The sequence below is a fragment of the Callithrix jacchus genome, chromosome 14 (assembly GCF_049354715.1).
Source record: "Callithrix jacchus isolate 240 chromosome 14, calJac240_pri, whole genome shotgun sequence".
NCBI classification, from domain to species: Eukaryota; Metazoa; Chordata; class Mammalia; order Primates; family Cebidae; genus Callithrix; species Callithrix jacchus.
In genome coordinates this window covers 67,115,737-67,259,143 of record NC_133515.1, presented here as the reverse complement: position 1 = coordinate 67,259,143, position 143,407 = coordinate 67,115,737, and the positions used below count along the sequence as shown (strand labels likewise).

Here is a 143,407-nt window from a genome sequence, read left to right as displayed (position 1 = left end):
GTGGGGTATCTGTATAGGAAAAAATGAAATTGGACCCCTACTCCATGTTATATATAAAAGTCACCTCCACTTTGGGAGGCCAAGGTAGCCAGTCACTTGAGCTCAGGAGTTCAAGACCAGCCTGGACAACATGATGAAACCCCATCTCTACAAAAAAATACAAAAATTAGTGGGGCATAGTGGTGCATGCCTGTAGTCCCAGCTACTCAGGAGGCTGAGGTGGGAGGATCACCTGAGCCAGGAGAGGTTGAGGGTGTAATGAGCTGTGATGATGCCACTATACTCCATCCTGGGCAATACAGTGAGACTCTTAAAAGGAAACAAAAAATCACCTCTGCTGATTTTTTTTTAGACCAAATTTACAAGGTGACACTATCAAGTTTTTAATGTTTTATAGTTCTGTAGAAGATAACAGGAAAATATTTTTATATCCTTGACTTTGAGAAGAATTTAAGTCATAGAAAAACACCATCCATAAAGTTTGACTTATTTAACTAATTGAAATTAACTTCTATTAAAAGGCACCACAAAGTGAAAAGACATAATTCACAATGGAAGGACATACTGGTACCATATAAAATATCAAAGAGCTGGGCACAGTGGCTCATGCTTGTAGTCCCAGCTGTGCAGGAGGCTGAGGCAGGAGGATCACTTGAGCTCAGCAGTTCAAGTCCAGCCTGGGCAATATAGCGAGATGGCATTTCTTCTTCTTTTTAATACCTGGAATAAATAACTCCTATATAAAATCACTAAGAAAAGGGGTCACTCAAGAGTCTCAATAACGAAAAGAATCAATATTTTTCCAAGGAAGATATGCAAAGGGACAGTAAGCACATGAAAAGATGCAGATCAGGGAAATGCAAGTCGAAACCACAATGAGCTGCAACTTCACACTGATTACGACATTTAAAATCAAAAAGTTAGATGGTAAGTACTGGCAAGGAAGTGGAGAAATTGGACTCTCATGCACTGCTGGTGGGAATGTAAAATGGTGCAGTTGCTTTGGAAAACAGGCTGGCAGTTCCTCAGAGAAACAATTCCACTCCAATGTGTATATTCAAGTGGAGTCAAAACATATGTCCCCACAAAACTTGTACACAAATGTTTATAGCAGGATTATTCATAATAACCAAAAGGTGGAAACAGCCCAAATGTCCATCTGCAGATAACTGCATAAACAAAATGTGGTCTATCCATACAATGGAGTATATTATTCAGCCATGAAAGGAATGAAGGACTAGTACATGGTGCAAGTTAGATGAACATTGAAAACACTGCTAAATGAAAGAAGCTGGTTATAAGAATCTACACGTATGATTTCATTCATGTGAAAGTTCAGAATAGAGAAAGCAGTAGACAAAGCAGTTTAGGGTTGGTGCAAGGGAATGGGGGTGGGTGGGGTGAAAGCTAAAGGATACGGTGGTTCTTTGTGATATGGAAGATACAAAATTGGTGATGTTTATACATGTCTGAATATACTAAAAACCATTGAACTGTACACATTAAATGGATGAATTGTATGGGAATTATATTTTAATAAAGCCATTTTTAAAAATTCAAACACTTCACCCAAGAGGAAATCTAAGTGGTCCATAAACATGAAAAGGTCTTGAATCACCAGTCAAAAAAATGAAAACCGTAACAGGCCACCCCCAACCTCCCCACCTCCCAACACCACAGTGACAAGTATTTCAAGTGTGGCAGTTCCAGCTGTTGGTGAGGATGTGGAGTAACACTGCTGGGGGTGTTAATATTATCTGGTGAAATTGAAAATACGCATACAACCCAGCAATTCCGCTCTTAGGTGCATACTCTAGAGATGCTTTTGCACGTTGTGCTGCGAGATGTATACAAAAATGTTCCTAATACCCCCACGCTGGAAACAACTCAGCAGTGAAAATCAACTACAGCTACACAAAATAACATGGATTATTTGATACAAAAAGGATGAGTTTTTTTCCCATTTATGTTAAGTTTAAGAATAGGTGGTATGGTTTAGGGATGCAGTCATGGGGATGGCAACTGTAAAGAAAAGAAAGTGTTTGTCTCAATCAGGAGAGTCATTGTCTTTGGGGAAATGGGGTGCTGTTGGGGACAGAGGACGTTAGGGCCTCTGGAGGGCTACAATTCTGGTTTTTGACCTGAGTAGTGGTTTTGCAGGTGCTTGCTTTATAGTTAACTGCAATTTTTTTTTTAATGAAGTTAAAGTTTGATATGAGAAATGTATGGCCAATGAGTCCTTTCACATGCTCAGTTTGCCAAGTTCTTTTTCCTCATTGTTAATTTAGAGTGGGTTACATCCGTTTTTCTTTTCTGGCCACCAAAAGCTTAAGAAAAAGGCAGACTTACAGAGGAAGATTTTAAATGTGGAAATACATTGGTTTACAAATCGTTTAATCACTTATACGTGAAAAGCTTTTATATAATTCAAAAAGCAAATTTCAAATTCCAGTGAAACATTTTATCCCCTGGTTAGTTGTGAAAGCGTGCTTTTAGATTGCTGCACAGAAGCATGTTTAACATGGAAATCAGCTCATGATTTTAGTTGTAAGGGTTACAAGAAATTGGGGGAGACTGTTGATTCCAAGAAAACATGTAGTCTATCAGGCTGCTTTCATTTCTCTAAAAGAGACAGTGTTCTAAGATGTTTTTGAAAATGAGAAAATACAAAATAGATCTGCCTAGGAAGTTTAAGACTTAATCTGTGCTTATTACATGAATATGCTAATGAAAAACCAGACCTTCAATTAGCGTTTCCTTCCTTTTAGAATGGTGTATGTAAAGGAAATATAATTTCTGACCTGTCAAAGGTTTTCCTTAAAATTTTAATTTATAATGTGGTTTGGTTTTTCTTTCCCACTCAAACATGAATTTGGGTAATACCAGAATAAAGCTGAATATACAACTATTATCCAAGATTTAGAACTCTACTGTTAAGAAATCTGTTGACCACATAACCATGTTTCTGAGAAAATATATGATTTTTTTCATCTTTAAAAAAATTAGCACTAAGAAGCTAAGATGTTCTTATAATATGATTTTTTTTTTCTTAAAATACTATTTTGGAGTTAAAAGTTGTAAAAAAAAAACTGATATAAGGAAGATGTTTTAGGGTAGATATATTTAAGTCTTGTCTCATACTCTATTGACTAAGCTAGCCTGGTGACTAGGGTAGATGTATTTAAAGAATAACTTTTCCCCCTTAAAATCTCAATATTTCACATCCTGTTAGACTTCTTGAGTATTAAATACATCTTCTATCCTTGGTCTTTCTGCATTTAGCTTTTTTGGGAAGTATGTTTTTACCCACAGCATATGGTATGAGCTGCTGATTCAGTATTGAGTGGCTCTTTAAGCTTGTTGGTTACATTCTGCTGATTAAAATGGTGTGCAGAATAGTCAGGAGAAACCAGTCCCTGGTCTGAAATAAACAATGTTAATTAGCTTATGGGGAAGAACAAATGAGTAAAGAGAATTTTCATATACAAAGGAAATCTCTATTGTCTTTCTGGACTCAATGTGTTTGGGTTAAGGAGATGCAGTGCTGCTGGAGAAAATGATGGAAGTGTCCAGAATGTTACATGTAGTTTTATACTGAAACTGAAAGTGCAAGCCCAATTTAATAGTTTTCTGCCTGATGCTGCCCTCTCTTCACACCCACACCACTTATCTTGATTGATAGAGCTACTGCTTCCTCTTCATTCTGCTTCAGCACTTACCTCTGTGGTGCAGTGCTAGGATATCACAGAGGAAATAATTCCTTGTAGACAGTGTCTTTTTGCTAGGAGTCATTAGTGCCTCTTGTTCTCTCTAAGGAAGATAACGGGAAGCCCTTGCCTTGCATTTGCTACAGCCGTTTCCTCGACCTCCCTGGAAGAACAGTATTTCTTGGTGTCAGACGGCATTCAGAACATGCTCAAATTCAGTGTATGTCAGTATGCATTTGCTTTGGTTTGTGGTTGTCCAAATCCAAGTGCCATGTCTCTGGTCCAGTCATGGGAATTCAGCAGTGGGGTGAACCATATGGAGATGGCAGGTGTTGGGCAGCCCTGACTGGACTGCCCTGGTCTTATTTCTGGACTTGTGAGAAGATCACACTGTTGCTTGCTGCCCTGGGTTCACCTCAAAGAGGGAAAGAAAAATTAGAAACTTAAATGGTTAAATTTAGAAACAAATAGTTCTGTCAGTGGGCAACTGCTTAACATCTAACAAAAAAACAACAGCATTGAAATCCTTTATGTTCAGAATCAACCAGTAAACACAACCATAGCAATTAACCTATCATTATCATGATTGTTTATTTTCTGGAATTTTGTTGACAAAGTTATAATTAGTCTGATAAATGTTATGAATAATAAATTTTATAAATAGAGCTGTGTTAAAGCCAAATTAAGTATAATTAAATCTAAGACAATGCAACTGTTTAAGGTTCACCCACTGACCTGCAATTTTATTTATTTATTTTGGAAATGGAGTAACTGTTGCCCAGGCTGGAGTGCAGTGGCAGGATCTCAGTTCACTGCAACCTCCACCTCCGGGGTTCAAGTGATTCTCCTGCCTTAGCCCCCTAGTAGCTGAGACTACAGGTGCATGCCACTACACCTGGCTAATTTTTGTAATTTTAGTAGAGACAGTTTCATCATGTTGGCCAGGCTGGTCTTGAACTCCTGACCTCAAGTGATCCACCTAACCATAGCCTTCCAAAGTGCTGGGATTGAGGCGTGAGCCACCGTGCCCGGCCTGACCTGCAATTTTAATATGCCTTGTCCATCCAGCAAGGTATATTTTCATTTTTTTCTACATAATGCTTAAGACTTAATATTGATTTTCAATTCTAATGTGTTTCATTGCTAAACATCAGGCTTAGCCAAATCAATCATGAAAATGATCCATGTTGAATCTTTAACATCACAATGTGGATTAACAATTTGACAACATTAAATACTTTGTCATTATCTGAAAAGTGCAGAATACCGTGCTTGACTCCCCAAAGGCTCCTTCTCTTAATCCTGAAAGGCAGTTGCTTTTATTATCTACATTGAGGAAACCTAGTTACAGAGGTTTAGTAACTTGCCCGTGTCACATAGCCAGTAAGTTGCAGAGCTGGGATTTGAACCCCAGTACCCTATCTCCAATGAATCTGGGTGTACATATGATAAATTTAATCTTTCTCAATTAAGTATTAAGTGTCAAAGCAAGTGTTGTGTGCAATACACCAGGAGTTAAGAAAAACAGAGTGTGGTACAGATGTAAAATATTTCTAATTCTGTTGTGGATGCTGGCACTCCCATGGAAGGCTTGCCACAGACACAGCCAGAGGCATCCACCTGGGGCCCTGCTGCCCACCTGGTTGACCAAGGCTACTCTCTTGGGGTTTGTTCACACAAAGAAGAGTGAGCAGCTAGAAAGCTGCATCTTTTTGGAAGCTGACTAGTCACCAAATGCTGGCATCCAACTAAGTGATTGCATTGTACCTTGTTTGGATGAAAGATTGTGTTCAAATGAAAAGAGAGATAATCAGCCGGAAGTGTGGCAAATGAGGAGTTAGAATAAAACGTCAGCAGTGTTTGAAGCAGGTTGCTAAGGGCTAGTGCCCTGAAATCCAGTCACTTGGAGGATGTGTATGTTCCATCAGGGGCCAGTAATGTTTTATCAAAGCTCTGGGGAATAACCCTGGAGAGTCTGTTTGTTACCGTGCTCTTAAGTATGCATTGATGGAATAAACTTTGGATGACTAAGGCTTATAGGCCTGAATGTGCAATTGAGTTCAAGTGAGCAGCATTGTGGTGTATTGGGAAGACTGCTTGGCTCAGATTCTAATCTTTGCTTTCCCACCTAGCTGTGTGACTTTAAACGTCACTATTCTTCCTCCTGCCTCCCTTCTGTAACTTAAGGGGGTTAGATTATTAGGGTTCTCAAATGCTGTACCTTCAAGGCCAGGCAGGTGCAGGATGCAGAGAATAATAGATTAAGGGGAACACCTCAATGTAAAATCATTCACAAATTTAAAAACATCACAGACCAAACAAATATGTCTTTAAATCTGAATTTGGTCAAGGGTCACAAGTTTGTGCCCTTTGGGGTGCTCTCTAATATTTTCATGATGATATGAAAATTTTTCATACATCTATAAAGGAGCTCACGCCTCTGCTGCAATCAGTCTGTCCGCATCCAAATAGCTACCCCATGTTGGTCTCCACTTCTTCCCTCCCTCTTTAAGTCCCATGTTAATCTAGCTCATAATTCTCTAATCAGCAGTAAAGCATTTTGCTACTTTACTTTTTATTGTTAGCTGTGATCTTAGCAGCCCAAGTATGCTAAGTCTTAGAAATATTCATCAATGATGTTTTTCCCTGAAGCTCGTTTTGTGACCACTAAACTAGAATCAGAATTGGAGAAAAAGAACCCCACGAATACCAAGCCGACAAAGCCAGGGAGGAGCCATTGAGCAACATGTGGTTGCCTGAGAAAGAAAAGGCAAGGCGGCTGGATGAAAGCAACACTTCAGCTTAATGAACATAAGTCTAGGTTTTGGGGAGAGTCTGTCTTAGAGTAAACAAAGTAGGCTGCATCTTTCAGAATAACTTTTTTTTTTTTTTTTTGAGACAGAGTCTTGCTCTGTTGCCCAGGTTGGAGTGCAGTGGCATGATCTCAACTCACTGCAACCTCCATCTCCCAGGTTCAAGCAATTCTCCTGCCTCAGCCTCCCAAGTAGCTGGGATTACAGGCGCCTACCACTACACCCGGCTAATATTTGTAGTTTCAGTAGAGAAGGAGTTTTACCATGTTGGCCAGGCTGGTCTGGAACTCCAGACCTCAGGTGATCTGCCCACCTTGGCCTCCCAAAGTGCTGGGATTACAGGCGTGAGAGCCACTGTGCCTGGCCCCAAATAACTTTCAAGATCGAATAATAGTAGCTTGAAGCAAGTCTAGAAACCAGCCAGCTGGAGGACAGGGCCACCAGGAAGGAGGTATGCAAGGAAAAAACTGGAATGAATGGACCTGCTGTGTATGAGGGTACTGAGAGGAGTTTGGGGTTGAATTAATAGTAACTACAAAACATCTACATAGCAATTGATAAGAAAGGGTGGGGGGACTATTAGGCCTGGTAATATCAACCTTTTTTTTTTTCCTGAAGAGTAAATGTCATGGTAGTATACTGCCCATCTCAATTGTAAATTTGATTTGATTTGATTGAAGATGGAGTTTCAGCCGGGTGCGGTGGCTCAAGCCTGTAATCCCAGCACTTTGGGAGGCTGAGGCGGGTGGATCATGAGGTCAAGATATCGAGACCATCCTGGTCAACATGGTGAAACCCCGTCTCTACTAAAGATACAAAAAATTAGCTGGGCATGGTGGCACGTGCCTGTAATCCCAGCTACTCAGGCAGGAGAATTGCCTGAACCAGGAGGCAGAGGTTGCAGTGAGCGAAGATCGCGCCATTGCACTCCAGCCTGGGTAACAGCGAAATTCTGTCTCAAAAAAAAAAAGATGGAGTTTCACACTGTCACCCAGGCTGAAGTGCAATGACATGATCTTGGCTCACTGCAACCTCCACCTTCTGGGTTCAAGCAGTTCTTCCTCAGCTGCCCGAGTAGCTGGGATTATAGATAGGCACCTGCCACCACACCTGGCTAATTTTTTGTATTTTTAGTAGAGAAGGGGATTCACTATGTTGGCCATGCTGATCTTGAACTCCTGACCTCATGATCCACCCACCTCAGCCTCGCAAAGTGCTGGGATTACAGGTGTGAGACACTGCACCTGGCCAATTGTAAATTTTACTCATTTACTTATATTAACTAAAAACCAACAAGTGATTTAAGAAAAATAATAAAATAACTGTACTCAGGTGTGGTGGCTCATGCCTGTAATCCCAGCTACTCAGGAGGCTAAGATGAGAGGATTTCTGGGACCAGGAGTTCAAGACCAGCCTAGGCAACATAGCGACACCGCACCCCCATCTCTAAAAAAATTTTTTTAAAAATAATTGGGCATGGTGGCACATACCTGTAGTCCTAGCTACTTGGGACGCTCAGGTAGGGAGGCTTGCTTGAGCTCAAGAGTTAAGGCTACAGCGAGCTGTGATCACTGCACTCCAGCCTGGGCGACAGAGCAAGACCCTGACTCTAAAAAATAAAAATTATATTGGGATAAGGGAAGGGTATAAATCTGCTGCTCTTTCTGTAAGATAATGTCAAAAATTGGAAAATAGTGGTAAAAGTGTGTTATTTAAAAATATAGAGGTAAGTGATAGAGGATTCCAAAAGTAGCTACCTCTGGGACATTGAACAGGGCAGCGATGAGGAGGGAGCTGCCTCCCTTTTCATCACAAGTCTCATGATGATCCTATTTGATTTTTTTAAAGATTTGTGTTCATAAAAATCAATACTGAAAGTGAATACGGTAGAAAAAACTGTCTAAAAGTATATTTAAACAGTGACATTCACTTCGCACATTGACACCTTAAGAAAAATCCAACGTAATGTCATACTCTTACCCCAAATAAATTGCATTATAATGTAAGGTGATTCTCTTGGGAAGAATCTAAACTGACAGGATCTGTCTTAAGGAGTACTTATGATCACAAAGTACCTTCAGGCACCCTTTAAATTGTGATTAAAGATAATTTAACGTTTAAAAAATAGATCTATGCCTAAGTCTGGGGAACTGTGGAGGGGAAATGAAGAGTGACTATTAAGCTTTCTTTGAGGGATGATAAAAATGTTCTAAAATTAAGTTGTGATAATTGCAAAACTATAAATATGTTAGAAACCACTGAATTGCACATTTAAGTGAGCAAACTATTGTGGCATACAAATTATATCCCAGTAAAGCTGTTTAAAAAATAATAGCATAAATAAAATGTAATAATAGCCAACATTCAACAATCTCTAAGGTGGATACTATTATCCCATTTTATACATGAAACCAGGGTACAGAGGAGCTAAGCGACTTTCTTAAGACCATCAGACATGAATAGATTAGAAATTAACTTTCTTTCATGTAAAAGAAGTCTGGAGGTAGGCTGTCTAGGGCTGGTAAGTTGGCTCCACGATTATGCAGCAGAGACCCTGGAACATTTGAGTTGGTTTCTCCACTGTGTGTGGCTTCTTTCAAGGTCACTTCATGGCCCAAGATGACTGCCAGGGCTCCAACCAATGCATCCACATTTTAGGCAGCAGGAAGGATGAGAGTGCAAGGATGCTCGTCCCACCTATAAAGAAACACAAATTCAGTGTTTCCACTTGCATCTTCCATGGAAGAAGTGAGTCACATGTCTACACTGTTGAAGCCTAGGAAATGGAGTCTTCACGTCCAAAACTCATTCTGAAAAGCATTCACATTTTGCAAATGGCAAGGAGTTTCCAGTTTGGTGCTTGGTAAATGCTTTGGGATGATGATGTCTCTTCCGCCCACCATCTTCACAGCCTCACCTAGGCTTTCATATTTATTTCTGCTCAAAGCATCATTTGGTTCTTCCTTCTCTTTCTCTCATACTTTTTTTGGACTCCACTCTATTCTGTAATCACTGTTTCCACTGAATCCAACTAAACACTCAGTACCTTGTCTGTCTCATTCACAGTGCTAGGCACAGTGCTAGGCTCTCAGGAAACACTCATGCCCAGAGTGTGGGCTCCTTGGGGGATGGAGATTATCAACACCCTTGAGGAGGGACTCTGGGGGAGCCAAATGTGCATGCTTTCCTCCTCTGTGTAATGAATGGTAGCGGAGCACTCGAATGTTGGCATGGCTGGAACAAAACGCCCCTCCCGAGGATGGGGTAGAGCCAGAGTGCAGGGCCGTCTCCCAGCTGGCTGGAGGCAGAGCTGTCCTGGAGCCCAGCCTCCTGACCCTCAGGCATCTCCTCTCACCCGGAGCTTCCCAGTCAAACACTGATTTCCAGGCAGAGCCTCATCACACAATGTTATTAAGTAAAATAGGAACGGATAATAAATTTTTATGTATGCAGAAATTGTTTCTCTCCTCCCCTCCTCTTGGGGTTGATTAACTTAGCTGGAAGTAATGAACCTGAACTGATTTTTTGAGCACCAGATCTAAATGGTAATTACTGAATTGGTACCTTGCTTATAGACTTTGGGAAGACTGTAATACCTACTAAGAGAATCCTTTTCTTTCCTGCACTCCCACCAGTTTCTCCCTTGGCATGAGAACCGACAAGCCAGAACATAAATGAGCTGGAGGAGAGAGCCCTTTCTTTTTTTCTAGGAGTTATGTCATATTTCTAAAGGGCAGTGCTGTAAGTACTCTGCTCCCTTCAGAGAAGAAGTTGTGGTTCAAGGACCCCTCACTGAGAGCAATGCCAGGGAAAGAATGGCCGGCTCAAGACTTCCATGGACAGTCACTGGCCAAACTCCTTCCTTCCAAGAATCTTGTTGACAGAGGTCCCAGGGTCATCTCATGGGGCTTTCTGAGGCCAGTACCTCTTTCTTCTGACTGTCCTCAGTAGAGTAGACATCTGTGGCTCTTTTAATGAAATTCTCTCTCTGACCTGCTTGGACTCCATCCACATCTGTCTCTGGGTTCCTCCTTTAATGAAGGAGACCCTTGTTTGTCCTCAACTGGCCTCTCCCGGGGTTCAAACGCAGCCCTTCCTTGAAGTCTCTCCGGGGTACATGAGCAACTCTACCTGCATGGTTTCCGGTACTTGGTCAGCCCAGCATCATAATCTCCTCTGCAGCTAGTCCCATGATGATTCCTGCCCAGAGTCTGTGGTTACCAGAGGTTTCAGGTGATGGTTCAGAGAGGGCACCATTTCCTGGGAGCCTTGGGGACTTGGCCATTCATTGGCTTTAAGACATTCTCTTGGACTGGGTGTGGTGGCTTACCCCTGTAATCCCAGCACTTTGGGAGGTCGAGGCAGGCAGATCACCTGAGGTCAGGAGTTTGAGACCAGCCTGACCAACATGGAGAAACTCCATCTCTACTAAAAATACCAAATTAGCCAGGCGTGGTGGCACATGCCTGTAATGCCAGCTACTCGGGAGGCTGAGGCAGGAGAATCACTTGAACCTGGGAGGCAGAGGTTGCAGTGAGCTGAGATCGCGCCATTGCTCTCCAGCCTGGGCAACAAGAGTGAAACTCTGTCTCAAAAAAAAAGTTCTCTTGTATATCCTACCTGGGTCCTGGAAGCCCAGTAGCTAAGTGAGGAGAGGCACAACCTCTCCTGGCCTGAAGCTGAGTTTCTTCCATTCCACATGCAGGTCTTCCTCTCCCTGTCGACTTCCAGATTTCAGCTGCCCTATCCCCATATTCGCCCCAGTGATCCAGGCAGCCAGAGGTCCAAGTTCTGTGACAGCACCCTCAATACTTGCAATATGCTGACATCAGTCCTTCCCAGCCTGGGCCATTCGCCGCAGCAATTTGATCTTCCAGTTATACCCCTGCCCAGCTTCGTCCTGACTGGTAGCTCTGTTTGTCCTGCTCTCCTCATATCCTGGCTTCAGCCTTTCCCCCTGCCTGCTGCTGGCCAGCCCGGCTTCAACAGCCAGAGCACCAGCTCCTGCACAGGTTGAGGCTCAAGCTGTGGCAGGGCCCTTCCCTGAGGTGTCTTCATCTCATGTAGCTGTGACAGTGCTTGAATGATCCGGGCTGGGAGGGGCTTCAAACAACTGTATCAAGTTCAAACCTCACATTTAAATGTGAGGAAACCATGGACCCAAGGCCACACAGGTGGGGTGTGGTGGCCATTGCCAGGAGAGGAGGGGTGAGAAATTGTGTGCCCCATCCCCAAGTGTCTGTGGACTGGATGACCACCACTTGGCCTTCCACAAACTCAGAGCCACTTTGACAGTGAGGAGATACCCGATGCCCATTTGTTCACCATCCTCTCCCTGTCTTTGCTGGTTGCTGCTACTATCAGTCACATGACCCATTGTCCTGGCCACAGAAGTGGGCCAAGCTTTAGATTCTGGGAACGAGAGGCTCTCCTTCCCCCATGATTAATGAGCTTGTATGCTGCTGTGGCCGTTTGTGAGCATACCCCACCTCCACCTCTTCTCATCCTCCTGTACTCCACCTAGCCATCCGAGGGAACCGATCAGCAGCGGGAAAGAATGAGATCGACATAGAAGAACTACTCCATGTTGATGGGGAAAGGTACAATGTGGAGCAAAAGTGAGCTGAGCACATTATTGGAGTCCTTGGGCTAGGTCAGGTAGTCTCTAGGTCACCAAGGCAATCAATTCCCTTTTGGCTTAAGCTGTTCTCTTATTCTCCCATACCAACTGGTTATCCAACAATGCAAACCAGTACTGACAATAACTGTCCAGACTGCAGAGTTTAAGGGCTTGGTCCCACAAGCCTGTCCACATTTCAGACATGAGCTGCAAAGAAGGTACCTAGGCTGCCTACATTTCTGCCCAATTGTCTATAAATTTGAGGGTTCCCACCCACCCTCCTCATGTTTTATAATTTGCTAGAACAACTCACTGAGCTCAGGAAAGCACTTTACTTAGTATTATTAGTTTATTATAAACGCTAAAACTCAGAAACAGCCAAATGGGAGAGTTGCATAGGGCAAGGTATGGGGGTGGGAGTAGGGGTGGCTCAGAGCTACCATGCCTTCTTAGGATACATCACCTTCCCAGCACCTTGACATACTCAGCAAACTGTAAGCTCCCTGAACCCCTGAATCTCTTTGTTTAGGATTTTTTTTTTTTTTTTTTGGCACTTCCATTAAGCAGGCGTGATTGAGGAAATCACTGGCCATTGGTGATTGAACTCAGTCCCCAGGCTAGGTGTGGTGGCTCATACGTGTAATCCCAGAACTTTGGGAGGCTAAGGCAGGAGGATTGCTTGAGGCCAGGAGTTTGAGACCAGCCTAGCCAACATAGCAAGACCCAATCTTGACAAAAAAGAAAAAAAAATTAACCAGGCATGGTGATGCATACCTGTGGTCTCAGCTACCTGGGAGGCTGAGGTGCGAGGAGCCCAGGAGGTTGAGGCTGCAGTGAGCTCTGACTGTGCTACTGCATTCCAACCTGGGTGACAGAGTGAGACCCTGTCTCAAAAACAAAAACAAAACAAAAAAGCTCTCCAGCTTCTCTTCTCTCTCGTGAGATTGGGGGTGGGGCTGACAGTTCCAACCCTCCACACATGGGGTTGGTTCCTTTGGCTACCAAGCCCCGTCCTAACACTGTCTAAGGTCACCTCATTAGCATAAACTCAAGTATAGTTGAAAGGGGCTCTTTATAAATAACAAAAAACACTGCCATCATTCAGGAAATTCTCACAGAGCTCTGTGCCAGGAAATGGAGACAAACACCAAATAAATTTTGTATTATGTTAGAAGTACTCTGAGTGCAGTTTCTGTTGCTTGTGACCAAAGGGTCCCTGATGGTTCAGCACTGACTGGGCCAGAATGAAAACCCATGACAACAAACTCCTAATGGGCCTGATGTTCTGTGAACTACTTAGAATCTAAATGCATCAAAGCTGCCACTGTTGAAGGCAACTCTAATTGTTTAGTGGCCTCATGCAGGCCATAAATGTAGCCTTGCACATGTGGATTTGATTGAAGTGAGTTTCTATCAGTAACAGGCAACTACGCCTCTTTCATAGGTTGTTGCTTCAAAGAGAAGAATAACCACTTCTATGCTGTTTTATGTGTACAGGGTCCAGCATGGCTGCTCAGGTAGAATGAAATAAATTCACACAAGGGTCCCTGCTCTGCCTCCGCACCGCAGACCCTTAACGTCATTTTCTTTAGAAAAAGGGTAACAATCGACTTCAGACCCTTAACCTCTCATCTATTTGTAGAAGGAGGGTAACCATCAAATCTATGTAATTTACCTATCTATCTACTAATAATCAGAACTCTTTTGCTTTCAGGTGAGAGAAATTCAACCCATACCACCTTATGCCCTAAGAACTATCTGGGGTTAGCGGTGTTGATCCTAGGCCCAGCTGGGTTCTGAAACTAGAGGGGGGCATGTGGCCTCATCCTCCCTCACTCCCTCTCTCATCCTGAGTGTCATCTTCATCTTTGGATTCCTTCATGTGACAGGGGACACGGCCCCTGACAGCAACAGGGTCAGTTCCTTACAGTATTTTCTTTTTTTATTTTGAGATGGAGTCTCACACTCGCCCAGGCTGGAGTGCAATAGTGTGATCTCGGCTCACTGCAACCTCCACCTCCCAGGTTCATGTGATTCTCCTGCCTCAGCCTCCCAAGTAGATGGGATTACAGTTGCCTGCCACCATGCCTGGCTAATTTTTTTTTTTGAGACAGAGTCTCGCTCTGTCACCTAGGCTGGAGAGCAGTAGCGCAATCTTGGCTCACTGTAACCTCCGCTTCCCAGGTTCAAGTGATTCTCCTGTCTCAGCCTCCTTAGTAGCTGGGATTATAAGCACCCACCATGATGCCCAATTAATTTTTGTCCTTTTAGTAGAGATGGGGTTTTGATATGTTGGCCAGGCTGGCCTCAAACTCCTGACCTCAGGCGATCTGCCTCCCTCAGCCTCCCAAAGTGCTGGAAATACCGGCACGAGCCACTGCACCCAGCCCTCACAGTATTTTCTCAGAGGGAAAGAAGGCCTCTGTCTTCAGACACCACCTAAGATCCCAGGAGGATTCTGGTCACCTGGACCAGAGGCAGAGACCACCACGGCAACTCTACCCGAACCAAAAGGAAGGAGGGACAGATACTGTCCTTTGACCACAACTTTAGTGAGGCTGGTCCAAGACCTTCCTGACCAGGCCCAGCCTGTGTCCTTGTAGAATCCAGTTTGAGCAAGAATCCTGCCAAAGCAGGGCAGAGAAACACCCCCGGACTTGGTATCTGACCACCATCAACATCTTATCAGCCTGGCCTGCCTTCAGCAAGAGTCCTGTTTCGTTGGTCTAACAGGATGCCCATCTCCCTGATGTTCCTCTCAGTTATTTTCCATTTGCTGAACTCCACCCTGCTCCATGGCAGTAAATCCCCACTTGCCCATGCTGTAGTGAGAACTGAATGCAATCTCTCCCCACAACTGCAAGACACCACTGCAGTACTCCTCATTCCTCTGGCCATGGCCCCTCTTGTGTAGTTTGCCTTACTATCCATAACAAGTAACGTGAATAATTTTTTCTTTAACAATACCCCCCTCCAGGCTAGGCACGGTGGCTCACACCTGTAATACCAGCACTGTGGGAGACTGAGGCAGGAAGATCATCCTGGGCAACATAGTGAAACCCTCTACAGAAAAATGCAAAAATTAATGGGGTATGGTGGCGTGTACCTGTAGTCCCAGCTACTCGGGAGGCTGAGGTAGGAGGATCACTTGCACCCAGAAGTTTGAGACTGCAGTGAGCTGTGATCATCCCACTGCACTCCATCCTGGGTGACAGAGTGAGACCCTGTCTCAAAACAAATAAACAAAAACAACAAAATAAAATGTCCCTCTCCAATAAAGTGAAGAGTTGCCAGTCTAAGGAAAACAGCTCATGTCGGTACATTTTTGTTTTTTAAAGTGGAGTCTCACTCTGTTGCCCAGGCTGAAGTGCAGTGACATGATCTCGGCTCACTGCAACCTCCACCTCCCAGTTCAAGTGATTCCCCTGCCTCAGCCTCTTGAGTAGCTGGGATTACAGGCACATGCCACCAAGCCTGGATAATTTTTGTATTTTTAGCAGAGACAGGGTTTCACCATGTTGGCCAGGCTGGTCTCGAACTCCTGACCTCAAGTGATCTGCCCGCCTTGGTCTCCCATAGTGCTAGGAGTACAGGTGTGAGCCACTGTGCGCAATCATCTGCATGTTTCTTTATAGGAGACTTTTGAGGATTCCAGGAGAGAAGGCATGAGGAAAGCGGATCACAGTGTCTGACTCCCAGCAAATCCTCAATCAATGTCAGCTGCTGCCACAATGATGACAGCAGTGGTGATGAGGAGGGGAAGTGGGATGGAGAGCCAGCATGTAGTGTGCCCTGTGCTTTGGTGAGGGCAGCCAGGGTATAAGCCCAGTTGCACTCCAGCCTGCAAGCTACTGCATGCCAGGGTGTATGTGGTTTGTCTGCTCAGAGGGGAGCCTTGTTCTACTTCATGCTAAGGCACTGCAGGAGCTCTCAATGGTCCTGGGAAAAAGAGGATCTCCTTGTACTGAGGTATGAAGAGCTAAGGTCCCTTTGCTTACCAGAAGCGAGAGGTGGGGAAATGATTTTAATGTCTTGTAACAGATTGCTGAATTGGAGCACAATTTGCAGCTGATAGTGTAGTGAAATGAGAAGGGTTTTGAAAATCATTTCCGAGGATCCAGAAGTTGCTGAGCCTGGATTGCTTTCTAAGTAGAAACTGAAACTGGCCCAATTATCCTATAGAACTGATGTTTAGTGTTTTTTTGGATAAACACAGAAATGGACCCTCCTGCTCTGAAAAGTTGAAATTTACATTTGTCTTATCTGAGTTCCTTCCTCAGGAAACTGACCCTCAGGCCTGGCAGATGGTATTAGGAACTGAAACTTACCAGATCACCACATCTGGACAATGAGACGCCAGATCCCTCACGCATCATGATTGCCTAAGCAACCATCTGTTGTTTGACCAAATCTTTTTCCTTACCTTTCCCTAATTCCTGTTTTCCCACATGTAATTACAATTCTTCCTTGCTATATAAACTAAATTCAGCTGGTCCAGGAGATGGATTTGAGGCTGATCTCCCATCTCCTCGGCTGCAGCACCCAAGGAACACTTCTTTCCCTGCAGTGTTCCTTGTCTCAGAGATCCGCTTTCTGTGTGGTGAGCAGCAGGACTGAACCACTGGTGCTTCGGTAACAGAATCAGCTCCAGACATCAGAGGAGGTGGGCCCCTAACAATATTCTGTCTGTTTGAGCTTGGGGATCCAGGCAAATCCTTTGCTTCCTGAACTTGGCTGAGGGAGGCTCTGCTGAGTGGGGACAGCAAGCTCTCTCGGAAGGGAACTAAAATCTCTTGTACACTTGGTTTGTGCTCCACACTCCGCGTGGATGGTCTAATTTCATCTGTACGCAACCTGTAATGCTCACAGATAAGAAGAAGGAGGCTCAGAAAAGGAAAGTTATTCACTCAAGGACACTGAGAGGATGGAAGGAAGGAGGATTGGTTTCCACTGTGCCTCCTCACCTTCTGAGAGTGGCTCACAGAGAGAACAGTCACGATCATTGTCACTCTGGCACTCAGACAAGCTGGTTGTGTAGGCAAGGTGTGTGAAGTCCCCACTTACAGCCAAGTAAGATAATACACAGACATGTGTGTTCGTATTTATTTATTTTGAGACAGAGTCTCCTCTGTCACCCAGGCTGGAGTGCAGTGGTGCGATCATGGCTCACTGCAGTCTCAACTGCTCAGGCTCAAGCGATCCTCCCACGTCAGCCCCTCAAGTAGCTCAGACTAAAGGCATGCACCACCACATCCAACTAATTTTTTATTTTTCAATTTTTAATTTTTTTTTGGAGACAGTCTTGCTTTCTTGCCCAGGCTGGAGTGCAATGGCGTGATCTTGGCTCACTATAATCTCTACCTCCTGGGTTCAAGCGATTCTCCTGCCTCAGCCTACCAAGTAGCTGGGACTACAGGCGTGTACCTCCACATCTGGCTAATTTTTGTATTTTTAGTAGAAATGTGATTTTACCATGTTAGCCAGGCTGGTGGTCTCAAACTCCTGACCTCAGGTAATTTGCCCACCTTGGCCTACCAAAGTGCTGGGATTACAGGTGTGAGCCACCATGCCTGACCTATTTTTCTGTTTTTCTTTCTTTTTTTTTTTTTTTTGAGACGGAGTCTTGCTGTGTCGCCCAGGTTGGAGCGCAGTGGAATGATCTCAGCTCGCTGCCACCTCTGCCTCCTGGGTTCATGCAATTCTCCTGCCTCAGCCTCTTGAATAGCTGGGACTGCAGGCATGTGCCAACATGCCTGGCTAATTTTTGTATTTTTAGTAGAGGTGGGGTTTTGCCATGTTGGCCAGGCTGGTCTTGAACTCCTGGGCTCAAGCAATCTTCCTACCTTGGCCTCCCAAATTGCTGGGAGTATAGGTGTGGGGCACCGTGCCCTGCCTACACAGAGATTTAGAGAGCTAAAGGATCTCACCTAAACTCACACAGCTGGTAAGTGGCAGAGTTGGGTCTTCTGTCTCTAAATCCACCACACCAAACAACTCAACTGGCAGTGTTTTCTCAGCAATATCTTTGCGGGAAACTCATGGTCAAATCCTCCTGCAGAGATGGGTGGCAGCCTGCAGAGAGTTCTGTGAGTGGACTGTTTCAACATATGGATGGATCCTTGTTTTTTACTGTGGAAATGAAAGATGTGAGATTTTTGTCTTTCCTCAGCTACAAACTACACTGTTGGTCAGGCACTTTCATTGGGAGATCTTTTCCCCCCGATTCTTTCTAGGGTGACTTGAAATGTGGGCAGGATCCAGGAGGTGGAGACAGAGAGGTCTTTGAAGGGGTGGAGATGGGCTGCAGACACTGCACAGCCCTGGGCTGATTGACTCACCTGCACATGGCTGTGTAGGGAATGTCTGGCCCAAGGAGTCTTCCTGTAATGTAGCTATTATCTCTTCATTTAGCTCATCTTGTGGGTTTCAGAATCCCCCATGGAAGGTCCAATTAAAATCTTGGAAGAAACCTGGACTCTATAGATTGTCCTCAGCGGAGGAGCTAAGAGCTGAACACAGTAAAATGAAAGGCAAGACAAAGTCATTGCCTGGGTTAGGATAATTAGAATTTGAGTCATCTTCCTGTGTAAAAGGAAACAAACGTCCTGGTGGTCTTTATGAGGGAGAGAGAAATGTTTTTTCAAATAAAGAGTAATTCTGGCAGTTGGCTTCAATTGAGACTTGAAGAGAGGCCCGGGGTGTTTAATCTCCTGACATTTTCCCTGTACTTTTTTTGACACTTTTCACTTTTTATCAAGTTATTCATATCATAGCTTTGATAGTTAATTTTTGCTTCTAGATTATATATTTCCGTATCTACTTCTGCGGACAACTTGCAGCAGTTTGTGCATAGTGTGTATTCACTATCATAGAAGTGATAGATGGTGTCTGTGATCTTTAAATTATTTACAGACTGATAGTATATTGTCCCATTTCCTTTCAGGGAATTGTCATTTTATTTTCCGTATATATCCTTTGACCTCAAGGTCAGCTGCTCTTAGTGGCTATATTATAAATGATATAATATAAATACATGAATGAATTGCTGAATGGATGGATAGGTGAGTGAATGGATGAATGAGTGGATGGACAGATAGATGGGTGGATGAATGGATGGGTGGATGAGTAGATGGATGGATTGATAAATGGATGGAGAGATGGATGGAAGGATGGATAAATGGATTGATGGATTTGTGGATTGATGGATGGATGGATGAGTAGATGGATGGATGGATGAGTGGATGGATGGATGGATGGATGGATGGATGGATGGATAAATGGGTGGGTGGATGGATGGATGGGCCCTGGTAGTCAGGTTCGCACAACAAAAGTTGAACTTGTGGGAGAGGAGGCAAAAAGAGGAAGTGAAATTCACTGAATATCTGTGCTAGACACTATGTCTGGCACTTTATAACCACTTTAGTTAATCCTCACAACCGTGCAATAAGGTAGATTGCTTGTTTTCCCATTTCAAGTTGTTGAAACTGATTCTCAGAAAAGTTAAGGAATTTGATTAATGGGACCCTCATCTAGATCAGTCCGAATGGAAAGACCTGCCAGACTCTTAAAGTCAGCCTAGCACCAAGTAGACACTAAAACGTTGATTTTTGTGCTGTGGTTTCCCAGCAACATTGAGTCAGAAAGCATGTGGATGCAGGATTAAAGTGGAGCAGGCTCAGCCATGACTGAGCATCTGCAGGAGGAGCTGAGGAAAGAGCTGGCCTCCCCAAGCCCTGGGTGACTCAACTGTCAGCCACTGAAGCCCGTTCCCCTGCTTAATTGGAGAGGAGATTGAGGATAGTTGCGGTTGAACCCCCAGCAAAACTCTTCCAAAACGCTGTGTGTTGGTGCAGGTGGGGCCTAGGCCAAGGCCATCTGGCCCCGTCTGTTGTGGCCCTTCTCCCCTCCCATGTCTTCCAGCCTTGCCTCCCCCACAGGCTGCAGATGACACCCTTCTCAATGCTTATTCTGGATTCCAAGAGCTGAGAGCAGGAGCTACCTGGAGGTTGAGAGGTGGGCAGGCTTTAGAGGAGGGAAGAGAAGAGGCCTCACTGTGGGAGCTAGGGGCTCCCAGGAGCCACATTTGCCAGGCTTGGGTTCAAGCTAAGGCCACTATCAGAGGAGACGGGTCTGGGGAGTAAGCAGGCCCAGAAGTTCAGAAGTCCAAACTGTGATTCAGTTTTGGAAGCCGAATTCCCAGCACGATTATGGTCTGCTTTGCTGGCAGCATCCTGGTTCTCAAAGGCAGTCAGCTCTGGGCTGCAGGCCTTTCTCTCACAAAAGCCTTATCTAGATGACTTGGGAGGTGAGGACCCTGTTGGTCATCCCCTTCCTGATGGAACAAGCCACCCTAACCACTCTGTCCTCTCCGAGGTGGGGCTTCTGACAAGCCACAATGCGAGTGATCCTTTGTGCACTATCTGCCCGCCTCTCACTAGGAACCCTCTCTCCCCATGGCTTCTAGGTACCAGTGAGGCCTATTTCTGCCTCAGCCTGGCCATAAGCAGCCCTCGCAAGAATTCTGTCACCAGTCATTTGCATTGTAGTATAAGTGGAAACCACAGAATCGCCTTCCTCCCCAGTTATTTATACTTCAAGTCATATTGTGGAGAGAAAATTTCTGTCAGCAAAAATCTCAGGAATCCTCCTCATTTCTATTTGTATGGCTTTCAATCGTTGACATGATTTTTTCACATATGTCATCTTCTGAGGATGAATTCGTATAACCCTGCTTCACTTGCTTCCCTGTGGGAGGCTCGCTTACTTCTTGACAGGCTCTGGAAGGCCCAGGCAGTCTGGTGTACGGTTGTGCAAGAACCCTTGGAGGGTCCTTGGAGTGGGTGCTTGGGTCCTGGAACTCATACCTAACACGGAGGGCTGAGATCGCCCCTTCCCATCCACCAGGGAGTTGACAAGGTGGAGAAGAAACTTCCTGTGAGCTTGCAAGGACTTGTGGCACTTGCATCAGACCTTGGAGTTCCCTGGGGAGAGGCATCTTGGGTATGACACTGTATAGTGCCACCTGAGTGCCATTTGACCCAGTTTGGCCCTGGATTCTTGAGCATGAGGGCAACAGGAAAGAAAGTAAGCCAGGCTCACTCTTTGGGACACTATTAGGGGCTGTAGCATTGGTGGGGAGAGAATTGCCCCAACTCCCAAAAGAGACATGCATGGAGAGGGTGAAAGTGGAGTGTCGTCAACAGTGTGGTTATAGAGGTGTATGTCGGGGCCACTCCCACTCACTAGGGAGACTCATGAAGCAGAAGGGATGGGGCACAATGAGGTTTTCATGGGTACAGCAAGCCACCTGAAGAGCACATCAGCCCCTTGAGTACCCCAAAGAGAAAGGAGGTTGGGTCTTTGGGTCTGGGATCTTTGGTGCTTGTTCTGCTGGGAGGAGCAGGGAGTCAAAACCAGCTATGGCTTCCACTATTCTTGTCCACTTTGGTTCCTGGCCTCTGTTGGCATGAACTGGGGAGGCAGAGGCTACCCACAGATGAGGAACTGGGTGGTGTGCAAGCGTATGCAGTAAAGGGTTAACTCAACTGACTTGAGGTACTCACACCCTGCACATTCTGAAGAAAAGACTTGCCCTTAGTCTGAGCCTCAGAAATAATCTCTAAGCCCTTGGAATACCCTGCTTTGTATTCAAAGAGTATCTTTGAATGCTTGCTGAACTCAGAACCACTCTAGGAAATGTATGCTTACAATGGGATTTATGATGAACACTTGTGTTTGTTCCTCTGGGGCCCTGGGCCAAACTGTATCCGTTTGACCCCTAGAGCAACAGAGAATGAGAAGTTAGATTAGTCAGCAGGTGCTGCAGTCATGCAGGTGTTCCAGGCCTATGTGACCAACCACGAATAAAAACCCTGAACATCAAGGCTCAAGAGAGCAATACAGCCCGTCCCAACTTACAGTGGTTTGCCCTTTACAATGGGTTTATTTGGACATAACCCATCATAAGTGGAGGAAGATCTGTACTTCACTGGCATGTGTTGTCACATGATTACTGGGAGAATTAAGCACTGTCCGTGTGAATCCACTGGGAGAGGATAACTGGAAGCTTGCACCTGGCTTCTCCTGGATTCTGCTCTGTGCACCTTTTTCCCTTGTTAATTTTAATCTCTATTGTTTCATTGTAATAATCTACAACTGTGAGCAGAATAGCTTTTCTGAGTTCTGTGAGTCTTTCTAGTGAATCATTGAATCCCAGGTGGTCTTGGGGACCTCCAACAAAAGATATCTGGAACTGAACCTCTTGTTGTTTCAAAGGTCCTATAGCATGCTGTCTTACCAACTTTCAGCATCAAGAAGCTGGTGGGGAGTGGATTTGTTTAAAAGTGAAATTGGGGAGGGAGATGAAATGGGGGTAAGATGCCCTGAAATCTCATGTTATAGTCAGCCTCTGATTCACCTGAGGGTTTTTCCTCGAATACCCCCTGGATACAAGTCTTTGAGACAGGTGATGTCCTGGTCACTTTATTCTCAGCTGCTTGTGGCCTAGCCCTAACATGGACACTGGAAAACACAGGTGTAGAGGTTGATGATGAAGTGGGGAGTAAAGGGATTTAAACCTTAAGAAATTGAGCTGTTTCCATGTTTTGTCTCTTTTGAGTCTCACAAAACCTTTATGAAATATGTACTGACATTTTAAGCTCCATTTATAGTGAGGAAAGCAATCCCCAACTAGGTGATGACTTGTCTAAGGGAAGACCTGGTGCCCCTTGTTCCTCAGGAGATTTTGTGCTCCCAGGGAAACCATACGCCCTCAGGAGCCATGATGAGTACAGCTATAGAGCAGCAGGTGAACAGGTATGTATCAGTCAGGATAGGCAAGGCTCAGCTGCAGTAATAAACAATCCCCAGATCTCAGTGGTGGAACATTAAGGAGGTTTATTTCTTCTTTATACAAATATACTGTGAATTGGGATGACTCTCCAGGCAACTGTCTGTGGGACTCTCCAGGTAGGCTTGGATCCACAAGCAGTTGGAGTGCAGCACCCTTTTGGGATTAGGGGTCAAGGCAATGCTTTCCATGGCTATGACTTGGTGTGATGGAAAAAGTCAAGCAGTCTGACTTTTTGTTGTGGTCCCAGCAAATCTGCTTCTAATCCAGGCCTTTCCCATATAAAAAGCCTCCCTTGTGTGCAGTGAGTGAACTAGAGTGGGGAGGAGATGCCAATGGAGCTTGGTTTGTGCCTTCTGTGACCAGCTGGCTTGTTTTACCACTGCCTTTGGGGGGCAGTGGCAAATGTCTCTGGAGTTTTCCAGCAGGAGTGAAGCACCTAGAGCACTTCAGTGCAGGAACAGCCAGGCCTGCTGTACCCATAGGCATGGTACAGAGAGGAGCAGGGGAAGCTCACTGCCTGCAGACTTCAGGAGGAGAGAGGTAGGGGTGGGGAATGGAGAGAGTGCCTTAATGCCTTCAGGGAAAGGTGTCAAAGAAGAACGCCCAGGAGACAACTAGACCCTATAATTCTTGGGGCCAGAAGCTTGATTCTACCTCTAGTGCTTTTTAAATTTCTTTTCTTTTTTTTAAAGATTGGGTCTTGTAGCTTGGCACAATGCACTTTGGGAGGCTGAGATGGGTGGATCATATGAGGCTAGGAATTCAAGACCAGGCTGGACAACATTGTGAAACCTGTCTCTACTAAAAACACAAAAATTAGCCAGGCGTAGTGGCAGATGCCTGTAGTCCCAGCTACTCAGGATGCTGAGGCAGGAGAATCGCTTGAACCTGGGAGGTGGAGGTTGCAGTGAGCCAAGATTGCACCATTGTACTCCAGCCTCGGTAACAGAACGTGAGTCTGAGCCCACCCTTCCAAAAAAAAAAAAAAGGATACCAGGTCTTGCTCTGTCACTCAGGCTGGAGTGTAGTAGTGTGATCATGGCTCACTGCAGCTTCCACCTCCCAGGTTTAAGCAATTCTCTTGCCTCAGCCTCCCAAGTGCCTGGGCCCACAGGCATGTACTACCATCCCTGGCTAATTTTAAAGTTGTTTATAGAGGTGAGGTCTTGCTATGTTGCCCAGGCTGGTCTTGAACTCCTGGGCCCGAGTGATCCTCCCACTGCAGCCTCCTGAAGTGCTGGGTGTACAGGCATGAGCCTCTGCCTGGCCAGCCTCCAGTGCTTTTGCTTCCTTCCTGTTAACTCGTGTAGGATTAAAACATTGTCAGAATAAGATTTTTTTCCTTTTTATTGTTTTGATTTTTTAGCCGATGGGAAGGAAAATCCCTTATTAGGGAGGGTGAGGATGAGAATAGGTGGGGTGGGGAGAAGCAAGCGTTCCAAGTTTCTGAAACAGCAACTCTCTCTCGGGCTCTCTAGCCAGTAGAAGCCTCCCTCCCACTCTCTTGCCCCAAGCTCTGGGTGCTTAGAAGAGAATGAAGGGAGTTGGAACCCAGAAGAGGGAGACAGATTGAGGGACTGCTGTGAATGTTGGGATGTTTGGTGAATAATATTAGAAGTTGGGCTGGCAGAGACCCTGTCACATAAACATTAAGTCAACATTGGAGACTGAGCATTTGTTAGAATTGTAAGTGGGAATGGCAGAAAACTTGTTTTTTAAGGGAAAGCTTGAAAGTTTTTAAGTTAGGGCTTATATTCAGCCTCCATCCTCTGAAGGCAAAAGTTAGCAAGATCAATCCATGGCATCGCCCTTTCTGGGAACTTTATCTCCCTTCTCCATCTCCCAGGAGCCAAGACTTTTCCCTCCGTCTGCTATAGCAGAAGCCAGTCTTAGGCAAGGCTCCCTGTACATCATTTACACTTTGGTGTGAATATGTTATTGTATGCTCTCCTTGGAGGTGTCTGCATTCCAAGACTGAACTTTTCTGTGAAAGTTGCTGTCACTGTGAAAGGCAGTTCAGCCCCCAGGGATTGAGCAAAGAGATCATTTTGGGTAAAGGGGTGGTTAGTCCAAATTTTTTTCAGTTGCAAGTAAACCTAACTCGGCCAGTAGGCAAAGAGGCAAATTGCTGGTTTGAACTGGTGGGAAGGAAGCTGAGGAAAGTCCTACACTTGGAGGAAGAACTGCAGATGCCTGGCTGCAGGGAACACAGCTGGGGCTCAGGACCAGGAGGCTGCCCTGCCTTTGCTTCCCTTGGCACGGTGGCCTCCTTCTCCTTTGAAGTAGGCAGATGCTCCCTGTGGCAGAGGATAGCAGCTGATTGACAGCCCCAGCCGGGAGGATGTGGTAAACAGGCACTCAGCATCTCTTCTGTCCTCCTTCTAGAGGGCTATCCTGTGTTGTTAGGCAAAAACAACATTTTCCAGCCTCTCTTGCAGCTATCAATCTGGATGAGATTTAGATTCTACACATTAGATGCAGTTTAGCAAGATTTCAAAAGGCAGATTGGAGGAGGAGTCCATGCTTTTGCTGTTTTTTTTTTTTTTTTGCTGGCAAGTGAGGGGTTCTATTTTTTCTGGAGTGATTTCTTTCTGTGGTGGCATCTGAAAAGGGCTATTTCTTGATCGGAGAGATAGCAACCCCCTCAGTGACCTGGTTCTATGGGTGTGTCTCTCCTGAGAGTTAATCCCAGAGCTCAACCTAGAGTCTCTCCAGGCTTCCTGGGCAGAGGGGCGAGGGGTGCATTTAACAATACAAGTTAAAGAGAAAATAAAGCCCATTAGAGACTGAACATTGAGCACTGAGTGAAAAAGTTTTATTGCCAAACAAGAAACCTGATTCAGGACAGGGTCTTGGAAGGCTGTTCAGGATGAGGCGGGGGAGGAGAAATAGGGTAGGTCTTTTAAAAACTAACAGATTGCAAATTCTCTGTCCCAGAGCAGGAAAACACAGTCTCTGAGTAATGTCGGCTGGCTGCCAACACGTCAGTTGTATCAGCCTTAGCTGGCTGGAGATGGCCTGCTGTGGGCAGATGGTACCTGGCGCAAAATTGTGGTGTCCAGGTGTCTCTTATTAGCACATAAGACCCTGCCTGAGGACTGTGGCATGACATGCTGGAATCAGGATTCTGTCACCCAGTCAAGTTGTCAGTGTCAGTGAGCTAGGTGGCCAGGTTGGAGTTGATTGCCATTGATAGGTCTTTTTCTGCTTAAATCAGCTAGATGGATTCTGTTGCATTAACTTGACCCCGAGTCATGTCCCCATGCCTAATTTATAAACCAAGATAAGAAAGGGCTATTCCACCATCTCCAATTTGCGTAAGGCCAGGAAACTTTCCCCCGCCCCCGACCTGAGGCACAAACCCTCCTTTAGGTCAATGGCTGTATCTCTGAGAATGTGGAACCATGATTAATCCAGCCTCGGCGGGGAGGCAGCAGGAACTGTAGGCATTCTCACTTCACACCCATCCCAGTCTCCTCACCCTTGCTGTCCTCTTGTACAGAGGACTGAAAGCACAACATTCTCTCCCTACTTCCCTTATAGGTGGTGACAATCACGTGACTGTCTTCTGGTCAATGAGATGCAGCAGAAAGTCCTAGGGAGGCCTAGGAAAAGTCCTGTCAGGAGAGAACATATTTGACCTTCTCCTTGCTACTTCTTCCTACTAGTAACATGGAAGTGAGCCTTGGAGAGGTAGTTACCATCAGGCACCTGGGGTGGCAAGCCAACATGGAAAAGATGGAAGAGCAGGAAGGAGGAGCCAGCTTTACTAATGGCATCACTGTCACTATGCTAGCCCTGGACCACCTGCTCCAGAGTGCTGGTTATGGTAATGAAATAAACCTTGATTTCTCCAGGTGCGGTGGCTCAAGCCTGTAATCCCAGCACTTTGGGAGGCTGAGGCGGGTGGATCACGAGGTCAAGAGATTGAGACCATCCTGGTCACCATGGTGAAACCCCGTCTCTACTAAAAATAGAAAAAATTAGCTGGGCATGGTGGCGCGTGCCTGTAATCCCAGCTACTCAGGAAGCTGAGGTGGGAGAATTGCCTGAACCCAGGAGGCGGAGGTTACAGTGAGCCGAGATCGCGCCATTGCACTACAGTCTGGGTAACAAGAGCGAAACTCCGTCTCAAAAAAAAAGCTACCCTTCAATGGGTTTTCTGTTCATTACAATGGAATGTTTTCATAATTGAGACAGGAGGGACCCTGTGATTGGTAGGTCCACTAGACCGAATGGAGATGGATGAATTTATCTAAAAGAACAGAGTTAGTATTCCTAGAAGAAGGGGACAGGAAAGCATTCTGGGTGCACAAAAGTCAAGGCTCCAGAATGTTCCCTGGGGGCCTTCTCAACACCCCTACACTCTCACTACAGGGAGTTACGATTCAGCTATGAATATGACCAACTCTCATGGTTTGTCTCTATTCAGTGGAATACAGCAGCACTATGACCTGCCCATGAGAAGAAGGATTTTTAAGAACTTAGAGCAATTTTAGGTGGAGGAGCAGACAGCAGACAGGATGATGTATGGGGGAAATAGATCTATTAACTCTGGTATTAATATTAATTGGCTTCCCAGAATAAACAAAGAATAGCTTATTCTTTGCCAGGTTGAAGATAGAAAAGGAATGAAGGGTCGGAGAAGTAGAGCTGGGTGAAGTGCAGAGCAACCCAGTGCTTGGCATGGGACTCAGATGGGAAGCAGCCTTTCCAGGTCTTCTCTGAGCCTGCCCCTGGCTGTATGACTGTGATCTCCCTGTGTCTATAGTGCCAACCGACATGTCCTACCTCCTAGACCATAGAAGGCTGGATTCATGTCACATTGACTGTGTAATCTCCATGTGGCCCAGCACAGAGCATACACACAGTAGGTTCTCATATATGTTTGTTGAATGAATGAATGAATACAATACCAAATGAATGGACAGAACAGAGCTGTGGGCTAGCAGGAAGGACATCTGGCTGCTGCTTGAGTTGGTTGGTGAATTGCTGTGTGGCCTCCTCATTTACCTCTGTCTGCAGAGTCAAGCAAATCTTTCACTTTTTGTTGCCCTGCTGCCAGAGCATGGCAGAATGAATGTCCACATTGAAGGGAGAAACCTCTTCAGGTTTTGCTTTGTGTCTTAATTACAGACATTTGTGGAATCAGGCTTTTAATATGAATATTTGTGTGCCTGTGCCTGCACATATGTATTTGGACCAATGCTCTCATGTGTGCAAATACATGTATCCCAAAGAAATCTGTTCAGAACCCCAGCATTTGTGATGTCTGTTGTGGGAGGGGCTTCCATTTTACAGAGAAATGCCCAAAGTGCATGTAATGTCACAGGGTAACCAAATGCTTTTGTTCTGGGGGTGGGAGAGGGATGGGTGCATGGTGAACAGCAGGTGGGGTGTCTTTCCATTGGGGATGAGGAAGAAGAGGCCACCTGGAGGCAGAGGAGACCACAGTGGGGCATGATGGTTGGGGAAGGCCTTTTACTTCTGCCCCTTAAGGATGCCCTGGAGTTCAGGCTTTCTGATCCCAGAGCTCTCGTTAGAGCAGCCCTATGTTGTAGACGTTTCTGCAATGACAGAATGTTCTGAATCTATGCTATTCAATATAGTAGGCACAAATTACATGTGGCTATTGAACACTTGAAATGGGGTTAGTGCAATTGATGAGCTGAAAATTTAATGTAACTTAAATTCACTTACATTTAAATAGCTGTGTGTGGCTAGCGGCTGCCTATCGGACTGTGCAATTCTGGAGAATGGTACTTTACTTGTGCTTGGGGAAGCAGAAACAAATGAAAACAAGGATCTGGAGCTCATGAAGGTTCTCACGGGGTGAGATATGTGTGTTGAAGCTACACCTTCAGCAGGAAGCTGGCCAGTCCTTAGCGGAGGACAGTTCCTTCCATCCTGCATCCAGGTGGCTGGTCCTACTCTTCCTAGTTCATGGAGAAAAAAGAACTGAAACAAACTGTCTAAGCTGGGTCAGGTACTCAGCAGATGTTTGCTATTGTTCTCGATAGATATCTTAAATTTTCTCCCCTACTCTTCTTCCTCAGAGTGACAGAGCCAAAAGATCAGTACCTCATTTTGGTGGCATGGAAAAGGAAACTTTGTGGGGGCAAGAGATCTGCTTGCAGTCAGCCAGAGAGAAAGAGCCCAGACAGCAGTGAGCTCTCATGACCTGGTACCTGTTGCCTTCTGGTTAAGTTTTTCATTCATAATTTTACAAATATCCCCTTCTGTGACCATCTCCCTCAAAATGGAGTAGGAAGTTCTCAAAAATGGACCAGAAAGGGGTCAGGAATATAACTTTTTCTGCCCAGATTCCAGGACTTATAGTGAGAAAGCACCTTCTGCGAACCTCACAATGGCTAAAGTGTGCTAATGGAATGATGTACCCTTGTACACCCACTGCTTCTGAACTCTGCTCTGCATTGCTGAGTCTAGAAGTCTGCAAACTACATTTCCCAGAATTCCTTGTTGGATTCCTTCCAAACAGGTTTGCCACTGGGGGAGCTTGTTGGTGGTGGGGGAGGGGGGACTCACTTCCTGTTTGCAGCTGAAGTCTAAATCAATATAGTAACAGCAGGCAGTTATGGTACTACCCTCATTGTCACCCCTCAGAGGTCCCACTGCAGCTGCATAATGTCCCCTCAGTGGCAACATGAGATGAACAACACTCTTCTTGGGAGTACCAGTCCCGCTTGGTACATGCCACTTTGAATGAAAGCTACCTTTTCTGGATTCTCTTGCAGCTCTGTTAGGTCATGTGATAAAGTTCTGGTCAATGGCAGGGGAACTCAAGTGATGTGTACAAATAGAAGTAGCTGGGTGCCTGATACTACATAGATTAAGCTTGCACTTACTCTTAAGAGAGAGACATGAACTTTTACCCATGGAAGCCAATATTATTTTGAACTTGTTAGAGCAGATTGAATCTGCATCCTAACTAGTATCCCTAATGTGTGACCTTTGAAAATTAGGCATAGCAGTCCCAGTTCCAAAGAATCTCACACTCCTCTGAAGCTGCTTCTGCCAAGGTCACTGATCTCTCCCTTCGCTACATCTTGTGGGTATTTTCTTCAGTCCTTGTTTTACTTAATTACTCATTCCTTCTCGAAACCCTTGTTTCCCTTGGCTCTGTGGCATCCTATGCTCTTGGTTTTCTCCTACATCTCTGACCCTCTTTCCTTAGTCTTTTTTCTTCTTCCTCCTATCCCTTAAATACTGGTTGTGATCCTCTTTTTATCTCATTCTGTACTCTCAGCCTGAGTGATTCACACCATTTTGATGCTGAGAACTTCCAAAACGTTGGTCTAGCCTGGATCATTGTTATGAGCTCTAGACTCACATGGCCAATTGCTCGGTGGAAACCCCTCCCCCATGGTTATCTCATGAGCCCCTCAAGTCCAACTTCTCCTTCACTGACCTCATCATCTCTTCTGTTCCTCCTCCTGGGTTCCCAGGCTCAGTGGTGGCAACACTGTCTACCTGGCTGCTTAGCCTGAGACCTGGCTCCATCCCAATTCCTCTCTCTCAGTCTTATCATCCCCATCCAGGCAAATCATTGATTCTGTGGACTGACTCTTTTGGGTGTCCCTCAAATCTCTCCACGTCTCTCTGTTCTCACTATCACTACCTCGGTCCACCCTGCCATCTGCTTTCCTCCTCCACTCCTGCATTCTGAGTCATTTTCGGCAGCACACGAATCCTTAAAACCCCTCCATTGGCTTGCCAATGTCCTCAGGATTAGGCGAAAAGTCTTTGGTTTACAAGGCCCTTCACTGTCTGGCCCCCCATTACCTCTCCTGCTCTGTCTGCACGCTCCAGTCCTGCAGAACTACACACAGTTTGCCCAGCGAGCCCCTGCTCTGCTCTCCTCACACACTGCTCCTCTGCCTGGGCCATTCTTCCTGCTCCTCATCAGCAGGCTCATGACTCTCAGGCTCAGAATGGACAGCTGCTTCTGAGAGCCTTCTCTGCCTACCCAGGCTGGGTGGGTGCCTCTCTTTGGTGTGCCCATGGCAGCCCAGAATGCCTGGTGGACAGGGAGCCCTCAGCAGGCTGTATTGCAGCGCCCTGCTCCTGTTGGCCTCCAGGAGCCGCCTGTCTTTCTCACCCTTGTCTCTCCAGTCCCTAACACAAGGGATGCCTGACCCCAAACTAGACAAGTTACTTGACGTCTCTGACCCAGGACAAAATGGGAGGAAAGTGCTAAATTTCCACAATTGGCCGGGAGATTAAATAAGATAAATATGCAAGTCTCTTGTCCAGGGGCCTGTCTTGGTAAATCTAAAGTTCTTTTTTCTTTTTCTTTTTGAGACAGGGTTTTACTCAGTTACTAAGGCTGGAGTGCAGTGACATAATCATGGCTCACTGAAGCATAAACTTTCTAGACTTAGGCGATCCTCCCACCTCAGCCTCCTGACCCTCCAGGACTACAGGCGTGCACAACCATGACTGGCTCATTTTTTGTATTTTTAGTAAAGACAGGGTTTCAACATGTTGCCTAGGCTGGTCTCGAACGCCTAGGCTCAAGTGATCTACTTGTCTCAGTCTCAGGGATTATAGGCATGAGCCACCATGCCCAGCTAAAATTTCCTTTTAAAAATCTTGTTGTTAGATATACTCATAGAAAGATAACTGGACACAGAAGGGAGAGGAATGGTAGTCCTTCCAGGGATCACTGGAGTGTCATAAAAATGTTACAGGAATCACCAGCCTTAGAACTTGAAAGGAACCCAAGGATCATCTAGACTACTTCGTGCAGGTAAAACAGCCACCTGTGCCCATCACAGAGCTGGGATACAGCCGAAGACCCCAACAGAGGAGAGCTGATGGGTGACCAGGACCCAGGCCTCTCCATCATGGCAGCCTAGCTAATGGGTCTTGGCTGGAAGGTAACAGGAAGGCCTCTTTCCAGAAACACTGTGAGGCAGTGTTTCTCAGATTGATTCATAGGCAGATCATGAAATCAGTTTAATAGCTTTGACCAGCATTAACTCATTGATGCCTAGCATTCAATTATTGGAACACTAAGCTTGTGGGAGTTATTTATATCCTACTGCTTAAGCTCAGTGCCAAACTGTGATTTTTCAATCAAACCTTGAAAAAAAAAATTTGCAACCTCTGGCATAAATGGGTTAAAACAAGACAAAACAAAACAATACCAGAATGGAAAACAGTGCATGATCTGTACAGTATAGTTGTACAAAACTTCTTGTTTTATCATTTGATGTCATGGTGGCCCTGCTGTAGATAGAAGACGGGGGAGCTTCTGCTTCTGAGTGGTCACGCTCGACAGGGTAGGGAGCCCAGGAGAGTGGGGAGTGATCTTGTAGATTGAGGTGGGTGGGGCCAGTGTGAGCCTGACAGTCAATTACTTCCCAAATCTAAGGAAAATTAAAGGAAAAGAAGAGGGGGATATAGAGGGGAGAGAAGGCCTCCGTGGAGTTTGCACTATTATTAGGGCAAGTAAACTGCTTCTGAAAAGAAGGGGTTTGCAAAGGCAACCTGCAAAAGCAATCTGCTGGAAGACCTTCCTCCCCAGCTGACACTGCAGGAAGGACCCCCTGCAGAAGCAATAGGGCAACCTGGTCCCATACCCTCATGAAATGCCTCTTATAATTGTGACATCTTGCAACTGTGGAGCACTTTATACTTCTCAGAGTTCCCAGACACTCACTTATTTCTCAAAAGACCTCTGGGAGGTGGGGGATGGTATCATTATTCCACTTTAGAGATGGGGAAACAGGATCGGTGTGAGCTAAATGACTGCCAGATCCAAATGTAGAATTCAGACTCCTAGTTTCTAAGTAGACACTCTTTCTACACCACCATAACGTGAGTGCTCTGTGTTTATAGGGTGCATTCAAGTCCATTACTATCCATTAGGATCCCCTCAAAAAAATTCCAGGGTGGCCTGAGTTATTCTTTAGACCAATGAAATCAGAGTCCTGGGAGTGGGGCCTGGGCCTTGGGATCCTTTAAAGCTCCATTTGGAGAGCCTTGTGCACAGCCTTGTCCCCCAGCCTTGGCCCAGCCTGGCCAAGCTGCCCAGGAGTTCCCTTGGTGCCCTGGGCTCTGATAAATGTCATTGTTTTGTAGAGTAACTTCCCAGTGAAGCTGCCACTGGGCCCCATCCTGGAAGCCGAAGTCCCCGGGCCCCTCCTGAGAGGAAGTATGAACTGGAAGATGGGGAGGCAGGCGGTTCTGACAGACAGAAAGCAAACAGCTCAGAGGGGTGGCAGGCTGCATTTTATTCATCGTTAATTTAAACACCCTTCAAGTCCTCTCTTGGAGTGCTGCTCAGAAAAATAGATGTATTGTTTGAGAAACCTGCAGCTTGTCCCGCATGCTCTAACCCCCTCCTGAGAGAACAGGTAGCATAGAAAATGATTTGTAAAGCAAGGGGGAGCTTCCTTAGGGAAGGAAGAAGGGGAAGGGGAAGAGGGTCTCGGGCCAGGTCCAAATGCAGAAATCCTCAATGCATGAGACTAGCGTGGAGGGTATAGCAATTGCGCTCTGGGGTGCCTGAAGGTGCCAGAGTTGCTCCAGGGGCAAGAGTCCAGGCCCCAAGTCCATACTGATGAGCCCACCCTGGGGGTCAGGAACGGCCTCAGCAGGCCCTCCCTCCCTCCCTCTCCACCCTACAAAGTGAGGAGCCTTCAGAGTCACCACCAGCACATTATACAACAATACAACAACCCTGCAACAGATAAACAAAGCCCCAGAGCCTCTTCTGGATTCAGAAGTGCCCTAGGCTGGCTGTCTGGCTGTGCTTTCCAGACAGTGTGCATGTGGAATTGTGCTTTTTGTTTTTTAAGAATGTAAAAAGTTACAGTAAGATTGAACCATGGGGCCCATCACTCCTATGGTCTCTGCCTGGCTGGGTTGCCATCTGCCTCAGTTCCCCAGAAGCTTCTCCTTTGGTTCACCCCAGAGCCCACAGGAAGAGGGGGTCTGCTGGGAGGCCTGTCTGAAGGATGGAGGAGCCTGGGTCATTTAGCAGCTATTTTCCAGGGTTTGGCTTGGGTTTGGATGCTGGCTTCTGTGTGAAACACGAATACATGCAAATTGTACGTAAAACTCCACCAGAGCAAAGAGGATTTTCCAGGCCCTGGTACATCTCTAGGGAGTTAAAAATGGAAGATCTTTCTTCTTAAAGTGGCCCGGACTGAGACTTTTCCTTTGGGAAAAGGGCTAGTAGCTCTTTGTAAGGCTGGTGTGTGTATGTGTGTGTGTGTGTGTGTGTGTATGTATGTGTGTATGTGTGTGTGTGTGTGTGTGTGTGTGTATGCATGATGCTGTGCAAATGCCCAGGGCTGTCTGGCATTTTCCATAAAATGAGAGCCTGAGATTGCCTAAGCCTTCTGATTTCTGATGTCTTCTCCAGGCCTGGAGGTGCTGCTTTGTTCAGAGGACACAAAGGCCTGACTACCTCGCTTTAGCAAGCTAGGACACCCAGGGTGGCATCTTTACCTTTCTAGTCATCTCTGAGGAGGCTGCTTGCCAAGACTCTGACTTCTACTGGCCATAGCTAGATGGTGAGGGCTTCTTAGAGCTCATTCCACCTTTAAGGGGGCCCCACAGTACCAGCATGAGATGAGTAAGTCCAGGCCTAAATTAGGAGCAATTCCTGGAGCCTGAGGAAGTTGTAGGCTACAGTGAGCTACCAGTGGTGGGGCAACTCGAGACCCCCAAGATAGTGAGAGAGGCCACAACATCTGAGGGAATGGAACTCTTTCTTGGCCTGAGGTTCAGAAGAAACTGCACCAAGGAAAGGCATCCCTATCAATGTCACTGTTCCTGAAATGATGGGAGAACCCCAACCCTGCTTCTTACTGCTCTCCAGCAGGATATCAAACCACATGCCCTTTAGGCATGGGTCTCATCTTCCACTAAGTTCCTTGACCTAGGGAGCCCCAGCTTTTCAGGGAAGCAGCCCCTGGCATCTGGGGGCACTGAGCTCTGCGGCCTGAGGTGAAGGATGATGGTGTGATGTATCATGGCGGTGTGACTGAGACTGAGTTGGGGGATGGGGACAGGGGAACACAGGCAAAAATACACATATGCCACATGGATCCTGAGCTGCCATTGTACCTTAGAGGACTGGTGTTTCTCTGGGAAGTTGTGGGGTGGGAAGGGAAAGGGTCTCATTTTCCTGTCCATTGAAAGCATACTCACAATTCTTTTAGAAGATTGCTCAAGCTGCCTCCAATTGCCTCTTTCCAAAACCAGAGCATAAGAAAAGAAGTAAAAACAGCTGAGGCTGCAGCATAAGCAACGTAGGATAGACTCTAGGAAGCACCGCCAACAGAGAAGACTGCCAAGAAACGTTTTGAGTTTTTCTTCTCTGGAGGTGCGTCCTGGTTCCTCCCTTGGAGATCAGGATTCTGTGTAGTCCTGCACGCTGGTTGGTGGAGTGCCTGGACGTCTCTTTAGGCCTGTCTAGCTCACAAAGTCTTGCTGGCTAGGTTTTAGGCTGCCATACTGTTGCCGGGGCTCACTTCCTGTGGGTAGGTTGTTATTTTGCCCGCAGATCAAGTCCTCACTATCTAGATGCCTTGATCATGGGGATCTCTTTTTTCCTCTCTGGATAGCTCTGATCCCCAAGTTATTTATTTCCTGTTGCCTAGGTAACACCTCTAATCGGATGCCTTTTAATCGTTCCCTTTTTTAAAGGGATAAATGTGGATTTTATTTCCAGGTCTTGTCAGAGGGCCCTGCCCTAGAGAACACATGCCCTTGTGAGTGTGCAGTCCCGTCATTGAGACTGAAACCATGGCGTGGATGGGGGGACGCTCACTGGGCCAGCCTGACAGTCACAGTGAATCCTGAAAGCACGGCTTTCGCAGGAGCCCACCCTTCAGGATTTAGCAAGACCGTCCTCCCTCCTCACCAGCGTTGCTTCACTGGCTTCACCCCAGATTAGGGCCTGTGTTTAAAAACCAATCCTAACTCAAATCAGAAATTAGCTGGAGAGTCACTGAGATGCGAGGTAAGCTTTCCCTCAGAAAAGGGGAAAGAAGAGTCTGACATTCAAGTTTGACTCTAATGCTGTGTGCATGAGTGCGTGCATGCATGGTTTTGTGTGTGTTTTCCAGGCACAGTTGCCTGGGAGAGAGATTTCACAGCATGGCTCGGGCTGGAGGTGGTGAGGCGGTGCTTTTCTAAGACTTCCTATCAGAAGCTGTGCATACTGGTGGGTCACGCTGTGCCTGTATAAACTCTGGAAACTGTCCTTGGCCTCATCATAGATGAGAAAAATAGGCAGAGAGAGTGTTTGTTTACAGCTCCAGACCCTCATCCTTTCAATGAATCCTGGGTATCTGGCCTTCCTCCAGGTCAGGGACCCCTATGCTGCAGAAGGCAAGTCTGGGAGAATCTCTCAGCCTGAGAGCAAAACTTTAATCCTAACATACTTTCATCCACCAGTTTCACCAGCTCCCTCCCTTCTGCCTTCCTCTACCTCCAATAGGCTGTGCATGGAGAAGACAAATCCACTTGATAAACAATATTTAGAAAGGAATTCTGTCCTTCCTGACCCCAAACACATGATGGCCTCTGGAGTCAAATACCCTGAAATTTACAAGATGGCTTCTTTTGGGTTCCTGGTGCTGCAGGCCCTGGTTCCCAAGGACGCAGCTGGCAGAGCTCCTTCAGAGGAGGAGGAGACGCTGGAGGGCTGTGCCCTGCAACCCCAAGATCTCTTAAAGGAGGAAAAGTTGAACTGATCCACAGTAATTAAGAAAAAACAATCCACACCAACAAAGAAAAATTGAGTCTGAGAAGACTCAGATATTCCTGGTTAATAATGAAAAGCACTGCTGTGGATGAGCTTGTGACAGAAAGGACGGTTGGGGATTCAAGATGTGCTGATTCGAGACTGGAGATCAGCCAGCTAAAGCCCAGCAGGGCTCCTGCAGCCTCAGCACTCCCCTCCCCACTGGTGCCCTGGACTGCCCGCCATTAGAAGTAGCTGCCCTGTGCTCTGTCCTAAATGGACTAACTCTGGGCTGAGAAAGGCCAGCTAAGCCCCCCACCACTGCAATTTCCAAATCTGGGGGAAACGCCACAGTCCGCAAGTTGGTGCTATGTTTCATCTCATTGCATAATACTACACCATTCTCTGTGTGTAGTGGCTGTTCTATATATATACATCGGGAGGCAACATATGGCTTTCCCTACCCCCACCTGTCAAAACTGTGACTATATCACTTCTGACGACCAGAAGGAAGCTGCTAGGCTGGGCCAGGATTCTAAATGCTGAGGAGGTAATTCAGAGCCACGAAAAGTTGCACCATATGCTTTGGGGTTGCCGGCTGCTTCTGTGCATGGGGATAGGGTTTAGTGCCAGTCTGCAAAACTCTCCTTGCTGCGGTATGCCCTGGGTGGGAGTCTGGGGAGCCACCTTTTCTCACCCTGAAGGAGAATATGCTGGGGGCCACGATTCTCCAAGAGGGGACTCATAAGGAACACAGGCGTCCCCAAAACCTGCCCTTGATAACATCAGGCCTGGCCAAATAGTATTTCTTTAAAAATTTTTTTTTGTTTCATTTTATTGGATAAAGATTAAGAAAGCGCCAGGAGTGACTGAGAGAAGGGAAGCAAACCATGCCCGGCGGCCCCGCGGCCTGGAGAGGGTCCCCGGGGCGGGCGGACGGGCGGTCTACCTGGAGGCGCTGGTCTCTGCCAGCCGGTTGTTCATGATGCCCAGCGCGCCCACGCCGCCCGAGAAGCCGTTCTGGCGCGTGTTGACGCACACGCTGCGCGGGTAGCCGTTGGCAGTCTCCGACAGCTGCTTCTGCAGCAGCGCCAGCGACACCTTGTTGGAGGCCGTGAGGTCGCGCATGGAGATGAGCTCGCCCGAGAGGCGGCGGCCTTCGGCGTCGCTGTCGCGGGCCGCGGGGTCGGCGCCGAGCGCGGCCAGGCGGCGGCGCAGCCGGGAGCCCGGGGTGATGGCGTTGCGCCGGGACAGGGGCGCGCCGGGCGCCGGGCAGCAGCGCGCGCAGCAGCGGCAGCTCAGCTTGCGCAGCATCCAGTTGAGCACCTGCTTGATGAGGATGGAGATGACGTTGAAGAGCGAGTAGATGCAGCACACGCCGAGCAGGATGAAGAGGAAGTTGCCCAGGCGGTAGAGCCCCTGGTTCCGGTAGGCGGCGTGCTGGCTGCTCACCAGGTCCCCGAAGCCGATGGTGCTGAAGGTGACGAAGCAGAAGTAGAGCGAGTCCACGTAGTCCCAGCCTTCCACGCTGGTGTACATGGCCGAGGCGCAGCACGACAGCAGCACGGCGAACAGGCCCAGGATGAGGAGCACGTGGTACACCGAGGGCTTCCAGCCCGCCAGGCTGTCGGCCTCCGAGAGCGCGGAGCCGCGGCGGAAGGTGGCGGGCAACAAGCCGCTTCGGCGCAGCTGGCGCTCCCTGCAGGCTCGCATGATGAAGGCCAGCAGCGAGATGATGCGCTCCAGGAAGAGGTTGAAGAACAGGATGGTCCCGGCGCAGCCGAACAGTCCGTAGGCAATGAGGAAGGCCTTCCCGCCCACCGTCGCGGGGGTGGTCATGCCGAAACCTGTGGAGACAGGGCAGGGTCAGCGCGGTCCTGGCCGCGCAGGTGGTCCTCACGAGGCGTTCGGGGCGGGGGTGGGGAGGGCGGAGCATGCAGGTGCTCGCGTGGCTCCTATTTTGAGTGGCACCACTCAGGTGGAGGGAAAACGGCACTTAGTAATTTCTCTCTCTTGGTGGCACGTGATAGGGTTCATGATCTTGGCAGCCCCTATACTGATGGGGGAGACAGGGCCCTTCATCTTGGGGACCTATAAATCCAAGTGGGTGGGGCAGGTAGTCACTAGGAAGGATCCATATGACATACAAAATAGAAACCACTGCTGCACAGGTGCAAACCACTGAGATACCCACAAAGCAAACAAGTGCCACCTGCTCTCCCGCTCCCACAAATTGTTTTTTGAAAACTGTCATCTTTATTTTAGTTCATAAATACATTAATATACTAGTCTAGGTGAATTTTGCTGGGTGAATTACAAATATTTACATTAGCAATAAAAACCAACATAGATCTCTTCAAAGACATCTAGCTTCTTATGTGCTTGTACATTTTTTATAAAAGTCTTGTTACTTGGAAACTCCACTGCCTACTTGAGACTGGGGAAAAAAGCCAAGTAATCTTAGTGCTGTGACTAATTTTCACTGCACAGGCACTTTGAAAAGGTCTTTGGTCAAAGGATCATATTTTCTTTTGTGTGTGGGGGGGCAGGTTATTTGTCACCCATGCTGGAGTGCTGTGGTGCAATCATAGCTCACTGCAGCCTTGAACCCCTGGGCTCAAGTGATTCTCCTGCCTCAGCCTCCCAAGTGATAGGACTACAGGTGTTTGCCACGAGGTCCAGCGAATTCTTTATTTTTTCTAGAGGCAGAGAAAGGACCATATTTTCTTAGTCTACCAACATTTCATGCCTTCTGGAATTGGGCATGAGGCCAAGTGGGCAGTCCGTCACTTCCTAGTTCTTACAATGTGAATATGGGGTGACTCGAGAACGTGCATTTCAAACCAATGCCCAGATGATTCTAAGGTCTTTCATACTAGAATAACAGGATTTTCTGTTTAAAGGGCAGTTTTTAAAGAGTTGTCATATGTGCCCTTTTTTCCCCAAGTATGTCAAAGATTTTCAACACCTCCCTGTTATAAAAAAAATCAGTTTACCAACTCTGACTGCTAATGGACCCCAAAATCAAGTGTCAATGCTCAAAAGTCAACTGTAGCTCCTCTTCTTTCCTCAAATAAGTTATTTGGAATTGTGAATGAATCTATACTGAACAACTGTCGACTATAAATCTTTCTCCAAATGGTTGGTTTTTAAATGTAACCTGTAGCACACCTGGGCAGACAGCCTTGTTAGGGAAGAATTCTGTAGGGCTTTGCCTTAATTGGGATTTCTCACTCTGGGACCAGGTAGAGTGTAACCAGGTGGCTAGAGTTAATGGTCTCTGAAAAGACCTTTGTGAAGCTGACAAAAGGATTGTTGGAGAGTAGTTCACCCACACCCTTCAGAGAGTGAGCATGGCTCTGCCACTGGGTGCCAGCTCCTTCTCAACCAAGGATCACCATCAGTCATCCTTGCTCACACTTATGGCCAAGGAAAGGCTCTGGCCCAGCTGGGTCCCATGCTGGTGGTATTCTCAAATTTCTTTGTTCTGGGAGGTCTACATAACTGCATATTGTTTCAGGCTCTTATCATTCTTAAACTTACCATGTTCAACGTACAGGCTTTAAGGGTGTCTTTATCAATTGATTTCTGCAGGTGTGGCAGCCTGCCAGTGTGCTCGCCCATGCCATCCAGGGCAGTGCAGAGTGGCAGCTCTGTCTCTCCAGCCTGGGATCTCTGCCGACTGCTAGCTGTGGTCTCTCTGTGGGACTCATGGTTGCCTGACTGATAATGGGATGGGGTTTCATCTGTTGGTGGGAAGATTCATTTATCCCTGCTTGGAGTCTGAGCTGAAAAAATGGATCAAATGATCCATTTGATGGTGCTGAGTAGCACCATGGTACCATTCAACACCTCTGGCAGTGGTCAGGGCATCCCTGTTTAATTTGTGCCCTATGGCAGAAGGGCGTGCCCTGCCAGTGGGGTGGGACTAGCCTTGGGAAAGTGGAGAAGACTTGTCCCATGTGGCTTATGATTTCCCTAAACAGACTATAGAAAATATTTCTTGTAATACTTTCAGAGTACGTTCCTTAAGCCTATGTGCTAACAATCATTTTCTAGACTGTCTGAAGGAAATGCCCAGTTGCCTGAGCATGGTGTTCATCTTATGCTTAATGACTCGGGTTAGGGGAAAATCTTATGATGTCACCAATGTTGAGGAAAAAGATGGATTATGTTCCTAAATTCACAGAAAGTGAAAAAAACCAAAGTAGCTGTGTAACCAAGACTTGATGGAGCGATTGTGCTACAATGTAAAGCCACACTCAAGTTCTTGAGTTTATAAAGAAATCAATTCTGAAGTTACATGGCTATAGGTGGAGTAGGAGTATGTGTGTGTTTATAAAACATTTTAGACCAATAACCTAAATGTCTAACAACACAACTATATGATTGCCTATTCATAAAAAGAATACTATACAGCAATGAAAAAGCATGAACCATCGCTACTTGCAACAACATAGATAAATCTCACAAAAAGAATGTTGAGCAAAATAAACTGGACACAAAAGAATACATTCTGCATTATTCCATTAGTATAAAATTGGAAATCAGACCAAACTACAGTAATTTTTACAGATGTCTGCGTGGTTGGTAAAATTATAAGGGAAAGTAAGGAAGTAATTTTGATAAGTCAGACCTGGGATTTCCTCTGGAGGATGGCAGGGGGTAGTAGCTGAGAGGGGACATAGGGGACCTCTGGGATACTAGAAATGTTTTTGTGGCCTGGGCGTTAGTTACATGTGTGTTAGCTGTATAATAATTTGTTAAATTGCATGTTTTATGAGTTTTTTGTACTCATGAGAAAAAATTTTTAATTTCTAGACTGTTAGAACTCTCAGATACCCTAATTCTGACAGGTGAGGGAGTAGGGGCTTAGGGGCTGTAACCTGCATCTTACTGGGGACAGACCACCACCTGTTGTCCTGGGTTCAAACCTGGTGCGTAGAGCAGTATACACAATACTGCATCTACTCACTGAGGGAAAACAAAATCTCCTATAGAGGGAAAACTCTGTTAAATTCCTAAGGTAATTGAAAATCCTGGGCCTCATAAAACAATACTTTGTCTAATTAAGAAAATGTTGAATTGGATTTTTCAGCTACAGTCTCAAAGCTGAGAACAATATGTGTACAGTTCTCCCCATTCTAACAGAAGTTCCAGACACATCCATGCTGGACTTACTAAAACAGCAAAACAGGTCTGGGGCTAGCAACCCCCACACCCCACTTCCAGGCTGTACGGAAAGGCTGGGGATTGATGGGCTCTTCCATCAGTCGGGAAGTTGTTCTGGGGAGTTGTGGGGGTGGGGAGTGGTGTGGCTTCTTTCACTCGCCCCTAGGCCAGGGGATGGTTGGAGCAGGGAAGGTCAAGAGGACTTATGGGGCTGCAGCAAGAGGAGAGCCCAGCAGCTCACTTCCCAGCTGGCTGGGCACAGCCGCTCACAGACCTGCCCAGAGTGGAGCATGGTGAGAGTTCTGGGAGAACCTGACAGTTCCCCTGGAGTCCAGAGCTGTGCTGGAGAGTTCTCTGGGTGCGAAGCTGACTGGGGCAGGCCCCACAGGCAGGTGAGGAAGAGGGAAGGGGAGAAAGAGGGCACTCACGGGAGCCATCTTCACTTCAAGGGCTTGCTGCATCAGGATGCATGAGGGTGACATGGGTCACCAGTGGGTGACAAGTGGATATTGAAAGGAAGAGATCTGAAGAGACTGCCCACGAGGGCTGCCTGCTGGTGCAAGGCAGCCCCAGCAAGAAGAGGCTGAGGGTCAGGGGGCTTGGGACAGCATGAGAGGGAGTCACGGGAGGAAGGATGGAGAGGGCAGTGCCCACTCAGAGAATGGGGCAGGGAGTGGTCCCTGTACAGGGCTCCCAGGGACCCATAAATAGTTGCCATGAAAGCACATATGCCTGTTCTAACAGGGAGCCTTGCAGCCCTACTAGCAAAAGTTAAGAAGGAATGATAGTGGCTCCAGTGATGTAAGATCACCCCCATGCCCCATCCACTGCGGGTCCCCTGAGCCATGTGTCAGCCCCGAGCTGGAGGGGGAGACTAAGCTCTGATTAGAAGTTAATTTGAAAATTTGATTAAACATCTGAGAATGAGTCTCAATCTTAAAACTGGTACTTAAAAAAAAAAAAAAAAGCCGGACATGGTGGCTTATCCCTGTAATTCCAACACTTTGGGAGGCGGAGGCAGGCAGATCACCTTAGGTCGGGAGTTTGAGACCAAACTGACCAACATGGAAAAACCCAGTCTCTTCTAAAAAATGCAAAAGATTAGCCGAGTGTGGTGGCACATGCCTGTAATCCCAGCTACTCAGGAGGCTGAGGCAGGAGAATTGCTTGAACCCAGGAGGCAGAGGTTGCAGTGAGCAGAGATTGTGCTATTGCACTCCAGCCTGGGCAACAAGAGTGAAACTTTGTTTCAAGAAGAAAAAAGAAAGAAATTGGCTGAGCACTCTGGCTCATGCCTGTAATCCCAGCACTTTGGGAGGCCAAGGTGAGTGAATGACTTGAGGCCAGGAGTTCGAGACCAGTCTGAGCAACATGGCAAAACCCAGTCTCTACTAAAAATGCAAAAATTAGCCAGGTGCGGTGGTGTGCACTTGTAATCCCACCTACTTGGGAGGCTGAGGCACAAGAATTGCTTGAACCTAGGAGGCAGAGGTTGCAATGAGCTGAGATCACATCCCTAGCATCCAGCCTGGACGACAGAGTGAAACTCTGTCTCAAAAAAACAAAAAACACAAAAAACCCAAACTATTTGGAAAACTCTGCCATCTACCTAAGATGTTAAGGAATCTAAAAGGGAGTTATTTATTTTTTTTTGTGAGATGGAGTTTCATTCTTGTTGCCCAGGCTGGAGTGCAATGGTGCGATCTTGGCTCACTGCAACCTCCACCTCCTGCAAGCGATTCTCCTGCCTCAGCCTCCTGAGTAGCTGGGATTACAAGCATGTGCCACCATGCCTGGCTAATTTTGTATTTTTAGTAGAGATGAGGTTTCTCCATGTTGGTCAGGCTGGTCTCGAACTCCCAATCTCAGGTGATCTCCCAAAGTTCTGGGATTACAGGCATGAGCCACCGCACCTGGCCTAAAAAGTTCTTAAAGATGATAAATGAGACAAAGCCATTTCCAGTGTTGGCCCATTTAATAAATTGGTTCCACCTGGATTTTCTCTCCACTGTGGTGAAAGCCAACACCTAACAGTGCCGGCCCTCCCTGTATTATCACAGGTCATCATCAGAACCTGAGGGAGAGGCCAGCTCCATTCAACAGATGAGGAAACTGCAGGTTAAAGCGTGAAGCAGTTGCGAAGGCCCCACAGTTTGGAAATGGTGGAACCAAGACTGAAACCCAGGTGTGCTAGCATCTAAAGTTCATGCTCTTTCCACCACACCAGACTGTATTCTGAGGGCATCAAGGAAGCTCCACTGTTCTTAAGAAACCAAATTGCAGTTCTCCAGGGCTGCAGCCAGGGGAGCATCTTCATGGGAGAGTGGCTGCTGCTGAAGAGTTGTGACTCGCCCTTAAGAGTCCTCTGTCCTCTATGGCCCCTTTCCACTGATCATTGCAGCCCTCTTAACAGGGGAGAGGGGCTATGCCTGTCCCCTAAAGAGTCTACCAAGGTGGACTCATTGCCTTCTCATGGCAAAACTCGGACAAGCTGGGGTATTTACGTAACACTTGACCCAGGGCTTGGGGACAGCACGAGGAATGAGATGCAGAGGGGACTGCTGCTTCTGGGTGACAGCCTGCCTGGTTGACCACAGGTGGAGTACTCATTGGCCTTTGGGGTCCCCACAGGCCTGCCCTGCCTGATTTACTTTCGAGGGACCAGAGCCATCTCCTCTACTCTCTGGGGGCTTCTTCTGACTCCTCCAAACTCTTCCGTGTTTGGACTCCTGGCTCCTTCCCAAGGCCATCTATTGGAGTTTGGGTTTCCAGTTGAGGATCTGCCTTTTTCCTGGATGACCAAACCTAAACTGAGACTGGCCTCATGCTCAGGATGTGGCTTTATCCCAGGGGCTCAGCAAGGCAACTAACACCAGACATGAAACTGGTAAGACCAACATCCACCTGTTCATTCCTTCAGCAAACATTCCCTGAGGACAGCATCAGGCTGGCAGCATCATTCCAGGCTCAGGAATGTGGTGGAAAACCAGACAGATGCAGTTCCTGTCCTCACAGAGTCTCAGGGCTGCCTTCCTGGAGGCCCCTCACCGGGTTTCTTAGTGGTTTTGTATAGATCCTGCCCCTCTGCTGCCAGCAGTCTCTCACCCCTGGGACAGATCACATAGAGTCTGGGTCAGAACTTGTCTTGGGATCTTCTCGTGGCCCTGGCTCAGCTTGCATTCAACATAACAACTTAGCCGGGGGGTGGGGTGGGGGGCTGCAGGCCCCAAATGATGCTAAATACAATACTGGCTGTGTAGGATCATCTTCCCAGAATTAAGGGACAGGCAAGCCAGAGGGGTTTCCAACAATGCAGAGGGCAGCCAGTGAAAATGTCCTTCTTACTGTCCTATTCCTGAGGTCTCTCTGTGCTGGCTTTACTGCCCTTCACTTTCCTACAGAGCACAATCAGCTCAGCCTAGGAGACAAACGGTCCACCCTCCTTCCGCATCAAGGTCAGTAGGTTCAGAGCTCTGGGGGATGCTGAGATCCTGGCACAGGCTTCCTGCTGAGGGCACTGGGGCCCATGCTCATGCCACTGCCTAGCCAGTTGCCTCCCAGCATAGAGGAGCAGTCTCCCAAGCTCTTGCAATTTGTGGGGAGCCAAGCTGCTCTAGAGAGGGGCCTCAAAGCTTCAGCCAGAGAAAAGGCAAACCCAGCCACCCTGAGAATCTCCTCCTCCCGCTCAATCACACCCTGCAGAGGCGTAATCTGTCCCTGGGTTCGCACCAAGCCTATTTTGTTTATGCTACAATTGATCTGCCATCCCCATTTGCAAAGAGCAGACACTTGGGGGCTTTATTATGCCACTTTGACAAAAGCTGTGAAGCTCGTTCCCACAGTCTGTCTGGTGCCGCCTTCGCAAATGGGGCCCTGGTGACAGGGCCTTCAGAGTTCAGCTCAGAGAGCATGGAAGCGAGATGGAGAGGCCAGCACTGATCTGTATCATGCAGCCCTGGGTGGCATCGGCTGGGCCCTTGACATACTCCTCCCATCCAGGCCCCCCAGCCACTCTGTGAGGGAGGCACTATTACCCCCAACAATGCAGGGAAGGAAGTGGGCCGAGGGAGGGGAAGCATTCATTGAAGTTAGTTTGTACGTGGCTGAGCTGACCCTGAAGCCCATGCCCTTTCCACTGTACTGGACAGATGGGAAGTCTTGACTCATTACCCGCTGGAAGCTTTTCCTGCTGGGCTCTGCACTGTCAACTGAGAGAGATGGAAATAAAATGTACTGTATAGTCCAATCTGGGATACTTCTGAGAGTGAAAGTGGCTCTACTAATAATTACCCCAGGACAGCATGTATAAACCAGGGCTGTTCTAAGCAACTGGGACACATGATTAAAATGCAGATTCCATGGCAGGTCCCACTCAGAGGTTTATTTAGTGTGTCAGAAAAGGGGCCCAGGAATCTGCATTTTATCAAATGTCCCCAGATACATCTGATGTAAATGGAGTATTCCTTTAAGAATGCCATTCCTTTAAGAAACAATGTTAATAAGCTATTCCAGATGACCCTATTGGTTGAAATCTGTCCAACTGCAAATATTTTGATTTAAATTTCCATTGACCTAATGTTTTTGTGGTGGGCATTGCAGCTCTCTCCTTACCAATCATTCTCCCAAGCTGTACTATGTTGAGTAGCAGCCAGGCTACTTGGAGAACTGACCCAGCCCCAGGAATGGGCTCTATTAGTCTAGGCCAATCAGGATCATCCAGTTCCCTACCATGATTGGCTCAAGGATGAGTAGACCTAAGTCAATCAGTGCAAAGCACTTTCATGGCTGCAGAGAAGCCATGGGAAGGCTGAGGCATGGACTCAGTGGGCAAAGATGGAGAAAGACTCAGAAATACTGGGCATGGCCCATGGCTCGTTAGAGTTGCCTGGTAATAGGACACCCAGTTAAATATGACTTTTGAGTAAACAAGAAACCATTTTCTAAGTACATCCCAAATACTGCATGGGACATACTTGTACTAAAATATAGTTGATTCTCTAAAATTCATATTTCACTGAGCATGCTGTCTTTTTATTTCCTAAGCCTGGCAACCCTACTTATGACCTCATTTGTCAGTTTGGTACACTCCTCTGAGAAGCCTCTCCCAATATCCCCATCTCATTTGATCCTTCCTGACTGAGCAGTGTTGGGATTAAAAGCCTCATTTTAATAAGGAACCCAAGGCTCACGCAAGGGTAAGCCCTGCCCAGCCAAGACCACAGCCAGGCCTCCCATGTCCCTATGTCCAAACAGGGAGGAGTGGGAGATGTGGGGAGGGCTGTGGGATGGAGGGCAGGGCTGCCAACAGCCTGCTCTCTGGCTGGAACTGTGACACTGACTATCTGGGAGCAGGAGGGGCTTCTAACCAGACTCCATGGGGGAGGACTGGTCACTTGAGAGGGCACTGGCCCAGAGACTCTCCTGGGACATGTGCTCCAGCCCCAGTACCTCAGGGCTGCACGTGTCAGCCTTCTCCATGTCACATCCCTGGGGAGGACAACTGACCACCCTGGAAAAGCCCTGAACCTTTTGGGAGAGTGGGTGCTAAAGGAATGGCTGGAGAAGTCATTAAAGCACTTAGGACTGAAAATGCAGAGGGTGTAATAACAGCTGGTGTGTATCAAGCCTCACAATTCATTTAATTCTCACAACAACTGCATGAGGCTGTTTTTGTTGATTCCAAGTCACAGCTTTTTTCCTCTCTGAAACTGTGCACCTTACAGTCAACGGCCTGACAGTTTATTTGGCAGTATTTTAAAATTGAAATGGTACATACAATGATGGTGTGTTTATAATCTATAGTGTCTAAGACTTGATGAACTACAGTGGGGATGATTATTATCCCCAGTTGTGAGATTAGTAAACTGAGTTGCATTTAGCAGATAAAGACATTGAACTTCAGTAATTTGCCCAAGATCACAGGGCAGGCACATGGCAGAGCTTTGAAACTAGAGGAAGGAGTCTGCAATGAGATAAAGGAAAGCAGCAAATGCACAAGAGTCTGGAAGGAGAATAGGTTGCTTTTGGCAAGAGCAGCAATTCTCAACTCAGGCTGCACGACAGAATCACCTGGGGAACTGAAAACAATCCCCAGTCCCCAGATGCCATCCAGACCAATTCAGGTCAGCATCAGAGCTGAAGCCTTCCTGACGGAATGACTAGAAAAGACATACAGAAGAAGAGATATTTGTGTCCAGTCTCAACAGTTGGGGGTGGGCAGGCATGGTGGCTCACACCTGTAATCCCAGCAGTTTAGGAGGCTGAGGTGGATGAATGGCTTGAGCCCAGGAGTTCAAGACTAGCCTGGGCAACATAGTGGGACCCCATTTCTAAAAAAAAAAAAAAAAAAAATTAAAAATCAGCTGGGCATGGTGGCATGTGCTTGTGGTTCCAGCTACTCAGGAGGCTGAAGTGGGAGGATGGCTTGAGCCCTGGAGGTCAAGACTGCAGTGAGTCATGACTGTACCATTGCACTCCAGCCTGACCCTGTCTCAAAAAACAAAAACAAAACAAACAAAAAGATTAAGTGGGATTTTAAGAGACTGGCCGGGGGCAGAGGCCTAGGCTTGGGAAAGGCATCCCCTGCTGGGAGAGTGCAGTGGCAGGGCCATTGGGCAGGGTGAGGGGTTCATCCTGCTGATGAAGCCTGGCCCATCGGAAATGTCCAATAACTCGCCGATGGAGCAGGGGAATCTGTGGAAGAAGAGAAGGAATGATGCTGGTGAGGCAGGAGAATAGGGAATTGGGGTAACCAAGGGTTAAGGCATAATCAGAAGAACAGCAGGTGCAGCCAATTCTAGGCAAGATTAGGTAGCACACGGGCCACATCTTCCTGTGATAACAAGGCAGAAGTTTCCACTTCAGCCTGATTGTGGGCCAAGCTGTCATTTTAGCCTCTAATTTGTCACAGGCCAATCTTTCATAGGGTGTAACCAACTCAGGCCTCTAAGGGGCACCTAGGGGTGTTATTAAATTCTTTTAGCTTTATAAAAACCCGGGGAGAGGTGGAGGTTGCAGTGAGCTGAGATCGTGCCACTGCACTCCAGCTTGGGTAACAGACAGAGCAAGACTTCATCCAAAAACCAAATAACAATATTCATTCATTCAACAAACATTTATTTGCACATTATGTACCAGGCTGTTATAGGAATTAGGGATACAGCTTTAAATAAAACAGACAACACTGACTATCCTGGAGCACACATTCTAGTAACAATAAACAAACATAAACAAATTCATAAATAGCATGAAAAAAAAAACACCCTGGGGAACACTGCAATAGAGAGGCTCTTGGGTTGCCTGCCTGAGTCTGCTCCTACTCTGTGGAATGTACTTTTATTACTGTTTTTTTTTAATGCTTTTTATTTTTTGAGACAGGATCTTGCTCTGTCACCCAGGCTGGAGTGCAGTAGCATGATCTTGGCTTACTGCAACCTCCAGCCCCTGGGCTCAAGTTATTCTCCCACCTCAGCCTCCAGAGTAGCTGAAACTACAGGTACCTGCCACCATGCCTGGGAATTACTCCGTTCTTTCATTCCTTTGTTTTTATTGCTTTATTCTTTTGTTGCTTTGTTTGTGCATTCAATTCTTTGCTCAACATGCCAAGAACCTGGACAACTCACAGTCAAGGCCTTCCATCTGGTAGCACTGGGAGCATCTCCCAGCACCTTGGACTTAGGCTGACCCTATAGGAGCTTTGTGGAGTAAGCATTGCCTGGCACCTGTCATTGTGCTCTGCTCTGTAGAAACTTCTAGGCTCTGGTGACCTCATGCTCAGAAGATAAACTCAGTGAGTCTTCACTCCTGCAGGTTTGGGAAGGGCCTCTTGGAGAGCTGAGAGCAGAACTAGGAGCAGGGACTGTGGTGTCAGGCTCTGGCGCCTCCACTTGCTTAGGGAGTGACATGGACACATTTCTTACCTTCTCTACCCTTGCTTCTTCCTCTAAAAATGACCCAATGCCCTACCTTTTGTTTTTTTGAGATAGTCTCACTCTGTTGCCCAGGATGGAGTGCAGTGGTGCAATCTCGGCTCACTCCACCTTCAAGCCATTCTCCTGCCTCAGCCTCCTGAGTAGCTGAGACTACAGGCGCTTACCACCACGCCCAGTTAATTTTTGTATTTTTAGTAGAGGTGGGGTTTCACCATGTTGGCCAGGCTGGTCTCCAACTCCTAACCTCAGGTGATCTGCCCTCCTTTGCCTCCCAAAGTACTGGGATTACAGGCGCTTGCCACCATGCCAATTTTTGTATTTTCAGTAGAGATGGGGTTTGACCATGTTGGCCAGGCTGGTCTCCAACTCCTGACCTCAGGTGATCTGCCCTCCTTGGCCTCCCAAAGTACTGGGATTACAGGTACTCACCACCGCGTCTGGCCCAGTGCCCCACCCCTGAATGTCACTGTGAGGATTAAATGAGGATGTAGTTCCCACATGCATCCCACAGTGTCTGGGACATAGTAAGCTCCCCAAAAGCACCAAGCATAGCTGGGAAGCCCGATGGGTGAGGCATGGCCCTTATTTCACAGTGAAGTGGTTCAGGTGGAGCAGGTAGGGAATGGGCAAATCACAAAGTGATGTGTGGATTTCCATGGCAGGGAAACGCCGCCGTATGCACACTCAAGTCTGGCTCTACCTTTGGACTCGCCGTTCTCCCACCTCGCTGGGCCTCTGTCTCCTTACTTCTGGGCTCACTTCCAGCATTGGGCCCTGTGCTGGGTAGGAGGCCTGGCTAGAGGTTAGGCACCATCTTTTCCAGTTCCCAAAGTGAGAGAGTATGTGTGTAGGAGGGAGATTTTAAAATGGGGCTGTTGTGGAAAAGCTGAGACCGTGGGCCGCTGTATTTGTTGGCACTTGTGGGTTTGTCTGATTTGAGGAGCCGGATGGACTGCTCCCTGAGGACAGAAGCTCTTGGTTTTCTTCCCTCTGAAGCCAGGTGTGGGGTGGGAGCATCCACTGCACCCCTCTCTCCCTGGGTGCGCAGTGATCGGGAGAGGCTACAGTCAGCCAGGCACAGAGGAAATGGTCCTCCGTCCTTGTTCTGCTTGCTTTTATCTTGTTCTCTGGGGTCCTTTGAGGTGACTTTCTTCATTTGATGACAGCAGGATGGGAGGTGGGGACAGCTGAGGTGGCAAGAGTAGGGGAGTTAGGGACAGAGGATGAACCCCACAGGCTCAGGCCAGTGACTTCTATCATTAGATAGGTTTTGGTCAACTGTGAGCACACGCGAGGGACTTTCCTGAATCGGCTTTGTACCTCCGCACAGCCTTCCTTGCCAGTGGGACTGGCTTCAACCCCCCACTCCTCGCTTTATCTCCGGAATTAAGGTTTTCTTTCCTCACCAGAAATCATTCAGCAAAATGACTTATTAAAAGCCAGTTAACCACTCCTGCCTCCGGGTACCTCCCGTTTAACAACCTCTCCTGGGGAGCAGCTGTCAAGCCCGGCCTGAGCTGGCGGGAAGATGACTCATTTACACAGAGCCCGTCTCCAGCCTGCCCCCCCCAGATCCGTCCCTGTCTCCCTGATGATTAATCCTTTCCAGGGATGAGATCACTGCCCCTTCTGCCCCCCACAAAAAGAGCAGAGACCTCATCTAAGCCCAGAATTTTTGGGAGAAGTCTGAATCCAAGACCAAGGGAGGCCTTTGATGGGACAAAGATGTGACTGAAGAACCCAGAGTTAGGGGCAGTGAGTTGAGGAAAGCTCTGCCCACCTATCCCGTCCCTCCCTCCTCCCAGCCAGTTCAGGGCGCACATGTGGCTTGTCCAGGGAAGAGCTCCAGGGTCACAGCACCCCTCAGAAGGGAGACCGGCTGGGCGGCTGTGGGGAGAAGGCACTCGGAGTCGCAAAACAATGTCAATTCAATCACTTTACCTCAACTCCTCTATCATACAGGAGCAGATTTTAAAAGGAAGTCTGTGGTGGTTTGTAAAGCAAAGAATCCTGCTCTAAAGTGGGTAGTTCCAAGCCCTCTCAATGAATTCCGTTTTATATGCCTGGAGAAGCACAGCCTTGTCCTTTCCATGGAGGTACAAGCCGCATCTCGGGGGTGCAGGGCCCAGGCTGAGCGAGCACACAGAGCCTTCAGGGACAACTCAGGGCACAGAGGCCACTCCTAAAGGGCCCGGCTCCCTCCAAATGAGGGGTCCCCAGGCTTGGCCTTCCCACAGAAGGCAGCCTGGGTGGCTGCTTCAAAGGAGTAATAAAGATGAGCGACCATGATGAAAACAAACCCACACCTTTCGGCTACAGCCAGGGAGGTGCTCTAGAGGCCCACAGGGAGCGGTGTGTAGGCCCTGCTAGCCCCTGACTCGCCTACCCTATAGACTGGTAAAGGGACTGCCACAGCACCTCAGCACAAGGGTCTCTCTCTCTTTTCATTCAGCCCAAAATGTCAAAGCACAGCATCTCTGTCAGGGCCTGGCTGTGGTCAGCAGGGGCTGGCTTGCTGGACTCTGGCTGAGGGGTAAGGCACACCCGTCCCCTAATGGGGGTGGGGCTTGAACCAACACTCCACTCTCAGCTGCCACAGACAGACGGTGAGGTTGATGGCTGGCACACAGGAAGTGAGCTATGATAAGGACTGAATTTATGGCGCCCCATCCCAGACCAAGCACTCTGCTGGTGCTTTCACAGGTGTAATCCCCAGAGCGACACCTGGGGGAGGCGTCATTACACCGGTGAGGAAACCAAGGCTCAGAGAAGTAAGGCAGCACAGGCCCCAGACCCATGCCCACAGCTCTTTCCACTCCACCTCTTGAAGCCTGACTCTGCCTTAGGTCCAGAGAATGCAGCTGTGATTATTCCCTGAGATGAGCATTCAGTCACACAGTGCCAGGGTAGTTGCTGTGAAAAATACCTGCCCTGGGTCTGTGGCATGACGTGTCTGACCCTGGGAGACAGAAGGAGATGGAGGCTGAGGTTCAGAGACATTAATGACCTTGAAGGTCAGGGTCACAGAAGATGACACAACTAGGACTGCAACTCAGGTACGCCCGATTTCAAATCTGCCTTCCTGCCACCTCCTTGCTGTGCCTATTGTCCCCTTCCCTTCATATAGCCTGGAACCCAGGCTCCCTGGTTTTCTGGAAACATTCTCTTACATTTTGGCTCATTCTGTGCACTGTCCCAGTTGGTGGTATTGAGGCACAGCTCTGCCCAGATCAGTCTCCGGCTCAGCTGCCTTGGGTTCCCATTTCAAGGTCAGGAATGACTTATTTCCTTTTCTCTTTGCCTGTCTGAATCCTCTCCATCACGTGGCAGCACTGTCAGCTCAGGCATTTAGTTGTGTGCTGCCTTGTGACAGCCCCTGCCCTATTGTCCCAGAGAATTATTTAAACCTTTGTGTTTTTCTACGTTATCTTGCCAATGAGGACATGGCCCATGTCTTGGGCTTCCCACCACCCTCCAGAATGCAGATGCTCAGGGAGCAGCTGCTAAATTCCCGACAGAATTGGCAGTTTGTCCAGTGATTGCCACCAGACGCCGTACCAGAAACATGGTCTCCATCTTAGTTTCAGTTAACATGTTTTTGAGACCTGCTGTGTTCCAGACATGAGGGCAGGGGGAGGAAGACTCCTGTAGTAAGATTGCCCATGCCCTGCAGCCCCAGACCTCCAAGAACACACCTGTAGTCAAACACAATTGAGCTTCCTGGCTCACTGCCACGAGGAAGCCTGGCCACCATAGAGAGCCTGGGGCATCTTAGTCAGAGGGTATCAAAGAGGGCTAATGCTGGAAAATGGTGAGTGTAAGATAAATTATGTTGTTTGCTAAGAAGAACAATGGTAAGGAAAACCTAGCTGCTCCTCCCTTCAAGTGGAAAACTATTTGGGGCATTCTAAATTAGCAAGACAGTATATGTATGTATATCATACACTGGTTAAAACAATTCCTTAAGCATGGGATATGTGACCCTGCCCCCGTGGCTCCCTCGTGAATACTTTCTAGTTTGTCCTTGATCAGTGGTAAGCAGGCACCAGCTACCTACCTAGTTTATCTTGGTTCTATGAGAAAACACAGAACACCTGTTTGTTAATCATAATCTGTTCAGAGAGAATAAATATATGGGTCAGAATCTGCTCCAGGTCCTCAGCCTGGAATGCTGTCAGCCCCATGACGCTCTCAGCTGGGAAGGCTGATGGCCCTTGGATAGTCCCACTTTGCTGTTCTATCTGGGTGTCTGCTTCTTAATGCCTTCAGCGACGGTGGGGTGGGTGTCTGTCTCTACGGCCGAGCTGGTCTCGGTAGGCTAATTCTAGGAGTTGGGCTTGACTTCTTGAGTTAGGTGATTTAGGGAGGGCTTAAGGAGGCAGCCTTCGCTCTGGATGGCATACTGCCAAAAAGCGGGAGTACTTCTATGACTGGGCATCCTAATTCTTAGCTAGAAGATGGGAACATAAAGAGGCCAAGCTGGGATTGGCCAAGAAGCAGCAGCTGCTCATACTCACCGGATGAGGGATGTTTGATCTTTTTTGTGCTTTGGATAATGTTCTTGTTTTGGTCTGTGTTTGGACATGATTGGGGGTGAATGGTCTCGTTTTTCTCTCACGCATCATGGTCATAACGCGGCTTTGCCTGATCAGAGGTTCTGTGAAACGCTTATGCTCCACAGCAGACACCCCCAACCCCACTGTGAGTGCCAGGCCAGCTCCCGGCACTCAGGGGCTGTTTTAATCTTTCTCAAAATGCTGCTGCACTCCGCAGCCCATAATAGCAATAGCATTTTATTGGATGCCATTTTTTTTTCTTTTTTAAGGAGACAGGTGTTGAATGCAGTTTCCCTTTTGCATCCTACTGAATCTTACTGTGTTTGCATATTCACATTTTTATATTACCATGGGGAATCACTTTTTATTTTTAAGAAGGATTAGTTTGGAAAAGGTTTGTGAAGAATATGAGTTGAAAACCAGGTATTGAAGGCAAGCACAACAAGATTTGGCAGCCTAAAGGGTGAAGGATTTTTTTTTCCTTTTTTTTTTTTTTTAAGGAAAGAAAAAAAAAGGAGTGAAGGAGAGGAAGAAAGAGGAAGAAAAAGAGGGAGAGAGAACGGAAATGTTGCTTTATTCTAAAAAATTGGTATTAATAATGGCTGATCAATATTTCATTTAAACCTATAGGTGTGATGTGGTATTAACAAGAATGTATATTTTGTATATTTAAAGTGGAAAGCTCTATAAATATTTATTAAGTTTACTTGTTCTGGATGTGAGTTCAGATCCTGGATATCCTTATTAATTTTCTGTCTCATTGAGTTTAAGTCTCTTTATAGGTCTTATATATCTGGGTGTTAGGATCGTTAGCTCTTATTGTTACATTGATCCTTTTACCACTATATCTTTGTTGCTTTAAAATCTATTTTATCGGATGCGAGAACTGCAACTCCTGCTTTTTATTTATTTATTTATTTTTGCTCTCCATTTGGTTGGTAAATCTTTCTCCATCCCTTTGTTATGAGTCTTTGTGTATCCTTGCATGTGAAATGGGTCTGGATGTAGCATACTGTTGGGTTTTGGCTGTCTCTTTTGATTGGGGGATTTAGTCAATTTAAATTTAGGATTACTGCCATTTGATGTTAACTGGCTATTTTATCCATTCGTTGATGTAAATTCTTTATGTTGATGCTCTTTACTTTTTGGTATATTTTTAGAAAGGCTAATACTGGTTGTTTCTTTCTATGTGTAATGCTTCTTTCAGAAGCAGGCCTGGTGGTAATAAAATCTCTAAGTACTTGCTTGTTCGTAAAAGATTTTATTTTTCCTTCAGTTGTGAAGCTTAGTTTGGCTGGATATGAAATTCTGGGCTGAAAGTTCTGTTCTTTAAGGATGTTGAATATTGGCCCCCACTCTCTTCTGGCTTGTAGGGTTTCTGCTGAGAGATCTGCTGTAAGTCTAATAGGCTTCCCTTTGTGGGTAACCTGACCTTTCTCCCTGGCTGCCCTTAGTATTTTCTCCTTCGTTTCAACCCTGGTGAATCTAACGATTATGTGCCTTGGGGTTGCTCTTCTTGAGGAATGTCTTTTTTTTTTTGTGGTGTTCTCTGTATTACCTGGGGTTGAATATTGTCCTGCTTTGCTAGGTTGGGAAAGCTTTCCTGAATAACATCCTGAAGAATATTTTCCAGCTTGGATTCATTCTCTCCATCGCATTCAGGTACACCTATCAAACGTAAATTAGGTCTTTTCACATAGTCCCATATTTCTTGGAGACTTTGCTCATTCCTTTTTATCCTTTTTTCTCTATTCTTGTCTTCTTGTTTCATTTCATTAAGTCGGTCTTCCACCTCTGATATCCTGTCTTCTGCTTGATCAATTCGAGTGTTTAAACCTGTGCTTACTTCTCAGATTTCCCATGTTGTATTCTTCAGTTCCATTAATTCACTTATATTCCTCTCTAAATTGTCTATTCTCATTAGGATTTCGTCAAACCTTTTTTCAAAGTTCTTAGTTTCTTTACATTGGGCTACAACATGTTCTTTTAACTCACAGATGTTTCTTATTATCCATCTTCTGAAGCCTGATTCTGTTAATGGAATGCACTCGTTCTCCATCAAGCCTTGTTCCCTTGTTGATGAGGAACTGTTATCCTCTTTAGAGGGTGAGGCATTCTGATTTTGAGTATTCTCAGCCTTTTTACGCTGGTTTCTTCCCATCATTGTAAATTTATCCACCTGTCGTCTTGGTAATTACCAACTTTCAAATTAGGTCTCTGAGTGGACGTCCAAGTTGTTAATTCACAGGGCCGAAATATGAGCAACCCACTGCACCGGCCAAAACAGCGGTATTAAGAGTGATGGTGCTTTTCTGCCCAGGAATCTCCAGTCTGGCTTCCTTCTTGAGTCTGTAATATGTGACTCTGCCTTCCCGGAGCTCCAAACGTTGGTGAGAAGGGGAACCAGTCTCGTTTACTCTGCACCAAGAGCTGCCGTGCCGGCAAAACTGTTGCGCCAGCCACAAGAGTCGCATTGGCGACCCATGGGGCTCCTCCACTGGGAATCTTCTGGTCCGTGAGTGACAAAAATTTGTCTGAAAGTGTGGCGTCCTCTCGTTCTCTGCACTTTCACTGGGAGCTGCAATCCCGAGATGTTAGTGATCAGCCATCTTGGATCTTGATAAATGCCATTCATTATTTTTTGTAAATGAAATTCTTTCCAAGTGTTCCAATTTACTTGGCTATGTATGTGCATGTGTGCACATACACACACTTAATTCCATATATGGAGCATACCTCTCAGTTGTGAAAATATGGGTGATTTTTAAGTTTCTATATGCTTTTATAAATATTTCACATTTTCTGTGGTGCAAATGGAAGTTACTACTTTTGAAACCATTAACAAGCACTATTTTTTAAAAGTTTATAAATAAAAATGAATAAGATATGGTCCCTTTCCTCATACACAACGACCACAACACCCTATGCAAATGACAGCAAGGGAGATGTCAGGGGATGCCAGGAAGCAAGAGGTTTGGGAGGGCGTCATAGAGCAGGTGCCATTGGAACTGAGTAGTGAAGATGCCTTAGCCAGGAGATAGAGGCAGTCAGGGACAAGGCCTGCAACATCCAGGTTGGCACTCAAGGGTTCAGGTGTCATGTGGATAAGACTTTCCAGAGAGCATGTGTGGTATGAGAACAAGGGTCCCTGAAGAACCCCAGTATCTAAAGGGCAGAAGAGGAGTCTCTAAAGGAGGCTGCATTCATTCAACAAACATTTGAGGGCCTACTGTGTACCAGGAACTGTGCTAGGCCCTTGGGATTCAGCAGTGATCTAAATAGACAAAGTCCCCTGCCCTCATGAAGCTTCCATTTCAGTATGGGAGACAGAATAATACAGCACAAACAATACTCAACTATGTGGCCTGTCAGAAAGTGGCAAGTGCCACAGAAAAATAAAAAAACAGAGCAGAATAAGAGGGTGAAAAGTGTGTGGGTGGGTAGGAGGCAGGTCGTGGTTTTAAGTGAGGTGAGTCAGGGAGGCCTCCTTATGGAAAGGACATTTGATAAAGGACTAGAGTAAGAGTGTTCCAGGCCAGTCAACAGCCCAAGCAAAGGCCCTGAGGCAGAGTGGCTGGAAACAGAAAAGCGTGAAAAAGGGCTAGGCATGGTGGCTTATGCCTATAACCTCAGTGCTATGGGAGGCTGAGGTGGGTGGATCACTTGAGGTCAGGAGTTCAAGACCAGCCTGGCCAACATGGTGAAACCCCATTTCTACTAAAAATACAAAAATTAGCCAGACGTGGTGGTGCACACCCATAATCCCAGTTACTTTGAAGGCTGAGGCAGGAGAATCATTTGAACCTAGGAGGCAGAGGTTGCAGTGAGCCGAGATCATGCCACTACACTCTAGCCTGAGTGACAGAGAAAACAATGGACAAAGAGATTAGCCAGCAAATCCCTCCTGCACGCTTTCTGGGCAAAGTGTAGGTGACATAAATGTCCCAGAAATGAGAAAAAACTATGACTTTCATTAGATTTTAGTGTGAGGGAGAACAGATAAACCAGTGGTTTTACAAAAAGAGAAAGAAATATATTCAAGTGGATTTCAAGCGACAGCAAATATGCTGAATGTATTTGATAACTGTCTTCTTTTTCTCTGTCAGCAGAGTCTCATGCAATTTTAAAAGGAAATTAGATTAAACAAACACCCATCAACTTCTTTAATAGTGGCAAGGAACGTGGAGCAAATTTTTTGTCTTATTTAATGTGGTCATCACCATAACCCAGTAAAGACAATGTCATCATCGCCCCATTTTGTAAATGGGAAATTGAATCCAGGAGAAATAATGTAGCTTACATAACATCTGTCTCCCTGAGGCTTGAGCCAGAATTTACATCTCCCATTTCTCAACCTTATCTCTCAAGCCTATTAACAAGGGAAATGCTTGAGGGTATATCAGTTTGTGTTTTGTTCATAGTGTTTATATATTCTCAATCAATGACTATTTATTAAAAATTTTTGACTGGGCGTAGTGGCTCACACCTGTAATCCCAGCACTTTGGGAGGCCCAGGCGGGTGGATCACGAGGTCAAGAGATCGAGACCATCCTGGTCAACATGGTGAAACCCCGTCTCTACTAAAAATACAAAAACTTAGCTGGGCATGGTGGTGCGTGCCTGTAATCCCAGCTACTCGGGAGGCTGAGGCAGAAGCATTGCCTGATCCCAGGAGGTGGAGGTTGCGGTGAGCCGAGATCGCGCCATTGCACTCCAGCCTGGGTAGCAAGAGGGAAACTCCGTCTCAAAAAAAAAAAAAAAATTTTTTTTAGGTGGTAATAAAAAGTGTGTCTCTGGCTATAATACTGGGGACAGACTGCAGGGGTGAGATCAGCGAGTCTAGTTCAGAGACTGTGGATCAAACAGGTGGGGTGGCCCAGACCAGGGGAGTAGCTATAAGAGGACTAAGGAAGGGAGGCCAAAGGGAGGCCACAAACGCAGGAGAGGATGAAGTTGCTGAGGCTAGAGGCCATTTGGGAAGGAAGGAAGGGGTCAGAAATTTCTCAAAGAAATTTAGTAAGATATAAACCTAACAGTTCTTCTGGTATTTGGCAACTGGGAGGAAGCTGGTTCTGTGCAGGAGAGAAGGGACATAGCTAAGTGGATGCCAGACTGGGAGGGCTGCAGAAGGAGCCAAAAGGGGAAGAAAAAGACACAGGTAACGGACGCTGCTATTAAAGCCCCTCCCCAGGGAGCCCAAGGATATCCATAGCAGAAGTGCTTGGGACCAGGGTACACATTGTGCTTTATCTCAGAAGAGCTTGCCCAGGTCTGAGTACAGCGGTTAAATCACAAGCCCTGGAGTCAAGGGTTTAGGTCGATTCAGCCCCTACTACTCACTGGTGGCTGTCAGCAAGCTACTCACTATGCCTCAGTTTCTCCATCTATCAAGTAGAGACAGCACTGCCTCACAGTTGGTTGTGAGAATCAGAGGGGAGGGGACAGTCGGCAGACTTAGCAGAGTGCTTGGCACAGAGGAAACACTAAATATGCTTCTTCAGCTCCTTATTAAGGTTAGGCCTCAGCAAAGGGCGGAGTAGGGAGGAGGCCTCAAAGGGCAGACCTCTGTCTTGGAGAAGATGCAAGCAATGGTGCTAAAGTTTCACAACAGCATCAAACCCCTCCCTCACACGTGTACTCACAGCTACTCACTTTCCTACTCTGTGCCAGCCACGAGGTATAGTCACTGTGCCAGGGGTTGAGTGTCTGGCCTGGGATGTGAGAGGGCATGGGCTCACCCCCTCAGGGTTTGAATGACAGCCTGGTAACCATAGCAGTAAAGACCCCTCAAATGCCATCGCTACATCAAGACGGCTGATCAGAAAATAGCAAGTGAATGACAGTGCTCTCGCTCCCCATAGAAGTAGCTTCACTGGGATTTACTGCTCCATCTTCGGCCTTTCTGAAGGGATAGGAAGCATCCATTTGAAGACCTTTGCTGTGTCTTCTGCAAAACCAAAGAAAAACCATCACTGCCCGTGTATCTCTTTAAGGATCTGTTAGGCCAGGTGCAGTAGCTCATGCCTGTCATCCCAGCACTTTGGGAGGCCAAGGCAGGAGGACTGCTTGAGGCCAGGAGTTTGAGACCAGCCTGGGCAACATGGTGAGACGACATCTCCACAAACAAACAAACAAACAAAAAAAGCTGGGCATGATGGCTTACACCTGTAGTTCCAGGTACTCAGGAGGCCAAGGCAGGATTGTTTGAGCCCAGGAGGTCAAGGCTGCAGTTGAGCTGTGATCCCACCACTGCACTCCAGCATGGGCAACACAGTGAGACCCTGTCTCTACATAAATAAATAAGATCCATCTGTGAGATTCCCTCCTCCTGGAATTCAGAATCTGAGGTGCTGGTTTCCTAGAGGGTGCTTGCTACTTGCTGCCTTTTATTGACCCGAGTGCCCTACTGCCCAGTTTGAGTGTTCCAATGGGAAGTGCAGAGACACTGTGGCCATTCATTGCTGTAGAGCTGCGTCCCAGTACTCGTTACATCCCTCACCCTTTTCCAATTGATTTTTAGCTTCCTTCATCCCTCCTTCTTTCCCTCATCCTCTTCCTGTCCATAGGAAGCCTGCTAGGAGCCTGCTATGGCCAGCACTGTGCTAGGATGGTCCCGCGCTCTTAGAGCTTGTGGTTCAGTTATTGTAGTTTCAGCACTTACATTCATTCAGATACTCTGTGGAAGCAAGCTGGCTTTTAGTCACCAGCAACAGCATTTCTGAAAATCACCAAGCCACACCAAATATATGAAATATCTTTTTCTAAGGTGGTCTTTAAGATTTGGGCTGACTCTCCTTCCCCTAGGAAGGTTCTGATGAGTTTCAGTCTGAAGGCAGGGAGGTGGTCTTGGTGACCTCCTGGACCCCTGTTCTCAGCTGAACTGTATGCCCCATAAATTCCTATGTTGAGATCCTAACACTCCAGTACCTCAGAATGTGACCGCATTGGTAGACAGGCTTTTTAAAAAGGGAATCAAGGTAAAATGAGGCCAATACGGAGAGCTCTAATCCAATATGGCTGGTGTCCTTATAAGAAGAGAATATTAAGACACAGACATACACAAAGACCATGTGTAGATGTGGAGAAGTTGGCTGTCTACAAGCCAAGGAGAGTCCTCAGAAGAAACCAACCCTGCCAGCCCCTCAATCTTAGACTTCTGGCCTCCAGAACTGTGAGAAAATACATTTCATTTGTTTAAGTCCCCAGTCCATGGTACTTTGTTATGGCAGCCGGAGGAGTCTGGGAAGTCTGTTTGCTTGGCTGCAGAAGTCCCATGTGGCTGCACCCTAGCTCATTCTGTTTTCTGCAGCAGCAGCAGCAGTGGCGGCAGCAGGGAGCCCAGAATGCAAAGCTTGGTTTCTGAGCCCTGATCAGGAGGCTGTGTTTATATTTATCCTGCTAACTGCAGGGGACTGTTTATACCCAAAGAAATAACCTCCTGGGCAGGATGAGGGCAGCCAAGGAACCAGCTGCTTCCATCAGGCCTGCTGGGCTCCTCTAGGTTCTCATCATACCACTTCTGTCGAGGCTCTCTCTGACGCAGCTCTCCTCACCCCACACCAGGCTTGGGCCCAGGGGTATGGCCCAGTCTGCCTGAAAATTTTCAGGCATGGAGACTGACTGCTCCTCACAAGCACCTTGGTATGTGCACAGCCCAGGGACTGGAACCTTTACAAATGAGTCACAGTCATAGTCTGAGATCCAGTGCAACACTGGGTGCTTAGAAGATGCTCAATAAACAGAACAAGGATTTTTTGTTTGTTTTAAAACATTAGTCTACCCATGCCTTGATAAACTATAAAATGCCTCTGCCACCCATTCTCCCTTCTTGTTCCCCTTCATGGGAGCTCTGAGGGGAGGGTCTCTAGGGTAGGTTCCAGCAACCCTGGGCCTGTTCCGGGGTCTTGTAGTCAGGTTGAGTTTTCAGGAGCCTATGAGATATTTCACCTGGGCCCTAGTAACACTACATAGATTTTTGTTTTATCAGAGAAATCACTGCCACACTGTGACCTTTAAGGTCCTCAGCAAGAATGGCATGAGGTGAGAGTATCAAATCCAGGTGAGAGCACTCAGCTTCTGCCTTTGAGCATGTGAGAAGCTCACTCATGCACAGCAACAAGCAAGAAAGACATGGGAAACTTACAGATTTTCAGCACTGGCTAGCGAAAACACACTTTAGACTCTGGGTCAACAAATACATGGGTCAATTCACACATTGGCATGAGAATGAGTTCTTTTTACTTTTATTTATTTATTTAGAGATGAGTTCTTACTGTGTTGCCAAGGCTGGAGTGCAGTGGCTACTCACAGGCACAATCATAGCGCAGTATAACCTCAAACCCCCGAGCTCAAGAGATCCTCCCACCAAAGCCTCCAAGTAGCTGGGACTATAGGTGTGCACCACTCCAAGTAGCTAGGACTATAGGTGTGCACCACTCCAAGTAGCTGGGATTATAGGTGTGCACCACTCCAAGTAGCTGGGACTATAGGTGTGCACCACTCCAAGTAGCTGGGACTATAGGTGTGTACCACTCCAAGTAGCTGGGACTATAGGTGTGCAGCACTGTGCTTGGCCAATGTGTTCTTTTTAAAGGAATTTTTTTGAGGTAGGAACTTTAATTTACTTGAGCAGATGTATCAATGTAGCTGTGAATAAAGAGCTACCAGGGCATTAGACTGCAGACCGTGACACAACCACCATCACTATAATAAATAGCAACAACCACCACAACAAGCATAGGCAACAACGATCTCTCTCTCTCTCATTACTATACTGTGTTGCTTTCCTCACTGAGGCATATGTGGGGTTTTCTGGTTTTAGAGATCATTTTCACACATGGTTTATTTACATTTCTTCATGACCACGCAGTAAGCATTGTTAACCTCAGTTTTTAGATGCACAATCTGAGGCTCAGAAAAGTGCAGTCTAAGGTCACTTTGTAAGTGATAGAGGTTATGTCAGAATTTGGGTCAGGGACTCCACAGGGGCTGACCCTCCCTCGTGGGTCTTGGACAACACTGCAGAAACCTGTAGGAAGCTCAGCTGTATTGCTGGGTGCTCCTGTTCTGCGGCAGGACACCCCAGAAGGTGACAGGGTGTCTTCTCTAAGACGTATGCTCTGTTGGCTCTTTGGGCAAAAGGGCAGAGTAGGGGATCAGGACAGTCACGCTGGCTGGCACTGCCTAGGGGCTCATCTTTGGGGACCTGGGCACGAGGGATGGGTCATTCCCTCCTTCTCCTGCTGTCACTGTAGTTCTGGAGATCTGTAAAAGGATGTTTAACATGTTTAAAGTCTTTGTTTCCTATCCTTCTGCCAAAGATTGAGACATCGCCCACCCAGCTTCAATCCTCATAGCTACTTCTGCCACTGATGGGAGGAGGACTGAGTTTCTTCCTACCAAGGAGCCAGGAGGATGGCTGTCACTGCTCCTGGAAGCAGGGACTCCCAGATGTGGCACTGAGTACTTAGGGCCTGCCTTCCCTCCATTCTCGGTGGCATCCAAAGGTCAACAACATTCTAAGAAGCCCACCACCTATGTCTCCTCTCTTTTGATTGGAATGACTCTCCTGCCTCAGCAGAGAGTATTAAAAACAAAGACAGCCTTCCACCGTGACGTCAGACCACAGACACACGAGCACTCGCATCTTGTACTACCCTGTGCCACCACTCCCCATCAACATACATGTGGTATTTCAGGGATAAAGCTACACCAAAGGAACCCTTCCATATCAATGCTTGGTACAGTCTCATCCTGTAACGCTTCCTTTTTGAAGAGCTGTCCCTTCAGCAAAGCCTCATAACCCAGGGAACCCCTGGCATCTCTGCCCATGGCATAAACTGTATTAGCTCTGAATTAAAAAGAATGTTTACTGAGAACCACACTTGGGAAGACCTTTCTCTTTCAAACCCTTCCTTCCCAGGCCCCAGTGATGGCTAACACCATTGTTCCTACTGAAACACATTGGTCATGTGTACTTTCCTGTCTAACTCATAGATTGCAAAAGCTGTAATTTCATGGGATTTGTTTTAAGTGCCCTTTTCTAGCAGATGTAGGCTCAGTATGAGCACTCTGTAATTTTCCAGCCTCCTAAATGGCCCCTTTGCAGCTCACATACCGCATGGTGTAAACCACTCTTTTCCTACCCCGCAGACAACCCAATTACTCACACAGTCTTCACCAGGGCCCTCCTGGGTGGGTCCCCCAGGCTAGGTCCTGTGGGGGATGCAGTCACACTTATGACAAACCATGGCATATCCTCTCCTAGGAATACTATGCATCCAACAAGAGGAATACTTAGGAAGTTGATTTCGACATCACATACCAATACACAAAAACAAGACCCAAAATTTATCCAGAAAATAGACTCGAAAGCAAAAAAAAAAATCTCTGGAGTACTATTTTAGTGGTGAAACTAAGGGCCTTTTTTCTCTCTCACTTTTTTGTGTTTCTCTTTTTCAAATGTTCTATAATAAGTACATATTATTTGAGTGAATTAAAGACCAATCATTTTGTCATTATTTTTTAAAGGCAGGGTCTAACCATCTGGGTAGGGAAGGAAGGCATACACAAAGGAGGAGATGGCAAGGTTCTAGGAGGCCAGATCATCACTGGCAGAAAGCAGACGAAGGAGGCAGCTCTATGAAGCCTGGATGATTAAGGTGGGCTCTGCAGAGGGAGTGGACCTTGGATACATGAAGGGGAGAGGACAGGCAGGGACACTCCAGGCAGAGAGAATGCTATGGATGAAGACCAGAGGAATGGGTCAAGATCTTGCTGACTAGTTTGGCTGGAGGAGAGGCTGCATTGAGGGCAGCATTAGCCACACTTGAGCTTGGAAAAGCTGGGGACCACTGAAATGCAAAGTAGCTTCCCCTGAAAGAAACCAGGGCTGCTGCTGCCAGAGAATGGACCTTTTGGGATGCCTGCATATAGATGGGTGTCTTTTCCCAATTCAGTCATTTATAAGTAGCTCATATGTCTCTAAATTCCTCATGATTTGTGCAGCACCAACTTTGTGAGGAGTAGGGTGACTAGCCGTGGAGTCAGGGACACATGGGCTAGAATCTCAGCTCTGTCACTTGCTGGCTCTTTGATCTGAGAAAGCCTTTTAACCTCTCTTTGCCTCAGTTTCCTCATCTGTAAATGAGATGTGAACTGTGCTTAACTCCACAGGATGCCGCTGAGGATTAAATGAGATGAAGTGTGTAAAATGCTCAGCATAGTGCTAACAGCATGAACACCACAAAATGCAGGCTATTTGTGCTAACTGATGGACAGCAAGAAACAGAATTTCTAAAGAGAGTGGATAAGAAAAAAATAGAGAAGAGGAGGATATGGAATATAAAGCCAAGACTGAATTGCACTTCACTTCTTTTGTTTTTTTGGCTCAAATAATTTGCTTAGGGCAGCCAGTATCATCTAGATGCTCTCTCCCTCAGGGAGGAACCCATCCAACACTAAACTTCCAGGGAAAGAGGCAACTATGGACAGGGAAAAGCTGCAAATGAAGCAAGTGTCATAAGTACTTCAGTAACACCTTCTCTCTCATTCAAAAACCTCCAGTGGCTTCCTAGGGTCTAGAACTGTAAGTCCCAATATCCAGCGTGGAATCCTTTGGGAACTCTGCAGTTACTGCAAAGGCATATCAATCTACTTGTTCATAAATTGCTGTTTGCAACCTCAACTTTCTCCTACATGGTTGTGCTATGACTTTCCAAAATATATAAATGGTTTTCTGATGAAGGTGCACTGAAAAGTGCTAGAATTAATTCAGAGGACTTTGTGTGTCAATATGCATTTTCCCTATGAATTAATGGATACTGGAAGTATCTATAACATCCATCATATGGGTGCTGTGAAAAGATTCCTCGCATTTAAAGTGATCCTCACATTTAAAAAGTTGGGAGCAGCCTGGGCAAGATGGCAAACCCTGTCTCTATGAAAACTACAAAAATTAGACAGGCGTGGGAGCGAGCACCTGTAGTCCTAGCTACTGGGGAAGCTGAGGTGAGAGGATCTTTTGAGCTGGGGAGGTTGAGGCTACAGTGAGCTGTGATCATGCCACTGCTCTCCAGCCTGGGTGACAGAGTGAGACTCTGTTTCAGTGGAAGAAACAATAGTTGGGAGACTTCTGGTTCAAGATGATTATTTAATTACCTCAATTTATTTACTCTCCCTCTTAAGACCCTATTTAAATGATGGTAAAAGGACATAAAGGTGTAAACTAGCAACAACACAGGGAATGGGCAGTTTACAGTGGAAGGGCCTCAGAAGTTTCAACATGATTCTGCAAGATGGACAGCTAGAGAGAGCTGTAACTGATGAAGGCAGGTGGAGAAACCCACAGCTCAGAGGGAGTACAGCTGATGAGGGGAGGAGGATGAACTGCCCCGGAGAACCCCAGAGAGACCTGGGTCTGGGAAAGGCCATATAGATAATGGCTGGCTTCCCACCTCTGACCCAAAAAGAAAGCCCACAGGCCACAAGCCCCGCCTATGCACACCGAGCTTCCAGTCCCATTTTCTATTTTTAATTCTTAATTGTGAGTGGACAGCCACAGTTCAGACATTTGAGGAAAGCTTGCAAGCCCTGTCTTGCATCTCCTCCTAGCTTAGCCTCCTTCATTGTCAAGGGCACTGCGGCTCAATCTTTAGATCTCTTCTCTTTTGGCTCCAACAATCACGCCCTAGGATTCTGTGGTTCTAACCTTGACAGAAACTGAAAATATTCTCATGAGGAGGTTTACAAAATGCTCATTCATAAGCTCCCACTTCCAGAGAGATGATGCAATTGACTAGGGTGCAACCTGGGCATCAAGGCTTAAAAACTCCCAGGTAGTTTTAATATGCAGCCAGGGTTGGGAACCACTCTACTAGGTGATCTTTTCTTTTTTTTCTCTCTCTCTCTTTTTGAGTCTGGGTCTGGCTCTATTGCCAGGCTGGAGTGCAATGGCACATATAGCTCACTGTAACCTTGAACTTCTGATATTGGCAGGGCTTTATTTATTTATTTATGAGATGGAGTCTGGCTCTGTCGCCCAGGCTGTAGTGCAATGAATGGCGTGATCTCAGCTCACTGCAACCTCCACCTACCTGTTTCAAGCGAGTCTTCTGCCTCTGCCTCCAAATAGCTGGGATTACAGGCATCTGCCACCACCCCCAGCTAATTTCTGTATTTTTAGTAGAGATGGGGGTTTCACATGTTGGCCAGGCTGGTCTCGAACTCCTGACCTCAAGTAATCTGCCCACCTTCGCCTCCCAAAGTGCTGGAATTACAGACATGAGCCACTGTGCCTGGCCTTGGCAGTTTTAAATAACACATATGAGTGATTCTCATTCCTGGCTACATATTAGAGTTGATAGGGTTTGGATCTGTGTCCCTGACCAAATCTCATGTCGAATTGTAATCCCCAGTGTTGGAGGAGGGGCCTGGTGGGAAGTGATTGAAACATGGGGGTGGACTTCCCCCTTGCTGTTCTCATGATAGAAAGTTCGCATGAGATCTGGTCATTTAAAAGTGTGTAGCACCTTCCTCTTCACTTCTTCCTCCTGCTCCAGCTATGAAGGTTGTGTCTGCTTCCTGTTTGCCTTCTGACATGATTATAAGTTTCCTGAGGCCTTTCCAGCCAACCTTCCTGTAGCTTGCAGAACTGTGAGCCAATTAATCCCCTTTTCTTTATAAATTACCCAGTCTCAGGTATTTATAACAATGCAAGAACAAACTAACATAAGAATCATCTGGAGAGCTTTTAAACATATTTCCCAGGCCTAACCCCCAGATATTCTGATTGAATTGGCCTAGGATCAGGTCTGAACATTGATTTTTCTTTTAATACTTCTTCAGTGATGATAGCATTGCTGTAGCCAGGATTAAGAACCAGTGGTCTCTAGGCTGGCAAGTCCCAAATTTGTATCTCAAACCCAACCTGTCCCTTGAGTTCTGGACTTTCCAATCCACTGTCTCACTGGCATTCAGCTTGGAAGTAGAAAAGTAGTATCGAAATTAGCATTTCCAAAACAAAACTCTTGATTCTCCCTCCCACCCAGCCCCTCCTTGATTCTACTTCAGCCTTCCCTGTCTCAGTAAATGGCAAATCCATCCTTGCAGTTGCTAAGGGCAAAAGTCTTAGAATCCCTTTTTATTCTTTTGCTTTCTCTCACATCCTACATCTAATCCAGGAACAAATCTTGGCACCCTACTGTCAGCACTTATCCAGATTCTACACACTGACTTTTGCTTCAGGCCATGAGGTCATAGCTGAATCCAGACTCCCCTCCCACCATAATCAACCAGGAAAGTGAAGAAAGTCTATGAGACAATATTTTCAGACACTGGAAAATAGGTAGTTCAGAACTATGGTCCCTGAGAGAAGGGAAACAAACAAGGTGAGCCCTTCAAAAGCCCTAGTTTTTGTCTGGTGGCAGTTTTCAGACAGCCATGGGAGTGGCAGAGATCCAGACACAGCCCAGCACTCTGGCTGAATTGAAGGGAGACATTCAAGTTCAGGGAGGATAAAGCAGCTGTCACTGCTTAACTGCTGTAACTACTGTGGAGTATTGGAGAGGAAGGAACTACCAAGAAACAGAACTCCAGAAATCTATAAGGGGTTCCTCTTTGTTATTCACAAAGCTCTGAATAACAATCTGTGCAGGGACAGGATAAAACCTAGAAAAAAACAAGACCAAGAAAAACAACTTCCAGGAAAGAACAATTTCCAGGGAGCTCACAAAGCCAGGAACCACCTGAGTTCTGACCAGTCACAGGTGGAAAGGTTTCACTGAATCCACAAGGCATTCAGTGGAGACCCCAGAAAGGTTATTCTTTAATAGTGTGGCTCACCTCGTCCCAGAGAAAAGACTCCTTTAGACTTGCCTTTAAAAAGCTTACAAACAAGTCTGGAAAAGAGCAACTGATCTTTAAAGAACTAACTGGCTGAACAAAGTCCAACCCTGCTTGAAAAAGCAAAACACAATCAAGCATCAACAATACAAAATTCATAATGTTCTGATCTCTAATAAAAAAATCAGATGTGCAAAGAAGCAGGAAGATGTGACCCACAAATACGAGAAAAACAGTTAATAGAAACAGACCCAGAAATGTCAGAGATTATGGAATTAGCAAAGGCATTTAAATATCTGTTAAAATATGCAAAATATGCTCAAGATTTAAAGGAGAAACATGAGAAAAATGGGAAAAAATTTTAAAAACCAAGTAGAATTTCTAGAGTGAAAAATACAATGTCTGAACAGCCTACTAGAGACTGCTAAAAAAGGCTGAACTTGACATAGTAATAGAACTATTCAAACTAAAGCACTGTAACTAAAAAAAAGACTGAAAAAGAAAGAAAAGGGCCTCAGCTACTTGTGGAACAATGTAATTACACATATGTGTAATCGGAGTTCAAAAAGAGAGGAGAGGGTAGCAAAAATAATATGTGAAGCAAGGTCAGAGTTTTTCCAAATTTGAGAAAATTTATAAACATGCAGATCCAAGAACCTCAATAAACAGGAAACTACACAAAGGCACACGAAAATCAACTTGCTGAAAGTCAGGAATGAAAAGACACCTTAACAGCAGCCAAAGAAAAGAGGTACAATTACTTAGAGATAAAAATAGTCAGAGACTTCTTTTTTTTTTTTTTTTTTTGAGATGGAGTCCTGCACTGTTGCCCAGGTTGGAGTGCGGTGGTATAATCTCAGCTCACTGCAACCTCTGCCTCCCAGGTTAAAGCGATTCTCCTGCCTCAACTTCCCAAGTAGCTGGAATGACAATCGTGCACCACCATGCCTGGCTAATTTTTATATGTTTAGTAGAGATGGGATTTCACCATGTTGGCCAGGCTGGTCTCAAATTCCTGACCTCAAGTGATCTGCCGCCTGCTTCAGCCTCCCAAAGTGCTGTGATTACAGGTGTGAGCCACTGCACCCGGCCACAGACTTCTTATCAGAAATTATGCAAGCCAGACAATAATCTTTAAGGGGCTGAAAGAAACAAAATAATTTTTTTTAAAAACCCACACTTCAGTAAATACATATTTCTTTTCTGAAAGATGTAATCACTTCTCACTACTCCACCAAACATGCTCTGGTTCAAATCATCATCGTCACTCACCTGGAATATGTCAAAAGCCTGCTAACAAGTCCCCACACTTCTCTATTTCCCCTGTAGTTTTTTTTTGAACAGCAATCAGAGTGATGTTATAAGTCAGATCATGTCATGCCTCTTTTTTCTCCCCCTCTTTCTTACCTAAGTTTTGCCTCAGGATTTACTCATGCTTCTTCTCAGAACCCTCTTGTGGCTCCCCATTTCACTCAGAGTAAAAAACCCAAAGGTCCTGCGGTGGCCTGGAGACCCTGCATGACCTAGTCTCTAGCTACTGCTCTGACCTCACATTCTAACTCCCACCTGCCCTTCCTCCAAACACTATTTCAGACACACTGGCCTTCTTGCGGGTCTTCCAGCAAAAGCTGCAAGCTCCTCCTAAGGACCTTGGCATTGGCTGGAGCCCTCTTCCACTAGACAGCCACATGGCTCACTCTCTTACTTCATTCCAAGCCTCCACTCGGGGGGTCCCGTCATCCAAGAGACCCTTTCAGACCACCCTATTTCCATCACTCTGTTCTTACCCTGCTCTGGTTTTTTCCTTTTTGCAACATTTACCACCACCTGACATTCATTTGTTTATCATCTGTCTCCCCGAACTAGAATGTTGGCTTCATACAGTAGGGACTTTGTCTACTTGCTCACTGCCATATCCCTGGGGATTTTAAGTTTCCTGGCACATAGTGGGGTGCTCAAGAAATATTTGTTGAATAAATGGATGAATGGGGAATCATGTTTTCTGGATGCCAAATTAGAATACAGGGCCTGCTAAGTGTTCTGGAAAATACGGCGTGTGAAATCAGTATTACCCCCTACCCAACACAGCACCCATATTTCATATTTTTCTGGAGCGCTCCAGTTCTAGACTCCTTGACACATAAAAATATTTTGGTGCTAGTTTTGGGGAAGGCAGATTATTGGTTTAAGATTCAGTTCTAGCTACAGGCTGCCCTGTGCATAAATCTTGGGGGCTACAAGGTGTTCTGTGACATGTGTCTCACTACAGGGGCATTACAGGGAAAGCCTGGAAATATTACAAGGGAGTAGAGCCAGGGCCTTGTAGATACTAGCTCATTCAATCCTGCAACCTGGAGGAGCTGGGCCTCTGCCTGAAGGGCCTCATCACCTCCTTCCTTCTTGCTCCGCCCTGGGGAGAGGCGGGTGGGAGGGTGGGGAGAAGGTCAGAAAATGAGATAGGCTTAATCAGCATACTGGCTCCGAGTCTGCAGCTAGGATGCCCTTTAGCCATAAACAGCTAAAAGAGAATACGTTTTATGAAAAAACATTAAAAAAGAAATAAAGCAAGAAAATAGATGGAAGTGAAGGAGACTCTAGGGACAAAAATGCTATGAATTAAGGTCATTGCTACACACCAACCTCTGCTGCACCCCTGCCCCCAACAACTGCAGTGCCTTTCCCACCTGCAGGACACAGGGGGCTGCTCTCAGCAATCTCTGAGCAGTGAGGGGAGGGCTGACCTGCTGAGCCTAGCTTTGGAGGAGGGATATCCTACTTCAGCCTCAGGCTGCTTCATTCCCCACTTCCTGTGTGATTGCAGCATCTTCAACTGCCTTCCTCCTAGTATCAGACATGCCCACCAATCTCCAGATGCACTGTTATCATTAGAAATCTCCGGGCCCTATAGGGCATGGTGGCTCACGCCTGTAATCCCAACACTTTGGGAGGCTGAGTGAGTGGATTACTTGAGGCCAGGAATTCGAGACCAGCCTGGCCAACATAGCGAAACCCCATCTCTACAAAAAATATAAAAATTAGCTGGGCATGGTGGCACATGCCTGTAATCCCAGCTACTCGGGAGGCTGAGGCACAAGAATCGCTTGAACCTGGGAGGCAGAGGTTGCAGTGAGCAGGCATCACCCCACTGCATTCCAGTCTGGGTGACAGAGCCAGGCTCTGGCTGAAAAAAAAAAAAAAAAAAAAAGAAATCCCCAGGCCCATGGTTAGCCCCTTTCCCTAAATCTTCCTATGTGGGCATAATGTCAAGAAATGAGGGGGAAATAGAAAGCAAGAAGACCCAAGATCAGCAGACGTCATGTTGAGTCTTGTTGAGTGCCAATAACTAAATTCTGTCTTGGTTCCTGAAAATATCTCTTACCTCTTTTCTTTTTCTCCTTTCCAAAGATCACATGATTCCCCAGTCCCTATGCCTAGTCCCCTCTACCCAATTCATCCTGCCACAAATATTCAGCATCCTGGGCTGCTATTTAAACAAATGAATGAACATTCAGTGGTTGTCAGCCTATGCAAGGGTCCTCCCCATGACCCTGTGAGGTAGACCTCATTGTGAGAGTATACAGCTCTTCAGACTAATGTGACAAATTCTGCTCTTTGTTTAAAGTGTGGACACCAGTAGCTATAAAATAAAATTATAACTCATAGATCATGAGCTACTTAGAGCGCATAAGGAAACAATTCACATTGGCAGTCCTCTTGAATGAGTTTGGAATCAAATAGCAATTCAGAGCTGAATATACAAAGCACATATACCTCAATGATTTCCCACTGATAGAGATATGTAAGTTTTTTTTGTTTTTGGACACAGGATCTTGCTCTGTCACCCATGCAGAAGTACAACGGTAATAAGCTCTTGATAAAGTGAGGCAACAGTTGATAATGGACTGATGTAATGTTTGAGGTGAACAGCCAAAACAAAGGGACTTCACAATTATCTAGTTGTTTGAAGGCAGTCTAGAGACTAACAATTTAGACTAAAGAGATTGCCTGACTTAACGGCATAACCATATAGTGACTAAAGCGCCAGCATCTTCTAAAACAGTCATCATCACATTAAACCCCTGTTCAAGAACTCCAGTGGCTTCCTGCTGCCCCCATACCAAGTCTAAATGTTTCCGCCTGGTTTTCAAAGCCCTCCAATATGACCTTAACCTATTGAAGCAGTTTCACCTGTCATTGTTCCTTAACCTGCTTAAGGCAGGCTGGTCCTGAACCTCACTCACACTATTCCTTCAAACCTGCCTACCCTGTAACCTGAGAGGTGGCATCAGACATACTGGAAAGAACAAAAGATCTGGGGTCAGAGAACTCAGCTCAGGGTCTAGCTTTGTCACTTACTGTGTGAACTCAGCCAGATTATCTATTAATAAAAATGTAAGTCCACATTAGAGTTCTTATGAAATACCAGGGCCAGACTAAGCACCTGCATTCATTGTCTCATATAATTCTCCCAACCACCATGTGATACAGGTGTTATTATTACTCCCATTTTATAAATGTTAAAATGGAAGCTTTGGAAGTTCATCTATTCAACAAACACAAGGTACTGTGCTAGGCAATGGGAATATAATAGTGGACAAGAGAGACAAGAAGAACCCTGCTTTCAAGGAGCAGGGAGGGGGTGAGTAGAGGTCAGGCAACAAATAAATACATAAACACATATTTGTTCACGAACAGGACGATTTCCAAAAGTGGTACATGCTCTAAGGACAATAAGACAGAGTAGTGTGAGGGACAGTGACTGGGGGTTTGTAGGGAACACTACTGTAATCAAGGGGACCAGGGAAGGCTCCTCAAGGGTGACATTTTAGCTTTAGGCATGAGGCTTGAATGTGGTTGAAAAGTCAGCCATGCTATGACTCACAGAGCGGTGCGCCAGGCAGCAGGAACAGCAAGTGCAAATGTCCAGGGGTCTGGTAAGTCTAGCGTGGCTGCAGTGTGTTGAGTGAAGGGAAAAGCAGTGCCAGTGAGGAGGCAGGGCCAGATTATGCAGGGCCTTGAATGTCATGGTGAAGAGTCAGATGTTGTGCAATGGGAAGTCACTGAAGGATTTCAAACAAGCAAAGGACTTGGCCTGACTTCCACTTTTAAAGATCTCTTTGGCTGTGTGTGAAGAACAGGTTGTCAAGGAGCGTAGAGAAAGCTGGGGGACTGGTTAGAATACTAATTTAGTTGCCCCAGCAAGAAATGATGGTGACAGTTGGACCGGTAGTGATGAGCAGAGAGACAAGTGGATGGAATCAGAACGTATTTTGCAGATTGAGCTGACAAGAGTTGATGCTGAATTCAATATAATAGTTTAGGAAAAAAGGGGAAGCAGGACAACTCTTTATATGGATGACATTTATTGAGATGAAGACTCATGGAGCAGTATACCAAGGAGCAGGAACAGATTGTGAGGAAAACAGTCAAGAGCGGGATAGGGCAAGAATGAGGAGTTCTATTTTGGGCTTTTAGAAGTTCTGATACATACTGGATATCCATGTGGAGATGTCAAATGGGCAGTTGGACCCATGGCTCTGAAGCTTAGTGTAGAAGATGGGTTGTTCATCAACAGATAGATGGGTTTAAAGCCAAATGGTGTGAAGGGGATCAGAGTATGCCATCCCCAAATATGTCACTTTGGCACAAGGATTGTTTTGAGCTGCAGGCAGTTTGGAAGCAGAAGATGCAGAGAAAGCTCCTTGCCCTCCCCTATCTGCTTAAAGGCAGGATACAAATTTTTCTTTGCCAAGGTGTCCTCCTTCCCCTCCCTGTACTCTTAATCACTGGGGACCCCATTATCACTCCAGAGATTGCACAGATTGAGTCTGAATAACAAACCTTACTAAAACCAAACCTTATTCTCCATTAGTTTCCCTCCTATATTTATCTTCCCATAATTGGCCACTTCTAGAAGTCTGAACTCCTTTTATCTCATTATTACTCCACAATTTATCACTCTTTATTAAGATGGTATATTAGATTCTTTTTAGGTTATTCCTTTTCTATGAAGGCCTCCATATGTACATGCAATAAACCTTTTCTCCTGTTAATCTGTCTTTTGTTGGTTTAATTCAGGGCCCTATTCACTGAAACTAAGAAAATGTAGGGGAAAAGCTTTTCCTCTACAGGTGAGAGATTGTTTAGAGAGGCAGTGCAGAGTAAGGACTGAGCATGGGGCCCTCTCACGCTGAGAGGTCACATTGAGAAGATCCAGCAAAAAGGACAAAAGAAAGCAGCCAGTGAGGATCAAGGTCAGCATAATGTTCTGGAAGCCAAGAGAAAAGAGAATTTTGAGGTAAATGGTCAGCCATGTCAAATGTTGTTGAGATGCTGAGGACAGGGAAATCACTGGATTTTTTTAGGAAGGGAGCCACTAGGGACCTTACAATCACATAGTCACTGGAAAGGTGGGGCTGGACTCCTGATTGACATGGATCCAGGGGAGAAGAGCAGATGAGGAAGGGAGATGTTGACTACTCTTCTGAGAAGCTTTCCTGTAAAAGAGGGCAGAGAACTGGAGAAGTAGTAGGAGCGAGATGCAGGGTTTATTAGGAAGGAAGAACATACATGTTTGCATACTAACGAAGTATTAATGAACAGTGCATGGGGAGTGAGTAATGGCAGGAACTAAGTCCTGGAGAAAGAGGAAGTGGGATCCAGTGAAGCAGGCATTTGGAAGTGGACACTTCATCCACTGTCATAGGAGAGAAATCAGCTCCACATGGTGGGTGGATTTAGGGGTGTGAAGGTAAGAAAGTCCCCATCTGATTACTTTTATTTCCTCAATGGACTGTGAAAAAAAGGTAATTAGCAGAGAGTGAGGGGAATGGGAGACTAAAGGTGAGAAGAGGGAGGATAAGTGGTGGACATAGTAGGAAGTATAGTGGGATGGAGGGGTGGTGCTCCCAATGTGGAGTATCCAGCTGGTACTCAGGGTCACTAATTTAAAGTTGGACCAGTCAGCATCTCTGCATAGTTTCTGAGCCATATTCAGCTGCTTGAGAACAGATGAAGAATAAGTGGAAAGTTGGTATCTTGATAGAGGTACAAAATAGGGAGAGAGGCACAAGGAAGTTAACTGTCTCTGCAAAGGGAATGAATCCAAGCTGGGTTAAAAAAGAAATGCAGGCCCAAAGAAGACGGTGGAAACATAAGAGTGGGCGTGTGAATGACCTGTAGGTCTTACAGCCAAAGGATTATGATCTCACCCATATAGGGTGAGATCAAAGGATGCTGGAAGCATGGGAGGCAGTGGTCAGAGGTGAGATGTTTGGAGTCAAAAACTTTGAAGGTAGTGCAGTTACTAGTAATAGCAAGGACATAGAAAGAACCAAATCACCTGCTGGGGTGGGATGGAAAGAGATATAGTTACAGATGAGATGGTTAAGGAGCCTGGTTCCTGGAGGCATCATCTGTAGGAGGTTAGAGAAGGCTGGAGAGGAACTCAGTGAGGCAGATTTCAGTGAATGGGCAGGAGATGCATGCTGGCAACCCCAATGACAGAGCTTGCTATGGTTTGGATGTCTCCTCCAAAACTCATGTTGAAATTCAATGGCTATTGTAAGACTATTAAGAGGTGAGAACTTTAAGAGGCCATTGGGTCATGTGGCTCTGTTCTCATGAATGGATTAATCTCATCATCACTGGAGTGGGTTGGTTATTGTAGAAGTGGGCCCCTGATAAAAGGATGAGTTTGGGCTGATTCTGTCCCACACTTGCTCAGCATGTGATGCCTTCCATGTGGGATGACTCTTGCCAGATGCTGGAGTCCTCTATCATAAACTTCCCAGCCTCCAGAACCGTGAGCTAAATAAACCTGTTTTTTTGTTGTTATTTTTTGTTAAATTACCCAGTCTGTGATGTTCTGTTACAGCAGCAGAAAACAGACCAAGACTAGCTAAAATTCAAACAAAAGACAGGGCCCCCAGCACTCTTTCCCTAACCACTACATTGTACGGCAAATTGTCACTTGGCAATGCAGATTTCTTAATTCTTAAAATGGATACATGAATAATGCATACCTGCCTGGCTGAACAATGCACATCAAGGAGCTTTGTAAGGCAATTTCCGTATGTTAGGCATACAACCCAATCTCAGCTTGACTGCGCCAGGAGGCCTGAACAACTCCAATCAGTACAGGGGTACGACCCACTTCAGCTCTTGTTATACACGCTTCTGAATTGCCATCTGGGCCATGCATATTGATCACTAATTTGATGTTAGGGACCGAGCTGCCTGAGGGATTTGGGGATTGTGTGAAGGTGGACATGGCAGTAAGGTGGCCTTCATGCAGCTGCTGGTTCCTGACACTGGTTACAAGTTAAGAGGTGTAACTTGTAACCAGTGTCAGGAACACTGGTTACAATATAATGGGATATGTGGCTTTGGAATGAATCCCTTTGAGAAGCGAAGCTTTCTTTTACAAAGCAGGTCATCATCTGATCATATTTTACTTTTTCAAAAAACAGGTGCCTAGGTAGAGTTGGGAATCTTGGAAACAGCCATTCATTCAAATTTACACTGATTCCTAAAATATTTCTGTAGCCCCTCCCATGCACCATGTCCTGTGCCAGGCAATGGAGACATGGAGGGGAACAGAGGAGACAGGGTTCTCATCTTCCAGGAACCCAGAATCTGGCAAGAGAAGCAGATGCTAAGCACACAGTCACACAAGTGATTCCATGCCAAACCAGCAGGAAGTGTGGGGAGTGACAAAGAGGGAGCTGGCAGGGGCAGGCCCTGCAGTCCCACTTCTGCACTGACACAGGCAAGGACCTCTTCCCTGCCTGCCACAGGGGCTGCCAGACCTTCAGAATTAGCTTCCATGCGATCTCAGCTTTCTTTCCAGACCTTCCATTTTAGAAGAGAACACAACAATCCAAAGCTGCAAGGCCTCCAAAATGCACTGCCAGGAAATGCCAACACACTCACACAGGCCAAGGCCCCTGTCTACCTTTCCCTCTCGCACCTGGGCTGTCCCTGCAGAATTCCTAGCAGGTCCTGGTGTTAGCAGCTAAACAGGCTCACACGAGGCGCTCCGAATTCAGAACACTTGGCAGCAGGGAAGGAGATCATGGCCATTTGGAAAGGATTAGAGAGGAGTCACGCGGAGTGCGATTCGGAGTTTGCGTTTATCTCAACTGAAACTTTCCAGAAAGCTGGGACAACTGATTCCAATAAAAGCTTCCCCAAGTATTTTTGGAGGCATTGTGATGGTGCTGGGCCGTGTGGGTGGGGGTGGCTTTTCCTGGTTTGTGGAATTGCATTTCATTACTGATTAAACTTCCGTCAAATTTGTGAAGCAACATCCAGTTTCTAAGGAATGTGTCATGGGCAGGTGAAGAGAAAAGGTGGAACTACTGGACAGAGAGGTAGAATTCAGCAGGGCCTCCTTATGGCTAAGAGATGCAGCCAGGGCCAGATGGGAAATCCGAGTCAGTGGGAAAACTAGGACCAGAAGGCCTCTTAGTTCAGGACTGAACTTTTCCTACTGCTTTCTGGGGGTAACAAGGCCTGAGGCTTACAATCATCTAGTTTGGTTTCAGTCCAGGGCAGGGTCAGGACAAGGACCCAGCTGACTCAGAGAAGAGAGCCACAGAAACAGCACTGCCAGGGAGGGGAGCTCCAGAATGAGCTGGCTGCCCTGCTGTGCACCTGCCAGCCACTGAGAGAGCATTAAAGCAATGGCGCAGCAGAGAGGCTCATGCACAACTAGCCCCTCTAGCTGCAGGGGCGGGGAGACCAGCAGGGAGGCCCTGAGAGGTTCTGGGAACCTGGCCTGGGCCCAGCTTGTTCAGTTTTTATTTTTTGTTGTGAATTTCCAGCAGTCCAAGGTTTTCAGTTACTCATTCATTCCATCCACTCAACATATGTTGATTAATCACCTACTTTGTGCCAAGTATTATGCTCCATGATTGACAGAAATTACCTCTTTGCTCTACTTCAAAGTAGTCATTCAGTGCATAGCTTCTACATCATGGTTATTATCATGTTATTAATTGTAACAGTGACAAGCACTACTAAGATGTAGCTTCTGACACGGAGAAAGAAGAAACTAAGTTTTCTGCATACCTACTATGTGCTGGGTTCTGGGCCAGCTTTAGATACATCTTATCCCATCAACAATGGCTTACTTCACAGCTGGGGAAGCTGGCATAGAAACAAATAATTGCCACAGGTCTGAGGGCACTAAGAGGGACTTCACAGTAGGTCCCCTCTCTAGTGACACCTTTTGAGTTGGATCTTGAAGACCGATTTCACCTGGTAGAAAGTAGGGAGGAAGGAACAGCATATGCAACAGCCTAGAGGCTTAAAGTGCGAGATGACAGGAACAGAAGTTAAAGATGGCTAGAGAGGAGGGTAACACTGGCAGGTGCTCGGTGCAAGGTCTGCGCAGGGTCTGTTCCCAGGACATGACCTTAGGCAGAGCCTCCCTCAAGCCAACCAGCCTTCAGGAGGTGAGTCCTGAGCTGGCCATGTCCCCAGGCTTTCCTTGCTGGTGTGCTTAAGGGAGGCCCGCCTGGTTTTTTTTGGTTTTCTGTCCCACCTGTCCATGCCCACTGCAGCTATTTCCAGAGCAAGGCTGAGGGTTCTCAGGTCTGGGCGGGAGCGTGGTCCTCTTCAACAAGTTCCCAGAGTTCTAGTGAGCCCTGTAGGAACCACATGCTCTATCCTCTCAGATCTGGTTGACAGCCTCCTTCACAGAGAGGTACTAGGTGGCGAAGGATGGGAAGCAGGCAGCCCTTGCTTCAGTGTAGCCACTGACACTGCCAGGAGTCACAGCACAGCCAAATCCCAGCGTCCCCAAACTGTGCTTCAGCTCTTGCTGATGTTTCCTCATCCTCCTCCTCCACCCATACAACCCTGAAGCCCCCAGACTGGGCTGTGGTTCTTCTCCCTCTGTGGAACTGCACAATTCAGAGACAGCAGAGAAGATCTTGAGCAGTCAGGAGCCTTGGCTCTTCTGTTCTGCCACTGATTGACTTGCTGTGTGATGCCAAGAAAGTTGCTTAACCTCTCTGAGCCTGTCTTGTCATCTATGAAATGCGATATCATCTTCTTTGCTGTCCTAGGATTTTTGGGCGCTTGATAAAAACACAGTGAACTGGCAAACATGACACGGCAGGGAGGTGAGTCAACCAGGGAGACCAACAATGCCTCAGTTATCCCTCTCAGTCCTGGCTAGGCACTGGCTGGTGGCATGATGAAGTCTTTGGAGAGGGGAGATGCTGGCAGGCTCTGTGGCCTCCCCCGCCCTAGATCCTGTTCTGCCCCAGGAAGTCTCTGCCTGGGAAGGGGGTCCTGGTGCTTTCTCCACCTACCAGGGAGCTATGGTAGCCCCAGAGTGCAGGGGGCAGCAGCCTACTGCCCACACATGGGGCTGTTTGCTTCAGTGCCTTCCTTTAGTAACCTCCACTCAGCAGCCATGACACCGGACCCACCTCTGATGGCAGGGCCAGAGTGTGGCAGGGCCTGGCCTCAGCCAGCATCCAGCTTCCCTGCTACTCTTCAGCTCCATGACCTCCCTCTCAGGCTAAGCACTGCCAAGAGGCCCCAGCACACCCAAGAAACAAGGAGGGTGGGCAGGGGTGTGGCTGCCCAGGGCTCCACTCTGGGTGTGGGGGGCAGAGAAGCACTGGATGACATTGGTCTGACTCACCACTGAATCATTCATTCAGTTATCCACCAATTATGTCCTTGACAATAATTAAAGAGCACTGCATCTACAAGGGATGATTAAGATATCCCAGTTGAGGACCCAAATAAAATGCATTTTGAAAAGTACCCTTCCAGGTTGGTTATGTAACAGCATAGGACACAACGCACCCAAGAGGCAGTGGCCAACCAGAGGGCAGCAGATGCCACACTGCAGGGGGCTGAGGCCCAGAGGACTGGCTGGACCGTGCACAGGGTGGTGTGGCTGGGTAAGCTACAGGGAAGGAAACGTGCCTTGGTCTCCCTCCTGCACAGAAAGGCAGGGCAGGGCTTGCCAACAGGGTTGCCGAGATCTGGGCAGCTGATGCTACTCAGGGTTACCAGGGACTGCACCCGTGGGTTAGAGCCTTTAGTCTTTAAAGTAACCCCATGGGGTAAGAACCATCATGGTCTTCACTTTAGAGAGGCAGAAACTGAGGCAAGGAGAAGTACATCTACTCACCGAGAGCACATAGTTTGAATATGACAGAATTAGGACATGAATCCAGGCAAGCAGGGTGTCTGCAGTGCTGGTGTGTTTAGAGTCTACACTTAACTATACTGGAAGGATATGAGCCAACAGTCCTCCCAGGTATAAGAGCATCTTAGCTAGAAGGGGCTCAAAGGATCTTGGACATTCCATTCTTTTAGTAAGGGAGGAACTGAAGCACTGAATGGTGGTATGTCCTGCCTAAAGCCACGCAGCCAGTTAGTGGTAGAGCCAGGTCTAGACTCCTAGTGCCTAACTCACCGCTGTTCTCTCTACCCTAAAGACTCCAAGTGCATCAGCATGGACATTGCCAGGAGCTCATGAGGAGTGCAGGCTCTCAGGTCCCACCCCAGACCTACTTACTGAACAGAAACTGCACGGTAAGCAGAGTCCCAGGTGATTCGCAGGCACCTTAACAGTTTGCATGCTATCCTACCTTCCTGGTCTGTAACACCTGTTGCTGTGAGTATAAAGACACTGTGTTTGAATACTGTAAAATCTGCATTTACAAGATTCTGGATGCTTCACTGTGAGGTCACCTCAGAATGAGATCCTCTGGGATCTGGAGGAATCAGACAGAGGAGAAACCCCAGAGCTCCATTTTTCTAAGGCCCAGGCACACCAGTTACCATGGACCTAGTAGTAAGCCAGGAACTCAGCCCTGAGTTGAGGGTTGGTCAAGTGCAGGGTGGGGGCAACACTCACAGAGTCCAGAGCATTCTCCACCACAGCCACTGGCCACTTGGAGAAGGGACCTAGATTCCCCTGGTAGGTGGCTAGGGTAGAACTTCCGGGGGCCAGAGCCTCACAACAGTGGTGGCAGCCAAGAGTTGGCTTGGGGTGAGGATCAAGAGGCTTCAGTACCCTTCTCCATTCTCTACCAGCACCTCCCCAACCTCCTGGAAAGTGCCCATCTTCCTGCAGATTCAAGCCCCTCCCTGGTTCCCCACCAACTCTCCCTGTTCAGAAACTCTGCTACTGCCTTGGGTGAGGATGAGAGGGTGGACTCTGCCCAGAGCAACCACCTCGGGCTCCACACACATTCTGGGTTGCTGGCTGGTGGCCCCACGAAGAGCTCTAGACCCTGGAAAGTCAGTGGAACTGGACAGAAAAAAATGAAAGGGCCAGAAAGCTTGGGCAGGACTCCAGAGCTGGGGTGACCACAGGAATAGACCAATGGGCTTTTATTATCTCTGAGATCCTCTGGATCTGAGGCAGACAAGCAAGGCAAGGGAGTGCCACTCCAGGTGTCTGGGATGGGGACACTTACTGAACACTTACACCACCATCTCCCGATCAAGCAAGAGTTTTTACCCAAAGGCCTCGACTACCCCCACAAGACACTCAGCCTGCCTTCTGCTCCTCAGATGCCCACCCTCCTCTCCAGCTCCTCCCACACTGTGTGCAGTGCAACACTCACCCCTACCGGGAAGCCTCGGTGCCCTCTCAAAACTGTGCTGGATTCTCTACTTATCTCTCCAGATGAGCAGTGTGTGTGGGTTCGTGCATGCTGTTTGTGAGTGTGAGAATTATGTGTGTAAGAAAGCGTGTGGGACAGAGTTGGAGAGATACACCTACCTTTGGCAATACTGATGTAACTCTTCCAGGGAGGATGAGAGCTCAAGCTCTCAGTGAATGCCCCTCTGACTTGCTGGGTAACTTGGACAACCTCTCCTCCTCTCTGAGCCTTGTGTAAAATGAGAAATGAGGTTAAATTCACCCTCTTCAGACTGGTCTTGGAGATGCTCTAGGGTTCCTCAGAGAAGACTTCAGAGAGTGGGTGACATCCAAGGAAAGGCCCACTGGTGCTGGCTCCAGCCCCCACCCCCAATTACAGCAGCTCTGCTCCTGTTTTCTATAATGGGCTAATTGTTGGCTTTTGTTGACAAAACGGTTTACATGCCTGGGGAAAGTTCTGAAGGATCTCTGGTGCTTCCAGCTAGAAAACTCTAGGAGTGTTATCTTTGGTCCTTTAGGCACAATTCTGAGCTGCTCAAGGCTGGGGCCCTAGGGCATAGCCAAGACTGAGTGGAAATATGTTCTCTCTCAGCTGGCTTGGCCCAGGAATGGTGGCAGACCATTTCTGGGAGCCCGCAGGACAGCAGGAGAGTCCAGGTACCTTTCTTGTCTCAGTCTTTGTTGGCCTGGCAGTGCCCCCACCTTTTTTTTCTTCTTACCTTTCTCCACTCACCCAGAACTTCCCAAAGGAAGCTGCTCTCATTAAAACAAGGGAGGCTGAAGATGCTAAGGCCATAGCCTTGTTCAGGAGGCAGCTCAGCTCCTGGAACTAAGTGCAATCCTGGGGAAAACCAAGTAAATGTGTGGCCCTTTTCCATGGAGCAATTAGCTGGATAATTGTCCAGCCGCTGCTAGGCTTTGTAGAGGCATAGGCTCAGATACCAGACAGTCTCTCGCTCCAAAGGGGCTGGCCACAAGCACCATGAAGACAGCAGTACCCATTGACTCAGCAATTTTACCACCTGGAAGTCATCCCAAGGAGATATCGCAGAAAGAAAACGCCATCTTGCATAAAGATAATCACTGTGGCATTACTCAAAATAGCCCCAAACTGGGACACACCCAGCTATCCAGCAATAGAGGTAGTGAATTACAGAACATTAACTATATGGAATATTATGCACCAACTAAAATCTGCATGTGAAGGCTGTGAAAACACAGAAACAATATCGGTAATACAATGTAACAAAACAGAAGCAGCTTAGTACACACCAGTTAGTTTCCTTTCTTTTTCCTACAAAAGGCATAACAAGGAACTGTAGGGGAACCTACACACATGAGGAGTTGTGTTAGCGCAGTGGTATCATGAATTACTTGTTCTCCCATTCATTTAATAAATAATTGTTTGCTATGGCCTGAGTCTGATGTTGGGTGCTGAGGAAGGAGCAGTGAATTGGTAATACATTTCCTGCTCTCTACCCAGAGTTTCAAATTTAATGAGATATTTTCTTCCTAAATGTCCTTCAAAGCTGCCATTGCATTATCTTTCAATAAAAAATAGTTGATGAGACTGGGCACGTTGGCTCCTGGCTGTAATCCCAGCACTTTCTAAGACTGGAGTATGAGGATTGCTTGAGCTGGGAGTTTGACACCAGCCTGGGGAATGTAGCAAGGCTGTCTCTACCCCCCCAAAAAAAAAAAAATTAGCCAGATGTGGTGATGTGTGCCTGTGGTCCCAGCTACTTGGGAGGCTGAGGTGGAAAGATTCCTTGTGCCCAGGAGGTTGAGGCTGTGGTAAGCTGTGTTCGCTCCACTGTACTCCAGCCTGGGCAATGGAGCAAGACCATGTCTGTTAGAAAAAAAAAAAAAAGTTGATGAGAGAAATATGCAAGGAAGGGGGCGCCTCTCCTTCTGGATAATGTATTTTATTCCAGATATCAAAACTATCTCCAGCTGGATTACATACATGTTAGAAGAAAGTTGAATGTAAATGTGGTAGTGACATTTTTGGGTTTATAATGTCTTAGTTTCCTTTGTAGCAAAAACAGTTTTAAAAAACCCATGTTGAAAAAGAGGGAAAAAGTTAGGACTTGTTACTAATCTCGTGGCTGAATAATTAAGTGTGCCTAATTCTGAAAGTAGCAAGCTAAATTATGCAGTGCCAAAAGTGACAACTCTCATACCTACACCATCCCATCTACAGCGGCATGATTTTAGCTTTATAGCTAAAAAACCCTGCCAGAAAACCTAATAAAAGGAAGCAAAAATATTTCTGTTTATATCAAGCTGCCATTTGAGAAAGATTTTAAAATATGTTCTTTCCTATGTGTAAATTTGACAGCAGATGCATAATTAAAACCCCAGTGGAGAGTTTCCATTTAATCTTTTCAAAGTTAACTGACAAACATCCTTTAGGATGTGAGGTGATGAGTTAATTTTCTTTGGATTGTTTGGAATATCTCTGAGCTGGAATATTGCCTTCAAGAATATTGTTTCATGCTAAAAGAACACAGACACTATCTCTGTCTTTAGGAGTTCTTAGAATCACAGGACGTGTAGACGACAAGGCCAAGGCCACACATGCATAGATGAGTGATGGTTGTCTTAGATGTTTGTTAATTGGGGGAATGAATATATGAATACATTCACATTAAAACGAACTTGATTTCAACCCCTAGGGAATATGTCACATAGCATAAATTGGAGAAATAATAATTACCCAGGATTTCAGTTCAGTATAAGCAATCAGTATGAATAATTTGGACTACAAAGTGGATTTTTATTTTGCTTGAGTTATTCAGATTAACTTTCTACACAGCCTAAACGACTGCTGAATAATCACACTGCTGAAAATTTTCCACTGGTACTGCACTGTGTAGACACACGTGTATCTACACGATAGCAAACTGCCCAGCTGTGGATACAGGACCCTGTTCAAACCAAATGTCAGGATAAACATTCTACATCATCATAGCGTTCCATGTAACCTTGAGTACACACAGCCATACCTGAACCTTTCATTATATCTTTGACCAGGTGAAAGCCCATTCCTGCCCCTTCTTCCCCTCCTCTATAAACATGTGCTCTCAAGAGTGTGTGTGCCTTCATGCACACACACATGTGCACACATACACACACTGGTGCAAAAAAAGGGCAGAAAGCAAGTGACTTCTGTCCTTAGATCCCAGTTTGCCAGAAGTTCTTTTACTTGTTCGTGCCTCATCTCTGCCCTTTACACTGGCTCTTGCCTAACTAGCTAAGACCTGCCAGATGCTTCTAACTTGTCTGACCTATAAGATCTATCTGATCCTTCAAGTTTTCTCTGGAGTTAATCAGTTGATGACCTGACCAATAGACCAGCAGACCAGTACCTGGCCTGGTTGGTCTCTCTCTCTCTCTCTCTCTCTCTCTCTCACACACACACACACACACACACACACACACCTCTCTCTCTCTCTTTTTCTCACTCAGACAGACAGACACATACCTTTATTAAATACCTTAGTTTCAAACAAGAATGTTCCCACCAATTATATGCATGAAATTGGTGGATATTGCACAACTTAGTTTCTGGACCTAGCTGAACCCTTCATTAACTGTGTGACCATTGACAAGTCCCCTAAACCTGTTGCCAAATGAGATTGGGCCAAAGGTCCCTTTCTTGTTCTAATCCTCTTCAGTGAGGATGGCGAAGATATGTTGCTCATAAATGCTGCGATTCAGCTGCCCATGTTGGAATATGCCTTAATCTTTGCCACGTAGAATAAGCTTTAACCTTTCAAAATACAGCCTGATACACACAATCATGTTATGGAATGAATGGAAGGGAAGATTTTCTACACTAAAGTCTAGATGAATATAGCTGGGTCTACACAACACACACACACACACACACACACACACACCCTTTTGATTAGGCAGTATACATAGCTGAACCAAATCATTTTGTTCCCTTGAATTCCATAGCACTGTGTGAACCATATACACTGTGATACCCACTCATCAAATAAAACTGAGTATGTGCTAATTTTCCTCTTCATTGGATAAAGAGGCAGATTAAGAATCCTGACTGCCCATTGTGGACTGAGCTTTGGCTCCCTGATCTGTTGAACCCATAAAAGCATCAATGATAATAATAATAATAATTGTCTCTGAAGATTCAGGCCATTTAAGAGAAAGGAACTATGTAAGCAGAAGAGAAACTGACCTGTGGAGATCTTTACTTAAATCTTAGCCAAGTGCATTTTGCAAAGAGAAAGCTGAAATGCCAATTACTCTACTTGGAGATTCAGCAGAACTTATCTGTCTGATGGAAGTGACCAATTTGAACCACTGACCCCAGCAGGGTGATAACCAGCAGAGACCCTGCTACCTGTGTGGCTGTCTTGGCATTCTCACAGAGGGCTAGTTCAATCCTGAGCTGTATACGTGCTGGTTTGAATGTTTCCCTGCAGATTTTGGAAGCAACATGCTGGGTCACTCGAAACATAACCACTTGCTTCAGTGTAGCCCTCCTACATTGCTTGCCTACATCTGCAAACACAAATCAAGAAAGAGAATATAGTTCCCTTCCACTTGACTGAAGAACAGCCAATCCTGCCAGTAGACTAAAGGCTGGGGCATGGAACAATTTCCCAACACACTGACTTGATTTTGTGCAAACTGCTGAAAGAGAAGCTTTAGAAGCTGTGGCTGGGCTCAGAATCAGTGCCTCCTAAGAGGCCCCAAACGACAGATTGATGGAGCTCATCAGAGACCACAGGTCATTGGAATGGGGCCTTATTTGGATGGACTCATGGCCCAAAAACGAAAGGGACACTGGCAACAGCTTCCCCTTTAGCCTGTGGGTTCCATTAGGAAGCCGGAACATGTCACTGGAAAAAAAAATGCTGTGACCACCCAGTATGTGCATAGGTGCCTCTAGGTAGAAGAAAGGGAAAGGCCGTGTTTACAAAACGAAGAGCGTAAGTCAACAATGAGCTATGGATGCATGATGTCATCCTCCAGGACTAAGCATCCTTAGTACTTTTAAAGCACTTAAAAAAAAAAAAAAGAAAGAAAGAAAAAACTCTAGTTGCTATAGCAACTTGATGCAGCTCTTAAAAGGGGATTTTTTTTGAGGGGGTCATTTTATGTCTTCTATCACCATAACAACATGATATAGCTTTTTAAAGAGTATTTTTATCCAATTTGTGTGTGCTTTGGACTTGGGCCATATTTGCCTTTTCTATTTAAAATAATCAGATCAAGCATGACACATGAAAAATCATTGAAGGCAAGGAAGTGCTTTCATAGACTATACATATACACTTAGACATCTCTAGCTGCTCATATGCTGCACATGGAGGCAGCCTCTCTCCCTGCCTCCAAGCAGCCATCTGCCATGGCTTACCCTGGTCAGTTACAGTCCATGCTTCTGTCTATGAACTGGCATACTAAACCACTCCAGAAGGTGTGTCTTTGAAATCCCTCACTTCTCAGCCCAGCAAATCCAGCCCCCTCCTCCAAAACTGCACAGCAGGAGACAGTGCCTTGGGGTGACTAGAGGTGTGACCAGCCAAGTGCCTTCTTCCATCTTGGGCTTCAAAGCAGGAGTGGGGGACACACACAGCTTTGTCAAGGTAATAAGCCTCTATTTCTGCTGCATTCCATACAGGTGAGTAACTGAGGGTGGGAGCTTTGTTTCACATGACACCCAGGGCCCAGGGAAAGTGGGGGATGGGGAAAGTGAGTGAGAGGAGAGGAAAAAAAGAGGAAGGAAGGGGTGGATGGAGAGCAATGGTGGCTCCAGAATTTCTCCACAGCAGCTCAGAGGCAGCAATCTGGCCACAGAGAGAGGGGTGGGGGCTTGAAGGACTATTTACACAGCATTCTTATAAGGTTGAGAAAACATGAACTGTTTATATCCCAAAAAAGGGAGAAGAGATGATGGAAAGAATAGGGGAACTATCCCTGCTCCCAGCTACCCTTTGCTACCATTAATGGTTGGAAAAAGTGGCAAGGGATCAAGGAAAAGGTCAAGAAATTGGAGAAGAGGCTGGGAGTTGGGGGAGAGCAGAAGGAAGGGAGGCAGAACAGCAGCAGCTGAAGTCCTGGCTTCAGGCTAACGGGCTTTACTTTAGGGGGTGCGTGGGGGGGGGGCGGTATAGATTATAGGAGTAGCAGGTGGGAAGGAGATCTAGGGAAAGTGATTCTGGGGCAAGTGGTCCCCGCTCTCCAGGGTAAAGGAGTTAGAGGCCACTGGAGGGGGGAAACATAGGGTAAAAGAAGAAAGAGGGAGAGACTATGAAAAGAAATAAAAGCACTGAGGGTGGAGGGAGAAGGGGCTTTTGAGATAATCCTGGGGAGGAAACTGAGGCCCAGGGGTTGTGGATGGAAAATAAAAAAGAACCCGTAGCCCTTGGCAGGTATTTTTAGAGGAGAAAACGGAGGCTCACAGAGGTCAGGTCACGGAGCCTGACAGTGTCGGAGCGCAGGCGGTCCGGGCTCTCTCCATTCAGCCACACTGCCAGGCGGGTGAGCGCCAGAGGTGGGCTTTTCTCCCGCACCGAAAGCGGGGAAAGAGAGAGGGCGGGGGCGGGCGGAGAAAAGAGGGCGAGACAAAAGTAGGCAAAGGGACACTACAAGGGAAGGGCGAGCCGAAGGACGCGGACTGAGCGGCCGAGCAGCGGAAAGGGCGGCAGGTGAAAGGCACCGAGAGGAAAGACGCGCGGGGGGCGCGCCGCTCACCTATGGTTGACACCACGGTGCCCACGAAGTAGAAGGCGCCCGGGAAGTCCCAGCGCGGGCGCAGCGCGTCGGCGCGGACGCCGGCGGCCAGCGCGGCCTCGTAGTGCCGGAGAAAGGCGCGCAGCTCCGGCTCGGCCACGCCGTGCGCAGCGCTGAAGTTGCGCAGCGTGGCGCCCCAGCGCGCCCGCGCCTCCGCCTCGCCGGGGCTCTCGAGAGCTGAGAAGACTGTAGCACCCGCCACCAGGTAGAGGCCGATGAGCGCCGCCAGCAGCACGAAGCGGCCGGTGTCCTCGTTGAGGTGCGAGCGGCGGCAGCAGCAGCAGCAGCAGGAGGGGCGCGGCAGGCGGCGGCGGCTACGGCGGGGCGGGGGCCGGGGGCTGCGGGAGGACATGGTCCGGAGCTCAGCCCCGGGGCCGAGGCGGCGCTCGGGGCCCGGGCCGCGACATCCCCCCGGCGGGAGCAGGAGCGTGAGGATGGTGGCCAGGGGTCCGGGGCCGCCGCGGAGCCCCTCGCCGCCTTCCCAGAGCCCGGACGGAGGGGCGCCTCCGCCTCCTCCCGAGCGCTCAGGCCACACGCGAGTCCCGCGGCCCAGCGGGTGCCCGAGCAGGGGCGCTTCTCTCCGCGCCCCGACGCCTCGCAGGCTCCCGCGGCTCCTTACCCGCCGCCCTCGGGCGCGGGGCTCCGCAGCTAGGCCCCTGCCGCCCCGTGGCCGGCGTTCGCGGGGCCCCGGGCCTCATACTCCTCTCCAGACAGGCCGCGGGCTGCGGGCGGGGTGGGCCGTGGAGCCCGGGCGCCTAGGACCGGGATACTGCAGCCAGGCACGGAGAGAGCCCCTGGGGGCGTCCCATGAGTCGTTCGGGCTCGGCGGCTCCTATGTGCGGGCTGCGCGGGCAGTCCTGCTCCCGCCCCCGGAGGTGAGCAGGCGGCGTCGGCTTCGGAGCCTCGGAGCCGAGCGGAGTCCGGGGAAGCGCTCCTTTCTCAGCTCTAGCCGAAGAGCCGCCCGGCAGGGAGAGGCGGAGTCACTGGCGCCCGGGGCGGGGTGTTGGGGAGGGGTGGGTAGGGACGGGAGGGAGGGGGTGGAGAGTTGGGCTGCTGCGACGCCTCCCGGTGGCTCTCGTGGCACTGATGCGGGGCACCGGAGCAGGTGTCCGACTGCGGTGCTGGCTACCACCCCGCCGGGGAACCTCGTCTTGCCCCTCCCTGCGCTTCTCCTCCGGAGTCCCTCCCTTATCTCAAGCCGCGGTGAAACTTTGCTTAACTTGGTGATGCTCCGAGGTCTCCAGGGCTGGGGGCCGCGCGACGCGAATCCTCTACACTGGGCTCTCGGGCTCTAGTCCGAAGTTTAAGTTCCCCCTTCGCTAACTCCTTTGCTCTGGATAGAACCGCGGCTCCAGGAAGCAGCGGGTTCCATTGGAAACCGGGAAGCGGGGAGAGGCGATCCCTGGGCTCCGAGCGACCCGGGAACGAGGACGTTTGCTCCCCCTCCCGACCGAGCGGGTGGCCGGCGTCAGCACCGCGGACAGCGCATCGGTGCGGCAGCTGCGGGCAGGCGCGCTCAGCTAGGGTCGCAAGGGTCCGAGGCCAGGGCGAGGCTGCTCACCCCGATGCGCTGTGCTCCTCAAACCCTCCCTGTTTTCCCTTCTACCTCCCGTGTGCACCCCCCACCCGCCACCCGAGGCAGGTGCGGTCGCTGAAGCAGGCTGCTGACAGGGCGGGGACGCTGCGGAATAGAGACGGGGGAGGAGTCAAGCGCGGGTGGGGGACCAAGGTGCCACGGGAGGAGAAAGCGCCCAGGCCCGGGGACTGCCGGGCTCCTCTCGCCACCCCAGCTCACCTCCTCTCTAGCCCGGGGCGGGAAATAAGACCCTGGCTGCGGTAGAGAGTAGTGGAATAGAGGAGGTGTAGGGGAAGCTCCAGTAGCAGCTCCCCTGAGGCCAGCGCGGGGGCTATGGAACGCCCCGGGGAAATGGTCGCCCCCTACGCCCCACCGCGGCAGGAAAAGACTGCAGATGCCCCGCGCGGCTGCGGGCGCTTCTCTGCTGGGCACAAGCAGGCTTTGCCGGGGCCACAAAGTTCTGGCGAGCAACACCCTCAGTATAGGCAGAAAATCATCCTCTTCGGGCAACCAGCTCCTTCCCTGTCCTCCCCCTTACTATAGACTGCAGGAAGAAGGACCCTGGTGATGATATGATGGCAGAAAATAAAAATAATAATGATGACAGTGCCTAGATATCCCAGGTGGGTCAGCCGTGGCAAAATGCAGACTCCTGTCCGCTGCCTCCCCCCAACCCCCACTCCCGCCCCTGCCCCCACCCATTTCTAATCCGGGGCTGTCTGGCTTCCAGAATAGGACGTATTCCAGGCTAAAGTCAACCCAAAGGGGTGGCAGCAGCGCCAGTCAATTATGGGTCACAGTACTAAAAGTGTTCCCTCCACTACTCACTGAGCATTTCACACCTTTGAAACCAGGGCCGGTCATAGAATGAGAGGTGGGCTCCAGGACAGGAAAACTGCCCAAAGCTGAAAGGCATCTGACTTGGGATGTTGATTGTCCCAAACCAGGGGGCTTTGGAGATTCGGTGTTCCCAGATATGCTGCTCCAGTTTATAGATGGAGCCAAGTACGCTTTCCTCTGTATTATGGAGAGGTGGGTAGAAACTCCACCACCACCATATCAGAACTAGGCTTCCTCGCTGGATGGCATGTGGCTAGTTTTGCAGGGCTCTCCTTAGAATGGCACAAGGGTGTCTCTTTGTGAGGGGGAGAATATCTTATCCACCAAGAAAGCTGAACCAACCTCTTTTCTGGAGCACAGTACAAGGTGTATACAAACACAAAATTGAGTTATTGCAGACTATTGTTATTGCCAAAACCAAGTCACCTCTTTCTCCAAGGCTTTGCCTCCCCTGGACTCTCCACAGATGCTGCCCTAGGCCCTGTTCCCCCAGTAACCCCATTCTTATAGCTTCAGCACACAGTGAGGACAGCCCTGTCATGGACCTCTGGGGCTGGATTCCACTTGGCTGGTCAGCTCTTGACAAAAGCCCTGAGAAGTGTCATTCTAGGAGTTGTCCTGGAGACTCCAGATGTAACTGAAGGGCATTGCCAGGCTTCTCAGAGGCTGTCTTTGCCCAGACTCCCCAAGCAGAGACAGGGTGCTTCGCTGCAGTGTTCCCTGCCTCTGGGACCAGTTCCTTGCCCAGTTGGCAGAAGGCCTGTCTTGTCCTCCAACTTGCTATTTTAGCTTGATTAGCAGCAAATTTCTGGCATCTATCTCAGCTCCGAATGACCTAATCAATTTATGTAATAGGGAAATGATGAGTTCCCTGCACACAGGCACAGGATTTTTAGGGAACCAGCCCCGTGATGAATGCGGTGTTTGCCCACTAAATCAATGTTTAAGCTACTGACTTCCAGCTGGCTATGCTCAAAACTTTTATCCCAGTCCTGAATTGCTGCAACAGACACCCAAGGATGAGGGCTTGCTTAGCATCTCCTCACTTAGGTCCGTCCTGCCTGCACCTGCCAGTCATCACTGTGATCATGCCCATCTGATCTGATCATGTGATTGATGTATCAAAACTACAGTCTCCAATGTCCCCTAAAGCTATAAAAACGTAGTCTTTAAACCTTGAGGCTGCCATTCAAAGACCTTGATGAGGTGATTTCTAACAAATCATTCCAGCCTCACCTTCTATTAACTTTTACTTATTCTCCAAGTACTCTATATCCAGCCCAATCACTAGGCCTTTACTTGTGCTGTGGCCGCTACTAGAGCACCATCTTCTCTCTTCTCTCCAACTCTTACAAAAACCAGCTCAACTCCGATTAGACATTTTTTCCAGAAAGTTTTTCCTTTGTAGGATATTTTGAGCCAATCACTTCAATGCCACCTTTTCAACTCCATGATTATTTAATCTGCTATGCATGCAAAAATTTCTGATAAGACATGCAAATAGGTACAGCCTCTCTGTCTTTCTCTTTTCTGTCTCTCTCTCTGTCTTTCTGCCATATATATATATTACATAAACATAATATAGGAGTGTTAGCCAAGAAAATTAGGTAAGGTCAAATGCAACCAATTGACAACTCCAGTCCTAGGTATATACCCAAGAAGATAAGCAAAAATGTACCTTCACAAAAACTTGTACATGAATATTCATAGCAGGACCATTCATAATAGCCAAAAAGTAGAAAGCAATGAACCTATAAGTCCATTAACTGATTAATAATAAACACAATGTAGTATATTTATACAATGACATATTTGGCAAGAAGAAGGAGTAAGTACTAATATATACTACAACGTGCATAAATCTTGAAAGCATACTAAATAAGACGCCAGTCACAAAGGATCATATAGTGTATGATTCCATTTGTATAAAATGTCCAGAATAAAAAATCTATAAAGACAAAGCAACTTAGCAGATGCTTAGGGATAGGGGTTCAGGAAAAGGGGAGTGTCTGCTAATAGGGATGGAGTTTCTTTTGGAAGTAAAATTGTTCTAAAGTTGATTGTGGTGATGATTGTTCAGCTCTGTAAATATACTAAAAAGCATTAAATTATATATTTTATTTTTTGTTAATCAATGAGAGCTTGTGATGTTGCTCAGGTTGGCCTTGAACTCATGGCCTCGCCTCCTCAAGCACCAGGACAACTGGCTGGAGCCAGCACGGCCTCCTAACTTGTACATTTTAAATGAATGAATTGTATGGTATGTGAATTATATCTCAATAAAGCTGTTAAATACAATGATGTGAATTGAGATAATCTTTATTCAAAAAATTGAAATAAAAAGGAATTTATCTCAAGGAAAATTATTTCTTTTAGAAATGAGAAAATTTGAAACAATTTAATTGTATTATAGAGAAAATTATGAAATTAAATTTGAATAAAGGAGTTTTCTCCAGAATACTTTCTTTTAAAAATGAATCTGTGATGGTAAAATTTGGGTGACAAGTTTTGCATTCTAAGTAGTAGCAGATTCAAAATGTTCTGGTTGCCTTCAAACCTCTTTGATCTTCTTGTTCTCAGAACTCCTCTGGTACTCATTGTCTGTATTACTTATTGGCAATTAACCAGATACTATTTTTTAATCTGGAGAAGATGATTATCTCTATCCTGCGAAGCGTCACTTGAGTGGCCTTCTTAGTAAAATAAATAGAGCAACCTCCTCCCCCCATTCTCCTAGAATTAGGGTTTTATAAAATCTTTTATGTTTTAAGTCGGTTAGCAAATGTTTCCTTCCACCATGTTTCACAGAGCTGGTAGCTGGGGAGGAGTGAACCAGTTTTACCCAGAGCCTTCCAGAATGGAAGGGAAAGACATCTGATTTGTCTTCCCTCAATTTAATTAAGGTCAAGGAGTCTTGTTGAGGAAAGCATGGGGGGAGTCTGGTCATAGCCTAGGAGCTGGGAGAAAGGCCCCTTGAAATAAAATTATTCTGAGGAAGCAGGAGGCCTAGACAAGGGTCTAAGTGCTTTGGTGACAGGATGTAATGGATGCTGGATGCCCTTGTAGTTCAATCTCCCTAGAACTGTGTGGGATTTGAAGACAAGGGTTGAACCTGGACTTGTGACCTGAGAAGACAGTATAGTCTTGGTGCCTAAAGTGGTTCCTTATGATAAAGCGCATCTTGAGTGGTGATAGTCAAGAAATGTCTCGAATGGTGCAGCAGCATTTAACAATAACGTTTGTAATAGCACTTATAATACTGTCCTCCTTTTCTTCCCAATTGGCATTTGAAAGATGGGGTTCCTGTTGGACTGAAAAAAACATGGGTAACATGCCTCTATTTCCATATTGCTCTTGTGTCTAGATGTTCTATCCATTATTTAAAGTGAAATATTGAGGTCTCCAACTACATGAGTGAAACTATCTAGTTCTCTCTTCAAATACATCAGTGCTGGTGTTATATAGTTTGAGGCTCTGTTGTTTGCTGCATATATGTTACAATTGTTATGGCTTCTTGAGGAATTTACCCTTTTGTTAGTAGAGATGGTGTCTGATTTACAATAGTTTGACTTACAATTTTTTGACTTTACAATGGTGTAAAACCACTGCACTTTTGACTTACTGAGTAGTACTCAATAAATTACATAAGATATTCAAAACTTTATTATAAAATAGGCTTTGTGTTAAATTATTTTGCCAAATTGTAAGCTAATATACATTTTGGACTTATGATATTTTCAACTAATGATATGAATAGGAAAGAATTTATCCCAAGGAAAATAATTTCTTTAAAATAAAAAAATAGAAAAGTTAGAAACAATTTAACTGTGCCATAGAGAAAATAGTGAAATTAAATTTGGATTTACCCCCATCATAAATTGGGGAGCATCTGTATATTATGTCCTTTTTTTGTCTCTTATTATAATTTTTCTTTTTGAGACAGGGTCTCTCTCTGTTGCCTAGACAGAAGTGCAGTGGCACAATTATAGGTTACTGCAACCTAAAACTCTTGGGCACAAGCAATCCTCCCACCTTTGCCTCCCAAGTAGCTGGGACTACAGGCACGCACCACCTTGCCTGGCTAATTTTCTTACTTTTCATAGAGATAGGGTCTCACTATATTGTCCAGGCTTGTTCTCTCAAAGTGCTAAGGTTACAGGCATGAGCCACCGCAACTGGCCTATGACAATTTTTGGCTTAAGGTATATTTTTTCTAATATTAGTATAACCTTCCAGCTCTCTTTTGGTTACTGCTTGCATGGAATATCTTTTTCCATTCTTTCATTTTCAACCTATTTGTTCTTAGATCTTAAGTGAGTCTCTTGTAAACAGCATATAGTTGGGTCATGAGACTCTTAAAACTCAACTTGTTAAAAATGTGTGATTGTTCAGCTGCTTTCTGGTTATTTCCAAATAACTGATTAACTCATGAAGAGATATTTATGGAGAAGCTACCAGGTACAAAGCAGTATACTATAAACTCTCTTCTCTCTCTCTCTCCCCCCCACCGTGTGTGTGTGTGTGTGTGTGTGTGTGTGTGTGTGTGTATGTGTGTGCGTGTGTGTGATAAACCTTGCTCTCCCTGCAAGAGCTTAGAGTCTGGCTGGGGTGATAAGAGGCACATGTATGAAGCAGTAGGGACTATGACATAGCAGATACAGTTAGGAGCTGACTGTGTGGTGCTGATCACGGGACGTCAGAGAAGGGAGCCTGTAGCAAGGGTTGCAGGAGTCAGAGGAAGCTTTGGATAGCAGGAAGCTTTGGATAGAGAAAGACTGGGAGCGAGACCTGAATGATAGTTAAGGTTTGGATTGACTAAAAGAGAGGGGCTATCCCCACCAGGATTATTGACCTGGGTGCAAGTATAGAAGCAAGAAAAAGCATATTGCATTCAAGGAACTATGGTGGGCTGATGTGGAGTATGGGTGAGAGGAGAGGGAAGAATCTCTTTGTTATAATCCAGGACCTCCATTGGTGGCCTCTCAGCCTTTCTGTACAACTTTAGGGCATAGACTAATTGACCCTGTGGAACCCAAAGGTGAGTTTTTTCCTTCCAGAATGAGAGTCAGATATATAATATAGGTTGACTCAGGCTCAATAAAGCCAATTTTATGGCAAACTTTCTTTCCCCATGAACATTGCCACACTGAAAGACATAAGCTATGTCTGCAGGGGATCAGGAAGACAAATTAGGAACATATTGGGTGTAAAGTTAGGGGCTCTGGTGTTAAAACCTCCCTGGGTTCAGTTGACACATCTGTCTTTGTGAAGAATGCACTATGTCATCTTTAAGTCACCATAATATTTGAGGATTAATGAAGCCACTGATTGCTGCCTGTTGATAGGGACTTTGGAAATGAAGACAGGAATCCTAGAGTGAAGAGGAGCCTTAAAGCTTTGAGGGCAACTCCTTATTTCCTAATCCTCTTGTCCAGAAAGTTGTGGGTTCCTTGTCTGAATGTCTCTATGGAGTCCTGTCTTCTAATGCTGAATCATTCTTTATTAAGAAGTGATTTTTAAAAAATTATTTTTAAATACCTATTTCAACTCTTTCTTATTTTAAAATATAATCTAGATTTTTTTGTTCTCTAGGTAAGGTCATATGTGAATTGATTTTGTCTCAAATGGATTTTGATATAACTTTTTAAGACTGTATAAGTAATACATAATTAAATTCTGATGTGACTTTTAAAAACTATAAAAAGTAATGCATAATTAACTTCAAATAATTGGAAAATTCAGGAAAGCTAAAAATAAGAAAACAAAAATTACACCCAATTCTATCCCATTATGCAGAGAAAATTACTGTTATCAATCATTTTAATGATTTTACTGCCTAGTTGGCTGACTCTGTCTATCCATATATACATACACATATTTGACTTTAGTAAAGTTGTAGGTTATTTTACATACTACTTTAAACTTACTTTTTTATTTAACATCATATATCATTCAAGACACCTTTCGATTTAAACATATTTGTTGAGCACCTACTATGTGCCAAGCACCTACTATGTCTCAAGGTACCTGAGATTGTCCAATGAACATAGAGCTCATATTACTTTTATGTCAATAAACACATACAAAGTATCATTTGTTGGCCTAGTGTCTTCTAAAATAAAGTGGTAGCTGAATTTCTGATTGGTAGGTATTGCTGGATTTTTAAGGTTTCCTACTCTTCCCTCTTCTCGTCTTTAGTTCATCATTCTTTTTTTCTCTCATTAAAATATCAGCAAATGTTTGAGTTTGGCTTCTCAATGAGACTTCTAGTTTCCACCCAAATCTTTGTTCAACCTCTTTTTTAGCAACAGAACACCCATTTTATTTGAGATGTCGCTGTGACCAGTTAAAAGACCCTATTTTCCATTCTCCCTTATAAGGTGAAACTGTATTTTTAAGTTTTAGCAAAATATTATGTGGAAATTCCAGGAAGGCTGCATAAAGGAAGCTAATTCCTTTCCACCATTTCTCCTTCCTCCATCATGCTTCCTAGAATATGGATGTGATGACCAGGACACCAGCTGCCATCTGGAGTCATGAGGTGACTTTGAGGATGGAAGCCACAGTGTGAAGGAGCAAGTTCCTGCTTGAATAAGTCTGAGACTGGAATTTAGACCTTCAAATATGGTGAGACAATCAACAGGCCCGACCTTCATTTGCTTACAGTTGTTCCTCTCATTTCCTGATCTCCCCTCTTCTTCAGGTGTTTTGTTTGTACCTTGTGTTCTCATCATGGTTGACTTTCCTGTGGGATTTCCCCTCCATTTGGTTCCTCCATACTCTTGCAGTTGAGAGAGAAGAAATGTCAATAACTTTTCTAATCCAAAGCCAACAGGCTGTCAGAACCAAGAACAAAAACACAGCAAGGGAGGAGGGTTTAGGAGAAAGACGCTACGAGCTATGAGCTAATATCTCATCATTTGAAAGAGTCAGGAATCTAAGAATATTGAACTAATCTTTTTAGAGAGCGCATTTGTTTTAGCTAGGCAACACTAAAAAGGGGATGAGACCCAGAGGAGGAAAGAATGGAAGGTGTCATTGAAGAGTACATAGATTATGGAAGCTATGATTTTTATATTTATTATATAAATTCTCATTTATTAACTTGCCTGAGGGTTGCAAAATGTGCAAAGATGAGATTTGTTCATTAGACATTAAGTAAAACTGAATGCTGAAAATGTATCATAGCAGAGAACATGATGTTTGATATAAAGAAATGCATAGGAAACTTGGGTAACTGTTTTACTTGCTAATAGCCCAGAAATGAGCATTGGTGGGAGGGGTGTGTAGTTGGGGATGGTGTCTGGAGGGGTAGCATTGATAGAGTTAGGTGTGGGGATGAGGTGGGGAGAAGAGTCTTGGGGATGTCGTTCCAGGTATTACATGAGTCAATCGGGCTTCTGGGGGAAGGAATGTTTCTTGTGAATAGAAGGTCTTAGCTATAGTTGAGCATATGGGTGTGATCAGTCAGTTTCCCTTCTTCTCCCTCCCTCCCTCACTCTCTTCCTTCCTTCTTCCTATATAACAAATATTTTTAAAACTACTTTATTCCAGGCACTGTGCCATTAAGAATCCTAACTCATTTAAAATTGCCTTTCTATTAATGACTGGGTAGGAGGGAGGGTGGGAGTACCATTAGGGGCTGTTGGAACAGCAGATAAGGAAGCTAAGGCCCAGAGGGGCAGTCAGAGATACTCACATAGTAGTGTATTTGCAATCTCCATCAACCCAACAGTCCCCTGGGCTAGCTGGCCTGGAAGTGGACTATATTTTACCTCCTTATAGTCCTGGAGCCTCCTGCCTACAAGTTCCCTGGGGCTCTTTATTGAATATGCAGGCCTTTCTGTTCAACGTATTCAGCAACTCAGAGCCTTATAGTAGAACAATTGGAGGAGAATTGTCAGATGGAGATGAGGGAGAATGAAAGGGGAGACAGAAAACAAAAGCTGGAGAAAAGAACAGCTCAAGAAAGGTTTGCTGGAAAGTTCAAATTTTTCCATGCATACTGAACAAGAAGAAAAGTGCTGAATAAATGCACTCTTAGACATTGATTACAGTCTGAGTGAGGCTGTCTCATTACATGAGCCCTCATTATGTTATACTTAAAAAGCATAATATGGTGTAACCTGAGGGTAATAAGCCAGCCAAAGCACTTGCAGAATTCACCCTGGGAGCTACAGCCACCCTTGGCATTCTTCATAAACAGATTTTTATCAGGAGAAAACCCCTCAGGCTGGGGTGGAGGAGGCCCCCCTCCCCACTCCGAGAGAAAATGCCAGGATTCGAGTGACTCTCTCCTCTCTTCTCAATTCTCTTAACGGAAGCTACACCTCAAAGGGCCTCAGGTTCATTGAAAGGATCCCAGTTTGGTTTGCTCATTTATTTCTCCATCAAGTATTATAGAACACCAACTATATGCCAGACATGTGGCTAGGTGCTGGATACAAGAGCCACAACTGACTTGGTGTCTGCCTTCATTGAGCTTCAGGATCAAAAATTACACAAGTCAATGAAAAATGACCGTGGTAACAATGGCTATGAAGAAAGATTATATTGTTTCAGAAGACGCATATAGGGAGATTTGATGTAGGCAGGGCTGAGACAGGTAGGCATTCACCAGGAAAAGGGTGGGTGAATGCCAGAGGGCAGTTGTGCACAGGGAATGGATGCCAAGGCTGTTGGCAGGAGGAGAGAACTACGGAAGACCACTGTGGGAGTATTTGGGGCTGGCAGAGGCCTGATCCTACAGGGCTTTGGAAGCTCTGTTACTGGAAAGGGGTCCCAATCTAGACCCCAAAAGAGGGTCGTTGGATCTCATGCAAGAAAGAATTCAGGGCAAGTCTACAGACTAAAGTGAAAGTAAGTTTATTCAGAAAGTTAAAGAATAAAGAATGGTTACTCCTTAGACAGAGCACCCCAGAGACAGGTTGCCATTTTTATGGTTATTTCTTGATTATATGCTAAACAATGGGTGAATTATTCATGTCTCCCCTTTTTAGACTATATCGGGTAACTTCCTGATGATGCCATAGCATATGTAAATTGTCAGGGCACTCATGGGAATGTAGCAGTGAGGACGACCAGAGGTCATGTTGTCACCATCTTGGTTTGGTGAGTTTTAACCAGCTTTACTGCAAGCTGTTTTATCAGCAAGGTCTTTATCACCTGTATCTTGTGCTGATGTTCTATCTCAACCTGTGACTTAGAATGCCTGTCTGGGAATGTAGCCCACTAGGTTTCAGCCTCATTTTATGAAGCTCCTATTCAAGATGGAGTTGCTCTGGTTCCAACACATCTGACAGCTGCATAAGAATTCTTACGAAAAAGGGGAAATCATGGTGTTCTAAGCAGAGGGTGATGGACTCACCAGCTCCTTCTGCCTCTCCCAAGGTCTCATTGCATGTCAAGAGAAGCCTGTTCAGAGTCCTGACTCCCTCTCTCTTGCACTTGCCCCATCTAGGGATACCCACTGCCATTCATTCAGCCTTAGAAATTACTCTCAAATGGATGTTTCCTGCTTCCTGAGCCCACTGCCTCTGCCAGAGTGGGAGGCCTAGCCTTTCCAACCCTAGATTGCTGCATCCTTCTGTTCCTCCACTTAACAGTCTTCCCTTTGCAACCCACCCTCCATGGCTGGTTTCCTTCCTAAAATGCACACCGACCTTTGCCTGGCTCCCCAGAGCCTACAGAAGAAATCCTAGTCTCATTTAAAAAGCCCCCCAATGCTCTGCTCCTTCTGACCTAACTTACCTGTTGCCTTATCTCCTTTCTCCCCATATTCTTCCTACCTTCCCTGTACATCTGATGCTATAGTCCCAAGGACCTTCTCAGCTTTCCCCAACCAACACATCATCTCTGCTATTCTGTCTTCCTAGAACGCCCGTCCTTCCCTCTTTTTACTGGAAAACTGTAACCATAATGGGTCCATTGTCTGATGTGAGGAGCAAGGCAATATACCAAGATACTGGGCTGCAGCAGAGACAAGAGATTTAATTGTAGAGTTACCCAAAAAAGATGAGAGGGCATCTCAAATCCATCTACCTGAAGAGTTTGGGGCTAGGATTTTTAAGGATTTTGGAATGGGCCAAAGTGTGGAGAACATGAATTGGTCAAATAGTGCAGGGAGAAGTCCTGGGACAGGGACTCTCATGCTAATTCCATTTCTTTGTAGGAGTCTTCAAACTGGCTGGCATCAGCTATTTTGCTGGAATTTGGGATCTGAAAAATATCTTAAGTGATCCTTTAAAAAAGCCTTATGATTCAAATATCAGAAATCTTCGTTATAGGAACAATGGGTACACAAATGATCAGGTATCTTGTGCTAGGAGACTTTTAGCAACAAGGAAGTGAGTCAAAGTACAGCCTAATTAACGCTTAATTTTAACAATATTTTTGTCCAGAATTTTTAACTATATGAGGATGGCTTTACCTCCTATTTCTCTAACAACATAGAAAAGGAAATGTTAGGACACCATCAGCTCTCCCAGGCAGGATAATTCTGCTGCTGCAGGTCCTTCTCCCTGGCTGGACTGAACCTCTGAGGGAAGATAGTCACATAGTACCTGGCCCATGGTGGATGCTCAAGAGATGATGATAGAAGAGGTCACATGTTATATGCTCTCATTTTTGTGAAATTTCCAGAATAAACAAATGTATAGAGACAGAAAATAGATTAGTGGTTGCCAGGGGATGGAGCAGGAGGGAACTGGAAAGTACGAGTATTGGAAATGGGTTTATAGCGTTGGTAAAAATCCGCACTGAGACAATGGATCACTCAGCAAGGCTAGTTTACTTCCTGCAGGAAGGGTGCAACCCGCCAGCGGTCTTGCCCCGAGAGCGTACCTGAACAGAGGAGACAGGGACATTTATAACTTTCATAACCTGATGCAATTGCCTTACTGCTGTGTCTAGTTCCATTGGTCAGAACAGGACCCTTACATTCTATGCTTGACCTGATTGGCTAAAAACTTGGAAATTTTCTAAAGAAGAAAAGGCAGAGGTGAATGAAAGAACAGAGAAGGTAACTTGAGGAATGCTTAGAGAAGTGATAACATTTTCAAATAAGGAAGGGGAATAAGGTATGACGTAAGACTTGCCTGGGCTCTTCCAGGCATGTAAGGGTGAATATCTGGGTTAAAGTGGAAGAACTAAGAACATGAGATGCACTTATTTCTTCATTATGATTAGCAGCTACTTTAAGATTATTAGCAAACATTAAAGTAAATTAACCTTTGAAGAAACTATGATTTATTCTTAATGAACTAAGAGGAAAGCCTGGAAGAGGAACCTTTTATTTATTCTTATTTTCTACAGTGAGGTTTCTTTCTTGGGCAATGAAAGTAGTTTGGAATTAGATAGGGGTGATGGTTGCCCAATATTGTGAATATACTAAAAACAATGGAATTGTATACTTTAAAATGGTTACAATGGTGGATTTTATGGTAGATGAATTTTATCTCAATATTTTTATTTTAAAAATGTTAAATAAAATTTATAGGAGGGCATTGATTGAGACCGAGCTCCTGCACTAGGCCCCTGTAGACCAAGCCAAAATGGAATGACTTGTGCTGAAGTCCCACATTATTAAAACGAAACTCAATTGTTTATCTTACCTTGCAAGAAATCAGAAGAAAGAGAGAGATAATAAGCAAATCCCCAAATAAGCTAGTGTTGGCCCTCATGATAAGGAAGTCCCCTCTTCTTTAACCCTGAGGAAAGGGACCTAAAGTATCCTGATGCTAACCAATCCACTTTTTGTTCCCAGTTTCTGATTTCCTCAGCGTTTTCTGCCTATAAAGCCAACGACCTCTACTCAGCTTATTGTAGCAATTTTCTAAATTTTTAGAGGAGATGTTGCCCCATTCATGAATTGTAAACAAAAGCCAATTCCATCATTTAACTAAATTTATTGTCATTTTGAATTTTGTCTTTTGACAGAAATGATGAAAAGATGAAGGGATAATAAAACTTTTTCTTATTTTCTAATTTGCTTTTATACCAGCTTTTTTTTGTTATTCCTCAGCTACTCCCCTATATGCAACCATTATAATCTAAATGAAAGTGTTTACTCAATCACGGACCACATCTGAATTATAATCAAACACCAATTAGCAGTCTCCGTATTGATGGTGTCTGTTGCTCTTGCTGTTTGTCCTTTTCCTGCTCAAGTAGAAGCTCTGCATGGAGAGAAGCTGTCTAGGCCTGGTGGGTGTCATCTCTAATACATCCATCTGTCCACCTTGCTGGAGACCAAACTTGGGCTAATCCCTGCAAAAGAGAAACCAGCAAGGAGAAAAGGCATCATTAGAAATGTAGTTTGACTGTGACAAGAATAACTCCTCAAAGTCCTTCACACACACACACGGGTTCATTTATTCATCATGAAAACCAGTGCAGGGCAGGGGGCTACCTTTTGATGGAGAAAAAAAGCTTCTGACTAGCTCTCACTAGTGAGTGGGCTGAAGGGGTGAGCTGGGCTCTTCTGACCTGTTGGTTATTTCTGTTGGATAAGGAGAGAGAATGTGCTGGGCTTTCTCTGCGTGAGGCTTGTACCTGTTACTCTCATTATTTCCTGAGTGGAGCCCAGTCTGCCTGGAACACTGGGAAACAATAGGATGTACAAGCATTGAAGGCACCACTGTGGCCACTTCAGGAGAGAATGGCAAAGGCAAGTCCCAATTAATGAAGTTACCTATGACAATTCCACTTCAGACAATTAACTCAAGTTCCCATCTTCAGCCCCCAGAGACCTGAGACACATCATTAAGTGTAAATTATAGTGATTCCTCCACCTGAGGTGTCCTATATTCTTGTGACCAGAGAATTTTCAGCTGAGAAACTTAAGATATGATAGAAAAAAATGGAGTTGGGGAACCAGTTACTGTATGAAAACTTTTGTAAGTATTTTCCCAGGGATTAATCAAAAAATCTCCACTTACCTTATGCAAAGATCATTTCAACCCCATTATAGACACAAGATGTTATTATTTGTTGTAAGCTAACATTTTCATAGCACATGCTATGTTGTAAGTGACAGAGCAGGAACATTGCCATCTTGGACAAGTAATGCATTTTAAAGTTCTCCTTGAGCAAAACCAGCCTAAATCCAATCCATAAGGCATCAGCTTAAAGGCTAATGTCAGCATGACCATAAACCACAAATGCCATCTCTGACTAGAAACATTTCAATCTAAGATAAACCTCTCTCCGACCAGAGACATGCCAGCCCCGAGATAACCTCCCCTTTGACTGGAGAGATGTCAGCCCCAAGATAATCTCCTCTCTAACCAGAAATATTTCAGCCCCATGATAAGCTTCTTCTCCACAAAGAAACAGTCCAAGTCTTTGATAAGCTCTCTCACCCTGAACCCTTAAATTCTTGTAGTCTGTCAGAGAAAGTGCTCCTGACCAAAATTGCCCAGAAGCAAATTCTCCAAAATAAACCTGTCTTTGACTGTTGAGCCACTTTTCATGTTTCTTTCTTCTTTCTTTAACTCTTACAGCAAGCACTATTTTAAGTGCTGTTGATAGACTAACCCATTTACTCTTACAGCAACCCTATAAGTAGATTACTGTTAACCCTTTTTGCATATGAGGTAATCGAGGCACAGATAATTTGCCCAAGGTTACACAACTAGCAAATGGCAGAGCTGGAATTTGAACTCAGGCTCCTTGGCTCCAGAGTCCATTCAACAAACAGAGCCCACGGAGCTGTGTGGTTAGTGAGACAAGCAGTCCATGCAAGCATGCAATTTGGGCTGAAAGACTCCCAGTGCAGGACACAGCACACAGAAGTAAATCTGCATTTAGTAGGATTTCACAGAAGAGTTATTTGTGTTGTGAAAAGCTTTCTGTTGTGCAGTTTTGTTTTTTTTTCCCCCCAAAAGGAAACAGATAACATGGACTATTTTAATATGTTTGTGAATTGGCCATTTGGGCCAGATTAAGGGGTTGGGCACTGGTGGGGAAAGGAATGCACAAAGTGGGGTCAGCCTCATTATCCAGCCCCTCCGTCCCACAGAGCACTCCCCAAGGCTGCATTCTTCATTTGAATGCATTTCAAAGTGCAGCTCGATTAATGCTTAATTATAACAATATTTCTGTCCATAATTCTTGTTAACCCTGTGAGGATGGCTTCAACTTCTCTTCCTTTGTCCACATAGTGGAGGAAATGCCAGAACACCATTGGCTCTCCCAGGCAGAGTAATTCTGCTGCTGCAGGTCCTATTCCCTGGCTGGGCTGAACCCCTTGGGGGCAGACACTCACATAGTGCACAGCATATTCTTCAAATGAAGCATTCTTCATTTGCCTTCTGTGCCTTCCCCTTGCACACTGGAATCCTTTCACATTCCAAAAGACCTCAAATCACCTTCCTGTTCTCTAGAGAAAAGTGCCCTGTTTCTTAAGCAAAGTGCTACACAGAAATAGTTAAATACATTTTCAAGTAAATAGGAGAGGGCTTTGGTCGTTCCCTGATGTAGGGGCGAGCCCAGATTATTTAAAAAGAGCATTGGAGAGACTCAGCAAATTCTGAAAACAAGTTGGATGCCTGCCAACTTGGGGCCAGACAAAAGACCTAACACCCACTTTCTCCCTACCCCACCCCCATTCCCACCTCCTGGCTTCCCGAGAATCTCAGCAACAATGCTAGTTAATCCAGGCCTGGGAACTGAGTGGGATGGGGGCTGGGGTCCCTGGGGTGGGTCATTCCAACTGCAGAGGACAGAAGCCTTCTGGAATAAAAGTCTTATGCCAGGCATACTCCTTTGGTCAATCCATCACCAACTCTATCATCGACACTATAGTGGTCCTAACTGTGTGGGCTCAGAGAGTGCTGGGAAGGAAGACCTGGGATGGGCATGGTGGTTGTGGAAGGAGGTCTTAGAAAGAGGGCTTGGATCCAAGTGTGAGAGAAATGGCAGCCACCCATGAGGGAAGGGGCATGTTTTCTCTCTCTTACCAGCTCTGTTCTCCTGGTCCAAAATCATTATTCATCATCAAAATAAAATTCCAAAGGGCCAGCTTGTTCTGGCATGGCAAAAACCGCTAGTTGGCCTGAGGGGCCATAATGAGGAGAAGGAACATGTAGTTAGTGGACTGAGATACTCGTGACATTGGGACAGATGAGGGGAGATCAGGTCTATGCCAAAAAACCCATCTTCCCCTTGTGCTGTAGCCTTCAAAAGTATCTCAGCACAAGAGAGGGAGGGAGAAAGAGAAGCTACACTTTTCAGAGTCCTGGAGTGGACGTTGGCTGTTTCTGCCCACCCAGACTCCATTGCCTTTGGGAACACCTCCTTCCCTTTCTCAGCCCTCTGATTTGGATGAGGCAGATCCTATGATGCTCACCCCCAACCCTTGCCACAGAGTCAGGCCAAGACCCACCCTCGCCAGTTGGAGCATTTATCCTGCCTGGAAAATGCTCCAGGGACTGGGTCAGGCAAATAAGACTCAAATTAGGGGTTTTGATAGATCCACCAGGAAAAGTGAAGCTCTCCTTCAGTGGGGATCACTAACTCTAGGGATAACGTCTGATGGAAAGTCCAGAAGCCAGCACGTGGCCAAGCCTGCCAAGGGGCAGCAGCATTGAGGGAAGGAGGGAGAGAGATCAAGTCCCGATGAGATCCTTCAAGTGCTTAGATTTTGGGAGCATGGAAGCCTACAAATTTCTTTTAGAAAAAAAAAAATTGACCATCTTAAAGTGAACAAATCTATGATATCTAGTACATTCACAATGTGGCACAAATACCACCTCTAGCTCCAAAACACTTTCATCCCCCCAGAATAAAACCCTGTGCTCATTTAGCAGTTACTCCTTATTCTGTCTCTCCTCAACTCTGGCAAACACCAGTCTACTTTCTATTTCTATGAGTTTACCTATTCTGAATATTTCACATAAACGGAATCATACTATATGTGATCTTTTGTGACTGGCTTCTTTCACATAGCATAATTTTTAGAGGTTCATCCACCTTATAGCATGGGTCAGTACTTCATTTCCTTGTATGGTATATTAGTCTATTCTTGTGTTGCTATAAAGAAATACCTGATACTGGGTAATTTATAAAGAAAAGAGGTTTAATTGGCTCATGGTTCCACAGGCTATACAGGAAACATGATGTTGGCATCTGCTTGGCTTCTGGGGAGGCCTCAGGAAACTTACAGTCATGGCAGAAGGTGAAGGGGGAGCCAACACTTCATATGGCCAAGCAGGAGCCAGAGACAGTGAGGTGGGAGGTGCTCTACACTTTTAAACAACCAGATCTCATGAGAACTCACTCAATACTGTGAGGATAGTACCAAGGAGATGGTACTAAACCATTTATGAGAAATCCACCCCTATGACTCAATCACCTCCCATCAGCCCCTACCTCCAATATTGGGGATTGCAATTTGATATGTGATTTGGTAAGGACACAGATCCAAGCCATATCAAATGGCTTAATATTATTCCCTTGTGTAGACATACCACATTATTTCCTTATTTACAGACAGGATCTCACTCTCGCCCAGGCTGGAGTGCAGTGGGGTGATCATAGCCTGCCTAACTTAAAATGATTTTTTTCTTTGTACAGACAAGGGTCTTGCTATGTTGCCCAGGCTGGTCTTGAACTCCTGGCCTCAAGCAATCCTCCTACTTTGGCCTCCCAAAATGCCAGGATTACAAGAATAAGCCACTACACCTCACCCACAAACCACATTTTGTTTATTCATTCATCTGTTGATGGACGTTTATGTTGTTTCCACCTCTGGGCTATTGTGAACAGCACTGCTATGAAAATTCATGTACAAGTATTTGTCTGAACACCTGTTTTCAATATTTTTGGGTGTATGTCTAGGAGTGGAATTTCTGGATTACATAGTAATTCTGTGTTTAACTTTTTGAAGACCTGCCAGATTCTTCCTCAGCATCTGAACGCAAATTCCTTTTTTATTGTCCCATTTGACTGAACAAGATGTGTTACATGCCAAGACTGAAACCTTTACTGCCCCCAGAGCCTCCAGCAGAATGTCCCTCACTAGTTTGAAATTGTTCCTGGGCTGGTAATTGTAATGGTGCAATCCATAGCCCAGGAATGACCAAAGCTAAGGAGCCATACCCCAAAATAGCCCCTCTTCAGCTGCTGGGAGAGGCCTGCCTGGCCAGTGACTGTCGGTAATTCTGTCTGTGCCTTCTGCCTGAACGGCCTCCCACAGAGCAGTGCTGAGAGGTTGCAGGCTGGTTTAGACTGAATTTCAGGTAGAGGCAAGGCTTTGGGATGGTCTCTCTCCCCATAGATCCAGGTCTTTGGATGGCCTTTTCCATCCATCAGCAGATATGGGAATGCCAGGATTATTAGGTGCTATGCTCTGAGTGTTTTGTCCCCTCAAAATTCATGTGGTGATATCCTAATCCCCCAAGGTGATGGTATTAGGAGGTGGCATCTTCGGGAGGTCATTAAGTCACGAGGGTGGAGACCTCCTGAATGGGACTAGTGTCCTTATAAAAGAAGCCCCGGAGAGTGGCCTTGCCTCTTCCACCATGTGAGAAGGTGCCATCTATAAGAATGGGATTTCTCACCAGACGCCAAATCTGCCAGTGCCTTGATCTTAGACTTACCAGCCTTCAGAATGGTGAGAAGTAAATTTCTGTTGTTTATAAGCTGCCCAGTTTATGGTATTTTGTTATAGCAGCCTAAACAGATGAAGACAGGGAGTGACCATGGAGAGAGAACCAAGGCCAGGACAATTGGGGTTCACCTGGCACCTATCCAGTATGTGGCATTAAGCAAGTCACTTTCTCTCTCTGGGCTTCAGTTTCTCAAGTGACAAATGAGAGTGGCCTATTAAATGATGACACTGATGGTCTCTGGTCCTGGGTGCATCTCACTCCACCCTGCTCCCAAGCTTTCCCTGTCTCTCTGAATCTTCGTTAAAGTCTAGGATTTTGCAGCTGGCAGAGGCCATGGAGATAATCCAGACCACCTGCCCTGGTGCCTCTTCTCATTTCTCAGAGTTTGCATGCTGACCGCTGTGTGCCAGGCAGCTCCTGGAGAGCATTCACGATCAGTACCAGTGTCTTCCTGTGGCTGCCCAATAAATAAAGCAGTTGTTACGGATGGAGGGACAGCGAGGTGTGCTCGCCACAGCTGGCCCTTAATGATGTTGGACTTCCCGAGATTGCTGGGCTAGGCAGCTTCCTATTTCAGTGCAGGGCCTGGAGACACCAATTTCACCCACACCAACAACAGGACTGTAAGTGCCCCCAATGCCTGTTGCAGCAGCTATGGAGTGCAGAGCAGCATTTGGGGTGTCTTTCTTGTACACACATACACACACATGCACACACACACAGAGCTATCACGAGGCTTGTCCTCTACCTACTACAGACATATAAGAATGCCCCTCTCTAATATTCCATCATTCTAATCAAATAATCACTAATTTAGAACATATAAGTATACTTGATGTATCAAAAAATGCTGTAACAGAGTAAGGTGCTTTGTTACTATTGCTATTATAATTGCCCAATCCTTATAAATCCAAAAGATACAAATGTCAACTTCCTAACTGCAATTTCAAGAGGAGTCTCGGTACCCAAACTTTGAATGTTTACATGGGAAATCTAATGCTCTTGGACTAGTATTTTAAATACAACATGATAGAGGCCAACACTCGGGCCCTTTCTGTGGAAGTGGGGCAGCCTGTGGTTTGAAAACTGTGGTTTAAAGACCAACTTGTTCATGTCATGGACATTCACTTTTTGCAGGGTCACTCAATTGCCTCATTGAAAGATGGGTGCTGTGTGAGTCCTGGGGCTCCGTGCCCCATCCCTAGGTGTCTTCTCAAGGATCCAAGGTTAACATGGCTATTGGTGGGCTAAGGGGCCTTGACCACAGGAAATGCCAATGGGGCCTGGGTAATGAAGGGCAGTGAGGGGTGAACTATTCTGGGTAGAAAAGAATTCGGCAGTGGTGCTCCTGCTTTTTAAGTGCTGCTGATGTTGGCAAGGTGAGGCAGGTGATGAATGAGGATAGAGTAGCGGCAGGAGGTGATGAAACGACCCCTAAGTTGTTCCTACACTGAGATCCAGGGTCTGTGAGTAAAGCTCTTGGGACTATAGCCCCTGAGGATTTGGGCCATGTGATTTCACCTTGCCCTGGGAGGCACCCTTAGGCCCTCACCTCTCAAGCCATCTGTGTCTCTTCAACCAAGGCAGGGGGTGTGGTCTTCTTGCAGAAGGTGACACAAGGTAGGCACACAGTGCCACAAAAAGGCCTCGCTCCTGACTGATTCATCGTTGCTGTTTGGCATGTAAGGAGTGGGTATGTGTGCAGGAGACCCCTGCCCCTAGCACTTGGTTACTCCACTGGCCCCCAGGCATTCTGCCAGATGGCAGAGCAGGACAGAGGCACAAAGAAGGTGAGGCACTGTGTGTGGGTGTGTGCATTTTGGAGCATCCATCCATAAATCCAATCAGACCAGGGCAGGCTCTTCCTTGGGCCCCTACTGTTCTGTCCCTCAGGCCAGGGATATGGAATAGCTAGGAATATAGACTGGCCAGGGCCAGCGGAATCTGTACTAAGGGGAAAGGGCTAGGAGAGCCCGCCAGAGAGCCAGGGGTCTGCACAATGGAAACTCTCCCCGCTGGTGCTGACCAGAAGCCTGGGTTGCCCTTTGGCCTAGGCAAAATAGACAGCTGTCTGCGTGGTAGACAATAACAGTCAGAAGAGACTCCAGTGCCTCTCTCGATGTAGTTCTCTTTTGTGCCTGATATCCCCTAGTCAGCAGTTCTCACCTTTGGGTTTTAATGGATTAAAAGGGATACGTTTCTGGAGAGGGGGAGGGTATCACATGTGAAGACCCTTCTCTTCGGCAGTATATTTCTCCCATGATAAAAGGGCCCTTGGCCCCCACCCCTACTGCCTCCAAGGCCTGGAGCTGGGTGGGGGCAAGTTCCCTCAGTGGGGCAGATGTGTAGAAGTCCAGCGTTCTTGACTTCCTTGTTTTGCTGTGAGCATCACAGCAGTGCGCAAAGGAGGGAGCAGGCAGGGGAAAGGGTAGGCTTGTGTGAGTGGCTGCTGTGAATTTTAATTCAATTCAGTCTGGCTGGCTTACTGAATCAATGTTGGGAAAACATAGCGTTCTCCTGGGAGGAGAGGTGTTTGGTATAAATAGAAGGTATTATCATTAAGAGGCAATAGGGGGACGTCATGTCGCTCAATACAGCACAAGGCAGCAGCCGGAGCCCCAGCCGTGGGCTGCAGAGCTACGAGCAACTGCTTTCATTTACTTGTCCCCAAATAAAAAGCCCTTTCTTCCTTCCAGGGCTCTCTCGGGGCCCTTAGCCCCTTCTCTGCTGGAGAAATTGAGCCACCTCATTCTCAGGGGGTGCTCGATGGGGTCCTAACCATGCCAGTGAACTAACTGTAGAACAGGGTTGCCATTCTGCACTTGAACTCTGAGCAAGAGCACTGCCTTCCCTCATATGCCACCTTATTCTTTCTAAACAGATTTATTGAGGTACAGCTTACATTGCATATAATTTACCTATTTAAAGTATATGATTCGGCCGGGTGCAGTGGCTCATGCCTATAATCTCAGCACTTTGGGAGGCTGAGGTGGGCGGATCACCTGAGGTCAGGAGTTCAAGACCAGCCTGGCCAACAGTACAGTCTGTCTCTACTAAAAATACAAAATGTTAGCTGGGGGTGGTGGTGGGTGCCTGTAATCCCAGCTACTCAGGAGGCTGAGGCAGGAGAATCGCTTGAACCCAGGAGGCGGAGGTTGCAGTGAGCTGAGATCATGCCATCGCACTCCAACCTGGGCAACAACAGTGAAACTCTGCCTCAATAAATAAATAAATAGCTCTCATAAACAAGTTTTTGTGTGGGCATATTTTTCCTTTCCCTTGAGAACATACCCCGGAGTGGAATTGCTGGGTCATACGGCAACTCCATGTTTAATTATTTGAGGAGTTCTTTCTTGCTCTTTTTTAAAATCATCATTATTTTTTCCAGGATACACAGATGCCAGAGAAATGGAGTCAGTAGTTCCTCCTCCTTGTTTTTAACAACACTTACCAAAAAACTATTATTATTAAGTGGGGGCCTGCTAGACAATCACTTATCAATGACCTCTTTAGCTCTTTTTATGTTCCAGGCACTGTTCTGGAAGCTGGGGAGGCAGCACTGTGAATGGTGAGTCGACCAGTCACACTGTAGCCTCACCTCTATGAGAACTTTGGCTTTTACCCTGAATAGGATGCAGATAACTTGGAGGTTTGTTTTTTCTGTACAGGTTTATTGAGATATAATTGACAACCAAAACTCAACAAACTACACACAAAGCGTACAATTTCATGAGTTTTGATGTGCGAGTATGTATACCTACGAAACCATCACCACCATCAAGACAGTGAACATCTTCCTCCAAAAGCTTCCTCATAGCCCTTGGTAATTCCTGCCTCCTGCCTGCCTGTCCATACCCACCTGTCCTCAGTCAACCATTGAGCAAACTACAGATTAGTCACATTTTCTAGAATGGAACAGTATGTGCTCTTTTTAGTGTTGCTTTTACAATTTGGCATAATCGTTTTGAGGTTCATCATATTGTTGCTTGCATTAGGAGTTCATTTCTTTTTATTGTTGACTAGTAGTTCATTCTATGGATGTGCCACAATTTCTCTATCCATTCCCCAGCTGATGGACATTAGGGTTGTTGCATGTGGGATCTTACGGCAGATGTATGTTTAACTTTATAAGAAATTATCAAACTGTTTTCTAAAGCAATTTTATTATTTTATACTCCCATCAGCAGTATATAAAAGTACTAGTCGCTTGTAGTTTTTTTCTAACGCTTGGAATTGTCCATCTTTTAAATTGTATTAAATTTAATAGGTATGTAATGATTTCGCATCATGATTTAAATGTGCATTTCTCAATGACTGGTGATGTTGAGCATCTTTTCCTATGTTTATTTGCCATCTGTTTATCTTCTTTAAAGAACTGTATATCTAAATCTTCTGCTCATTATTTTTTAAAGTTGGGTCTCAGGTTTTCTTATTATCGAATTCAGAGTTCTTTATGAAGAGTGTTCTCAACAATGTTTTATAGTTTCCAGCATGCATTTCTGTAGGATATCTGTGCTCCCACATACCCTGGTGTGGAAGCACCACCTCCTGGGTGGGCTCAAGTTTGCAGTAGTTACCCAGTTGACTGAAATAGCGAGGATTTTCTCCTGGGGCCACTTGCTGGGATCATGGAGATCCTTATCAATACATGGTATCAGTAGCTGCCTACTCTCCCTGCCAGGGAGTACCCTGTGGCCACCACAGGGAATGATGAGACTTTCTGGCTGCCATCCTACAGACCTTCAAGAGCAGCCCAAGTGCCTTGGAGCTTTATGGCATCCAAATCCAGGAAGCAAGGTTAATCCTATAGGAGAGGAATATCTTTTCCTCACCCATTGCTATGTTCGCAGCTGAGGTCCCTATAACAAAAGGTAGACCAACAAGAGCAAACCTTAATGCTAGGTTTGATGAAGAAGTGAATAATGGCAGTGAAGTATGATTGGATTAAAAGTATGATCTAATGCCAACAAACTGGGGGAACTTCACAAGTCCTATTTGTTTGGATCCTCTCAGTGACTCTTTCTCTTCAGAGATGAGGATGTTCCTTACCTCTCACATGAGGGTCTTCTGATCTGCTATAGTAGAGGGTCAGAAAAATCCTTCCGAGAGCAGATGGCCTGCTTCAGGGGAGAAGAAGGGAAGGTGAAAGCAACCTTCCTGCTTCTGCCACTTGTACAAATGCCGAGATACCATATTTGGGGGGTAGCATGCCCTGAACCCCATCAAGCCAATAGTGCAGAGAGCCAGCTCCTTCCTCCCACACGGCGTTGTGCTTCCTGACATGGGCTTGTCAATGCAGCTCTGCTTGTGTCCCCTGAATCATTTTCTTGGCTACTACCATAATTTTTTCCAGGAACACACCCACAGATGAGAAATAGCTAGACCAATGTTGTTGATGCCAAAAGCCAAGAAGGAGTGGTGGCAGGGTGAGTCTGAAGCCCAGAAGAACTTCTGTGAATTCTTCCACTGGGTGTTTCTAAGATTTACTCCCCTCCCCCATGCCCCATTATCTCATGCTGGATTAAAGCCATAGATGCCAGGCTCATCTCCTTTCCTCTAGACTCTTATCATCTTTAAGCATTGCTCTACAGTGTGGGCCAGATTCATTCTCTTCTGTTAAAATATCCATCATCTTCCTTCCCTGTTCAAGAACCATCCATGGCTGGGTGCTGTGGCTCACGCCTGTAATTCTCACACTTTGGGAGACCAAAGGGGGCAGATCACTTGAGGTCAGGAGTTTGAAACCAGCCTGGCTAACATGATGAAATCCTGTCTCTACTAAATATGCAAAAAAATTAGCCGGGTGTAGTGGTGGGTGCCTATAATCCCAGCCACTTGGGAAGCTGAGGCAGGAGAGTTGCTTGAACCCAGGAGGTGGAGGTTGCAATGAGCTGAGATCGTGCCATTGTACTCCAGCCTAGGCAACAGAGCAAGACGCTGTCTCAAAAAAAAAAAAAAAAAAAAAAAAAAAGAGAGAACCATCCATGACTCCTCTGTGTCTTCAGGATGAGTTCCAAACTTTTGGCCTGGTTCAAGAAAGCCCAACACAGAAAGCCCAACACCTGGTCCTTCCCTATGTGTTCCAAATACTCTTTTGCAGCCAGCCCAGTTTTCTTACCGGCCCCAGCATGCTCCTACCTCTAAGCCTTTCTCATGGATGCCTTGTCTTACCCCTCCCCACACCCACCTGTCCAAATCTCACTTCTCCTTAAAGGTCAGTGCAAATCCTATTTTTCTATGAAATGTTACCAACAATTATGGCTGACTTTACCGTCTTCTGTTCCTTACAGTTAATCAGAGGTTTTCTTTTATAACTTGCTTCCACTTTTATTGGTTCTATTAGTTCTTTCTTAGTTATTAGTTCATTTATTAGCTCTATTGGCTCCCTTTTAGTGAGGCTATCTATGCTAGACACCACACACACAACATATACACATACACTTGTACTTTTTTTGCGTGATTTGTAAGTGCTGGTTCTTCATAAAAGCTATTCTAACTCAAACAGCAAGTCTGGACTCCCAGAAACTCTATATGTAGATGCCAACATGGAGATTCAGAGAGCCCAGGTAACTTGCTCATATCCCACAGTAAGTGAGTGTTGTGGGTGGGCTTTGAGCCCATGGCCATGCCCTTCCTGCTCTCACACACGGCCTCCCAAGGCCCTGGAGGAAGGCAGGGCTGACAGCCTCGTGCTGCAGGGGAAGAAGAGAACTGAAGCACAGAGAGGCTGTTCTCTTCTAGGACACACAGGAGCAAAAGGCAACCAGAGTGGAAAGTGGATCGTTCCATTTTTAAAAAATTATAGAAAAAAACGATAAAAAATTTACTATTTTAACCTTTTTAAGTGAATAATTCAGTGGCAATAAGTATACTCCCGATGTCTTACAAGCATCCTCACTCTCTAATTCCAAAACATTTTCATCACTCCAAAAGGATACCCTGCATCCATTAAGCAGTCCCTCCCCATTAACTTCTCCCCCAGCCCCTTACAACCGTGAATCTGCCTGTGTCTCTATGGATGTGCCCATCCTGGACATCTCAAAGAAGTGAAATCATATGATATGTGGCCTTGTGTATCTAGATTCTTTCACTGGGCCCTTTCATTTTAATGCTGCACTTAAGATAGCTTATCTGGGTTGTAGTGTAAAATTATGTGTCAAGTGGCTGTATCAAAATGGAATGAACCTTTTCTCTTGTTGATCTGTCTTTTGTTATAGGGACCTCAGCTGTGATGTTGCTCAGCCTGGAATCCAGGTTTTCTGATGCCTATTGGTGAAGAAAATGCATCCCACTGCCTGCCCCAGTGCTTTGAATTTGACCCGTAGCCTTGAATTGCCTCTATTTCATGAGATCTGTCTGTCTTCTTGCTTTTCTTCCAGATCCTACTCCCACCCCAAACATACAGCCCCTGACACAGAGCTGGGCATGTGTGGGCTCTCACTCATGCTGGCTGAACTGCTTGCACTCTTAGGGCATCTGGCCTCCTTCAGCAGAGAGGACCCAGCAAGCAGGACTCGGACTGCCTCCACTACCCCAGCTGAATTCCAGCCCTGCTCACCCTCTCCAGGTCAGAACATCAGCACTGGAACTTGAGTACTTCCCCCATGCCTGCGGGACTTGGGCTTGTACTCTCTCTGAGGTTGGACGACCCTGAATTGGGGTTTTCCAGCTGGAAGAATCCCTCCACAGAAGCTGGAATTTTCCTTCTGTTTTCTCCTTTGCTCTCAACATCTCAGCAAAAAGCATCACCTATAAATGTGAAGGCTGATTAATTCTAAGTCTGGGGCTACTGTTGATACAGACACAGCTGGCGAGATACAGAATTAAACAAACACAAGGTCCTTTGCTGACTCAGCAGCTGGTGGAACAGGGGACAAGCCCTTGGGCATTCTAGAAAGCCCTGCCTGCCCAGTGGTAATTTTCTCTTTTGGGTTTCTTACCAGGAAAGCAATTCCCAGCCACTCTTGCCAGCCTATCTGTTTCACTAAGCCAGAGAACATATTATTGTAAGAGATTTGATCATTGCTTTCTGCTCTCAAGGGACCCCCCTCCATCGAGTCCAATTTTCTGTCCCTGCCTTTACCATTAGAGAGTCTTTTTGGTGGAGCAAGGCACTACTCTCCTCTGTGCTTTTTTAGTGTCTGGTAGAGGCAGTACCAAGGGGTAGCTGGGAGGATGGTTAGCTACCATCTCTATTTCAAAATAATAACAGTGCACTTATAATGCTACCACTGTTTCCACCCAAATCTACCATTGTCATCCTTCCAACCAATTGCTCTCTCTAAATCCTTTCTAGATAGACATTCCATAGCCACACCACCCCTCTGTACGAATGAGTTGATCAGGCCTTTCTCTTTGTGGGAGGCACAGCTTGCAGGCTCATTTTAGTTGCTGGGTCTCTGCATCTCAAAATATGGGCATGAATATGAGGTAAATGTCTCATCTGTGTCCTACGTATCTCTGTGCACATGCAGCACACAGACTGTTCATCCCTTCCAGGCAGCTTTCAGACTTTGCTTCATTGTGGTCAAAACTGAGTATAAGGGATGGTGTATGCGTACAGATCCCAAGTGCAGCGTTGGCCTGAGGTCTCACACCCCTTTGCTTGTTCCTTAGGCTTTCATAGGCCTAGATAAGTGACTGATGTATTTCCTGTCTTTTTTTTTTTTTTTTTTTGGTGGTGGTAGTGGGGGGCGTGTCTTGCTCTGTCACCGGGGCTGGAGTGTGCTAGCACCATTATAGCTCACCGCAGCCTTGAATTCCTGGGCTCAAGCTCCATCTGCCTCAGCTTCCTGAGTAGCTGGGACGATAGGTACCTGGCACCAAGCCCACCTTGTGTTTCCCCTCTTGCCACCTTACCCTGAATGTGACTGAGATCTAACAGTTTCTTTCCTGGTTATTTTATTTGTTTCCAATGGTTAGGCTGTATAAATGATGCTACAATGATCATCTTTGTGCCTTCCGCCTGTCATTGAAGTAATTTCAATGACAGGGAAGGATGTTCAGAATCCAATTGGATTTAAATATATTCAAGAGATGTGGCCCCGCCAGATTGGAAGAGCATGAAAAGAATTCAGAATAACATTAAACAGTCGATAGGGGACTTCTAATATAGAGGGGAAGGACCTGAGTTGCAGGTGAGGGGCTGGTTTTGTAAATTCAAATCAGGCTTGATAATTAGGGAAGATACAGAAAGTGAGGAAGATATAACTCAGAGCACAGGCTGTGAGACCACCCATTTGGAGGATTTGAACTGGGAATCACCAAGTTTCAGCACAGCTTCTGCATAATCAGGCTCAAGTGATTTGTTGTTATCATGAGGAGAATCTCCCTAGGCATCTATAGCTCCAGATTTCGTGATCCAGCCACAAATGTCGTCAGTGAGCAACTCAACCTAGCAAGAGGGTCATCCAATTTGCTTGGAATGTTAATCCTAATTTCTTGGAATGGTAAAAATATTTTCTCTCTTTGTGAGTTAGGGTCTTTAACTCAGGGGAAGTTTAGACTTAATTGTGGATATAGGCCAGGCTTGGTGGCTCATGCCTGTAATCCTAGCACTTTGAAAGTCCACAGCAGCTGGATCACTTGAGGCCAGGAGTTCAAGATCAGCCTGGCCAACACGGTGAAACCCCTGTCTCTACTAAAAATACAAAACTTAGCCGGGCATAGTGACATGTTCCTGTAACTCAGGAAACTGCTACTCAGGAGGCTGAGGTAGGGGAATGACCTGAATCCAGGAAGTGGAGGTTCCAGTGAGCTGAGATTTAGCCACTGCACTCCAGCCTGGGCAACAGAGTAAGACTCTGTCATAAAACAACAACAACAAAAAGAATTAATTATGGATATAAAAATGCAAATCAAAATAATAATATTACTAGTTTTTAAAAATTAAGTTTAGGAATAATCCATGTATATTTGGTGGTTTTAAAGAGCTTGTTGAGAGTAATTAATAAATTAGCCTCATGAAATGGCCTTTTCCTGACCCTCCCCTACAGGGCTTAAAACAATAACAGTATTAATTTTGCTCTCTTTATCTAGCAGAATTAAGGCCTGCCCAATTTCAAGGGGAGGAGAAATAAAGCCCCACTTCTTCATAGGGGTCTGGAAAAATTGCAGTGGTCCTCCAGGGCCATTGGCTTCCCCTGACAGTCCCTTTGAGGCCCTTTAGGTTTTCATTAACCCCTTTATCAAGGTGTTTCCAGCCTTCCAGTCCCAAGCCCCATTCTTTAGGTTTCATTATGATAGTACCCCACTTCTAGGTATTAAATCTATGTCAAGTATCAATTGCTGAGCAATAAACCATCCCTAAACATAGTAGCTCAAAAACAACCACAAGACTAATTTTTCTCATGGGTCTTCAATTTGGTGGGGGACTTGGTGGAGATAGCTCATCTCTGCTCCACACCATACTAGCTGGAGCAGCTTGAAGGCTGGGGCCTGGGTCCTCTGGAGGTGCAGTTACTCATAGGTCTGACAGCTGGTCCTTGCTGTGGGCTGGGACCTTAGCGGGGCCTCTCGGCCAGCCAGTCTATACATGCCTTCCCCACGTGTCCTGGGCTTCCTCACACCATGGTGGCTGGGTTCCAAGGGCATGTGTCCTGAGAGAGGCAGGTATAAGCAATGTCTCCTGTTATGGCCTAGACTTACGAACTACACAGCATCACTTCCACCACATTCTGCATAGAATTAGTCACGAAGTCCCACCCAATTTCAAAAGGAGGGAAAATAGACTCCACCTCTTGGTTGGGGAGCAGCAACGTTCTAGAACATGTGGGACCAAGATGTGGCCATTTTGAGAAAGGGCTATCTGTCACAGTCTTTTACTGGTCTGTCATTGGCTATGACTTACCCTGGGGTGGGGGGTGGGAGGGTGAATACAAACTCCCAGGTGCTTTCATCTGAGAAAAGTATCTCCAGTAACCGACTATCTTCTTAAGATAGTCACTGGTATGGGGTGTTCATAATAAAGGCACATCGAAATTGAGGAAGAGATGCTCAGAAATACTCAAGGGTAGGTTTAGGGCTTATAAGAAGCATCAACAGTATCTGTTACAGGATAGTAAAACAAAATGCTAGGCCTAGCATGGTGGCTTACACCTGTAATCCCAGCACTTTGAGAGGCCGAGGAAGACGGATCACTTGCGGTCAGGAGTTCGAGACCAGCCTGGCCAACATGGTGAAACCCTGTCTCTACTAAAATTACAAAAATTAGCCAGGCATGGTGGCAGGTGCCTGTAGTCCCAGCTACTCTGGAGGTTGAAACAGAATAGCTTGAAACCAGGAGGTGGAGGTTTCCGTGAGCTGAGATTGTACCAGTGCACTTCAGCCTGGGTGACAGAGTGAGACTCTGTCTCAAAAAACAAAAACAAAACAAAAAAACCCCTGATGGTTCAGAAGTCAGTACCAGGTATAGTGGTTCACACCTATAATCCCAGCTTTTTGGGAGGCAGAGGCAGGAGATCACCTGAGGCTAGGAGTTCAAGACCAGCCTGGGCAATATAACAAGACCCAGTCTCTACAAAAAAGTTTTAAAAATTAGCCCAGGGATATGAGCCTGCGGGTTGAGATGACAGAATTGCTTGATCTCAGGAGTTTGAGGCTGCAGCGAGCTATGATCAGGCCACTGTACTCCAGCCTGGGTGACAGAGTGAGAGCTCAATTCTAAAAAAAAAAAAAAAAAAAGTCATGGTGAATTATATTCCCTCATGTGATCACAGAAGGCAGAGAAGAGGGAACCCGACATCTCAGTCTTTGAGGAACATTAAGTGACAGAAAATGTAAATCCAAGATCAGCTTGGTGCCCTGCTGTAAGTGAGAGTTGGCCTGACCCCGTGTGTCCATCTCTCAAATCTTTCTGGTCTCTGCCCACTGAAGGGATGTACCAGTGACTCTCCACTAAATCATGCCATCATTTAGCCATGACTTGTTTTGATCCAACATAGAGTGTAAATCAATCATTTTGTTTTTACACATGGTCCCATATGCACGCAAAATAAGGAAGTCTTTATCCACTGAACATATTGTTTAAATAACAGCTACCAAAATACATTTAAAGATCTTTATTGGGATACTAAGACTGTAGCGTTTTGGGTATGGTGAACTAGCTTCTGGGGGTGGGGGGGGGGAAACAATAGGCAAGATCTTTTTTCTAAGGGTGAGTGGGTGGAAGGATGGAGGGTGGGCGTGAAGCAGCTAAAGAGCACGTGCCGCAGCTGTTAAAGCCAGGGTGTTTCATGTATTAGGTAAGACAGTCCATGGAATAGAGTTTTCCACTATAAAATTTTTCACTCTATACCAAACCTAGAAGTTTTTCTCTTGCTGCCAAAATCTCACAGACACATAGACCCCTCCCCCATCCCAGTGTGGCTTTGAGGAAGGAAGCGAGGCCTCAGAGGGCAGGGAGTCACTTCTAGATATAGAAGACATCCTTTGTTCTGAAAAGGGGTCTCCTAAGGAATCTGCCACCTCCACTTCTGACGTCACAGGGAAATGAGACTGCCAAGCTGCCTTAGTTTCCTCATACCTTAGTAATGGTGACATGACTGGTCTGAAGAGACACTTATGGGGGAAGGAATGCTCAGGGGTCACTTGTGCTTGACTGTCCGATAGGCAAGCCACACCTCCCAGCTCCTTCCAGGAGGACTGGATGGAGCCACGGCACTCACATGATCTTATAGAAACATCCAGTGGGTGTTTCTAAGGCGGTCGGGCTCCAGCCTCTCTAAGGGCCCAGGCCTGTGGCTGTGACCTCCATGGCTACATGCTGCCTGTTTGTCTTCTAGATCAAGGCTCTCTTCTTCTGGACCATCTCAGAGTCTCTATTGGAGAACTTTTAATATACAAAGTACCTTCTCTGAGGAAATTGCTCATGTAATTCCTGGCCTCTGTCTCCTTGGAAAAGTAATGAATGGTCCCAAACCATAAGCCATTGTACAACCCCAACACACATGCCTGGGCAGCACTGAAGGAGAAGGACGGCCAGCGCCAGAGAAATATAGGAGACTTTCCATTGAATTCCAGGGTCATACTTGGCCCAGGCACTCTCTCTTTTTTCTTCTTTGGTGGAAGCCATGGGACTCTTCAGATGGACTCTGGGCTTTGCTGCTACAGCTGTCTCCTTGAGCAATGGAAAATGCACCAGATTTGGAAATGCAAGACCTGGGGACAATCCCCAGCTCCCCTCTTACTAGCTGTGTAACTGGGGCAAATCCCTTAGCCTCTCTGAGCCTGCCTACCTGTCCTCACAGGCTGGAGGTGGACCAGACAAGATGGCATGGGAAAGAGCCTGTTGAGTTCCAAAACTCTGGTCTGGGTGTGGTGACTCACGCCTATAATCCCGGCACTTTGGGATTACAGGGTGGGCCAAGGTGGATGGATGGCTTGAGGCCAGGAGTTCAAGACCAGCCTGGCCAACATGGTGAAACCCCACTTCTACTAAAAATATAAAAATTAGCCGGACGTGGTGGCACATGCCTGTAATCCCAGCTACTTGGGAAGCTGAGGCAGGAGAGTTGCTTGAACCCAGAATGAGAGGTTCCTCCTGGACAAAACAAAACTTTCTGTCCTTATATAGAAGATCGTAAGTGGCACTGGCTCAGCACAAGGCTTTAGGTTCCTCATTTTGGAAGATTGCACAGAGCAGGTTCTGAGTCCTCTGCAAGGTCTTAAAGACAGAATTGACTATTGTCAGTTAACCTCTGGGCTTCCCTGGTGGGGACAGGCTTTATAGCCTCACCCCCTGAATGCATCCCTCAAGCTTCTCAGGCACGCAGCATCTCAGAGCAGTGCTATTGAGGGTGGCCTGTCTGTGGGTATGGGGACAGGGAGGGATTCCTCCTGTAATTGGCCACTAATACAGAATACAGAGGACTGGCTTATGGAATTAATGAAGACCTCAATAGAAGAATGAAAGTTAGGATGAAACGCCAACATAGCGCTGGGTGCTGAGATATGATCAGTGAACTCAAATTTGTGGCTGGTTTGAGCTGGGCACTCTCCCTCTTCAGCTGCCCAGAGCTTCCATCTGCCAGAACCCACTCTCAGGAAAGGCCTGCTGTCAGCCAGTAACTTCATCTTTGTTGTCAGTGGAAGTTGTTTGACCCTTCTCCTATGGGTGTCTGCACTCCCAATGCAGAATGGAAGGCCTTGGTCCCAAGCTGAGGACCATCAGCCCTCAACTAGCAGGTTAGGGAGAATCTTTTGGGGCAGGATGGTTACCCTGGTATCCTTAAAATTCTTCCCTTTCTCTGTCTGTGTCAGGCTGAACTTGAAGAACCCTGAGATCTGGGCTGTGAAATGTCTCAGGGATTATTTTCCACTTTTGGATGAAAAGAAACAAATATAGAGAAGTGTCACCTCCTCCACCCCTATCCAAATGGGGAGCCACCTAGCCCCCTTGGGCTCATCAGACAGCTGTAAACACCATTAGCCCAACTGGTGTGCTCAGCTTTCTGTTGAAAGGGGCACTTTAGAATGAGACCTCCTCAAGGTCAAAGGCCTTGAGTCCAGACGGGGAGAGAGCCTGATGTGCAGTGTGATTTCAGGGGCTGGGAAGGAAGCCTCCTCTCCTCACCGCCCAACTTTACCTTGCAGTATAAATGTGTCCCGACCTATTTTTGGAAATTGTTATTAATGACCAGGTGAGCCCTGAAGGATATGGACGGACAGAGCTAGCTACAGTTATGGAGTGCTGGGTGCCAGGCAGGATTAGACACTAAGGTATATTTTCTCATGTTGGTCTCACAATAACTATGTAGAGTTGGGTTTATCCTCATTGTATAAATGAGGAAACTGAGGCACAGACAAGTCAGCTGGGAGTAGACACAGCTGGGACTAGAAGCCAGATCTGCTTGGCCCCAAAGCAGTGAGGATCCCATGGCCTTACACACCTCCAAGGCAGAGGAGAGGAGGGTGCTGCTAGTATCAGAAGGGAAGAATGGGATCCCAACAGCAGATGAAACATCATCAGGCTGTGAGCTCCCTAATGCACAGCTCCAGAGCTTCGAGGAGAGGCTGTTCCAAACTACCCTCAAGGCCACCATGTGCTCTGCACAGTGGGTGGTGCTCTGAGTCTAGAAAGGAGAAAACCTACAGCAGTGGTTCTCAGTCTTGGGTGTTGTCAGGGGGCTTGTTGATACACACATTGCTGGACCCCATCCCCAGAATTTCTGACTCGGTAGGTCCAAAGGGAAGAGTAGGCTTTGCAATTTAAACAGTCTCCCAGGTGATGCTAACCCTGCTGGTCTGGGGACCACACTTTGCAAACCACTTGAGTTAGTGCCCATCTCAAGGAGTTTCTCTCTGTTGAGGTAAGGATATGCACCTGTAACCAGCAGAGAGGTTTAGTAGATGGGAGTGGAGGGAGGTGCTCTAATAAAGAGACTCTACAATAAATCAGTGGCTTAACGAAGATTAAAGCTTCTCTCTTAGGTGACAGTCTGCAGTGGATGCTGCAGTGCGCCACCCAGACCCTCCCTTTATCCATCTCCCCAGCTGCTGGGCACCTTGGTTGTTGAGGGTTCTTAGGTTAGACCCTCTCCAGGAATTGCCGTTGGGTTAAAGGGGCTGGCTCACCCAAGCTGTGCCCCTTTTGGGAGCAGCCTTCATCCAAAAATGACCAGTAGGCATGGAGTAAGAAGTTTTCATCCTTTTGCTTCAGTCTAGGGCACCTTGGAAGGGCTATCCCAACTCCAGAGCTCCCCACTGGATCAGTGAAGGGCTCTTGCCCAACTTCACTGCAGTTTCTCCTGCCCTGCTACTTACAGGCTGCTGCTCCTGAGAGTTTTCCCCAACAAACCTCTTGGGGAGTCTGTTCCAAGTCAACTGATCTAAGATACAGTCAAGGTGAGCATTCCTGGTTGGCAGGTAGCTTTGCTGCCCTTGGTCATTGAGGGACCCAAGTTTTTTCCATCTTGTTCTTTATTATCCCTTCAGCTTCGTCCCAGGTCGAGGCCAGGTTGCAGGCCCCTCTGTGCTCCAGTTTGTGGGAACTGGAAAGAGAATGTAGAGGAAACACACTGTGCCTTAAGACATTGGCCTGGAAGTGATACACATCACTTCTATCACTTCACTGTAGTCACGGGGCTCCACACAAGGAGGCTGGGAAGCTCCTGACAGCTGGGCAGCCTGGTACCTGGGCAGTCTGGTAGGCTACACCTGCTACATTGGAAAAAGAGTAAAAGAGGATGGTGGATGGCCAGGAGTCTCCATGGCGACCTCTGAATATGAATTGTGTGGCCCTGACTCTGTGTACCACAAAGCTCTCTAGATGGAGCTGCAGATGTAAGCCGTTTACTGGGCACGAAGACCCCTACGGCACTGTCATTCCTGTGGACAAAAATTTCTTGAGCTACGTAGGCATCGCTCGTTAGGGGACTCTTTATAAAAAGCGACACCGCAGATTTTCACAATACTCTTGTGCCGGCCATAGCTTGTCATTTCTCCTGCATTCAAGACAGCTTAGCTGGACAATAGTGAGATAAAGTAACGTGATAAAGATAACCTTAGATGACTCAGTCAAAGAAAATGCTCCCCAAGCTTCAATTCTTTATTATTAGTCACAGATTGCTTGTAAAAATCTTCCATCTGATCAAGACACATGGTTGCCTTATTTTGCCCGTGCCCTCCCCACTTGAGAGCGGGGCAAACAGTGTGGGTTCGTCAGTGCCAAGGGGGAGGGCTGGCTTATTGCACCCAGATAGGACAGACAATCCTTGGCTGTCCCAGAAGTCTTGCCAAAGGCCCAGGCACAGGGTCACATCGTACTGACCCTACCATCCCCCTGGCTTAGAGTTCACAGTCCATCTCTGTCATAACTGTGTTGCAAGCACCCTCAACTTGTTTGCTTCCCTCCCTCTCTGACAAGCCCTTGTCTCCTCCATTCTGTGCCTGAGAGGCCAAACATTGCTGGAGAAAATCTTATATTTGGGCCAATTCACTTAATGTTTATTACCCTAAATCCAAATGTGCAGGCGACAGCATGGAGCAGTTTTTGCTTTGCATGCCTCCTGAGGAAATTCTCTTTCCTGCACGCTTCCCACCCAGCCCCACATCCACTTTCCCTCTCCATTTCAGCTCCTTCAGCCTCCTTGTCCTGAAAATAAAAACCGTTAGCGGAGACTCCTTCTCCAGTTTCTCACCAATGCCACCAGTGCCCACTGCATCTCACCCCAGTCCCTATTTCCTATCTAAGGCCAATCCTACCTTTCGGCCTGTAAATCTTATCCCCAAGTCCTGAGTTGACATTGGTGGCCCTGCCCACAGACTGAATACTGAGCTGTCTGCTCAGCATCTGCACTGGGTGTCCAATGGCAGAGGGAAAGCAAAGGCTGTGCTGGGGAGATGAGTGATGGGGAAAAGCTGTGGGAGGCCACCTCCAAGGAGGGAGTGTTCCACTGCCCCCCAAACACCTCTGATGGGAGGGTTAGCCAAAGTCCCCTTCAATTCTACTCCCAACAGGCCACGTTGCTTGGCCTTGGAGCCAAGGGCCTCCCTGGAGGTGACTTCAAGGCTGGCTCTCTTCCTGAGCGGGTGGAAGAGTTGGGACTAGGCTTCAGTGCCTGTTCTCCATCTCAAGCCAAATTGCCTGAGGCCCAAGCTGTGCCAGGGAAAATGTGCTGACAGGCCTGTGTCTCAGTGCTGCTTCTGGGGAAGGGAAGGGAAGAGAAGCACCGGCTGGGTGAGGAGGGAGCGCTCTTGCAGAGGAGCCCCTCCCTCCTGCCTTGCCTGGGGCTCCAAGAGCTCCTTGTTCCCATTGGCAGCAGAGGTATCTCATTAAGAAGTTGCCACTGCTGTGTAATTCCAGCACTTTGGGAGATTAAGGCAGGCGAATCACTTGAGGTAAGAAGTTCAAGACCAGCCTGACCAACAGGGCAACACCCCATCTCTACTAAAAATATAACCAGGTGTGGTAGCCAGCACCTGTAATCCCAACTACTCGGGAGGCTGAGGCACGAGAATTGCTTGAACCCAGGAGGTGGAGGCTGCAGTAAGCTGGGATTGTGCCACTGCACTCCAAACTGAGCGACAGAGCAAGACTCTGTCTCAAAAAAAAATAAGAAGCTGCCTGGTGCCAGGTGAGGGGCCGCCTCTTTACTCACCCTGCTCCTGGCCTGTCCTCTCTCCGACTCCCCACACCATCCAACTGTTTTGTTTCTTGGCCAGCATCTGGGAGCCAATTTATTCAGGCCCTGAGGTTTGTTTTGTTAAGGACTTTAAAATGTAATAAGAAATGTGTGGAGAGCTTTGTCATCACTTTTCCCTTTCTAGCGTACCTGAGCAATTGGATCAGGAAGTCCCTTCCTGCCTGTCCTCCTGGCAGACCACCAGAGCTAGCTGAAGTCCCAAAATGGGGCAAGGAGGTAGGGCTGTGTTTCGTTCAGGCCATTCCTCTGGCCAAATAGCCTAGGCTGTAGCACTCTGGCCAGGAGGAGTGTTCATGGACGAGTGGCTTCCCTCTGTTCTCTGTTTCTTCACCGAATGTTTTATAGGGAAGATAAATATTCAGGAAGCAGACTCCAAGACTTTGGGATCCCAGCACCCCGAGTGCCCTACATAGTTAATAAAAACTCGTGTCATGAGGATGGACCGAGTAGGGAGGACTCGGTGCTCATCTGCATGGGTCTCCCTGGGCCAGTTTCCATCCCCACCTCTGATGCATCCTCAGACAGGCTGGAGGGCACCAACAAGAAGTGGGCCCAGGTCTGTCCTGGGAGTTCTCCCTGTGGCTGCGGAGGGAATATCTGATGTTTCTTTCATCTTAGCCCAGGCGCACTGAAGAGAGAATGCTTGTCTCAAAGTGAGTTCAGAGGTTCTTATGGATTCAGTTATATCTCCCTCCAGAAAGGTATGTTGAAGACCTAACCCCTGGTACCCCAGAATGTGACCTCACTTGGAAATAGTGTTGTTATGGACGTAATTAGTTAAGATAAGGTCACACTGGAGTAGGAGGGGTCCATAATTTAATGTGACTGGTGTCTATTTTTTATTTTTGGCATAGTCTCACCCTGTCACCCAGGCTGGAATGTAGTGGTATGATCATAGCTCACTGCAGCCTTGAACTCCTGGGCTCAAGGGATCCTCCCCTCCTGAGTAACTGGGATTATAGTCACATACCATGATGATTGGCTAATTAAAAAAATTTTTTTGTAGTGATGGGGTCTTGCTATGTTGCACAGGCTGGTCTCAAACTCCTGGCTCAAGCAGTCCTCTACCGTGGCCTCCCAAAGTGCTGGGATTACAGATGTGAGCCGCCGTGCCTAGCCTAATGTGACTGGTATTTTTAAAAGAAGAGGCCAGGCTGGGCATGATGGCTCATGCCTTAATCCCAGCACTTTAGGAGGCAGAGGTGGGTAAGATCACCTGAGGTCAGGAGTTCGAGACCAGCCTGGCCAACATGACAAAACCCCATCTCTACTAAAAATACAAAAATAAGCTGGGCATGGTGGTGCATGCCTGTAATCCCAGCTACTCAGGAGGCTGAGACAGGAGAATTGCTTGAACCTGGGGCTTGGGACAGGTTGCAGTGAGCCGAGATTGCACCACTGCACTTCAGCCTGGGCAACAGAGCAAGACTCTGTCTCAAAATAAATAAATAAATAATAAAACAAAAATAAAATAAGAGATCAGAATCATGCAGGCTAAAGACAGTCATTTGACAGTGGAGGCAGAGATGGTAGCAACACATCTCTCTATAAACCAAGGAATGCCAAAGGCTGCCGGCAACCACCAGAAGCCAGAGAGACAAGGAAGGATTCTCCCCTACAGGTTTCAGAGGGAGCATGGCCCTATCAACACCATGCCTTCAGATTTCTAGCCTCCAGAACTGGGAGATGATATATTTTTCTTGTTCTAAGCCACCCAGTTGTGGTGCTTTGTTATAGCAGCCCTAGAAAACTAACAGAGGTGAAAGCAACTTTGCTCCATAGCACCCAATGAAACAGGATTTATGTTGTCCGTGCACAGCCAATTGATGGTCCAACACATCCTGGAGATTCATTAGTCACTCCAGTCCTGGAAAGCCCTCGATAGAACCTAGTCACCATCAAAACAAGGGGACTACCTGTGTGTCGAGCCGCACTAGGATCTTGGGCAAAGATCAGGCCTCTGGAGTCAGGGTGGTTAATAGATCTGGATCGTAATGCATGCTTTCAATATGTCTGCTGCAAAGCCATGTTAGGAGCCAACCCTGGGAAATCTGTAAGAAACCTTCTCACTCAAAGTTAATGCACTTCAGATTAATGTCTCAGCAAAACAGCAGATTGTTATTATAGGTCACAAACCTTCAGAGTTGACTAGAGAATATGTGACTCTGTGAATGTGACATCTGTGGATGCTGAGGCTGTGGCAATTTCTGAGGTATTCTGATACTATTCCAGCACGTTTGCATCTTACCCTAAATGCCCCTGTTGGTCCTGGGTGTGCAGACCTGTCCTCCTTTTCCATACATCATGCTTGGGGGCTCTGCTGCACAGCTCTCACGCACGCCACCAACCCTGCGAAAACTCAGCTCTCCCAAAACCACACCTGGCTAATCTGAGAAACAAATTCAAGTCCTCAGTAATAGTAATTCGCCCCATTTGTTCACCTCCGATACCCTGCTCCAGGCAACATTCCATTTTATCCTCACAGTAACTGTGAAGTGGCCTGTTATCTTCTTGTTACAGATGAGGACACAGCAGCTCAGAGAGGTGGAGGACTTGACCCAAGGTCACACAGCTGGTGATGGGCAGAGCTGGAACAAGCCCCAGTCCATTTGACTCCAAAGCTGCAGCTGTCTCCACTCTGTCCTGATGGGAGAGTCACTCTCCTCCCAGGAGAGCTGCCTGCTTCCCAACAGGGGCCTTTTACAAAATCATCATCCTTGAGAATTTTAGGCAGGGTGACGTGCCATGGTTGGAAACTGTTGGAAAGGCAAGTCCTTCTGGGGTAGTATTTATGCCTATGAATTCAGGAAACTCTCAGTGCTCAGTTCTGGTTCTATTTTTAGCTCCCCTCTATCTTGCCAGTGGCCCAGGTGTGGCCTGAAACTCTCTTGGCCTCCTAGGGCAGCACTGCCAAGCAGATTGGGCTCCATCTATTGAAATGCTCATGACATTTGAGATGAGGTGCTTTTCCCAATTAATTCTAACCTGTCAGTTTTCATTTTTTTTTTTTTCCTCTGAAGCCCAAATAACATGTCACCTTTCTCGACAAAATGCCAGCATTGGCTTTGACTTTTCTCTTTGGGCTAGATTCATGGAAGGTGCCAGAATCAGGGAACTGGGGCTTGAGTTTTTGTGGCTAGGGGGAAAAATCTTGGAGTTACATAAATTATGCAGGGTCTCTTCTGTGGAATGTAATGCAGCTATTAAAATGCCAACATATTTATCAATATGAAAAGGTGTTTATGATATACTGTGGAGTTAAAAAAAACTGTAGTATAATCCATTTTGTATTCTTTTATCTACTTATGTGTTTTTTTAATCCTAACTTTTCTCCCAAATTAAACATGTGTATCAACTCTTCAAGTGGGGGAAAATTTTTTAAAAAAGAAAAGGGAAACCCACTCAGACCCCCTCCCTCTGCACAAGGAAGCTCTCTCTTCTTTCTTTCACCTATTAAACTTCTGCTCTTAAACCCCCTCAAAAAAGAAAAGGAAAATAAAATAAATATATATATGTTTAAATTTAAAAATAAATTTAAATACTACAGCAAATGTACTGTTAAGTGTGGAGCTGTAATAGCAAACCCTCTCCCTGAATACTGGTCTCTCAATCAGTTACAATAAACTTAACATTTGAGTGAATTTTTGTGCAGACCTATATTCTATTTATTTAAACATTTTTTTTTTTTTTTTTTCTGAGACAGCGTCTTGCTCTGTCACCCAGGCTGGAGTGCAGTAGTGCGATCTTGGCTCACTGCAACCTGTTCAAGTGATTCTCCTGCCTCAGTCTCCCAAGTAGCTGAGACTACCTGCCACCATGCCTGGCTAATTTTCTGTATTTTTAGTAGAGAGGGCCTGGCTGGTCTCAAACTCTTGACCTTATCTGGAACTCTGATCTGCCTGCCTAGGCCTCCCAAAGTGCTGCGATTACAGACATGAGCCACTGCTCCTGGACTCATCTAAACATTTCACAATTTTATTCTATTTTTATCGGCATGTAATAATTGTACATATTTATGGGTTAGAATGTGATATTCTAATACATGTATACATGTGTCAAATTCAAATTGGGGTAATTAGCATATCTTTCACTTCATATCCTTATTATTTCTTCATGGTACGAACATTTGGGATCCTTTCTTCTAGCTATTTTGAAATATACAATAAAATATTGTTAACCATAGTCATCATACTATGCAATAGAACACCAGAACTTATTCTTCTATTTAATTAGCTTTTAAAATTTTTAAATTTTTAATTTTTGTGGGTACATAATAGGTGTATATATTTATGGGGTATAGACATGCAGTGCATTATAATCATATCATAGAAAATGGGGTATCCATCACCTCGAGCATCTATCCTTTATGTTACATAAAATCCAGTTATACTCTTTTGGTTATTTCTAAATATACAGTTAAGTTGTTATTGACTATAGTCACACTGTTTTGCTATTAATTACTAGGTCTTATTCATTCTATTTTTTTCTGTACCCATTAATCATCCCTGTCTATTCCCTATACCCCTTTCACTAGGCTTTCCAGCCTCTACCAACCATCCTTCCCTTCTCTAAGTCCATGAGGTCAATTGTTTTGGTTTTTAGATCCCACATATGAGAGAGAACATACAATGCTTTTTTTCCCCCTGTACTTGGCTTATTTCACTTAACATAATAATGTCTAGTTTCATCCATGTTGTTGCAAATGGCAGGATTAATTTTTGTATGGCTGAATAGTATTCCATTGTATATATGTAGTACATTTTCTTTATTCATCTGTTGCTGGACATTAAGGGTGTTTCCAAGTCTTGGCTATTGTGAACAGTGCAGCAACAAATATGGCAGTGCAGATATCTCTTTGATATACTGATTTCCTTTTCTTTGGGTATATACCCAGCAGTGGGATTGCTGGATTGTATGGTAACTCTATTTTTAGGTTTTTGGGAAACTCCAAACTGTTCTCCATAGTGGTTGTACTAATTTACATTTCCACCAGCAGTGCATGAGGATTCCCTTTTCTTCACTTCCTCTCCAGCATGTATTACTGCCTGTCTTTTGGATGAAAGCCATTTTAACTGGGGTGAAATGATATCTCATTGTAGTTTTTGTTTTGTTTTGCTTTTTGAGATGAAGTCTTGCTCTGTTACCCAGGCTGGAGTGCAGTGGCACAATCTCAGTTCACTGCAACATTCACCTCCTGGGTTCAAGTGATTCTCCTGCCTCAGCCTCCCAAGTAGCTGGGATTATAGGTGCCCACCACCATGCTGGGCTAATTTTTGTATTTTTAGAAGAGCTGGGGTTTCACCATGTTGGCCAGACAGGTTTTGAACTCCTGACCTCAAGTGATTCACCCACCTCAGCCTCCTAAAGTGCTGGGATTATAGGTGTGAGCCACTGCACCCAGCCTCTTTGTAGTTTTGATTTGCATTTCTCTGATGATCAGTGATGGGAGCACCTTCTCATATGCCTGTTTGCCATTTGTATGTTTTCTTTTGAGAAATGTCTATTCAAATCTTTTGCCCATTTTTTAGTCAGATTATCAGTTTTTTTTCCTATAAAGTTGTTTGAGTTCCTTATATATCCTGGTGATTAATCCCTTGTCAGACGAGTAGTTTGCTTAAGTTTTTCCCCATTCTGTGGGTTGTCTCTTTGTTGATTGTTTCCTTCACTATGCAACAGCTTTTTAACTTGATGTGATCCCATTTGTCCATTTTAAAATTTGGTTTTCTGTGCTTGCAGGGAATTACTCAAGAAATTTTTGCCCAGACCAATGTCCTGGAGAGTTTCTCCAATGTTTTCTTGTAGTAGTTTTATAGTTTGAGGTCTTAGATTTAAGTCTTTAATTTCATTTTGATTTAATTTTTGTTTATGACAAGATATAGGGGTTGAGTTTCCATCTTCTGCATATGGATATCCAGTTTTGCCAGCACAATTTGTTGAAGAGACTTTCTTTTCCCCAGTATATATTCTTGGCACCTTTGTTGAAAATGAGTTCACTGTGAGTGTGCGGATTTGTTTCTGGGTTCTCGATTCTGTTTTGTTGATCTATGTGTTTGTTTTTATGCCAGTACCATGCTGTTTTGGTTAACAAACCTCTGTAGTATAATTTAAAGTCAGGTCATATGATTCCTCCAGTTTTTTTGTTTTTTTGTCTTTGTTCTTTGCTTAGATAGCTTTGGCTATTCTGGGTCTTCTGTGTATTTTTTTTTTCTATTTCTGTGAAGAATGTCATTAGTATTTTGATAGGGATTGCATTGAATCTGTAGATTGTTTTGGTTAGTATGGACATTTTAACAATATTGATTTTTTTCAATTCATGAACATGGAATAGCTTTCCATTTTTTAGTGTTCAATTTCTTTCATCAGTGTTTTATAGTTTTCATTGCAGAGATTTTTCACTTCTTGGTTAATTCCTAGGTATTTAATTTTATTTGCGGCTATTTTAATGGAATTATTTTTGTCATTTCTGTTTCAGATCGTTCACTGTCATGTATAGAAATACTGCTGATGTTTGTATGTTGATTTTGTATCCTGCCACTTTACCAAATTTGTTCACAAGTTCTAATTGTTTTTTGACAGAGTTTTAAAGTTTTCCAAATATAAGATCCTATCATCTGTAAGCAAGGATAGTTTGACTTCTTTCTTTCCAATTTGGATGCCCTTTATTTCTTTCTCTTGTCTGACTGCTCTAGCTAGGACTTCCAGTATTACGTTGAATAACAGTGGTGAGAGTGGAATCCTTGTCATGTTCCAGATCTTATAGGAAAGGCTTTTAGTTTTTCCCCATTCAGTATGATATCAGCTGTGAGCCTGTCCCTTCTCTCTAATTTTAACTTTGTACTCATTGACCAACTTTGCCCTGTCCCTGTCTCCCTCATCCCGTCCCAAACTTCTAATGATCACTATTCTACTCTCTGCTTCTATTAGATCAGCTTCTTTAGGTTCCACATGTAAGTGAGATCATATGATATGTGTCTTTCTGTGCATGGCTTATTTCATTTAACATAGTGCCCTCTGGGTTCATCCTTGTTGCCATAAATGACAGGATCTCTTTCTTTTTTAAGGTTGAAGAGTATTCCATTGTGTATATGTATCACATTTTCTTTATCCATTTGTCCATTGATAGACACTTAGGTTGATTCCATATCTTGGCTACTGTGTGTACGTAGCGCTGCAATGAACTTGGGAATACACGTATCTCTTTGACACACTGACTTCCTTTCTGTTGGATATATACCCAGTAGTGGGATTGCTAGATCATATGGTAGTTCTATTTTTAATTTTTTGAGAAACCTCCATACTGTTTTCCATAATGGCTATACTAATTTGCATTCCCACCAACAGGGTAGGAGGGTTCCCCTTTCTTCACATTTGCATCATCATTTGCTGTCTTTTGTTTTTGATAATAGCCAATTTAACAAGTGAGAGATAATACCTCATTGTGATTTTGATTTGAATTTCCCCAATGATTAGTACTGTCCAGCAATTTTTCTTATACCTTTTGGCCATTTGTATGTCTTCTTTTGAGAAAAATCTATTTAGATCTTTTACCCTATTTCTAACTGAAGTCTATTCATTTTTTACTTGATTTTCTATTGTGAAAAACTTAAAACCCACAGAAAATTTGCAAGAATGGTGTACCATTACAATCAACACCCACATTTCTTTCACCTAGATGGATTGATGAGGAGCATTTTGCCACATGTGCTGTCTCCATGTGGTTCTATGTATGTTACCCCTCATCACCTAACACTGGGCTGAATAAATGAATGACTGGAGTGGCAGAAAGGCCAGTCCTTAAAGGGCAAAATGGGTCATACAGTGGGTACTATCTGAGGTCCAGTGGGTGGCTGGAAGAGAACCAGAGGTAGATGACCATCACAGGCAGAGACCAGTGCAAGCAGAGGCTCAGAGGGTGGGCAGCACAGAACTTCAAGGAGGTCATAGAGCTGGCCAACAGGGTGTGGGAGGGAGGTGGAGGAGAGCCTGGATCTGGGGAGGTTCCCAAAAATCTCAGAGGTAACCCAAAAGTGACAAAGTATAAGGGGAATGATATGGTTTAGATCCGTGTCTCCACCAAATCTCATGTTGAATTATAATCCCCGGTGTTGGAGGCGGGGCCTTGTGGGAGGTGACTGGATCACGGGAGCAGGGTTCTGTTAAGGAGTTAGCCGCATCCTCTTGGTGCTCTTCTCATCATAGTCAGTTCTTTTTTTTTTCTTTCTTTTTTTTCATAGTCAGTTCTTGAGATCTGGTTGCTTAAAAGTGTGTGGCACCTCTCCCCGTTCTCTCTTCCTCTTGCTCTGGCCATGAGAACTGCTGGCATCTCCTTGGCCTTCTGCCATGATTGTATGTTTCCTGAGGCCACCCCAGAATCCCAGCAGATACTGCCTTGTTTCCTGTACAGCCTACGGAACTGCAAGCCAATAAACCTCTTTTCTTTGTAAATTACCGAGTCTCAGGTATTTCTTTATAGCAGTGCAAGAACAGACTAATAATACAGGGAGCCACTGAGAGGAGTAACATGAGCAGTTTTGTGCATTTTATTTTATTTTGAAAGAGAGTCACATTCTATTGCCCAGGCTGGAGTGCAGAGGCATGATCTTGGCTCAGTGCAACCTCCGCCTCTGGGAGTTCAAGTGTTTCTCATATCTTAGCCTCCCAAGTAGCTGAAATCACAGGCAAATGCAACCATGCCCAGCTAATTTTTGTATTTTTAGTAGAGATGGGGTTTTGCCATGTTGACCAGGCTGGTCTCAAACTCCTGACCTCATGTGATCCACCTACCTCAGCCTCCCAAAGTGCTAGGATTATAGGTGTGAGCCACGGTGCCCAGACAGTTTTGTGCATTTTAAAGATCTCTCTCCTACCATGATGAAGAGACACTTTTGAGGTGCGGGTGATAGGTTGGAAGGGAAGAACAGTAATGGTCCAGGACAAAGACAAGGAGGCCTGAACAGGTGAGAGGGGCCAGAAGCATGTAGAAGGAGTAGCTTTTGGAGTGACTGCCTGGGTGTGGTGAGGTGAGGAGGATTCAGGACAGCTCCCAGGGACTGGCTGGGAACATGTGACTAGAGGCCAGTGGTGTTTTTTCAGATGGGGAATATAGAGGAGAAGCCAGTGGTGAGGGAGTGAGGAGTGAAGGAGGTGTTGACTGCAGTGTTTGATGCATGGAAGTTGAGTGGCCTGTAAGACATTTAAATGGAATACCCAGCAGGCAATTGATTCTGAATCTGTATCTCAGGGCCAAGACAGGTCTGGGTATGGAAATGTTGGAATCATAAGAGTCTTGTGGATAGGATGACTGCCATCCTGGATGGCAGGCACAGCCCCTGTTCATCCCTATGTTCCAGCATATTTATTGATTGCTCCCTCTTTCACTTTTCCAGTTTGAGCAATATTTTATTTTGTTTAGTAGAGACAAGAGTCTCACTATGGTGCCCAGGCTAGTCTTGAACTCATGGCCTCAAGTAATCCTCTCATCTTAGCCTCCCAAAGTGGTAGGATTACAGGCATGAACAACTGTACCTTGCCATGTTTGAACAGTAATTAATATAGTCACCCTAAAAAGAGTAGAACAGTTGCCCCCTGTATTCACCTAACACTTGCCACCCCTGGCCTGGCTTGGTTCTGTGGGTGTTTCATGCCGTATGTTGTTAATCACTAGATGTCTGTGGCCTCTATTCGTGCATATTTCCCACCATTCTTCCCTTGCTATCTTTCAGGTAGATGGTGCCTAAGAAATATTTATCTGTCCTGTGGTTGTGAGATCCATAGGCCCCAATCTACTGAGGGGAGAGAAGGTGGGAGAAGCTCTCTAAGTTATCTTGCTGGATTAAGGTGGGTTAAGGTGTAGCCCTGGACCAAGTCCCTACTAGGTATGGGATTTAGGAGACTTAGAGAGCTAAGAAAACTCTACAACATTCCGTTTTCATAACTGGCCCACACTGCTCTGCCTCCTTCACCCCTTGTATGGGCTGTGACAGCTGGAGTGAGTTTGCAGGCCTCTCCCTTTCAGTGTCTCCTTAGAGGCAGTGTGGCTGCCAGGCTGAGTGAGTCCTTTTGGAACCCACCTGCTGACAAGAACCACCACCCTGGCTGTCTCTGGACAAGCCCTGTCTGCCTCCACTTTCTGCTGCTCCCTTCCATGTCGCCTTTGCTCCAGCCACATTCTGAACATATCCTGAACATGTTTGTCTTTGGGACCAGTAAAGCCCTTTTTCCATACCCTCATTGCCCCTAATCCTATGTCTATTAAAAACGACATACTTGGCCAGGCGCGGTGCCTCATGCCTGTAATCCCAGCACTTCAGAAGGTTGAGGCAGACAGATCACAAGGTCAGGAGATCGGGACCATCCTGACCAACATAGTGAAACTGCATCTCTACTAAAAATACAGAAATTAGCTGGGTACGGTGACACATGCCTATAGTCCCAGCTAGTCTGGAGGCTGAGGAAGGAGAATTGCTTGAACTCGTGAGGCGTAGATTGCAGTGAGCCAAGATTGTGCCACTGCCCTCCAGCCTGGGAGACAAGGTGAAACTCTGTCCCAAAATTAAAAAAAAAAGTTGACCCACTCTTCAGAGCTGACTCAAAGATGACCTGGTGCCCAGGAGACAGTCTTGGATTCTCCCTGCTGGAGGCAAGGCTCCCTTCATCCAGAACACCCCTGTGGTCCCCACTTCATGGTTTCATCTGGGTTCTTGCCTTACTTACTCTTTGGAACTCAGGGTGGAGACATATTTTTGCGTTTTTCCATAATGCCTAACATGGAGGCAATTATGATGTGTACAGACAATGTGTGGAATGAATTGCCACAAATTTTGTCTTCAGGTAAGAGGCCAGCATTAAGAGTTTTGGAGCAGGAGGTAGCAGGGTGAAAGAATTTGCATTCATTCATTCACTCAACAAATTTTTATTGACAGCTTCTGTGTACTGGACACTATGTTCCATGGTAGATTTAGAGAAATAGTCACCACCTTCAAGGACCTTCGCTATCTAAAGGGGAGCAAAAAGGAGACATGTAAACAAGCAGTCACCAAACAATGTAATAAGCACCATAAACCAGCAAGCCAAGTGCACAGATGGAGGAACCCATTCTGTCTCATGGAGTCTGGAAGCATTTCACCAGGAAAGTAGCTTTTAAGCTGGATCTTGAGGTATGCCTAGGAGTTTACCAGGTATCAGGGAAAGGGTACTGTTTACTAAGGAAGGAACAATAAAAGCACTGAGCCCCAGAGAGGCTTGTGTAGTGAACTGGAAGGTATTCATTGGAGAAGAGAAGACAGTAAGCATGAGGGTGGGGGAGGCAAGGGAATGCCAGGAGATGAAGCAAGGGAGGGAGAGAGGAGCCTGACATTGTGGGCAGAAAGCAAGTTTTAAGAAGAGCAAAGTCCTGGTGACAGCAGCGGTGCAGAGAGCGGAAGAGAGAGACGTCCTGAGCACGCAGCTGTTCTCCACCCACGTTTACCTGGTGCTGCCCTGAACTGTCAGTCATGGCTGCTTTGCTTTGGATTGCAGGTCCCTGCAGGGAGCTGCCCACCCCTCACCCCTCAGTTGCCGGCAGCTGCCAGAGCCCAGCCACCTCTTCACCTACTCTCCTGGATAGGCACTTCTGAGGACAGAGTCCTTGTCAGGACTGGTTTCTGGGCTGAACCCTCCTTTGCCACGAACAGAGAGATAGATGCCTGCACCCCTCGAGGGCAGGCAGATGGCTAGGCCTGCCCTCCCAGCTGGGCAGCACACTGGACTGGCAGTGCCCTTTCAAGTGTACAGGAGTTGGCAGGAGCCCGCAAGCCAGTATCCACCCTCCCAGGTAGCCACACTTGGCAGCCTCATTTGTCTCCAGCCTGTGTTCTTGCAGATGAAAGTGGCGGTAGGAAGGAGCCTGCTCCGAGTTGACTCCCTAATTTTTTAAAAAATCACAACTTAGATGTTTCCCAGTCTGCTGGGTGATAACAGTTGTCCTTGTTTATTACCTCTTAGTGCTCCTGAATGGTATTGGCCAGCCTGGGGTGCAGGGATTGTCTCCTCCAGACCCTAGCACTTGCCAGTCCCTGGTCCTCGCTGGCCTGCCTGGAGGACTGTCTCATTGTGAATGTTTACACAAATGGAAAATGTCAGTGTTTAATCTGTAAAGGGAGCCCAGATTGCAAAGCTCCAAAAGCAAACATCTAAATGCTTCCTCTGAGTATGGGACATCACAATGTCACATTGACTCACGTCCCCACATTCACTTTGCACCTCTGTGGGCAAGAGGATGGAGAAGGCTCCTTGCCCTTCCAGAGCTACCTAAAGAAAAAGGCAAACTTCCAACTTGCAAAATCCCAGAGTCAGTGTCACAGTGCTGTGGTGAACTGAACTGTCCAGCAGATGCAACTTGCCCCAGGCATGGACAAAAAAAGGTTTAGTGGGCTGAGTGCAGTGGCTCATGCCTTTAATCCCAGCACTTCGGCAGGCCAAGGTGGGCAAATTACCTGAAGTCAGGAGTTCAAGACCAGCCTGGCAAACATGGTGAAACCCCATCTCTATTAAAAACATAAAAAATTAGCCAGACGTGGTAACAGATGCCTGTAATCCAAGCTACTATGGAAGCTGAGGCAGGAGAATCACTTGAACCCAGGAAGTGGAGGTTGCAGTGAGCCAAGATCATGCCTGGCTCACTGAGTTTAGTGGCGGAAGGGCTCAAGGGCTCACTGTGAGTTAGTCTGGAAACTGGGGATGGATGGAGTTGGGGAATGGATGGAGATGCTTCCAGGAGGAAAAGGACATGAGGGGTCGTGAGGAAATTTCAGGCTGGAGTAATGATAGAACCAGAAGATTGATGGGAGAGCTCAGGAACATGGATGGCAGGCAAGCCTGAGGGGGTAGGGAGACTTGAATGCCTGTCCAGTGAGGTAAGCTCTTCTATGTGCAAGAGAAGAGAGGCAGGCACATCCAATCCTGGCTCTGCCACTAATCAGCCTGTGTCTTGGGCAAGATACTTCTCCCTCTGGGTCAGATGAGGGGGGTGGACCGGAGCAGAGGTTCCCAGTCAGGAGGACAAATGTGCTTTATATACACATACACACCTAGAGCTAGTTCTGGGGTGTCTCTAGGGATGTGACCTGGACATGTCTGGGTATTTAAAGATGCTTGGTGCTTCTGATGTGGATCACTGGCTTAAGTCATTTCTGAGATCCTATTAGCTCCAAAATGACCATGTTTCTGAGGCATGAGAAGTTGGTGACATGGCCAGTGTGAAGGAATCACTGGCCAGCCCGGCACTGGCCTTTACAACCAGAGAAAAACAGTGGCTACAGAGTCACCTCATGGGTAGACAGTGCATCAGAATCGCTGAGGCGATGCAGATAATTTCAGAACAAAGCTGGTGCTGGGGGCTGGGGGTGGAGAGAGTCTTTGGGTCTTAATGATCCAGATAATTGCAGTGCTGGTGATACCCTCTCAGCATGCCCCGGCGTGGGTGGTGGGAGCCCATTAGTCATGGGGTGGGCTGAGGCGAGGTGGTTGAGGAACAGGGAATAAATAAAAGGAGTGAGCAGTCATGTCTCAAGCAGGCCTGCAAGGGCGGGGGTGGCTGCCAGTGTCCCAGGCAGGGCGGCTGAGACATGAGTCACACCCAGCGACACTGACCTGGCAGCACCCAGAGGGAAGGAGGAGGCAGGCGCTGGGAATTCTGAATGTCAGGATCGCCTCTTGCTGTATCCTTGGGCTTGAGATTTTTGTCATCTCTTATCACCACCCTTTGCAAAGCTACATGGTGGAGACACCTCTGTTCATAGCTCTTCTGCCACTCTTTATCCTTAGACTATCAGCTCTACTGGTGACCTTAAGGGCATTAACCACTCAGTTATTGTTCCAGACCACAGTGACCAGAGTATTCTGACATTTAGAGCTGCCCTATGTGACCATTCTCTGTTTTAGACAGTGGGGTGGTGTGTGAAGTGGGAGGGAGGAATGAGTTTTGTTACTACCTTCTCAGCAACCTGCTTTTCCCCAAGGCCTCAGTTTGCTCTTGCTCTCCGTCATGTGTAACCAATGGCCCATAGGGGAAATTGTCTTCCCAGAGACAAGCTCTTTCCTAATGTTCAGAGAAGATGCAGACCCCCAGCCCCTGAATAACATAGACAGCTCTTTAGGACACCCGAAATGCCAGCTTTTGACAAAACAAATTTTCCTAAGACTCTCGCAAACTCCATTTTCTATAGGGTGAGATGCAAACATCTTTCCATGACACCTGTGGATGCTCTGCGATCTGGTCCAGGCTGGTCATGTCCTGTCTGGAGGGCCAGGTTGGAGGGACACTCAGGCTAAGAAGAGCCACATGCTGTCCTCTCCCTCTGGGACCCACTTTCCAGGGAGCCAGCGTGAGGCTCGCAGCACTGTTTGGTCTCCTCCGATCCTTCCAGATCTTCCTGGTGCTAGAGTTAGTGTCCTCCTTTTTTCTCAGCTGAGTCATGACCCTCACCCAGCCCATCCCCCACCCTAGATCTGCTACTACACCTGATTGATGCCCTGGCCTCAGGCAGGGCTGGAGCTTGGGCCTTCAGCCTTCCCCAGGGCAGCCTGGACAGAAGCTGAGACTGGATATCTTTTGCCAATCTTGGCAGAGAAGTACAGAATGTGTCTAAAATAATTGAAGGTTATTTGGTGCCTGTGGGATGGATTTTTATTCCCAGGGATTTTGCTGGACCATTTGGGGCAGCCTTGTTTGGCTAGCTGAGGGTTCCTATGTTTTCCACAACTAGATGTTTACCATATCTGTGCTCTTGCTTTTAAAAAATGTCCTCGTTTAGAATAGCTTCCTTTTATTTTATGTTTTATCTTCCTTTTTGTCTTTTAAGTGGGAAATGGGAGACGAGTATAAGGGAGCAGTTGTGAAGATTGCCTGTGCTCCAAATTAGAGACACTAAATCCCTTCATCCCTGGTTTTCCCCTGTGTTTCTTCCAGAGCTATAAAGCAGAGCTTGTATTCAAGTCACAAATAGGGCCCTTGACCTTGAACTGGACAGGGCTGACAGCCCTGGAGCAGGAGTGCTGCTGGGAAATAACTCAGAGACATCCTCCCAGAGCAGTGAAGAGGTTGGAAGGAGTCAGAAGCCTCAAATCCTCGGCCTCTGACTTACAAAGCACCTAGACTTTTCTTAGGACTAGTCAGAGCAGCTGTTTCACCCAGGGAGGGCCTGCTGAGAGCTGCCTCCACCCCAGAATTGAGATGTGGTTGGTGATGTGAGTTTCTCACTAGGGCTGACTATCCAACACTGCAGTCATAGCCACAGGCAGCTATTTGAGCCTCAATTTAAATTAATTAAAATGAAATAAAGTTTAAAAACCAGTTCCTCGTCCACACTAGCCACATCTTAAGTGCTCACAAGCCACATATGGCTGGTAGCTGCCTCACTGGGCAGCACAGGCCAGAACTCCTCCGTCATTGCAGGGCTCTCTTGGTAGGATGCATTGGTCCCCTTTATAGTGAGCTGTCTCACCGTGTTGTCTAAATGCCTTTCCTACCTAATGGTAAATGTTCAGTGGGTACATTTGCCCTACAGACTCTCCCGAGGTTCCTTCTCAACCTGCAGAAGTAGCTGTGTGGCCTTGTAAGGCCTCCC

At 46.3% G+C, this 143,407-nt stretch overlaps 1 protein-coding gene and 1 long non-coding RNA gene across 2 annotated transcripts; one reads left to right on the top strand and one right to left on the bottom strand.

Annotated features, from left to right (window-relative positions):
• Window positions 1-33,232: 33,232 nt before the first annotated feature.
• On the bottom strand, window positions 33,233-90,607 carry KCNK12 (potassium two pore domain channel subfamily K member 12). The gene is made up of 2 exons (XM_035272618.3): window positions 89,593-90,607; window positions 33,233-38,565 (listed from the first exon to the last, which is right to left on the bottom strand). The coding sequence occupies exons 1-2, from the start codon at window positions 89,981-89,983 to the stop codon at window positions 37,664-37,666; spliced, it is 1,293 nt and encodes a 430-aa protein (XP_035128509.1). The 5' UTR covers window positions 89,984-90,607; the 3' UTR covers window positions 33,233-37,663.
• On the top strand, window positions 89,787-119,972 carry LOC118147332 (uncharacterized). Its single transcript, XR_004733619.3, has 3 exons — window positions 89,787-89,890; window positions 98,541-98,674; window positions 117,039-119,972. It is a non-coding gene; the product is annotated as an uncharacterized LOC118147332 (long non-coding RNA).
• The last annotated feature ends 23,435 nt before the right edge of the window (window positions 119,973-143,407 follow it).

Excerpts from the sequence above, each read along its gene's own strand:
- KCNK12 (XM_035272618.3), bottom strand. The coding sequence starts at position 89,983 with ATGTCCTCCCGCAGCCCCCGGCCCCCGCCCCGCCGTAGCCGCCGCCGC. Across the intron at positions 38,566-89,592 it reads CACCGTGGTGTCAACCATAG|GTTTCGGCATGACCACCCCC; the intron begins GTGAGCGGCGCG and ends CTGTCTCCACAG.